Source organism: Crinia signifera, chromosome 5, assembly GCF_055691185.1.
Source record: "Crinia signifera chromosome 5, ASM5569118v1, whole genome shotgun sequence".
Taxonomy (NCBI): Eukaryota; Metazoa; Chordata; class Amphibia; order Anura; family Myobatrachidae; genus Crinia; species Crinia signifera.
In genome coordinates, this window is record NC_139221.1 from 226080621 (window position 1) to 226224799 (window position 144179).

The window sequence follows — 144179 nt, forward strand, 5'->3', positions numbered from 1 at the left end:
ATGTTTCTATCCCCCAAATCTGTGTGTACCATAGTATTAGATGCTGTTAAGCAAATATGGTCGGACAGGAAATACCCAGGAAAGAATTCACCAAAAGGTTATGTCCAATTACCATACTTTTGTTCCTGCTATCACAGGAGGGTGGTAGCTGAGGGACAATCTTCACAGGGGGTGATCCAATTCCCCTGCTATCAACAGGAAATGTTCACAGGGGGTAATCAGGACATAATGTAATCAGACTGTGTTTTGTATCTTGTGTTGACACTGCTCTGCATATCGCTAGCCACTTCCAGACTTTCTGGGGCCTGACCCAGCAGGGGGGGGGGCAACAGCAGTACCTGGGAGGGGGGATAAACCTGACTTGAATCCACCAATAGAGATTGAGTGCAAGCCCACTGATGGTATGGAGACGCGTGGGAATTTAGAAGTTTTTAAAATGACTGGCACACAAGCCAGGAGAGAGATTGATGGACTGTCCTGGACAAAGAGGTTATGCTCTGTCTAGGTATCGTGTGGACTTATCTGCTATCACTGCTGTGTGGAATAAGTGATAGTTTCGTTATTTGGACTGTGATGCTACAAGGACTTTGCTACCCAGATGTTTTTATGCTAACATTTGCCTCTTGTTCCTGTCTTTCTACATGTGTGTGCTGTGATAAAAATAAACCATATTTTGGTTTCATCTGCTCGGTGTTTGAGTGATTGAAGAACTCGTATCCTCACACCACCCTTAGTAGATTGTACTTGATAAGCATCAGAAAATCTGCGTGGGGCAGTCTTCATTGAGACTGACATGTCTATTATTCAGACTGTCAACATTATATTGTTGAAAATTATACAATCTGATTTTTGACAGAGACTCCCTCACAATTTAATGTTAAATATCTACAAGTAAAGTTTTTTTTTGTATTAAATGGCAAACCTGATTATGTCAATTTATTGAAAAAACAAAACAAATAAAAAATACAATCATAATATAATTATTCATGGCAATACAAATTCAAACCCAGTGCACGTTTTGTTAATCTCACCGTTGAATACACGGAGGTCCTCATTTAATACTTAGATATAACCCATTTAGCCCTCACGGAAGGGTATATGACCTGATTTCAGTAATTAGTTTGTGATAGTACAGATTATGCCATCTATAAATGATGCTAGATAACAGTCCCCATTGGGAGGGATATCCATATTCAGCAAAGTATTCCAGCCTTTGCCAAACCACCACCTGGAGAAAAATGCAATGCACAGACGACAGTCATCCATGTGGATTACTCAGTGGAAGGCCTCCATATACACAGCACAGGATGCAGCTGGGAAAAGGGACACAGTGGCACTTTACCAGATAGAAAAGTAGGGCATATGTAAGGATCAAGGTGATACTAACAGAAACATGAGTCTGGTAATAACTTTTGTTTATTAAATGAAGCCCTGAATCTTCAGCCAACATCAGTATGACGATGTCAGCATGTCTGACGACACTTTAAAAAATGAATGGAGGTTAAATACTGTACCCAAGAGTCAAACATTGCAGAAATATATTATAACATCCGACTGTTCATGGTGGTCTCTGGTAGGATACCAAAGACTCGTACAGGGTTTGGTAACTTGTGCTGTGACCACAGTCAGCCCTGGAAATAGAGGTGCACATATCACAGGACTATCTGGATCTGATGCAGTGATAGCTGCAGAACACTTGGAGCTTGAATTGTGTCTTGATTCAGAAGCAAAGTTTTTTTATTTCTACACAAGAACAATATTTAAAATGTGTTTTTCATCCCTTTATTCAGTTTATGCATTCACTGGTAACGTGTTCCTGAGACTGTATGTTTCACCCCCACTGGATGAGTGGCCAGAGGGAGCTTTTGCACCTAGTACCGATGTCTCTGCTTCTTTAATGTCCATAGCTCTCTTATAGAGTTCTGCTGCTTTTTCAAAATCACCCTCTTCATATCTATAAAGGAAAAACAACTGTTATTCTGGGCATGCTTATTATTATTGTATCCATTTAAGTTCATTTTGCTATAAAACCATACTTGAGCTGGTCTAACATCTAAACATTTATTGTCAGATCTCCCAAATGACTTCTGCTATTACATCTAACCCATAGACCTTTATGTACTAAGCATTGAAGAGAGAGGGAACATGTATGGATATAAAACTGTCATTTTTTTTTTAAACAGTCTGTGACCTTGTAGCAAGGAGCTGATTGGCTGGCACTTTATCTCTATCTCACTAATGCCACCCATACATGCTGCGATTCCCGGCGGTGCAATGTGTGCTTTGAGGTGCGCGCTCCCGCGGCACCTCATCGCAAAGTACAAAAAGAATGTGCTGCACATACTTTTTATTACTTGTTTTTCATCGCATCGCATTGCACGCACAAGGCATGCAATGCGATGTGATGGATGCTATTTAAGCCCAGAACGCACGCCGGGATCGCAGCATGTATGGGCAGCTTAAGGCATAGTAGTACTTCGAGCCCTGTGTCACTCATGAGATAATAACTTTTTGGATGAATGCTGGGTACACACCTGGCCTACAGGTTGGCCAATCCGCCGACCTATCTGACAATTGGTAAGTGCACAGTTAGCAATTGTCCATCTGAGGTGTTGTGCCTGACATCACAACTGGGCGGGCACAATGTATCTGCACGGCCAATGCAATATGTCTAAGACGTGGTTCACAGAACTAGAACATGTACACACCCACTGATGGACTCATTCGCTTGCACAGCTGATATATAGCTTTTATCCCTGGCACTACGTTGCCCCTGCTGGGGTGTCTTGCCCTGGTGCCCTATGGAATGGCCGCTGGCCACTGTATAACATATCAGTTGCTGGCAGCACTCGGAGTCGAGTTACAATTCCTTTAGCTGGGGCACAAACTGCAGTGTTTTAGCTTTGGTTTTAAATGGCTAGAACTATTCAATCATAATGCACAGTAAAAGAGTCATACAATTACTGTCGTCCCCGTCCCCCCGTTAATATTTCAACTATACCTATTAACACTAACGAATGTAGATTTCTGTTCATACTTCCAGAGGATGCGATCAGAAATCCATGTTAACTGCACCATGCTAATTAATACACCCCCAAAATGTGCTGGTTACAATTCTTCAAGAAGCACATTGCGATTACCCGCAAGCTCAAATGTCTTATCCTGAAACTATAGCAATTTAGTTAATTATTTTCTCTAAAAAATTGAAAGAAAATTCTAAATAATAAACTTAATATAATGTACAGTAAATGGTACTAGAATCAGAAACTCTACAGAACCAATAAAAAAAAGATACCATAAAAATTACCTTAGTACAGCTAGATTTTTGAGAGTTTCTCCCACCCTGGGGTGCATGCGACCCAGGCTGTCTTCATAAATCTTCATAGCACGCTCATATAGTGGTAATGCTTCAACTTGTTTTTTCTGTGAATAGCAGCGACACACAGACACAAACACACACATATAACAATGAAAACTTTAGAATATAAATTTCAGAAATACAAATATTCCTTATATAAATATATTTTCTGAACTACATATCAATCCACCCATATTATCTGGGGAGAGAGCAAGCCTGATCTAGTATGCATTACTATTGCCATTTTAAATTCAGTGGTCAAAGCCACTTCGAATCAGGGTGTGTGGTATGAGGTGGTGACAGGCGGGATTCCGACGGTCATTAGACAGACGTCGGAATCCCGAATTCCAGGACTCCAATAGGGGGGGCGATCACTAAGAAGCCCCTTGCGGGGGAGTCAGGGATTCTGGAGAATAGCCCCTGTAAATTGGGCTTTTAACAGTTGGGATTTTGACGTCAGTCTACTGACCTTCAGAATCCCGCCACGGGAGGCCACCCAGCACCCGGATTGGAATGCATTTCAGCTCACAATCTATGGAGGTGGTTGGCTAAACCTGACTATAATGAGAGTAATATGCACAAAAAATAGATCAATTAAACACCGCCCTACTATCTCCCATCTTTCTAGATGGGAGATCGGATGCGCTACAACAATTGAATACCACCCAATTAATGTCAACATGGTTACTAACAACATGCTAAGCACGTTGACCTTGTATTTACTGCATTCTGTAATTACTGACTGTCACGAACAACAAAACAGGTGCAAAAATGCCAAGTTCCATCTTGGAAATCTGATCATTAAGTATTTGAAACATTTAAAATCTTGAATTTGTCAGGATATTATTCAATAATGTAATATAACTCCATATGTATCTGCATTATCACAATCAGTCTCCAGGAGAAACTGCAGTTCTTACCATCTGACAGTACAAAACGGCAAGATTCACCAAGGCAGTAGCAACACTGGGGTGTTTGGGACCAAATGACTTCTGACGTATTTCTACGGCCAACTCATAGAGTGGTACAGCTTTATCCAGCTTTCCCTGGGGAAGTCAATAACAGTTTATAAAACAACCAAAAAATAATAATATTGTAGCATATTAAGAAATCCCAGAATCGTCTTTACTAAAAAAATATACAATACTATAAATACCACAAAAATCTTATGTAATAACAAAAAAAGAAATATAATAAAATTCTGATCAGCTGTTTACACTAATGAAAGTAAGGTACATATGTTCTTTCTTACAACAAGTCTACGTTACTACTGTAAAGGGATTTTTGACACTACCTGTAAAATACTTTACTCAGGAGCCATGGGGTGACACAGGAACAGTATGGTTAGAAAGAAGGAAAATTTCCTTAAAACTATATTTTTTTATGCAGAGGTAGTTGTGCGCACAGCCACTTGGGTCGCTAAGGCCATAGGATGCTGAGCAGACTCGCTAGAAGACAGTCTTGACTTCAATACTTTCAGGTTCAGCATGCCAGGTACAAAGCCAGAGGGCTCTCCTGGCAGCAACAGGATGCTGCAACTTTAAAATAAGGATGATAAAGTCAATCTCCCAGATAAGTGCTTGCCTATCGCATATGAAGGAGACAATAAGTCAGATCTGTGAGCACCATCCCCTAGGGCAGGGATGGGGAACCTTCGGCCCTCAAGATGATGTTAAACTACACATCCCAGAATGCCCTGCAACAGTTTTAGCATGGCCACATAGCAAAACTGTACCAGGGTATGCTGGGATGTGTAGTTCAACAACAGCTGGAGGGCCGAAGGTTCCCCATTCCTGTTCTAGGGAGTACATCCAACATCCTAGGGCCTTAGTGACCAAGCAGATATGAGGCTGGGCGCACAACCGCCCCTGTTTTAAGGATATTTTTCATCTTTAACCATAATGTCCTGTGTAAAGTAAGTCTTTTCTCCAATATTTAATTAGATTAAGTCTGTGGCATGTAAAATTATTGTATGCACCACAAGCTGATACAAAATAATCTTGAGCGCCCAGAATTTTTAATCCTGCTGCTGTTGATCCAGATAAAGAAGTTCAACTGTAAGCTTCTCAAAAAATGGGAAAAAAAGTTGAATTTTTCCAAGAAAATCTTTACAATTTTTCCCATGTAAAATTATTGGTTATCTGACTACATTGAGTAGAGTAAAATAATTCCTGCACCTTTCAAGTACAACTATTTAATGACAATAGGTAGAAATTAATCTTCTAGTTCAGGATTTGGAAAAAAATCACAAGTTCACAGAAATGGATTTAATTGAATTCTGATCTGAAAATTAATCAAATTAAAAATGACTTAAAAAAAATAGTACCAAAACATCACATCATACCCAGTTATGACTGCTTTCTCCAACTCAGCAAATGTCATCACCTTATCTCCTAGGAACTGTTCACTATTCTCCTAAAGCCCTATTTATCTCATGGTTGCCTATCTGACCCTCTCCTTTAGGGAGAAAATGCTCCGTTCCTGGATTTCCCTGGTAATGTATGATTGCCATACATTTTTACATAAACATCCATTCGCATGCCAGTGGGAACCTTCACCAACCATCGAATGATGCTGAAAGCGCACGCATATGTAAGGATGGTCCAGACCACTCGTTCATATGCGTGTAGATTTCCAGGGAAGTGGGCGGGCAGCTGACATCTGGTTATGTCAGCTATCCGCCCGCCCGCACATGCATCACAAACAATTAGCATGTGTACGCCCAGCGTTTTCATGGGAACGCCCATGAAACACTGGGCGTTCACATATGCTAATGAGCATGCCTGGCACCCAATGCTCCTCTCCGCCTACCGCTCGAAAGGCAGGAAACGTGCACCCAGCGAAGCGATTTTTCACCGAATTCACACACACACCTAGTGTATACGCAAGAGTAGAAATGCTGCTGCGCATGCGCATCCGCAATACAACGGTCCACCTTGCTGTCCCCTCACTCCGGTCTCTGCAGGTGAATGTGCCAGAATAAAAGTTTTGAGGCTTACTGAACTAAGTAATAGTGGTTTAATTCTGTGATATAAAATATAGACTGTAGATCCATTATTAAAATATAGTTTCATATATTTATTTTCTTAAAATGGAATAATACTTATTGATCAGCAGAAATGTTCTACCCTTGAGGAAAGTAAAGCTAAATACACACTATACAATTTGCCAATAACAGATAAAAACAAACCCAAAAATGGCGATATGCAATGTAGACACTACCCAATAATAATAATAAAGTTGTAAATGATCCCTTTGGTTCCAAATTCTCTTGCCAATAAGAATCTCCATACAACCATTAGAAGACGTTGGGTTGTGGTCTGTACACACCACATTTTCTGGACAATTTCAAAATAACATAGCAGCACATGCTACTGTATATCTGAAACTAGTTCTATGACTTTGGATCAACCATCGGACCTTGTTGATCATACAAGCTATACAATTAAAATAATTATCGAGCCAGCAATCTAATATCTGCCAAGTATGCCTAAAAATTGTATAGGTTGTACATAGCATGAGGAATAATTTTAACCTGGGGTGAAATCTGTTATTCAAATAATAGGTTTACCTACTTTTCTCTTGTAGAGCACAGCAAGATGCTTCACAGTATAGGCCAATGATGGGTGGTCTGGAGATAGAGCTCTTCTGCGAATATCTAGCGCTCTCTCATACAATTCCTCTGCCTTGTCATACTGCTTGTTCTCATTGTATAAAGCAGCCAGATTGTTTAAAGACTGGGCACAGTCTGGGTGTTCTGGACCAAGAACTCGCTCTCTCATTTCCAGGGAACGTTTAAGAAAAATTTCTGCTGTTCTGCAAGTAGTAGGAGAGGAAAGAAACATCAGAAAGTCAGTCTCCAAATTTGGCAGATAGCGGCCCGAATAAAGTCAGTCTCCAAATTTGGCGGATATTGGCTCGAATAAAGTCAGTCTCCGATTTTGGCGGATATTGGCCAAAATAAAGTCAGTCTCCGATTTTGGCGGAAATTTGGCCCGAATAAAGTCAGTCTCCGATTTTGGCGGATAGCAGCCCGAATAAAGTCAGTCTAGATTGATTTTTTTTTACTGAAAGGGAGAAAAGTCATTTGGTGGTCAACAACCATCGAATGATCGACAGCATGCGAGGGGATGTATTCGCATACACATCCCCTCGCTTGCTAAGTTTCGCCGGGTGGTGTTAACCTGTTTGTTAGGCTGCAATTACATGAAGCCTAGCGAACAGTCTGAATTAGGCTCATAGTTACTGCAAAATACCGTTCCTTCAGGATTTTTATCTCAATTCATTTACTGTGTACAGTATTTGCTTTTTTAATATTCAATGTATGTTATTTCTATCAAATTAATTTTTTGTTTCAGAAAAGGTAACAAGTAAATGTTCAGTCTGTAATTTATGAAGCTATCTATCTCAATATACATATACTGCACCCAATTCTCCCTTTTTCTTGTTAGCAATCACCATTTTTACATTGCCTAATTTTGACATTTTTCCCAGGGTCGCCTCAAAAATAAGGACTTATTTTCTTGCTTTTTAAACAAGCCTTTCCCGCATTTGATATCACAACAGTATTTTCACATACTACTGAACACTAGCATTTTTCTTATGTACAATTACAAGTGTTCTGTACCATAAAGTTGTTAATGCTGTACTACTGTAGTTACCACCAGTCAAAATGATGGAATAACATAACAATAATGTTAGCGCCGGTGGCTATGCGTGTCCGAACACATGCAATTCTTGAATTGCTGCACCAGGGCGCCATTTAGTGGTCACAGGGCACAAAACACTTGAATTCCCCCATAGAGATGAGGATTGTAATTTCTTTAAGTTAATATTTAAGTCAGTTAAATTCTGGATGAAATTATTTGATGTAGTAAACCACTTCACATGCCCATTGTTTAAAAAAAAAAAAGGTAAATTGGAAGACACTTTTAGGGTCTGGTATTTAGTCGCCGGCGAGCCCCCTTCTCGTCCCGCTGCAGACGGGACATTGAATCCCGCCTGCATGTTCTCGGTCGAGCTGACCGAGAACGGGACTGGGTCACGGCGGTCGAGCAAGCTCGACTGCCGTGACCCTCACATTGAATACCTCCCTTAAATTAAAGAGCTTATAATATGACAGCAGTTATATACAGAAGATAAAAAAAATATGGAACTTAAGAACATAAGATCATCAAAGATACTACTGGTTCAAATAGTATGTTCCATTTATATGCTTTTTGATGTTTTTATCAGTACTCACTCTAAGTTATTCTGCAAATAATAGAGAACTCCGAGTTCGTTTAGTGTTCTGGCATTGTCCGAAGTGTCTTTTCCCAGTGTTAGTTCCTCCAGTTGAAGAGCACGACGCCTTAATAAGGCAAACCCATACTAGAGAGTAGGGAAGATATAAGCGTCAGATTCTAGTGTTAAATATACTTGCCCATTTTTGGCATATATTGAAAATGCTTGTGGCAATTCACAGTGCAAAATCATATGCACGGTTTCCTAAGAGGCCCATACTTGCCCCATTGGGGCAATTCCCTCTTTCCCATGTGCCTGTGTATGGACTGGGGAACTCTAGCATTTTGGAAATCCTCGATTCACCAATTCCACCAAAAACATTACTGGGATCAGTGAGATTTTTCCCAATTATATGATGTATTACTGACCATAGATGTCTGCCATCTGAGTTTTTAATCACTGGTCAGTGGATCTGCATTGTGGAATCTCCCGCCTGATGTATGGTCCGCATAGGATATAAAATACAGAGGCGTAGCTAGGGTGGAGCCGGCGGAGCACCTGCTCCGGGCGCAGACATGACACCTGGTGCCGGAGCTCTGCCGCCGGCTCCCTCGTCCTGCTCGCCCGCTCCCCGCTGTCCCCGGCATCAGTCAGTGAGAGAGGCTTCCTGTTTGCGTCTCTCTGCTGACCTCCGTAGCCTGGGAGACCAAAGAGCAGGCAGCGTGTACGGAAGGCTGCACAGACTGGGGAGAGTGAGACCAACATGACTATCTTCAAGGCTGACAGGAACACACTGCTGCCTAATAATTAACCCATTCTCTGCCAGCATAATTGTATTAAAACTTTAACCAAAAGTGCTTATTTTGCTGGAAAAGCACAAAGTTGCTGGTAAACTGTATGGATGTATTAACCCACTGCTGACAGAATCAAATTTACTAACCAATATATGCTATCAGAATGGATTTCTAATTCAGCATACTGTATTTCTTTTCTTAGTTTGCTTTCATAACCATGCTACGGTACATGCCTGAGACTAATAGATTTTGCAGTCCAGCAACCAATCAAAAGCAGCATTGGCTGCTGGACTGCGAGCGCCTATTGGTTAGCAGTCCAGCGGGAGACTTGAGCTCTGGCTCAGGCGGGCACAGCGGGGAGCTGGGCAGGCTTGGCAACGAGCAAGGTCAGTCCCCCTTGGCAATGAGCATGAAGCCCCTGGCATGAAGTTCCTAGCAATGAGCATTTAGGGAAGTGGCACTTATGAGACAAATGTGTAATGGGCATTACGATTTGTTATATAGTATGTAATGGGCATTCCAATTTGTTATATAGTATGTAATGGGCATCATGTGTGGCCTTATGTGTAATTGGCATTACGGCATGTGGCTTTATGTGTAATGGGTATTACAAAGTTTGCTAAAAAGTGCAATGGGCATTACGGTCCCACCTACTACAAATGGGGGGGGGACATGCCCTTGCTCCGGGCACCGTGGAACCTAGCTACACCACTGATAAAATATATTAAATATTTGTAATTATATGTTAGTTGGGCGCCCACTATAGTTAGAACGCTCATACCCCCACTATCCATGTTGGCATGGAGTTGATTTTATACAGTGTGGCGACCGCAGCGAGCCACCAAGCCCGAAGCGGGCGCCCACTAAGAAAATAGCTTAGTGGGCGCCCAACTAAATATCTAAAAATTATTATAAGTACATTTTTTTCAAACATTGATATAAAAGGAAAAAAACAAAAAAGGCTCTAAATTATTGAGATTTAAACAGCAGTGAAATAGTGTTCTGATGCAGACTCCTCTTATATTAAATATCCAGTGTAGGTTCAACAAAGTCAATAAGTATTATTATTACCATACTCCCTTTTCTTTTTGCAGCCTTCTGTCGAATTCGTAATGCTCTCTTCCTAAGTTGTTCTGCTTGCTCATACCTACAGAACACAAAATTATTATAATGAATACAGTATATATATACGTTTACCTTTTGCAGAAATCAGAGAGAACCATCATTATAAAACACATTTGCATTAGGACTGTATGCTTGTTACTTTGCTTGGACTTACTTGTTCTGCTTCTGATACAACACAGCCAATGCATTTAGTTCCCAAGCTACTCTCAGGTGTTCGCTGCCGTAGGCATTTTCGTTTATTTCTAGAGCCTGCTTATAAAGCTGCTCGGCATTCCCAAACTTCTTGGACTGCATATAAACCCCTGCCAGCTGGTGCAGTGACTGGGCCACACTGGGGTGATCTGGATCTAGAGCTGTCTCCCGAATCTCCAGAGAACGCTGAAGCGGTGTCACAGCCTACAGAATAAGAAAAGCCTATGAATGGTACTGTGATGACACTAGACTTCATTAAGCTACTTGTGAAGGCACAGTTATATAGATAAGCATTAGCTACATTTATTTCTGCATTTTACCGACATAGAACAGGATGTCCTTTGCAAATTAAACTCAAGCATATATATAAAATTAAAAAAACAATGCAAAAATAAATGTGTGTCACATAAGAAAAATAAATTGGAAGAATCTACTATAAAACATGTAATTTATGCCTATCAACTGTTGAGTGTTGTTTTTTTATATAAGCAAATAACTCCTGATTTTTCTACTTTGCATCACATGACAGATACCAGTGGCAGTTGTGGTTGAGACATGGGGAGTTGCACGTGAATTGAATTCACGCATCAATGGATTAATAAACTCAACTGATTCAAAATGGCAATGGTGCACAACATTCCATACAACCGATAAGACTACATCCCATTCTTGTCCCATTATTCCCTAGACTGGCATCTCATTGGTTGCTATGGATTACAGTAGGTCTCTGCTATTTGAACAAGACTATTAAAAAAAAATCCTAAAATAAATCATTGCTAACAATTACATCCCAGCGACATAGATTACTCACTATCATATGTATTTAAGAAGATGACATATAAACCATATAAGAGAAAACTGGTGACCTGACTGAGGAGACCCAAATCTTTGAGAAAGCGCCCCAGTGTTTCATACAAGTCTGCCAGGCAGGTCATGCTCTTTTCTCCGTCACAGCTTTTCTCATACTGCTTCAGAGCATCAAAGTATTCTGTGGCCATTGAGATCTTGTCCTTTCCCACAAGTTGCCAGTAACTTAGCAATTCAGCAAAATGGCCCCTAAAATCAAAGCCATACAATTTAAAAAAGTTTACATTTCAAAGACTAACTTGTATTTTGGACCTTACTATGGAAAAAAATGATGCCCCAAATGTAATAAATTATAACTTATCTATAATATGTACATATAGTACAAGACTAAATAACATTAACACAACAGCAATTACTTTATATCTAAAGAATTGCTGCTCTGACAGATGATACTGTATGTGCGTCTGGACACGCACCGTTTGTAAAGATTCTGCGATACAAAGAGGTTCATTAGACATCGGTGCAGTTTCTGTTTCTCCCCCTGTTGCTGGAACAGCCACGTTAGCTCATCTGCGCTTCTCCACGTCACTCTGTCTCGACTAGAATATAAGGCATCAAAAATTATTTTGGATACATTTTGACTGTAATGATTAAAGTGGTATAACAATACGAATATTCCAGACATCCTGCTAGTCTGATACCAACAAGAGTGCCCATGTACTGTAACATAAAATCAAAAGACTCCTAGCATGATGGAGGTTTGGTTAATGTAGAAGGTTAATGACAGACATGGTTGCCAACAGCTCCACCTCCCACAGTTTTTTCTCATTTCAACCCACGCAAACTGCAGGTAGCTGTACTAAATAGCCAGTTGGCTGTTTTAATATAGTTTGCTCATAATGTTTCTTCCATACAGAAGCCACATCAAATGCGTCCCTGCTTTATTTAGATGGAAGTGTATTTGGACAGGTTCATCTTCACCTTCTTGTCCATGTCATTGTATGTCATTTCTTTGTATTTCATTCTTTCAGTATTTAGCCCTACATGATAGGTCAACACTTTACAAATAAAAATGAATAAAATAAATTAACACTTATGTATCACATACTTATTCTGTATCTTTATTTATTAGGTGCAGACATAATACATAGCACTGAAGATAATGAAAGGATCATAATGCATAATATTTTGTCTATTTCACTGGGTATCTGTGAATTAGCGGGTCCTCTTAAAAATAGTCACCTCATTCTGCATTTGACTGCAAAACGTTACAGGTTTAACTGGTTTACTTTTGTCATTAAATTATCAGTAGTATTATATCAAAACACAATATCAAATGTGGCTCTGTTTTTTACAAAATACAAAGTGCATAATACATTTGAATGACAATTCTACTAATTCAATATTATATAAAATGCTGTAGTATCTAGTTATGGGAATAATTTATCCATAAGCCACACACAAAAAAAAATGGGATTTATGTTCTTACCTAGTTCAAGTTACTTAGTTTTGACTCCATAGGGGGCACAAAGATGCAATGGGCGTAACCTGCCTCAGTTACTTTTTTTTTTTTTCCTAGCAGCTCCCTCTCCACTTTACTCCACATGGATTTAACCAGGTAAGAACCGGCTTTTCTTTTTCATCCACTAGGAAAGCTTTTCATCTATGGGCTGGGACACACCTGAGTTGCTCTGAGAACATCTTTGTCTGAAGGCAGCGCCCGAAGATGCAAAGGAGTCAATCACAAATGAAAAAGTGAGCAGAGGACCAAGTGGCAGCTTCACAAATCCACTCAGCAGAATTACCACAGCCTAATATGCTCTCACTGACCTGGGAAATGAAAAGTCCAAGTCCCTGGCACTAGAATACTTGGCTTATGAACTGGCCTCTACCAGGCATCAGTGTGATGAGCAGCAGACTGACAGCTGTGGCTGTGAAGGTCTGAAAACCCAGACCAGAGCCATGTGCTTGAGAGTCCACCCTACTCTCCCTCAAGCACAGCTCAGAGCTCATTCCTCATGCTTGAGAGTCCACCCTACTCTCCCTCAAGCACAGCTCAGAGCTCATTCCTGGCTTTGCAGCGAACCAGGTTCTCTTACCTGGCTGCAATGCACTTTCTCTGAGACTGGACGACTCCTCCATAACCCTTTACAGGGCAGTTGTGACTAGAGAAATACATTGCACCACTCTCTGGTGAAACTAACCCTATTTTACCACACATTGTAGAACCGACCAAGAATGTCAACGTTAAAAAAAGCGGTGTGCGCAATATGAAATAGTGCAAATGAATATTAAAACATCACAAAATAGAAATAAGGAGTATAGAGAGTAAAAACTTAGATCACATTGGGTAGTAAGCCAGCACTCCGTGACTGAGCTATAGCAAGGCTCTTTATATGCTGACACTAATCAGCACCACCAGTGGTCTCCTACGACGACGGTCAACATCTGCAAGTATGCGGCTTCCTGCAGCTCTTTCCTGTCCCAATGTGTCTGGGTGTGGATTTGGGCTTCAGAACCTCTGTGTGTTGACGATCCCAGAGACCCGCACAGGAAGTCACAAACCCAGTTAAGAGTGTTGGAGTGGCTGTGAGGGCATCCTATAGAATAGGATGCCTGACACAGACTGCTCGGACACAAAATAAATCAAAGTAAATAAAATTAAATAGAAATAACACTTAATAGCAGCCCCACAAAATAGTGGCCGCTCCTGCCTGCACCAAACTGAAACTGGCTGGCAAGTTGCTGGAGACAGAGCATAGTGGAGAGGGAGTCTGTGGTTGGAAAAAAAGAGGTAATTGTTTTGTGCCGGACTCTCTCTTTCCAGGCTATGAGCTGGATTCAGAGTGGGTTGTATCTGTGGCCGCAGGCTGCGGGGTACCGCAAAGCTTGCTGGGTCCCATGATGTGCATGAAAAATGCACGGGCATTTCATTGCAGCCTAGCTGCAAAGCCTTGTGCAGGCTGGACATGTTCAGGGTCGGAGCGACTGTGTGCGATGTCACGCAGCAGCCATAGCCCTCCTGTGAGCAGTCCAGACATGCCTGCTTTGTCTGGAGCGATCCCACAAAATGGTCCGCTCCCGTCACCGCCTCCCATTGCAACTTAATCTGTGGTCACAGCGAGACTGCAGTTTAAGTGCTTGCGCATGAGTGATCTGGTGTGTGCACATGCAAAGAAGTGTGGAAATCGCCGATTAGTAATTTTCTTTTCTATGACTATCTCTGAATCAGGCCCTAAATCCATTGTATCCCTGTATCGCCTAGTAGAGGAAGAAGAAATCAGTTTATTTTAGGATACTATACCTCAGTTGCATGGTAAAGTATTGAATTAGTTTCTCTCGGTACTCAGACACAATATTCTGTCCTCCTTGCATATATTCCAGTCTCACAGCTTCCCATGCCTGGGGATAAAGTGCAGTATAGAATAACTTTTAAACCTGTGCATGTGCAGATCTCAGTCTGTGAGGCTTCTCGCAATGCCCCAAATAACACAACATTATAGACATGCCCCTGGCATTTGGAGACAATGATCCATAAAACGGGGGTGTTGACTCCATTTTGAATTCCTTGGTAGTGAAATTTCACTGGACATCTTGAGAAGCGTTAGGGTTACTAAGATGTCTGATGGTCACACAGTTGATTTCATGTGATGTTACAGGGGAAAGGGAGGTATGTCTCTGCGTGGTGCACAGATTATCAAGCAAATTTTAAAATGTAACCTTTATTCAATTTCTTTAAAAGTTGCGAAATATAGACAAACAGTGAAACATGTAAACACAAGACAGTGTATTTTAAAAAAGGAAATAAATCCTTCACTCAGTGTGGTCCAACTCAATATCCTCCTTTTTATTGTATGTATTTAGCAATGGATGTGTTTATTGTGTGCACACTCTTATTATTCATAAACTTTCACAATAAAGACTGTCCCAAGAGGTCGCCTAATAGCATGAGCCGGTATCAGAAAAAGGTCTGATCCACTAGTAGTAGGTATCAGAGCCCACGTCCTTTATCTATTATTGCCGATCACTGTGTGATGTTACAACTAGCAGTGCCCCGCGGATCGACCCTCACTTGGTGTGTGCCTGGTGAGATCTGCCACCTCTACAACAGCAGTAACCACCTTGTATGCGAGGGAGAGCCGCCTTGCTGCACTGCCGTATGTCCGGCCCGGAGGCTCCGGCGTGTATCTCACACCGACGGAGACCTCTGTCTGCTGGGAGTCAGAGATTAGGCGCTGCTGACGTCACGCACGCCGCGCCTCTGACTGAGCGGTCCAGTGAGAACTGGCGAGCCGCTCCGACTTAGGTAAATTATGCTTATACAGATCAAAATACATTTGTAATAGGGAAGGGGAGAGGAGGATAGCACACACTGAGTGTTTAGGTCAGCGTACGCTTCGCATAGGAGCTTCGTCAGGACTTTTTTTGGTCCACGGGGCACTGCTAGTTGTAACATCACACAGTGATCGGCAATAATAGATAAAGGACGTGGGCTCTGATACCTACTACTAGTGGATCAGACCATTCCCTGATACCGGCTCATGCTATTAGGCGACCTCTTGGGACAGTCTTTATTGTGAAAGTTTATGAATAGAAAGAGTGTGCACACAATAAACACATCCATTGCTAAATACATACAATAAAAAGGAGGATATTGAGTTGGATCACACTGAGTGAAGGATTTATTTCCTTTTTTAAAATACACTGTCTTGTGTTTACATGTTTCACTGTTTGTCTATATTTAGCAACTTTTAAAGAAATTGAATAAAAGGTTACATTTTAAAATTTCCTTGATAATCTGTGCACCACGCAGAGACATACCTCCCTTTCCCCTGTAAAATTGCCAAACTTTTGTGTCCTGTGGTAGCACACCCTCCCAGTCTAGGGTCAATTTGACCAAGATACAATCAAATTGAGGGTACAGATAAGCACACATATTGTTACCCGGATAAATCCTGTGCGACCGACTCTCCCCGTCCTTTTTTCCTAATTTTTTCTGATTTCATGCAATGTCCTCAGATGTAGAATCCGGACGATAGGTTGATACCTTATGCTCAACATGCACATGTTGACATAGACAAAAGCTTGACACAAGCCCAAGGTCACATGGCAATGGTCGACATTTCCACGATTTTTTCACCTTCATTTTTTGAACTTGTTCATACTTTGCCCTCCTTGTGGTCTACTATTGGGACTGGTAAGGTGTGCTGAGTGTAGCTGTAGCAGAGCAAGGGACCTGGCCTAAAGCATGCGAGCAAAGTGGTATACTACTTGGGGATCTACATGCTCAAGTGTCGACATATACACCAAAACAAGTAAAAAAAAACCTCACGCTGACCTTTTCACACGTTTCGACCTTTTGCTTGTGTCAACATTTTCAACCTCATGATTCACACCCCCCGGACACAGCAGCAGATCACAGAACCGGCATTGGGCATAATGCAAAATATCTCCTGTAGCTTTAGCATATTATCGCACCACCGCTGCGTACATAGACGTAACAGCAATGCAATTAGCACCCACCTCTGGATCAGCCCCCATGACAACTGGCTATTGAGATATACAGGGCTCAAAGTTTGAATGAGCAGTGTAAAGTGGTATATGGTGCATGCAATCAGTTTATTTAGGTTAATTATTGTACAGGCTCATAACTCATGAAGATTATTACTTTTAGTTTAAATATTCCTCATACCTAATTTTTCAGAAAGAATACTTAAAAACTAAATAATTTTTAATACATGACTTAATTATTAATGTACCTGTAGGTGCTGAAACTGAAGCAGGCCACAGCTGTATCGAAGGGCTACCATCTTATGCAGGTGATACACCAAAAATGTTAATATTGGCCATGTCAGTCCAGAACAGAGCTCCATCAGTTCACATTCACTCACTCCATTGTGGCTGACGCTGATCAGTGAAAGTATCTACAAAAAACACACAATGCAATTAGGTGTCTAAACTCACCAAATTGGCAGTAAAGAGGGTTACCGTTTAATACTGTACTTTACTCATGAACAGTATCTCATTAAAGTGGCACAATGAGTTTATAGATAGTAAAATAAAAATGGCTCAGGGGCACTGGACATATCAATCTTGCCCAAAACCGAAAAAAGAAAAAAAGAAAATGTAGCAAAAACGAAGAACTAGATAGAAACCACAAAAAAGCACACCAACAGAGAATAATAGCCCAGAAGCAAATTGTTCACCAACAAAGATTTGCAAAGACCTGCATTCTTTGGTACTCAACAGAAAGGTTGCATGCTTAACCTTACATCAAAAACAGAACTCAGTCATAGCCACCAACTGAAGATGGTAGAACATTGACAGGCTTCTCGTTACTGAAGGTATAGAAAGTCCTCATGGCCTTATGTACTCACAGCCAAATGTGCAATGGTGGTGGCGGCACATCCAGAGAAGTATACGCCTTACCAGATTCCAGTGAACTTTAACCTGTAGGTTGTTGATGTGGGCTTCTTTGCTATTAATACAGAGTGAAAATGCCTAAAAGTATATACAATACAAGATAGTCTCTGGCACTAACTTTAAGTAAACACCATAAATGTTCAGAAATGGTACCCTGAATGACTAGAACTTGGCCTGTCTAATGATCCTCCTTCACTTTAAAATATGTGCCCAACACAAAGTCATTAAGGTGGATTCAGAATAGCCTCTGTGGCATGAAGCTTGACATGCAACAAACTACTGCCCTAACCTATAGAAGCAATAGGAAGTTAGTATTCTGAATCCCACTGAGCCTCACCACAATCTATCTTCCTAGTGAGCAGAGGGAGTGGCAAAACAGCCAAAGATTCAGAGAACTAGATGTCAATGAGACAGAAGGAGGGAAAAACAGATTACAGACGGGTTTAATAATGAATTTGGTAATAAACCTATAAGTGAGACCAGCCCATGCAAAAACCAAACAACTCTGATGAAGTTTTATTACCTATGACCATAAGAAAAAGCATTCGTACTGGGAAAAACATCATGAAAACAACACACTCCTTAGAGAAACGGAGAGCAGACATAAAACAATGATCTGAGGCTAGATTAACGACTAGACTATCCGGACCAGGAGAGACAATGGAGCGGATATATAAAGAAGCACAAAAATGACTGATGTACAATATAAAACCTTCTTAGTGTGTGCAACATGGATTAATCTACACTGTTGCTGATATTTTCACTGAAGCGTATGGGTTTGTGAAACAAGATGGTGGTGTTTACAAAGATGTAAAGAGCAGATTTGAATAGAAAAAGTGAAACCAGAAGCAATACAAAATAAGATTTTGTTCTGTGAAGATTCATAAAACGAGAGGAATAAAAAGTCTTCTCTGGAATTGAAAAGTAGATGTTCACCTTGAAATTCACTCAATGGACTAGTCAAAAAAAATATGTAACTAGTGGATATTGAAAAAGTGGTTCAACTGAGGGAAGTTGCTGGCAAAAGACTTGTAACCTCTTCTATAATCCAACTGTGAGGATAAACTAATCAGTACTGAATGCAAATATTTCAGTGCAACAATTTGCCCATGCTAAATTTTCAGAATACGGAAAAAGGAAAAGGGTAAAGACCTATTCACTAAGGGGGAACAAACACAAAAAAAGGTTTAATACAGTAGTAACAACTGTTCCCAAATGTAAATATATACAGAAAAATATTGCCAATTGCAACCTCTCTCATATACGATGTGCATAATATTTTCACAAACGCCCCTCTGGTAACCTTTGAGATACTTAAGTGAACACTTCCATTTAACTTTACCTTCATGCAGACATTGTGAAAACATTTGAGGGTCTGTGGTTAGACTGTGCAAACATTTGAGGGTCTATGGTTGGACAGTGCAAACATTTGAGGGTCTATGGTTGGAGAGTGCAAACATTTGAGGGTCTATGGTTGGACAGTGCAAACATTTGAGGGTCTATTGTTGGACAGTGCAAACATTTGAGGGTCTATGGTTGGACAGTGCAAACATTTGAGTGTCTATGGTTTGGCAGGGCAATCATTTGGGGGTCTGTGGTTGGACTGTGCTTAATGGTAAAAGTTTAATTATATAAATTCCCATTTAATTCCAACTATAATCTTCATTGAGTACAAAGTTCCACCTTAAATTTCTGCAAGCCTAATTTTTGGGTTGGGATCATTTGGTCTATTGCATTATGGTCGAAAGTCATTAGGTCGAATCCATTAGGTCGACATGCTAAAAGGTCGACATGAGTCTAGGTCGACATGGGAAAAGGTCGACATGATTCTAGGTCGAAAGGTCATTAGTTCGACAGGTCATTAGTTCGACAAGGTCATTAGTTCGACATTGTTTATGTCGACATTCACAAGGTCGACATGGGGTTTTTCACTGTTTTTTTGCCTGAATGTCAACACAGTCGACATGGACACAGTTTAAAGTGCACTGCATCCCCTCGCATCGCTCGCTGCGCTCGCTATGCGTCGGGCACGGTGCCTCGCTACGCTCGGCACACTATTTTATTCTCCCACCACGCCCTAGTGGATGGTAGGGCATGAAATACCGCCTGTCGGCACATGTTGGCTCAAAAAACAGTGAAAAACTCCATGTCGACCTTGTGAATGTCGACATAGACAATGTCGAACTAATGACCTTGTCGAACTAATGACCTGTCGAACTAATGACCTTTCGACCTAGAATCATGTCGACCTTTTCCCATGTCGACCTAGAATCATGTCGACCTTTTAGCATGTCGACCTAATGGATTCGACCTAATGACTTTCGACCATAATGCAGTAGACCAAATGACCGCATCCCTAATTTTTGCATTGAATACATCATAAACGGTCTTTATATTGTCTGGACTTTCTTTATAATATCATTCAAATTGTTTATGTGGAATTACAATATTTTATGCAAATTATTAATATGTATTTCGTTTTTTGAACCCTGTAGAATTTTAGAACATTTTGCATATATGTGTCCTTAAATGTGTGCAGATCTTCATCTAAGGGAGTCACATTAGTTACTGAATCATAGCAGTTTACATATTTTGTCTGAAGAATTAAGTGTTGGTTCATTTTGATCAATAAGTAAATGAAATGTATTAATTGAATGAACTATATTATTTTTGTGCTATTTGATGTATTGGATTCTTTTGATCTAGTAATATGAATTTGATAAAGGTCTAAAGACACTTAAGGTCATATTTATGCAGAAATTCAAACAATTCTAAAGGGGTCACTCACCTTTTGGCACTAATGTAGTTGTAGTTCTACACTCATAACTTCTTAGAGTTAGCAGTGACCGGAAACGTAATGTGGAGCTATTATCTTCTATACACCAAAAAAGAGGACTGGCACATAACCGAATATTGCATATGTATTCTTGATACACAATTTTTTTAAGCCATTTCTAGCCTCCTTATCAAACACGACAATTTTCTCACCTTCAAGAAAATTATGACAACAGACGGAGGCACATTACTGCAGATAGCCTGCTTTATATAAAGAAAGTCCAGTAATACATGGGCATTTTGGGTTCCCGCGGCATAGGATTGCTGAAGGTTCCGGATGGCGGGCGATCTTTTTTTTTTTTTAGAGTGGCAATCATTTCCAAGGCACCACCCTGGTTTTGCCCTGTAAAGGACTGCTGCTTTTAAAAAAGTCAGAAATTGCCTGGCAACCCGCACCTCTGGCAAACTTGGCCTTTATTGCTTATCCTTTTTTGTGCTTAAGCTGCAATACACTGTCCTTTACACACACACACACACACACACACACACACACAAACTCCACTTGCCTATGATGAAGGAGTCTCTCATTGATATGGGCATAAAAGTCACATAATTTAGCATTTCCCCCATGGTTCTCCTGATTTTAGATAACATGTACTGTACAAGAACATTTTTGATAGCCTTAAGCGGAAACCTTTCAGGACTCTTACCTCCCTCATTAGGTCCTTGTCTTTTGCAGTCGGCATAAAGTCCTGCACAGATCGCAGTGCAAGTCTATATAATGACACTGTATCCTGGCACTGCAGGCACTGCTGCAAAACATCTGCAACGTTTCCCATGCTCCCTGCCCTGCACAAGAACAGATTTACATTTCTAATAGATTTCTACTAGACATTTAAAATCAATGTATTATATACTGTAGATTAAAATGTGATTTACTATATAATAACACTGAAAACTTTTAGGGTTATTTCAAAATCATTCTAATGTCTTACACTCATTTTCATTTTGTATACTGTGATGTCCTCGATTTTACACATCACAATTACACTCTAGACCAGGGCTGGCTAAACCGGTCCTTGAGATCTAACAACAGTTCACATTTTCCAGACCATTTAGCTAGTGCACAGGTGTAGTCATTATTAACTGCCACATTCATGTTGTGCTTTTATTCATATCTGAAACATTCTACAGATCCACAGGTGACCTGGAAAACATGACCTGTTGGTAGATCTCGAGGACTGCTTTTGCCACCCCTGGTCTGGATTTATAAGTCAAATGAATACAGCTTCACTTTCTGAATCTCTCAACCTATTAAATTTCATCCTAATAATGTACAACAGCTGTTAAGCACATTCATTACAGCAAAATAACTATGGATTGAGTGACAACTTATTAAAATAACTTTTACAAATGTAAAAAGTTTCCTCTCACAAACATTATAAACAAAACACAAATTACACAATTAAAACTAAATGGAACACAGTAATGTCAATTTACCAGATCAGTATTCTGGCTAGTAGCGTCACGTATAAAGGATTACAGGTTGTGGCAGATCGACAGTGTCGCTCCAATTTTCTCTCCTGGAATAAAAAAAATAAAATAAATTTTTATATATAAAACTCTGATGAAAACTGCTCACATGCAGTTGAAACGGCTGTCAGGTCGGCAGCTGTCTCTTTGTGAAATGATGTAATTGCAATAAACCCTTTTTTTCTTCACCTACTACCGTGTGCCGGCTCCAATCCTTTCTGCGAGGGGGTAAGTGCTTTCTATATATATATATATATATATATATATATATATATATATATATATATATATATATATATATATATATATATATATAAAGTATGAAGTGTTGAGGGATTCTGTGCTTGAATCAATTGCTAATAAATATTACTATTTTAGTGTTAAAGTTTATCCTGTTCTAAAGTTAGGTTAGTTACTTACTGTAGTTATCAGAAGATAGGGACTGGGGTTGGGGTGGAGAGTCTGTGTGCTATAAGCGGTCACAGCTCCAAGTGAAAGTAAAAACTTTCACAGCTCAAAGTGGAAGTGCATTGCAGAAGCTGTCATTTTGGCAGGCAACAAGTGGTTTCATTATAATTAAAAACATTTCAGTAAACCAGTAGTTCTCAACCTCGGTCCTCAAGGACCCCAACAGTTAATGTTTTCCAGGTCTCCACACAGAATCACAATTAAAGTAATTAGCTCCACCTGTGGATCTTTTAAAATGTGTCAGTGATTAATGAGCGCACCTGCAGGGTGACCTGGAAAACATGAACTGTAGGGGGGTCCTTTAGGACCAAGGTTGAGAACCCCTGCAGTAAACCAAGCAACTAAAGAAGCTTGCTTTCATTTAATGAAATTACAATACGCAGACACAATTGCTGAGGGCTTTCTGGGGTTCAGTTACAATTATGAAGTAAATAGGTCCTTCTAACACTGGGCCTGATTCTGATTTGGAAGTAATGCAAAAAAGATAGCAAGTACCATTGTATCTGAAACAAAACATGTTGCATTGCAAGGGGAGCGAATACATTTAAAATTTTTATGTGAAGGAAAAGCATGGCTGTTTTTGCATGTAGGCCACAAATGTTAGTCAGATTTATGTTACAATGCCATTTAGAATTTAGTTTAGAAACCCCCACCTAAATCTAAATCCCTCTGCACAGTTACTTGCTTTTTTGCTTTACTTCCAAATCAGAATCAAGCCCACTAAGCGTAGAGAGGGATTGCAAAAAGTAAAAAAATCAAACCTGTTCTTTGGTCAAAATAATATTGGCTCCACCACATTCAACATTTATAAGTGACTTCACATCCTTTGAGTTTAATGGATCGAGATGAAGAGTGGGCCACAACCTGTAAGGGACAAATTAAATTAAATCATTTAAGACAAATAACTTAAGCAGATGTATATTTAAACAAAGAGAGATGAGAACTATTCTATGAAAATGAGCAATATAATTACAGTAGTTGATCTAGTTACTTACAGTAAGTTGTGGTGGAGATGTGCAGAACCTATGGTAGAGAAACCAACGTTTTGGGGTCTTTGTCGACCCTTTGTCAAGGTGCAAGTGCAATCACCTTGACAAAGGGGTGACAAAGACCCTGAAACGTTGGTTTTGCTTTTTTACAATATCTACACTGAAAAAATCCCTATTGAGTGCCGCTGCCTATATATATAGTATCTGTATACCAAAAACATCAGTAAATAGTGCAATATGCATATAAGTAGTTTGCACAATATACATAAATATGTTCATTAACAACTTACATGTTTTCCATCAGTTGTTTTTGATCACCTATCTCCATGCTGGGGATGACGAACAAGTCAAGTGTTCAAGCCCTACTTTTTCCATTTCAAAACTCTGTAATTACACATTTCTATTTGCTGACTGCGGTGGAAGAAGCTCTCCACTGTAGGGATATGACTGCTCTAATTGTCTTGAGGATATGTCCAGTAACTCGCCAATCACATAAAGGACTGTTAAAATCATCATTGATAAATATTCACACCGATGGCAAAGAATATAAGATCAAAACTTGTTTAAAAAATTCAACCTATAGAATGCTATCTCTAAATCCAGTAATATAAATTATTTCATAAAGTAGGAATACAAAATGTGAAAACATGGGATGAATGTAATAGGGTGCGAAACACCAGAGGTGCGGGAGTTTGAGAATGTCCATATTTTAAAAGCGGCAACCAACCTGGTTTTGCCTTATAAATGATTTGTGCTTTAACGATACGAACAATCTCGCAAAAGCTTCTGGACTTTTGGCTTCTCGCACCCTATTTACCCTAATGTGTCCATTGTATATGCTTTGTGAGACACCGGTTTTACAGGTGAATTTTGGCAATCCATATGCGGTGAGGGTTAGTGCCATATACCTATATAAGACGGTGGTATTAAACCCAACTATTATTTCAGATGATGTATCAGGTAAGGAAAGAAGGTAGAAAGATAAACTATTGGGCTAACAGCCAATGGTGTGTCTTGTGTCATGTGGTAGGGACTTTACAACTGCTCCTTGTAAAGGTTACGTGGAAAAAAGAAGAGTACAGTAGTTATAAAGTAAGAAAATAGGTTGTAGCCAAGAGCTCCCTGTAACTTACCTCCATGCCTGGGGACACGTTTCAACATTCACAGAGACAATTACTCGTACATTAACAGGTAAGGGGTCAATCAACCATTTCATATGCTTTTCAGATTGCTGCAAATATGGGATGGTCATCACATTACACACAATATTGCAAAACATCTCTTGTACACAGGGAAATTGTATTTAACACTATTTTGTGACTATTGATGCACATCTTTTATCTGTTTGCCATGTTGTACTGCTTTGTTTGTGGTACTATATGTAGTTTATAATTTTTTAACTACATTAGTCTACACTATACTATGTACATATTTGGAATTTTGATATATGTGCTTGCTTGTTCATTTGTCTTAATTATTTTTATGGCCAAGCATTCTTGTGAATACTAGGAATTGGTTTTGGATTGTTGTGCAGCAGCCAGATAAGTATCAGGTAATTAGGAGGGGGAACACGTAATACAGGTAGATATATCATGGGAGAAACATTACATGCAGTGAATTTTTGCGCCTAGTCCAAGGGTGGACAATAAGCAGCGCTCCAGCTGCTGATGGACTTCACATTACAGCATACCTCGCAAAGCATGCTGGGATGTGTAGTTCATCAACAGCTGGAGGGACGCTTATTGCCCACCCCTGGCCTAGTCAGTCAATTGTTCAGAAGTTCATGTGTCAGCAGGTGGACCGCTTGGGGAAAGAAACTTTTGAGGCTTCTGGTGGACCATGATGGAATGGCCATGTACTGTCTACCTGATGGCAACAGTTATTATATGTTATAGTTGATACCCATATATATCAGCATTTTCTCCATCTTAAATTAGTTTATTAACGGAAAACATTGTAAAACACTGTAACTTTGAATTCCACACTGACTTGGAGGATAGATGTTTGTGCACACATCTGTATAGCTATGTCATTTGAAAACTCATTCACTTTAATACTGTATGTGTAGATTTTAATACTGTATGTGTAGTTTAACTTGAAGATTACTCTTGAACTTCCTCATTGCCTATAACATTTATAGCCATCTTTTAGTTGTAGTTAGGGTGACAGAGGGGTAGATGTATGAAGCAGTGATAAGGGAGGAGAATTGATAAAGTACCTGGTACTTTATCATCGGACAATCAGCTCTTGACTGTTACAGGCTGGGTTTAAAAAGGGACAGTTAGGAGCTGATTGGCCGGTGATAAAGTACCAGGCACTTTATTACTTCTCCTCCCTTATCACTGTTTCATGCATCTAACCTGAATGTCTGTACTAATGGCTGTATTTTTCTAAATCAAGAAGTCTAACTAACTACAGTCCTCAAGGCACACTAATTCTGGTGCATACTGGAGCGAATCCTGCGGCCACCAATATAGTTAACTTTATCAGCAGTGTAACGATATAGGGCATAAACACTGACTGTCAGTGTTGTTACCCGCCCCCCACTCCATACATGCAGTCACTGACGAAATTGTCAGATTGAGTTGCATGTACAGAGGACAGGTTAACAATATTAACCGTACACTCTGGATGATATCCACGCAATATCATTAAGGATATCGATACAGTCCATGTCGTTCAGTACATATTGCCTAGTGTGTACCCAGGATTTAGGATAGCCATACTATTGTACAGGTGACTAAATTAGTACCTTAGTTACGTTGATTCACCAGCAGTGTACAAACCTGGATATCACAAAAAGCAGGACTGTTCGTGTGCCTGGAGGACCGATGTTGCGAATCATTGTTCTACATGTTAACATAATGTGAAATCCTGAATTGCTGAAAAAAATGGCTTCATTGGGAGGTATTCAATCATTGCCGGATTCTTTACCAGGCGAAAAATCTGCAATTATCGGCTGTTTTTAGGGTGAATTATATTTACCCATTTGGCCTATTCGATGGCCGTGACGATTTTTCGACTGGTCAAAAAATGGGCACATGTGAAAAGTATGTGGATCGTGAAATCCGCCACCTATCCACGTGTTTTGTCGAGGTTCTGCATGTTTTTGGGTCTGTTTTCGTCCATGTGGATATGACAAAAAATAATAATGAAAAGGCATAGATGAAAAGGGATTTCAAAACGGCCAAAAATGGACAAATTAGTGCAGTTTTTACATCTAGCTGAAAAAAATGCACACTATTGAATATCCCCCATAGCTGTTAAACACACAATTCATTTTTACCTCTAACTGGTCAATGGAGTCAATAATGATGATTATGTTGCCTTGGTAGCGAATAGAAAGTTTTTCAAGCCAGTGAGGGAATTCTTCTAAGAACTTTCCAGGGTCCATTGAGAACGATGACACAGACCAAGAATGTTGCATTAGCTATTGTGAAATAAAATGCATGGACATTATTGGAATAGTTCTATAAAGAAGTCACTTGTGCTCACAAACATAAAACCATATGCAGACGATTTAGTAATAGCTCTCGCAGTTATAGTTACAGTATCCACACAATGGCCACAGTTGTGGATCAACATCAAAGAATTGTGTTTAAAAAAGAAACATTGACCAAATAAAAAAAAAAATGTATTTAGTTCTCAAATTTATTGTTACATATATATTTAGGACTGACATTGAGGGGCCTAAGGATTAACAATGACAGCACTGCAGGGCTGGATTAAGCCTTGGGGGTGCCCAGGGCACTAAAGACTCAGTGGAAGGTGGTGTAAGTTGTGGTTGTGCATATCTCCCTCTCATGACCCATTCCCGTTCCAGCTCATAAAACCGGATACCTTTGTGTCTCTTGCCTGACTTCTGCTTGAATTCTGAATTCTAAAAGAGACAGCTAGTGATGTCAGTGCACTCCAGCCAGGGGGCCCCCTGGTAAAGGCAGGCCTAGGGTAAGTATGCCCTGGTGTCAACCCCCTTAATCTGGCTATGCGGCAATGCTGTGATTAACACTCCATTGATAATATCTTTTGTATGTAAAGAAACCTGCAAGGAAAGCAGCAGTGACAATCACTATCACTGAGTTCATTCCCTAGCATTTTGGAGAAGACTCCTGCAGGGAAATCTGACACTACGTATGCGCACGGTATCCATTTCCAGCACCTGATGGAGGATGCAGCACAGGTATCAGAAGATCTCCATTGGCGTAAAGTGGTTTATACTGTCTGAAGATGATGTAAACGAATGTGTGCAAACTCGGAAAAGGTTACATTTTCACAACTTAGCACACAGGGGTCAGACTGTAAGTCAAATTGATTATAAAGAGGACTGTAGTCTGCAGCAATAATTTGCCTTTAGCAGATTTCTATGAAATCTTCTGCCTTGTGCTATTAGTACATAGCCACAAATCATACACTTATGCAGAAGCTTCAGTTTCTAAATCATTGCATGCAAAAAAAGTTGACAAATAATAATATAATAATAATTATTCATAATGTAAGAAATAAGGGAATGTGCACTACACAGCTGATCCATATACAATACCTAATTACCTACAGAATAATGCAATGTTACCTTGAGAGTCAGTCTTTTAATTATCAGTGCTGGCTCTGAGCTGGTTGACAATGGTTTTCCAACAAAGTGATATAACATTAGAGTGCTTGGTGAATGTTTTTGCTGAAGCTGAATCCTGTACATATAAAATGTTGCCATTAGGATCTGAACCTGATGACATGAACATTATTATACGGATCATGCAGAATAACAATATACCTCCACTGCTACAGTCCGGCTTTGAATAACAATATACCTCCACTGCTACCATAATGGCTTTGAAAGGAACCAAACACGATGTGCTTTAACTGCAGACTTTCAGCTTTAATTTAAGGGTACTTACATCCAAATCAGGTGAAAGGTGTATGAATTACAATGGGTTCTATATGTGCCTCCCACTTTTTAAGGGGCCAAAAGTAATGGGACAACCAACTCAAAAGCTATTTCATGGACAGGTGTGGGCTATTCCCTGATTATTTCAACAATTAAGCAGGTAAAAGGTCTGGAGTTGATTCCAGGTGTGACATTTGCATTTGGAATCTGTTCCTGTCGACTCTCAATATGAAATTCAAAGAGCTGTCACTATCAGTGAAGCAAGCCATCATTAGGCTAATAAATCAAAACAACCCCATCAGGGAGGTAGCAAAAACATTAGGTGTGGCCAAATCAACAGTTTAGAACATTTTTAGAAAGAACGCACTGGAGAGCTCAGCAACACCAAAGGACCCGGAGGACCACGGAAAACAACTGTTGTGGATGACAAGAATAAATTCCCTGGTGAAGAAAAACCCCTTCACAACAGTTGGCCAGATCAAGAACACTCTCCAGTAGGCAGGTGTACATATGTGTCAAAGTCAACAATCAAAAGAAGACTTCACAAGAGTGAACATAGAGGGTTCACCACAAGATGTAAACCATTGGTGAACCTCAAACACAAGAAAACCAGATTAGAGTTTCCAAACAACATCTAAAAAAGCCTTTACAGTTCTGGAACAACATCCTATGGACAGATAAGCCATATATCAACTTGCACCAGAGTGATGACAAGAGAAGAGTATGGAGAAGGAAAGGAACTGCTCATGATCCAAAACATACCACCTCATCAGTGAAGCATGGTGGTGGTAGTTTCATGGCGTGGGTATGTATGGATACCAATGGACCTAGTATTTATTGATAATGTGACTGCTGACAAAAGCAGCAGGATGAATTCAGAAGTGTTTTAGGCAATATCATCTGCTCATATCCAGTCAAATGCTTCAGAACTGAATGGACGGCGCTTAACAGTGCAGATGGATAATGACCTCAAGCGTACTGCAAAAGCAACCAAAGAGTTTTTTAAGGCAAATAAGTGGAATGTTATGCAATGGCCAAGTCAATCACCGGATCTGAATCCGATTGAGCATGCATTTCACTTGATGAAGACAAAACTGAAGGAAAGGAATATACCCCAAGAACAAGCAGGAACTGAAGGAAAAATACCCCAAGAATAAGCAGGAACTGAAGAAATTTGCAGCAAAGGCCTGGCAGAGCATCACCAGGGATGAAACCCAGCATCTGGTGATATCTGTGTTCCAGACTTCTGGCTGTAATTGGCTGCAAAGGATTTGCAACAAAGTATTACAAATGGTGACAGAATATCTGATGTAAAGGTGGGTGAAAACCTGGGATCCAGTGAGCCTTACATCAGTAGTAGGGAAACTGATGAAAACACTCTTAAAAGAAAGAGTTGTAGAATATCTAAAAACCAGCAACTTACAGAATCCAAAACAGCATGTGTTTACTGGGGGAAGATCATGTCAAACAAATCTTATTGACTTTTTTGACTGCGTGACTAAAGTAATAGATCAAGGTGGGGCTGTAGATGTAGCTTATCTAGACTTTAGTAAGGCTTTTGACACTGTCCCACATCACAGACTGTTAAATAAACTTGAAAGCTTGGGATTGGAGTCTAAGATAGTTGAATGGATAAGATCTTGGTTGCAAGACAGAAAACAGAGAGTTGTAGTAAACAGAGTACAGTCAAAGGAGGGAAGGGTTACAAGTGGAGTACCCCAGGGATCTGTACTTGGACCAGTGCTTTTTAATATATTTATTGGTGATATTGCAAATGGAACTGAGGGTAAAATGTGCCTTTTTGCAGATGACACAACGGTATGCAACAGGGTAGACACACCACACTGGCGTAACTACCGTCCCGCAGCCCCCGCCGTGGCGGGGAGGCGCTGAGGGTATGTGGGCGCCGGGGGGCTGCGGGACGACAGTCACTGTCTGCCTGCCTGTCTGTGTGTGTGCACCGTCCGGGTCCCAGCTCTCCCGGCTATTGCCGCAGCGCTGCTCTCTCACTGATACAAAAAGTGACACTTGGAAAATGGCTGCCCCCATACCGCAGACAGTTTTTCGTCTGCTGTATGGGGGCAGCCATTTTCCAAGTGTCACTTTCGTTAGCAGCAGTAGCCGGGAGAGCCGGGACCCGGCGCGGACGGATGCGGCCCAAGGTAAAACACACACGCACACAAACACACACATACACACGCTCTCTCCCCTCAATCCCCTTCCCTCCCTCTCCCCCCCCCCCCCGCGCGCCACGGCTCCACGCTGCTTGTTTTTGTTTTGTTTTTTTTGGGGGGGGGGGGGGGGGGCGCCCCCCTGCATTTTCGGCAGGGGGGCGCACAATTATTAGTTACGCCACTGACACACCAGGAGGGGTAAAACAAATGATTGATGATCTAGGTAGATTAGAGGAATGGTCAAGAGCATGGCAACTACAGTTTAATGCCAAAAAATGCAAAATCATGCACTTGGGTCTCAAAAATCCAAAGACTTAATATAGTATAAATGGCACTATAATGAAAACTACCGAAGAAGAGAGGGATATAGGTGTCACTATTTCAGAGAACTTAAAGGCAGGTAGGCAATGCAACAAAGCAATGAAGAAGGCAAGTCAGATGCTTGGTTGCATAGGGAGAGGTATCAGCAGTAGAAAGAAAGAAGTAATAATGCCACTGTATAGGTCATTGGTGCGACCTCATCTAGAGTACTGTGTTCAGTTCTGGAGGCCATATCTCCAGAAGGATATAAATACATTAGAGACTGTACAAAGAAGGGCAACTAAATGGTGCATGGTCTACAAAACAAAACATACCAGGAAAGACTAAAAGATCTTAATATGTATACTTTAGAGCAGAGAAGGGATAGGGGGGACATGGTAGAAACTTTTAAATATATCAAGGGTTTTAACAAGGTACAGGTGGGAGAGATTCTTCACAGGAAGAGGAGCAACAGAACACGGGGACATGCAATGAAACTAGAGGGAGGAAGATTCAGGGAATATTTGAGGAAGAATTACTTCACAGAAAGAGTAGTAGATAAGTGGAGTAGCCTCCCATCAGAGGTGGTAGAGGTAAATACAGTATAACAATTTAAACATGCTTGGGATAGGCATATTGATATCCTTACAAAGAAATAAGGATCAAATATGGTTTGAGGTAACATATTTAGAAAGGGGCAGACTAGATGGGCCAAGTGGTTCTTATCTGCCGTCAAATTCTATGTTTCTATGCTATTAAAAAGTGAAAGTTTGATTTAGGATTGTTTAGTTTGTCCCATTACTTTTGGTCCCTTAAAAAGTGTTAGGCATGTATAGAAACCGTTGTAATTCCTACACCGTTCACCTGATTTGGATGTAAATACTCTCAAATTAAAGCCGAAAGTCTGCAGTCAACGCACATCTTGTTTGGGTAATTTCAAATCCATTGTAGTGGTGTACAGAGCCTTAAATATAAGAATTGTGTCAATGTCTCAATGGACCTGACAATATTTATCGACCATGACAAGGCTAAAATCATACACTATGGCAGTTTGGAAGCAGGGTCATCTTGGCATATGATTGGCTGAGATTTCAGGGGCATTTGAGCAAGAGCTGGGGCCTCTTTTGGGAAGCAGGTAGACAATGCTGTCCAGCTGTTTTGATTGTGAATGATATGCAATCAGAGCAGCCAGGCAGTATTTTCTAGCTGCATCCCAGCATGCAACCAGACAGTGAATAGCGGTCAGCATGCTGATTGGTGGATGGCTGTAGCTATCACACTGTAAGGAAGCATTTGGAGAGCAGCCGCGTAACTCTAGAAGGGGTAAGGCATGATTTATTTATTTTATTATTCCTGTGAATGGGTTGTTAGGGGCCCCATTGCTCTGCTTACCCAGGGACAAAAATCCTGTTAAGATGGTTCTGCTCAGATGAGTGCAACACAGAGTGCATGAGTTACAACAAATGTAACCAATTAATGATAACCATGCAACTAGAAAAAAATTACAATGTAATAAGGATTTTGTTGATCGGAAGGTGAACATTTACGTACCATGGAATTAACGTCCTTTGTAAAACAAAATCAGTGTTTTTGGAGTAAAAGCATCATGTCTCAAGTCTGTATCTTCAAACAAACTATAAACATTAAGCCAGTGGTTCCCAAACTTTTTATAATCATGGCACCTTAGAGTATCAGAATCTTCTTTCACAGCACCCCTAAGCCAAAAGTGTCTTATTGAGAACTTTCTAAAAAAAGATATTTAATTAAGCAAATTAGGTTTAAATAGGTGGTGAGAGATAGGGTTCAATTTTGTTTGTCCAAATATGTTATGAGTGACAGCCACCACTTCTGATTTTTCTTATTATTTTGACCATAATTCACCAACCCAAGGCACCCCTGGAAGTGTTCAGAGGCACCCCAGGGTGCCACCGCACACAGTTTGGGAACCACTGCATTACCCTATAGGTGCTCATAATATATTGGTGTCATCTAAATAAAAACTGAAGTTTATAAACCAAAAAACAAACATCATAAATATCTGGCAGATGACACAATCCTTCAATAAAAGAACCACAAGAAAAATAAATACCTTGAAAAGGTTAATAAAAAAAAAAGGTACTCTTTACCTAGAACAGCTCCCATCGCGGGCATCGCATGTACATCGCATGCCATTATAATGGCATGCGATGCGACCGATGCGATGCCCGCGATTTTACATAGAAATGCATGTTAAAATGTAAATTGCGTCGGTCGCATCGCATGCGATGCGACCGACGCGATTACCGCGATTTTACATAGGAAACAATGTTAAATGGCCCAATTGACCCGATTTTACATAGGGAACAATGTTAAATGGCCCACAGACCCCAAATAGCCACCCTGAAGTGTGAAATGCCCCCCCCAATTGTTAACGCCACCCCACGATCAACGTCAACCCGAAGCGTGGCGAGCGCAGAGAGTTTGCGAGGGGCGGCGGTACGCGTCCTCCGACCTTTTCATACCCCCACTATCCACGTCGGCGTGGAGTTGAGAATAGAAAGTGTGGCGAGCGCAGCGAGCCACCGAGCCCGAAGCGTGGCGAACGCAGCGAGCCCCGCGAGGGGACGCGGATACATTCACACGTATCCGCGTCCCCTCGCCGGCTTCACAGGTATGCGCGTCCCCTCGCGGGGCTCGCCACGCTTCCGGCTCGGTGGCTCACTGCGCTCGCCACACTTTCTATTCTCAACTCCACGCCGACGTGGATAGTGGGGGTATGAAAAGGTTGGAGGACGCGTACCGCTGCGCTCGCCACGCTTTGGGTTGACGTTGATCGTGGGGTGGCGTTAACAATTGGGGGGCCATTTCACACTTCAGGGTGGCTATTTGTGGTCTGTGGGCCATTTAACATTGTTCCCTATGTAAAATCGGGTCAATTGGGCCATTTAACATTGTTCCCTATGTAAAATCGCGGTAATCGCGTCGGTCGCATCGCACGCGATTTTTTACCTTGCGATGCCTAAGATCAAAATCGTGGGCGCCATTCTAGGTAAAGAGTACCAAAAAAAATTATACACAAAAGACCCTTCATTACAAAACATAAAATAAAATTCCAAACCCACATAATACCAGGCAGAGCACGGGGGCATGAATCATGGGATTTTGGCTGAATACCTCTGTGGTCTTTGATCTGTATATGTCTAATGGCAAAGGCTGCTTAATCATAGAGTTAAGGGGTGAGATAATCAGAAAGTGAGAAATTTCGTAAGAAATCTCCAGTTTTTTTAAAGCAGCAATCATTTACACTGCAAAATCATTCTGGTTTTACAGTGTAAATGATTGGCGCTTTAAAAAAACCTGGAGATTTCTTACCAAATCTCTCACTTTTTGATGCACGGACGGTGTAATGGTTAGCATTACTGCCTCACAGGGCTGAGGTCATTGGTTTATCCCCACTATGGCTCTAACTGTGCGGAGTTTGTATAATCTCCCGTGTTTGCGTGGGTTTCCTCCGGGTACTCCGGTTTCCTCCCACAATCCAAAAATATACTGGTAGGTCAACTGGCTTCCAACAAAATTTACCCTAGAATGTCTGTGTGTGCGTGTACATGTGGTAGGGATGATACATTTGAAGGTCCACTGGGGCAGGGACTGATGTGAATGTTCAACTATACTCTGTACAGTGCTGCGCAATATGTATGCGCTATATAAGAAACTGTTGATAAATAATAAATAAATAAATGATCTCATCCTATTACATTTCACCGAAGGTTTCTGGCAGCTAGTAGGTGTGGAAAGTAACAAACCATGACATACCACTTTGAAAGGAGAAGAGATTTCCCAGAGCCAGGTCCCCCAGATATGAGTAGAGGTGGAATTGGTGCAGGAGCAGCCACTAAGTCATTCAAGCGATCATAATACTAATAAAACAGAAAACAGAACACAGAAAATGATTGAAAGGTACATTTATTGAAATGTTGTTGCAGTGTGGGAGTGGATGCGATTCCATTTTCAGGTATGTGCCATATTTGTCAATGGCCTCAGCAATATGTACATCGATATTTTGTTTTTCCTGATGCACAGGCAGTAGCATTTGTATCCTGATGTCACCAGCAAGTAAGAACATAGGGAGGAGGGGGGTTGCCACATGGTATTCTGTGCGCATGCGTGAGATGTCCGCTCAAAGGCAGCGAGCGGATGCTAGCTTTCGCTCACTGCTCGCAGGGTGATTGATGCCCTGCGGGTACTTGGGGGCATGCCTCCAGTGTTTTCTGGGCGTTCCCCAACCGTCAGGAGGGAGGGCCACTGATGTCATCAGCAGCCTCTTTCTCCCCACGGCCTTTGCAGCGCAGAGTGAGTCCTGGCTCACTGAGCGCTGCAAGCAGGGGAAAATCATTGAATGTTGATCAATTTTCCCCATGTGTGCACAGCTGCATACATGTTTGCATCCGGGCACGGGGGGGAAGGGGAGAGCGGGGGTGCATGCATTCGGCAGGACAGTGGCTACCAGCAGGTCTGAATCAGGCCCATTCTCTCTGTACACATAGGACCACTGCAGCATTAAGCATGTAGGTAAGCTGAATGAGTCACCGCAGAAATGTTGCTTAATGAGCTGCTTTACCTGTGTACAGCATTTTGCACCCAGTATCTATAGTGGACACAAATGATTTGCCATGAGCATTTGGTAACAGTTTATTTAATTTAGAAATACAGAACTGATCCCCAGAGTTCAGTTTGTAAATGTACTTAAAAAATTAAACAATAAGTACACATTAAAGCGTTACTCAGATAGCCAATGTTAACACAGAGTGATCTGATGCTGCATCTTTGGACACAATAGGGGGTCACAGAAAGTGGCAGGAGGCGTCTATTTAAACAGGACTCCTGCATATTTTCTTATGGCATAGCTAAATCGGGACCAATATCATCTAAAGGAATAATCTAGTAGAATTATCAAAACTATGAAGCAATAATAATCTACAGCTAAATATTTGATATTAACTATAAAAAAAAGTGAACAGATGCAAAAGTATTCAATTCTTTAACTTAAAAACAATAGGCATTGTTTACCATTAATTACTAAGCAATGTTCATTCACCTTGTCAAAGCCCAGCTCACACGTGGAGTGGGAGGCCTGCTGGAAAGCCTCCATCTGTTCTTGCTCATCATGGACATCCCACAGCACATCTCCAAAGTCATCATCTTCCTGAACCGCTGGGTCATCCTTGGCTTCAGGGTCTGAGATCTCACCACCCAGCAAGTCCTGTAAATGAAGATCACCTCTTACTATCTAGAACAGTGGTTTTGAAACTGTGGGTCTCAACCACCTCACTATGGGTTCGCGACTCCATGTTGCTGACCATCAGGTTAATGACTCCGCTAATCTTTCAGACAGTGATCCAAGGACTCTGAGAAATTAGATGAATTGTCTGTTACTTTAGACTCCTCGTCTTAGAGATCTGAGGAGTCATCAGGCAGCTCTGGCCCAACCCCAGTGCTCTGCCTCTCCTGTCCATCCTAGCAGCCACTGCTGTGAGTGTCACAAGCTGGCTGCGTTCCTGGATGCCTCATCTACATGCAGATATCCACAAGGGGCATACAGCTGGCAGCAAGTGCGCTCTCGCGTTCTATGGCTTCTGACCTGTAGTAGACTTACAAATGGAACAGGCAGCCCACAGTCAGACTCAGAGGAGCCAGCTCTCAATGTGCAGGACTCTGAATTTGTGATAAACCTTTTGCAAGTAAGAAGGGTTCCTCCAAAGGCATCAGGAGGGGATGTCAGGTATGCAGTAGCAGGGTAGCATGAGGGGAGCACTGAGCATAGACAGTATGTGCATTCTGCGGTAACTTGCTGGGCTCCTGTAATCATTTTTATGGTTTGACGGGGTCCCAGAGCAATATAGTTAAGCCTTGATCTAGAACATTGCACGTGCAAGCAAAGGCATAAATGCCTGGAATGGTTTAATGAATAGGACAGCAATAGGACAGCAAATGCTAATTAGTGCACCGGTCACCATATCTTCATGCAGGTAATAATCTTTTTTTATGAGATAAAACATGCAAATGTGACCTTATGATATTAATAGGAATGTTATGACTATTTAGCCTTTTATGTGTTTTTCTCATTTATTGATTGATATATTGTCATATTGTATATTTTTGTCTTAATTATGAGGCTTTTATAGAGTATTGTAATATCCTTGACACAGTGCAGATTTTCAGTAAATATTATGCTGCTGTACACATTGAGAATCACATTATTGGACAGTGGCTTCCTTAATATATTGGAGGAGGTATGCTACTAGCTAATAACTTTTATAACATATGTACAATTATTAATTCTAATGACACACCACCTCGACCCCTATAGACAGAGCTTGGTTACCAACAAGACTATGACACAGAGGGACCCATGTAGCTGGCTTGGAACCTGCTCTACTGCCAGCCATTTTGATGTGTATGGTCAGTAAGATGGTTGGAGTTATACATGGCACGGTGGTGGAAGTGACATATGGTAGTGGGGGAGGGGGGGGGTTGCAGTGGCAGATGGATCAAATGCAGCCCAGTCTGCCAGAGCAGTACAGCCTAGTCATTGGTTATAGTGACTTACAGGATGGATGCTTATTAAAACTCCCAGAGGTCTTCCTTTGTAACCTTTATTGTTATGATTAAAAAGCTAATTTTAGGTTCATTAAGTGATCTTAAGGTAACTGTGATGTTTACAGAATTGTTACATAACTATCATTGTCTATTCTTTGATTTATACAATGGTCGGTACTTATGTATTATCTGGACTCCCATGTTAAATGCACCCCATTTTGTCAGACCCCTACTATCCAAACACGCATGGTGTTGATTTTATATAGTGTGGTGAGCGCTGCAAGCCACCGTGCCCGAAGCGTGGTGAGCGCAGCGAGCCCCGCGAGGGGACGCGGTATCCTAAGAAAAACGGGAGTCCAGATATTACATAAGTACCCAATGGTCTCCTTTTGCTTATTCACTATGTTTGTCCTTAATTACCTGTTGTATAACTTGTTCTATTTGACAAAATGTTTTATATGCTCCTTCTTCCGGATCTCCACAATGGTCAATGATCTGAAACATACATCACATCATATATATTAGTAGTCTGCTGATTACATCAACAGGAAATGTTATTCATTTCAATTAAAACATACTGTATCTAAGATGAAATAATAATGTTACATAAAAATACTTTTAGAAGGCCCACAGCCACCAATGTCCACAGAAAGCCCACTTAGAGCGAAAGCACAATTATTTACCGTAGTCAGACAATTCTTACCATAGTCAGCAAGAACAGACATAGGATAAATCAAGGATGCAGGTTTTTCCCTAATTGACAGTTCCGAGACCCTAAAGCTGCATACACAGGAGCGGTGTGTTCCCAGCTGATATGTCACCTGATGTCAGAACCTGAGTACACATCGACAGATGTAATGGAGGACAGAGCGACAGAACGCTCCTTTTTACATGACATCGGTCACTATATACACCATCAGATTTGATGTGCTGCATATTAAGCCTGACGAAGTTGAGAGCGAATGCCTGGCGTACACACTAGATGATCTGGCCAATAGATGATTCGGCTGGAGACTACATATCATGCCATCATCGCTCTAGTGTGTACCCAGCTTTAACTATATAACGTTTAGCGGAAGCTACAATTATATAGTAAAATTGTGTAGGACAAAATAAATCCTCCCTTCCCAACAGTAACAGTTAGTGCTCCTTTAGGCCCCAATACACTACAACGATTTTGCACAATTTAATTCAATTTGACCTTTCGGGGCAATATAGCGTGTGTAAAGTGGCAAATCAGACGTGTTCTCCATCTGATCCGATGCGCGGTCCCATGAGTATTGATTTAGCCCCCTAATCCAGCCCATCAGATATATCTTATGGTACAACTGTATTCCACAAGATATATTGCATGCAATTTATCGTGGCTAGATATATCTTATGTTGCACAGAGTACAAAATCGTATGGAATCACTCCCGGGAAGGTCCAGGGGGAGTTGAAGGGAAAACGCATCCGAATTCAGGGTCAGACATATAGTAATGTATGTATCTGACAACACAGTAATTATATGTGCCCTTTTATTTATAGGGAGAACAGTTCCGGAGTTGTTGCCCTGTCCCCCTCCTGTCCCATACAAGCAACCGTTGCCTGTTCACAGAGAAGAGTACCTGATGCTGCAAATACTCATCTATGGTAATTAACAATCTATATCCACTGTGACATCAGTTAATAAGACAGGATGGTGTGCTATCTGAGGGTGTAACAATTTCTGGGGTGTTTCTGGGTTCCACTGGGTGAGGAATATTTGTGATATTTGGGGTTATAGTAATGAGTTGTTTGCTAGATGGAGGGTTTGGGGTCTGTAGTCAGTCAGGGGAGGTGGGGTATTATGTGAAATGTGGAGGTTTGTGGTTTATCACAGCAGCTTAAAGGTCTGAGGCACTAGACTGTCAATGGCTTCCACCCAGGTGTAGTGATGTATTAATCTCACCTATTTTGGTATTGGTCCCACCTACATTTGATTTGGTGCCGCCCACATGAGGCCACTTCTATAAATTTTTCCAGGGCTACTCTTAGTTACCTATCCACCCCTGATAATGGCATAATAACAGTAATAACAACAATAACAACAACAACATTGTTCTTTATTAGTTATATTAATTATTAGTTTTCACGTAAAACAATTGGGATGAAGATTTGAAGCCCGTCAGGACAGAAAGGGTCACTTGCAGAGATTTTCTGGCAGTTTTTACTTTAAAAAAAATCTAACATATTGAGAACTAGCCAAAAGTGGCAATTTAACCAAACAACTGCTTGATACATTTACCCCATAAACTGTATAACATATATCATCTGGAAATTGTATCCAATCATTGCTGCCCCACTTCATACCTTAGTTTTATTTGCTTTATTTGGATCATGCTCTGTTAGCTGTTGCATGCAGTCCGCACTGCTGTCGCCATCCTCAATTTTGTGATAAACAATCCGAGGCTTTGCCTCAGTATTCTTCAGGAATGCTTCCTTACAGTCCTCCCACAGAGAGCTACATTGTGGGTTAGAAACAATGTTAGGGTCAAATGTACACCGAGGATAGGTTAGGTACACAGAGAATAGGTTAGGCACACCAAGGATAGTTAGGTGCTATTTTGTAAATTAGAATGGGGAGTGGAGTTACATCCAGTGTCCAAGATACGGGAGTTCCATTCCTCTTCTGACCCCTCATATTTCTGTTTTTGGTTTGGAGTTGGAAGAGGCCCTTCCTACACACCTTAGGTTACAAATCTCCTTGCTCTAGCCCCTTTTTGTATTGCCCATACCAGGATGGGCCCTGATTCCCCCCCGAGCCTCACACACTTGACTGCATTCAATTACCTGAAGTATCTGTTATGTATTTCATGTGCATCACATACTTTTTGAACCTGCTTCGGATTGCATCGCATGCAATGCGATTGAATTCAAAACACATCCAATTATTGTAACGTGTATGGGCACCTTTAGTACTCATTTTTACTGAGCTATTGCTATGGCCCGAGTAATGCATTCCATACTTTTGAAATTGTGTTTTTGTTTTTTCTTGTTGTTTGTATGTTTATTTATAATAATACTTCATGGTATAATGGTCTTCTAAAAGACCAGTGTCAGGAGATCATAATTCAATAAAGTTTTATGGAGACTTATAAATAAATACATTTTAAAACACAAACAGATTTTTCACCACTAAGGCCACTATCCTATCCTATTAGTAAATTACAGCATGGCAAAAATAATGTGATTTTTGCCTGATGGTCATTATCGGGCTATACAATTATAGCTGTTTTTCCATGCAGCAAATAGCCTTATACCGCACAATAACACAATGGTTCCGCAAAAAGCCAAGGACCTATGTGTTTCCAATGCTGTGATTGTGAATTTAAAGAGCTTTTATCAGGGATTTGGTTTTGCCTACCTGGGGCAGGCATTATGGAACCCCTAATAAGTGCCAGAATTTGGCTAATAGGATACCCTCTGGGGAGATAATTAGCCATGGTAAATTACTTTGGCTAATTGGATACATCTCCCTTAATGTGTTTTGCAAAAACAAAATATTTGTAATTAAATTTAATAGGATGAGAGATTAAGAAAGTGAGAGATTTGGTAAGACATTTCCAGTTTTTTTTTTAAACAGCAATCATTTACACTGCAAAACCAGTTAAATATTTAACCCTACAAATGTCTAATTTAGTACACTATAATTGACATTGTTTTTCTAGTGCAGTATTTGGAAGGGAGAAGGTGTTTTGGAATTGCTTCTGCACCAGATATATATATATATATATATATATATATATATATATATATATATATATATATATATATAATTGATTGCCTTCCCAGAGCAGAGAACTGTGTTCCTATTCAAGGAAGAACCAGCACAGGACAAAGGGCTTTTAAACAAGCTTTTTATGAGCATCAAGATTTCAAAGAGACAAGTCCAGCAATCACGGTGGGGTAACAGCAATAGACAGCATAGAGGACAATGTGTGTCCAACACCCTCAGGCAAACAGGTCTTACTGTGAGTAGCAGCCCCCGTGGCTGATGTCAGTACAGGTCCCTGACGGATCGTTTCGGTGCTCTGTGCACCTTTCTCAAAGGGAAGTCTGACAAATGTGTCTACAAAATACCGATGCTTAAATAGAGAAAACTGTGATAACTCACCTGTGTCCTACACCTTGTCCGCCCATCCACTCTCCCGCGTGTGCACGGCTTCCGTCTCCCATCACCAACGTCAGACGCCATCTCCTGCGCACGTCACTGACGTCAGTAACTGGTCCCGTCCGACCATGCACTGCAACGGGGAGTGTACGTGGGTTCCCTGGTGCAGGGGTGACACGTCACTTCCGTTTACCATAGTAACGAATGTAATCAAAACAGTCTGAACCATATCACTCACCAAATGCGGAACGATCAATACATTCCCTTTGAGAAAGCGCTACTAGGCTCCATCATAAGGTCACCACACACTAGCACCTAAAGTGATGGTTATGAGATATATAGAGAAATAATGAAAAATAAACAATAAAAATTACAAAAATGAAAACATGAAAAAATGTCTGTAAGAATATTTAACTGTATGTATCATGCATCTCCTTATCCAAAAATTGGAAGAAGGCCAGCCAAAACATTTCTTGTATAGATTACAAAACTATAGTACAACATTATGCCGTGGGTCGCAGGTCTACACTAATCAATCAATACATTAACCAGCAGAAAATATCAAAGACATGATAGGAGAAAAACATCTATAAGGACATCCTACACAAGTAAGACTGTGGGATCCTTTCGGTGCACTGGATGTGCAAATTGTAAATTTATTAAGGTAACAGACAGCTTTACACACCCTACAACAGGCAAAAAAGAAAGAAAAATAAGAGTAAGAAGGATACTTAAAATTTACCTATTACTTATTATATTATAAAAACCGTTTAGGTGAAATTTTGAACCACACAATTAAACTTTTACAAACATTGAACAGTATAATAAAAATGAGAGGCACGTGTTGTGTGAGTGATTGTATTTATTCGATTTTACTGTTTGATGCCCCAATATTTGTTTAGCGAAAGTGTTGCAAATGCTGTCAGGACCAATATTTTTATAAAGATACACTCTTGGTATGGCGATGTGCTATGTAAGTTAGTACCATACTGCTCTTATGATGAGCAAAGAGAGACTCTGTTGCTCTATTTGCAGAAAAACTGCGTTGGCAAGATGTAATTAATTAGGAGGATTTTCTAATGCAGACAAAAAAGACTGTTGTGTGTGTATGTAGTCCCTGCAAGGTTTGGAAACCTGCTGTCATGTAGGTAAAGTTTTTGAAAAGCAACATTCTTTACATGGGTAGGCCCTCTCATTTAGCACATTCGCAGGTATTCAATGCTGTTTGCGAGTGGTGACAGCGAGCAGGTCTTCCTGCTCGCTGTCACCACTCACCCTGACAGCATTCAACACAGCCTCCGCATCCGCCAATTCCCCCTCGCTCCATTTTTTGAGCGAGGGGGAATTGGCGGATGCGGCTCCAGAAGCAGCGAGACCCGCGGCTAAAAACTGCGAGTTTTCTGCAGCAGCCGCGGGTCTCGCTGTTTTGGGGAATTCTCGCCGTCCTGTGACGGCGAGGATTTCCCCAGTACGTTGAATAGAGCGAGCAGCCGGCGCGAGGGTTAAACAGTGAGGATCGCTGGTTTTCAGCAATCCTCGCTGTTTAACCCCCTCGCCGGCCGCTCGCCGCGGCATTGAATACCCCTCAATCATCGAGAGTTCCAATGGTTATCTGATAGTCTACACCTGACCAGAGCTACAGTAGGGGAGAGACAGCTGCTGTCTTGTGAGGGTTTGGGGTCCCCCATTTACATCTATGCAAGTCCTACCTGGATAACGAGGAACACATGAATAATATAACCATGGAGCTCTTCTCGATTTCCATCTTCCGCACGGCAGCATACTGGTTTTCGCATTCTTCTGGGAAATGCACCGCTTGAAAAAAATAGCCCAACGTTTCACAAATCCTCTGAAGCTTTGGGGAGTAGTCCTACAAGCACACCATAAAAATGACTGTTCCTAGTTACAGATGACTGAAAAGTGTATTAGATTCATTTATATTAGTTCTCACCCTTAGGAAAATATCCAATTCAGCCTGGGTATCCTTAGTGTTTATTAGGTAACAACGCACAGTGTTACTCCACAGAGACTGAGAGAAGAGGGGTGTGACCTGTAGCAAGCTGGTGACTGCTGCATCCCAATCATCTATAAAGACATGAAAGAACAGTATGTATCATGTCTCCAACACTGTGCCAGACATTACATGCAGATAGTACCTACTGATAACTATTTGGTTGTGCTCAACTTCCATTGAATGCTCCTGCAAATGCAATCTGGGTGTGACATTAGCACCCAAAACTGCATTACAGAATGCAATTACATCAGGAGGATGTATTATCTGGCTCCCGCAGGATGGAGCTCGTCCCTGTGATGTGTGGAGTATGGAGCCGAGGTTGCTGCAAGGTCCCACAGGCCGCACATACACAGTGGCCGTTTCCAGTAAGGGTTTCAGAGGAAGTGCAGTGTAGCCCAGAGGCCACAATGAGCTACAGCCATCTTCAGAATTGCATTTTGGGATTTGGTAAGTCTGGCAGCATCGCATTCCACCAAGGATGTGGCTGACAGTACTATATAGTGAGAACATACTAACAGCATATAAATATGGCACTGTCCGTGTGTCACACCAGGGGGCTTAGTCGACGAGACTGAGACCTCTGGTGGGGACCTGGACCGGGGAGGTTGGAGAGGACCCTTGCGCATGGAGTGCGCGACAGTGCACCCAGAGCCAATAAGCAGTCAGAGGTAAAATACAACCGGAGTTTATTTGCAGATGGTTGTAATATAAACAGACAGTAAAGTATGCAGGAGAAATAACAGAGTTCATGCAGATTGCAATACTTTACAGATGTGATGTGATGTGGGATCGATGGTGGAACATCGGATGTGAAGACTGTGGGTCCGGAATGACGGACGGAAGACTTGAGCTTGACTGTGGGTCCGGAATGACGGACGGAAGCTTGGCTTGGAGATCCGGAATATCGGACTATCGATGATGATGTGGGAACATCGGATTCGGGTATCGGATATGGAAGGAGACTGTGGGTCCGGAATGACGGACGGGAGATGACTGTGGGTCCGGAATGACGGACGGAAGCAGGAGATCCGGAATAGCGATGAAACATCGATGGTGGATGATGCTGGAGCATCGGAAGGACCAGAGTCCCGGAGCTAGGCTTGGTCGCTGGGCTGAGAGGCAGGATCACAGGCGGTGGAATAACCTGGACTTCACAGGAGATGGAACAACCTGGAACACACTGCAGCATGGAAGACAACACCAGCAGAGAATACACTTGTACAGAGACAAGGACAGCTGACCATACACTGGAGACAACTGAAGCACTAGCAATGGTTCTGAGAGCTCCCAGCATACTTATCCCCACTGGGTGGCCAGGATTGGCCGAGGAAGTATGACAGGGAGATCAGAACCAACAGGATTGGACAGCACAGACATGTGACTGGGAAGAACATGGCAGCCCCCATGTCTGCTATGGCGGGAAAGTGTGTTTGTGCACACCATGCTGGATACTGGGAGCAATGGCGGCGGACAGGTGGATTGCCGTGCACTGGGGACTGTCACTGGGAGACAGGAGGCCGGCAGAGATGATGTCTGGACCGCAAGCTGAACCTGCGGAGGCACTTAGCCGGTAAGAAAGTCTGTCTGACAGCTCGGATCGTGACAGCACCCCCCCCTTTAAGGGTGGCCCCAGGACACCTTTTAGGCTTGCGGGGAAACTTGGAGTGGAACGCCCGGATGAGTCTGGGAGCATGGACATCGATGGCATTGGTCCATGATCGCTCTTCGGGGCCGTAGCCCTTCCAATCGATCAGATATTGCAGACGACCATATCGGATGCGAGAGTCCAAGATTTTACTGACCTCATATTCTGTTCCACGCTGGGTGCAAACCTTAGGAGCCTTGGGGAGCTTGGAATGAAAGTGATTCAGAACCAGCGGCTTGAGCAGCGAAATGTGGAATGTAGCTGGCACTTTCAAATAGGGCGGCAACTTGAGCTTGTAAGCTACTGGATTGACGACTCGCTCAACTGGGAAAGGACCAATATATCGGGGAGCGAACTTCATCGATGGCACTCTCAATCGAAGATTCTTGGTTGACAACCAGACACGATCTCCTGGACGGAGGGCTGGCACAGCTCTGCGTTTCCTGTCGGCAAATTTTTTGTACCTGCTTGAAGCCTTCAGAAGTGAAGAACGAATGAGCTTCCAGGATTTGACGAATTGCCAGATGGTCGTGTCGACCGCTGGAACAGAGGACACAGGTTGCAGAGTGAAGTCAGGAACTCGAGGATGAAACCCATAATTGGCAAGGAATGGAGTGACATTTGATGAAGAATGATATTGGTTATTATGGCAGAACTCTGCCCATGGAAGGAGTTGAGCCCAGTCATCTTGGGAAGAAGAGACATATGTGCGGAGAAATGCTTCAAGGTCCTGATTCACCCTCTCCGTTTGGCCATTGGTTTGAGGGTGGTAGGCTGTGGAAAACTTTAACTTGATTTGAAGCAAGGAGCACAGGCTTCGCCAGAACTTGGCTACGAATTGGACTCCTCTATCGGAGATGATTTCAAGAGGCAGCCCATGAAGCTTGAATATCTCTTTGATGAAGAGCTGGGACAGCTTGGAAGCTGACGGAAGACCGGTGAGGGGAACGAAGTGAGCCATCTTGGTGAACCGGTCAACAATCACCCAGATGGTGGTGAACTTGTCAGACTCTGGAAGATCAGTTACAAAGTCCATAGAGATGTGCGTCCAAGGACGATGTGGCACTGACAGTGGCATCAATTGCCCAGGAGGAGACTGACGACTGGTCTTGTGCTGAGCACATTTAGCACAAGAGGAAACAAAGTCCTGTACATCCTGTTTGAGGGACGGCCACCAGTAGGACCTGGTGATAAACTCGTAAGTTTTCTGAATGCCTGCATGGCCAGCGAATTTTGAAGAATGCGCCCAACAGAGCAACTTCTTTCTTAGAGCTGGCTTTACATATCTTTTCCCTGTAGGGGGCGTGAGATTTGAAACTCTCGTTGCGGAGAAGGCCACTGGATCAATAATGAAATGTTGATGTGTGGACTTGGACTCACTTTCTTGCTCCCATGAGCGGGAAAGGGCATCAGCTTTTCGGTTTTGTGTCCCTGGACAGAACGACAGCTTGAAACGGAACCTGGAAAAGAAAAGTGTCCATCTGGCTTGACGGGGATTTAAACATTGAGCAGACTTGAGATACAGAAGATTCTTGTGGTCTGTGATAATTGTGATCTCATGAACAGCGCCCTCTAGAAGATATCTCCATTCTTCTAATGCCAACTTGATGGCGAGAAGCTCTTGGTCACCGATGGCATAGTTACGCTCTGCAGGCAGGAACTTACGGGAGTAGAACCCACAGGGATGAAGACGACCATCGGGCGCTTTCTGCGAGAGGACTGCCCCAACACCCACGGAGGAGGCATCAACCTCGAGAATAAAGGGCAAGGTGGTATCAGGTTGTCTTAAACAGGAGCGGAAGTGAACCTCTGTTTCAACAGATGGAAGGCTTCGATGGCTTCTGCCGGCCACTTCGCTGGATTAGACCCCTTTTTCGTTAAGGCAGTGATGGGAGCCACAATAGACGAGAAATTACGAATTAATTTTCTGTAATAATTGGCAAAACCCAGGAAACGTTGAATACCTTTCAGCGAAGAGGGAATTGGCCAATCTTGGATGGCCTGCAGTTTTCCTGGATCCATTTGAAGACCAGAACCGGAGACAATGTACCCTAGGAAGGGTATAGACTTCACCTCGAAGACACACTTCTCCAGTTTACAGTAGAGATGATTAGCTCGCAGCCGGGACAGAACCTCTTTGACCCAATAACGATGTTCTGTGATGTTATTGGCATAGATTAAAATGTCATCGAGATATACAACTACATGACGATACAGAATGTCCCGAAAAATCTCATTGACATAGTGCTGGAACACGGCTGGGGCATTGCTGAGCCCGAAGGGCATGACGAGGTACTCATAGTGGCCGTCTCCGGTATTAAACGCCGTCTTCCACTCGTCGCCCTCTCGTATGCGGATGAGATTATATGCACCCCTCAGGTCGAGTTTCGTGAAGATGGTTGCACCGCTGACACGGTCAAACAGCTCGGTGATGAGGGGCAACGGATATCGGTTCTTTACTGTAATGTCATTGAGGCCGCGATAATCAATGCAGGGACGTAGGCCTCCATCCTTCTTCTTGACGAAGAAGAATCCTGCGCCAGCAGGAGAAGTCGAAGGACGGATGAATCCCTTTGCCAGATTTTCCTTGATGTAATTGGTCATGGCTTGAGTCTCTGGAAGAGAGAGAGGATAGGTTCTACCTCTGGGTGGTTCTTTGCCTGGGATAAGTTCGATAGGGCAATCCCATGGTCTGTGTAGGACATCAGCGCCAGACTTGCTGAATACATCTGAGTACTCTTGGTAGGGAAGAGGCGGAAGGTCTGCTGCATCGGCTGAAGAATGACGAGCTGGGAGTACCTTTTGGAGACAGGTACCGGAGCAGGAAGGATCCCAGGAAAGGATTTCCGATGTCTTCCAATCAAGACGAGGATTGTGAAGACGAAGCCAGGGTAAACCCAGAACCAGAGCATGAGTGGCTCGGGGTAAAACCAGGAAGGACAAAAGTTCAGTGTGCAGGACTCCCACTTTTACTGTAAGTGGCAAAGTTCTGCGGGAGACTGTCGCATCAGGAATCCTACTGCCATCCACAGCAGTAAGGAAGACAGTCTTGGAAAGACTTTCAGTGGGCAACCCCCACTTGCGGACCAGTTCTGCAGTAACAAAGTTGCCAGCGGCACCGGAATCAAGAAGTGCGGAGACAGTCTTGAAATGCTGACCAACTTGTAGGGAAACTGGAAGGACACAATCAGTTGCTGATGGAGAGGACTTAATTACTCCTAGCCTACCCTCTCCTTGACGGGCTAGGAGGAGGAGTTTTCCTGACGCTTTGGGCATGCAGAAATTTGATGTGCAGGATCGGCACAATACAGGCAGAGCTGTGCCAAACGACGACGTCGACGTTCTCCGGGAGACAAACGGAAGCGGTTTATCTCCATTGGTTCTTCTTTGGAATGGACTGCGGGAGCAGTGGGTAAAGAAGGTGGAGGAGTTGGCACTTTAACTGGAGCGCTCTTGTGACGTTCTACAGCCCTTTCTCGGAAGCGTAGGTCTACTTTGATACACAATGATATAAGGTCATTTAGACCTGAGGGTAAGTCTCTGGTAGCGAGTTCATCCTTAATACGATCGGATAGGCCATGCCAGAAAGCTGCGTATAAGGACCCATCACACCAGGAGAGTTCAGACGCCAGAATCTGGAACTGGACCAGATATTGCCCGATGGAGCGGGATCCCTGTCTGAGACGGAGGAGTTCAGTGGAGGCAGATGCTGATCGCCCAGGCTCATCGAAGATACGCCGGAATGTTGACACGAAGTCCTTGTAATTGGACAGGATGGCATCAGATCTTTCCCATAAGGGAGACGCCCATTCTAACGCTGCTCCACACAGGAGGGAGATGATGTAGGCGATCTTGACCCTTTCAGTAGGGAAGTTGCTGGGTTGCAGCTCGAAGTGAATCTCACACTGATTGAGAAAACCTCGACAGGTCTTGGGGTTCCCATCATACTTGGTGGGGACAGACAGATGAAGGCGAGGTGCAGCAGCCATTACAGGAGGATGAACTGGACTTGGAAGTTCTCTGACAGGCTCAGGGCCACTGAGAGTGGTCTGTAGCTTATCCAGCCGGGAAGACAGATCTTGCAGACAATGAATCACTTGGCTCTGCGCAGCCTCTTGCTGATCCAAGCAAACAGCCAGTTGCTGTACAGGGCTGGGTGGAGATGCTTGGTTTGCGGCTGGATCCATTTGGCTAGTGCTTACTGTTACACCAGGGGGCTTAGTCGACGAGACTGAGACCTCTGGTGGGGACCTGGACCGGGGAGGTTGGAGAGGACCCTTGCGCATGGAGTGCGCGACAGTGCACCCAGAGCCAATAAGCAGTCAGAGGTAAAATACAACCGGAGTTTATTTGCAGATGGTTGTAATATAAACAGACAGTAAAGTATGCAGGAGAAATAACAGAGTTCATGCAGATTGCAATACTTTACAGATGTGATGTGATGTGGGATCGATGGTGGAACATCGGATGTGAAGACTGTGGGTCCGGAATGACGGACGGAAGACTTGAGCTTGACTGTGGGTCCGGAATGACGGACGGAAGCTTGGCTTGGAGATCCGGAATATCGGACTATCGATGATGATGTGGGAACATCGTATTCGGGTATCGGATATGGAAGGAGACTGTGGGTCCGGAATGACGGACGGGAGATGACTGTGGGTCCGGAATGACGGACGGAAGCAGGAGATCCGGAATATCGGACTAGGGATGAAACATCGATGGTGGATGATGCTGGAGCATCGGAAGGACCAGAGTCCCGGAGCTAGGCTTGGTCGCTGGGCTGTAGAGGCAGGATCACAGGCGGTGGAATAACCTGGACTTCACAGGAGATGGAACAACCTGGAACACACTGCAGCATGGAAGACAACACCAGCAGAGAATACACTTGTACAGAGACAAGGACAGCTGACCATACACTGGAGACAACTGAAGCACTAGCAATGGTTCTGAGAGCTCCCAGCATACTTATCCCCACTGGGTGGCCAGGATTGGCCGAGGAAGTATGACAGGGAGATCAGAACCAACAGGATTGGACAGCACAGACATGTGACTGGGAAGAACATGGCAGCCCCCATGTCTGCTATGGCGGGAAAGTGTGTTTGTGCACACCATGCTGGATATTGGGAGCAATGGCGGCGGACAGGTGGATTGCCGTGCACTGGGGACTGTCACTGGGAGACAGGAGGCCGGCAGAGATGACGTCTGGACCGCAAGCTGAACCTGCGGAGGCACTTAGCCGGTAAGAAAGTCTGTCTGACAGCTCGGATCGTGACACCGTGAACCAAACTCCAGTGCATTTAACCACTGTGCTGAGTGATCATAATGTAAGCTGCAAGGAAGATGCTCTAAAACAGAGTAGACGGCAAATAAAAAAGGGAGTAAACAAAGCTATTTGCTCCTGGAACAACAGATGTTGCAGTACAAGGGGTGCACATGCAATTATGGGCAAGCAGTTAGCGATGTTGGACATAATGGAGTTGTCTCCATTGGTTTGGGGCCATGTCTCTGAATGCCTCTCAGCCATTTCATCTTGGATGTTATCTCGCCACCTCAAACTCAATATTTCCAAAACGGAATTAATTGTATTCCTACCAGCCAAAAGCAATGATGAAATTAGTGTAATTCTAGCCCCGCCCCTGCCGCGGACCCGTGAAAAATGGGTTTAGTGTAACGGGGAAGAGGGGTGTTGGGGGCTGCGTGGCTGATGCGGGAGACTTGCCTACCTTCCTGGGGGGCCGGGAGGGGGACCCAAATTTCGGGAGCCACCCGGCAATTCTGTGAGGGTAGGCAAGCCTGGTTTAAAATGTGCCTCACTTGCAGCGATACATGGTTTTGCAAATGTGCAAACTGCTCGATACTCTGAGTCATGACTCGCATGTCCTACAGTTAATGTGAGCTGACTTACCTCTGTTTACATTAGCAAATGGCCCTTCAACATCAATAGAGCTGTGAGCAAACTCTGGGCCGCGGAATGACTGCTGGAGCTGCATCATGCTGCCCATTGACGGCTCACTGCCTAGTGCTCCACTGGTCCAGTAGTCGCACTGCGTGCCAGGAACTTTGTATAAAAGAGAAATAAAACTTTTTTTAGGTGATTGGATATTTGAAATGATAAAGTAAAAGTTTCCAGAAATGTCACGTTATTTCATCTATAAAGGTAACAGCACATGTGCAACAATCTGAAAGCCTATCAGCACACATGTGCCAGGAATGCAGTGATGCACTATGCTATGGACAAGCATATAACAGTGCAGGTTACCTGTCACTTCTGTGTCATTGTCGTCAGAATCTGATTCGCCGGGATCAAACACCTGTATTCCCTGTGCCTGCAGTCTTTGGAACTTAGCTTCAAGGTCTCTCTTGGCTCTGAGTAAATCCTGGATCTCTTTTTCTTTTGTTTCTCTAAAGATCTAATTTATAAGAGTTATAAAAATAAATGTACTCTCATTTGATTGAATATGTTAATAAAATTCTGCCATCAAGTGCTTCCGCCATCAAGTGCATAACACCACAGAAATATACTAAATAGTAATTAAATTAAAATATTACTGCCATGCAATAAACACACAGTCATTTTGGAAATGTATGTTGTGTGTAATTTGGTATGTAGACAGTTACATAAACATTCAGAACCCTCTGGTATATACAGATTTGTAGGCTTATATTACGCTTTTATCACATCTTTGGGGTTTCCACCAGAATTTTGTTATTAGACAGATTTTGTGCTCATTATCTGAAGCTTACAGAATTATTCTAATTATTCTACAGGTCAATAGGGGACAGTTAATCAATAATTTGTAGCTCTGTTCTACTTCCCATAAAATCTAAATCACCAGATAAGCATTTTTATTTTTTTTACATTATATTAGTCCATTTTTTACTATTATTTTTGGTGTAATATAATAAATGTTTAAAAATGTTATTACACTCGCAATTTTTTTCCCCTTTTGGGAGTACTCTCTCTTAATATTAAGGTACACATCCTGAGAATTCAGAGGGGTCAGATGGACCTTCAAACAATGTGAGTTTAATCTCTATCTCACATTGCGTGTATCATAATCTAATTATATTTAACCACATGGTGGCAGCAAAGCACCAATAATCACTACTACCTTTTTTAAACTATTCAGTACCAAAACACTTTAATCTAGTTAAAATTACAAAGGTCACTAAATAGTGCAATCACTCATAAGTCATTGTTCTCTCTCTTTACGTACACCAATAAAAAACTCAATCGGCGCAAACTGTTACTAAATATGCTCTATTACTAGCAATAATTAATTTAGTTTAATTAATTAGCAAATTAATGGACAGTTGCAGATCACACAAAATTAATACTCAAGGCTGCTCCCAATGGTAATTTGGAAATTACCCAATTAAAATGGAGAATATAGAATTGAGTGTATACAGTCAATTAATAATGATGTAAGTATGCATATTAGAGAGCGCCACACAATTGGAATTACCAAAATTTTATAAAAAAAAAATAATGAATAATATAAATTAAAAATAAGAAACAAACATTACAGTCAAAAACATCGGTACTTGTTTCCTAGAACGGCGCCCATCGCGGGCATCGCATATACATCGCATGCCATTATAATGGCATGCGATGTGACCGATGCGATGGCCGCGATTTTACATAGAAATGCATGGTAAAATGTAAATCGCGTTGTCGCATCGCATGCGGCCAAAAAAATTGCATGCGATGCGACCGACGCGATTACCGATTTTACATAGGGAACAATGTTAAATGCCCCAATTGACCCGATTTTACATAGGGAACAATGTTAAATGGCCCACAGGCCCCAAATAGCCATGAAGTGTGAAATGGCCCCCCCAATTGTTAACGCCACCCCACGATCAACATCAACTCGAAGCATGGCAAGCGCAGCGAGCCCGCAAGGGGCAGCGGTACGCGTCCTCCGACCTTTTCATACCCCCACTATCCACGTCGGCGTGGAGAATAGAAAGTGTGGCGAGCCCGAAACGTGGCGAGCGCAGCGAGCCCCGCGAGGGGATGCGGAATACGAGCCCGAAGTGTGGCGAGCAAAGCAAGCCCCGCGAGGGGACGCGGAATACATGTTAAGTAATCCGTGTCCCCTCGCGGGGCATGCTTCGGGCTCGGTGGCTCGCTGCGCTCGCCACACTTTCTATTCTTAACTCCACGCCGACGTGGATAGTGGGGGTATGAAAAGGTCGGAGGATGCGTACCGCCGCCCCTCGTGGGCTCGCTGCGCTCGCCACGCTTCGGGTTGACAATTAATCGTGGGGTGGCGTTAACAATTGGGGGGGCCATTTCACACTTCAGGGTGGGTATTTGGGGTCTGTGGGCCATTTAACATTGTTCCCTATGTGAAATCGGGTCAATTGGGCCATTTAACATTGTTCCCTATGTAAAATCGCGGTAATCGCGTTGGTCGCATCGCATGCGATTTTTTTGGCCGCATGCGATGCGACCGACGCGATTTTTTTCCTTGCGATGCCTAAGATCAAAATCGTGGGCGCCGTTCTAGGAAACAAGTACCAAAACATCATACAATTAATAGATTAAAAAAAATAGTAACAGCGGTGAGCATGTTAGGACACTGGCGGCACAGCTCTAGGCTGATGGGTGGCTTAGGGAATGGACTCAATGTTAGTCACATTGAGTCCATTCCCTAAGCCACCCATCAGCCGGGAGGCAATGGAATCAGCTCCCCCTTCTAGCCAGGAGCCCGGCGGCAAATGACTCCATTGCCTCCCGGAGTTCCGCCACTGCACTCTCCCTCTCCCTCTTTCTCTCTGATAAGGCCCACACATGTCAATAAAAGTTACTTTCAGACAGTTCCTACATAATGCACAACTACAGTCATCTAAACACTTATGTTTTTCCCCATATGTCCACATAACATACCACCTTATGGTGACAGCACATAGAAACAATAACAACTTATAAAAGAAAAGACATACAGGGATTTACAGGCCACTTATAAAATTAAAAACACTGTTGGAGTAGTAAAGGTTAGGGTATGCCAAAAAGTACAATAGTATTGATGAAAAAAGAGGTAATGCTAAGGATAGTGTTTATTATGAAATCAACCGCTAGTAAGAGAAATAGACAGATGGGGTGTGGATCATTTGGTCTACGACAACTAGGTCGACAAGCATTGGGTCAACACCACTAGGTCGACATGGGACAGGGTTGACAGGGTTAAAACAAGCATTAGGGTCGACATTGGCAAGGTCGACAGTCAAAAGGTCAACATGGGTTTTTTCACTGTTTTTTAACCCGAATGTCGACATGGACACAGTTTAAAGTGCACTGCATCGTCTCACATCGCTCGCGATGCTTCGGGCGCATATTTTATTCTCCCACTGCGCCCTAATGGATGGTAGAGCGTGAAATACCGCCTGTCGGCACATGTCGGCTTAAGCAACAGTGAAAACCCCATGTCAACCTTTTGATTGTTGACCTAATGCTTGTGTCGACCTAATGACCTGTCAACTTACACCCATGTCGACCTTGACCCATTTCGACCTAGTGGTGTCGACCCAATGCTTGTCAGCCTAGTTGTTGCAGACCAAATGACCGTATCCCGAAGGATGAGGGGGAAGAGAGATAACACATGAAGAGAAAGACTGGAGGAGCGCTAAAGAGAGAGAAGATGCAAGTGAGACAATACAAGGACAAAAAGAATAAGATAAATAGAAAAAGGAGACGGAGATGAAGTAAGAGTTGGTGAAATGACAAAAAGACTAAGAGCAGTGAAAAAGGCAGGGGAGTACTGAAAGGGGAAAAAACAGACAACGCCAGGGATAACATCGGTACTTGTGGAGTATCACGGCTCCCACGACCTGCATCGTATGCAGATCGTATGCTAAAAATCGCATCGCATCGCATGTGGCCTACGATGGCATACGATGCGATGCGATGTTTTACCGATTTTTGACTATTTTAGCTCAAAAATCGTATGCCATCGCATAACATCGTATGCCATATGTAGTGGCATACGATGTCATACGATGCGATACGATGTTTTACCGATTTTTGAGCAAAAATTGTCAAAAATCGGTAAAACATCGTATAACATCGTATGCCATATGTAGTGGCATACGATGTCATACGATGCGATACGATGTTTTACCGATTTTTAGCAAAAATCGTGAAAAATCGGTAAAACATCGGATAACATCGTATGCCATATGTAGTGGCATACGATGTCATATGATGCGATACGATGTTTTACCGATTTTTGAGCAAAAATGGTAAAAAATCGGTAAAACATCGCATGCCATCGATGCGATACGATGTTTTACCGATTTTTGAGCCATTTTACCTCAAAAATCGTATGCGATCGCATCGGATGCCATACGATGGCATCCGATGCGATGCGATGGCACCCGATTTTGCAATGAAATGCATCAGAATGCATTGAAATGTGTATTAAAGTAGTGAAATGCCCCCAAATGCCATTTTTCATAGTGCACCACCCCCACTATCAACGTCAACCCGAAGCGTGGCGAGCGCAGCGAGCCCGCGAGGGGCGGTGGTACGCGCCCTACGACCTTTTCATACCCCCACTATCCACGTCGGCGTGGAGTTGAGAATAGAATAGTGTGGCGAGCGCAGCGAGCCGCCGAGCCCGAAGCGTGGCGAGCGCAGCGAGCCCCGCGAGGGGACGCGGATACCTTCACAGCTATACGCGTCTCCTCGCGGGCTTTACAGGTATCCGCGTCCCCTCGCGGGGCTCGCTGCGCTCGCCACGCTTCGGGCTCGGTGGCTCGCTGCGCTCGCCACACTATTCTATTCTCAACTCCACGCCGACGTGGATAGTGGGGGTATGAAAAGGTCGTAGGACGCGTACCGCCGCCCCTCGCGGGCTCGCTGCGCTCGCCACGCTTCGGGTTGACGTTGATAGTGGGGGTGGTGCACTATGAAAAATGGCATTTGGGGGCATTTCACTACTTTAATACACATTTCAATGCATTCTGATGCATTTCAGTGCAAAATCGGGTGCCATCGCATCGCATCGGATGCCATCGTATGGCATCCGATGAGATCGCATACGATTTTTGAGCTAAAATGGCTCAAAAATCGGTAAAACATCGTATCGCATCGATGGCATACAATGCCATGCGATGTTTTACCGATTTTTCACCATTTTTGCTCAAAAATCGGTAAAACATCGTATCGCATCGTATGACATCGTATGCCACTACATATGGCATACGATGTTATCCGATGTTTTACCGATTTTTGACCATTTTTGCTCAAAAATCGGTAAACATCGTATCGCATCGTATGACATCGTATGCCACTACATATGGCATACGATGCCATACGATGGGAGCCGTGATACTCCACAAGTACCATAACATCTAACTACAGATGCAGCCACGCCAATCACCACATGTGATATATGTGGAGATTGCGTGATACCATTGCTACACTCATGCATCTAATTGGCTCTTGCGGCTTGTAGAAACGCACTGAATGGTGATGGCTCGGCATAGGGCTATATCTGTATACATAAAGATATTGCAATGTTTTTATCCCCAAGGTTAGTCCAGTATGTGTATTTGTTTCATACAATGTCATTTCGTATGTGAAAACTTTACTGATGATAAAAATAAAAAAAAATTGGGGAGACCTAATTTAGTCCTCACTACACTTTCTGTAGCTGAGAATAACTCACCTTAAACTGTCTTTTCACTTTATCTCTGTCATGTTCAAAGGTGGCAGCCCTTTCCATGGCCTGGTATTTAGCTTCAACCGCACTCTCCTTCTCTCTTAGGATCTTCTGATAAGTCTTCTGAAGTGCCTAATACCGTAAACCAAAGAACTGGTGAAAATCAACAGAAACTAACATTTACATCAATTACCATAGATCCCTACATGAGCTATGTGGTAATAGAGGGAGCTCAAAAAGATACAGTAGGTGGGAATTGCTGATGACCAACGAACCTTAGGCCTCCTACACCTACCTGACATCAGGCACACATAACTGGGATACAATGGACAAATATACCTCTGCATAGTGACATAAAGAAGCATCAGCAGTGGAGGTGCAGTGCACTACATGTTCACTACATTGTAATATGTAATGATCCACATAATTGTACCCCTACACCTCCAAGATATTCAACTTATAATGTACCAGTTGTCAGACACCTTTATCTGACTGAGCAGAAGGCTCTTAGAAATTGGGAAAAGCCTATATATTATACTGAACAGGTATCTGCCTTAGGTAGTTTGTGTCCTGAAGGCCGCCGATGGAAACAAATGAATAAACTTTACATGTGTACCTGTAACTCTGCTCTCAGCCTTTTATTTTCCTCGTCCAATTTCACCTCTTTTTTCTGCATGGAAGCAATCTCATTATTCTTGCTGACCCGAAATATTTCATACTCCTTCTTCAGCCGTTCATATTCAGCAGCATATTCCAGGTCCACCGATGCAGTGGATTTAAAACTGGCCCCAATCACCCTGGGGCCACGCCTGAAGGAGCTGCGCAGAAGGCGTGCTTTGGGCTTCACTTCTACAGGAATCTCACAAGCTTCTCCTCCACCACCACCGTAAGTATCTTCAATCACCTCGCCGGGGCTCACCAGCGATGATGCTGTCCCCATAGTGGTGGATCTGTATATTATACTGCTACCTTTCCATGGCAATAACACATCCTGAAAGGCATCAAATAGAATCTAGCAAAGTCTAGAAGCGATCTCTTGTACTTGTAACATAAAATATTACCAAACTATTTTAAATTTTTACACATGTCTGGAACTTTTCATATATTACATATTATTAATATTACTTTATGAAAGCTACATATAAATATTTGAAAGTAATTCTTTCTTTTGAGACCTTAAATGCTGTATCGAGATTGTCTCATATTTTAACAAAATGTCTGAATATTCCTAGTCTGTACCCAATAACTCTTAGCCGGAAAATGGTACAACCAGTGTTCAGGATGCCAGTCAAAATACTGATGCAGAATCGTGACACTGGTCAGAGGATCAGCCTGGGAATCCCGAAATCGATATAATGGTTTCTTTTTCTCCCCATCACCGTGGAGCATAAACAGTATTTTACTTTGAGACTGAAGAGGGCGTACCCCTACATACTGTAATACCTTTACCACGGAGTCAATTCCTGGTCATAAGACCAAAAATAGACAGGGAAGATTATTTTAATTCACCACGGATGGTGTAATGGTTAGCATTACTGCCTCACAGCACTGAGGTCATGGGTTTGATTCTCACCATGGCCCTAACTGTGCGGAGTTTGTATATTCTCCCCCTGCTTGTGTGGGTTTACTCTGGGTACTCTGGTTTCCTCCCACAATCCAAAAATATACTGGTAGGTTAATTGGAACAAAATTAACCCTAGAATGAATGTATGTGCATGTACATGTGGTAGGTAATATAGATTGAAAGCTCCACTGGGGCAGGGACTGATGCGAATGGTCAAATATTCTCTGTAAAGCTCTGCAGAATCTGTGTGCGCTATATAAGAAACTGTTTATAAATTAGCGTGTGTGACTCATGTATTTACTGTTGTGTATAAGTTTTTGTATTTGTACTAAGGCATACCTCCCAACTTCTGGCCGGAGGAAATAGGGACACTCGCGCGGCGAAGCCGCGCGAGCGCCCAAAAAGGGGGCGGGGCATATGCAAATGAGGGCGCGGCTTATGCTAATTAGCCGCGACCTCATTTTCATACGAGAATAGACGCTGTGCGCATGCGCACAGCGTCTATTCTACTAGATTGGGGGGTCTCCCAACTGCCACCCCCCGCAGCGGGACAATGCCTGCCGCGGGTGGGACGTCGGGACAGGACCCGAAAATCGGGACTGTCCCGACGGAATCGTGACAGTTGGGAGGTATGACTAAGGTGAATACTTCAGGTGCTGTAAAAACAGCTAGAGACTATAAACCAGAAGTGTAGAGAAATTACTCATGTCTTGGTTTTAGGATTAGGGATAGGCTGCAGGAGAGGGGGGTATAGGATTAGGGTTAGGTTGTTTTCTAAAATGGAGGACTGGGGACATGTTTATTAAGGAGTACTGAAATACATACCTCCCAACTTTGCTAGCTCAGGAGGCGGGACGCTGCTGGTGTGCGCCTAATTCCGGGGGCGTTGCCTATACCCGCGGCTCTCCCGCGAGGCCACGCCCCCATTTTGCCGCTATGGGGGCATGACCCAGAGGCTCTATGAGCCTCTAGCCATGCCCCCAGCCCCCTGGCTGCGGGAATAGACGCTGTGCGCATGCGCACAACGTTTATTCCCCGCTGCTTAGCAGCCGACAGGGGGGACTCCCAACAGCCCCCCCTCACCGCGGGACACTGCCACCCGCCGGTGGGACAGCGGGACAGGCCCTGATAATCGGGACTGTCCCGCTAAAATCGGGACTGTTGGGAGGTATGGGAATATGTTTACCTTTATCACGGAGGACTGGGGACATGTTTATTACCGTAAGGAGGACTGGGGGCATGTTTACCGGTATAATGGAGGACTGGGGGCATGTTTATTAAGGAGTACTGGGGTATGTTTACCTGTATCAAGGAGTACTGGGGGCATGTTTATTAAGGAGGACTGGGGGCATGTTTTTTTACATTTGCTGTCAATGTTCATTAAAATAAGCCCTACCCCGAAAATAAGCCCTATGGTGTTTTTTGTTAAAAAAAAAAAAAAAGACAGTGTCTTATTATTATACACGGTATATACTATTTCCTGAAATTTTTTGAACTTTTTTTGTCTACACACTTTTTGAGATTATCATAACCAAAAAATTCAGGGCTAGATTTATTATAGCGGCGCTAAACGCGGCGCTATAACAGTTCCTGCTTCACCTCATTAGCGAGGCTAGGCAGGAGGGGACACCAACAAGATGTATCAACATATTGTCTGCCGAAACGGGGGAGCGCTAACTCCCCCCTCCGGCGATGTCCCCTCCTGGAGACAGCGCATCAGTTAATACTGATGCACTGTCTCTTTCCCCCCGGCCGGCTCACTGCGCATGCGCGGGATCTCGCTACTCTCGCGAGATTCCCAGCGGAGCTCAGAGCCAGCCGCAGGGACAGGGCTGTCCCTGCTGTGGGCATAGGGCATCGCCGCCTGCAGTTGTCGAAGTCGATAGCTGCAGGCGGTGGAACGGTCAGCAATGCTGACCTTTCATAAATTAGGCAGGCGCGCAGTACAAAATATCGTAGCTGCGCTATGTCTCCTGCCCCACACCGCCGCACGCTAGACACCCGCTCAGCGGGTGTCATAGATCAGGGGGAAGCGCTGATGCATGGGGATAGTGCATATTCCCCTGATCGAATGTTAATAAATCTATCCTCAGTTTGAATTGGAAAAGTTTTTTCTCACAAAGGGCAGGATATGCACTAAAGAAAAAATGAGGTAAAACCCCCGTTATCTGCGTTTTTTAACGCATTTTGGTATGCAGGAAAAACCGCACGCTGAGTTTTCGATGTGGGGGGTATCGGACTCTGAAAAGAAGCTATCAATTACAATGCAAATATTTTTCTGCAATACCAAGAGCTTTAATTTGGTATATGATGAGCCCTACTCAGAAAAAGGCATAATGTCACTCATAAAAGTAGTCCTTCTGTTATTTATGTATACAGTAATTGCATACATAAGTTTATACTGCATAGGCATACATTGGGGCTGATTCAATTGTGGGTGATGTGCTCATAACAAATGCCCAATACAGTAGCCAAAACATTGCAAGCTTTCCTGCACAATACTTAATTTGTTACGTGATACAGCTGCCCACACAAGCCTTATGCAGATGCACTTCGACATAGGCATAGCTGGGATTTGCCTGCATCTGATCTTATGCAATTACATGAACATATATACTAAAGTGTAGGTTTACAGAAGTGGAGATGTTGCCCATAGCAACACTTTTTCCTATGTCCAACTCAAACCTTCTAAACGTATGCATGGCCAAACTGTGGCCCTCCAGCTGTTGTGAAACTACAAGTTCCATCATGCCTTGCCACAGTTTTGCTATTAGGGAATGCTAAAACTATGACAACAGCTGGAGGGCCACAGTTTCGACATGCCTCTTCTAAAAAGAGCAAGTGTAGATGTTGTCCAAAGCAGATTCCACCTATCATTTTAAACAATGTGCACGATAAAGGTTAGTTAGGTTAGCTAGAATCTGATTGGTTGCAATGTGTAATACACTTACTCACTCAATGAGACCAACATTTTATTAAAAGGCTGACAAAAGTTATGCATGTTACACAGCTGCAAGGTTAGCCTGGTAAGGCTGTTGGAACAATCAACCACTAGCATTCTTCTGTGTGAGCTAAAATTTCTTAATGGGTCACCTTGTGTGACAAAGTCAAGAGATCATCACAAAACCAATAAAGACAAAACAAAAAAGTGCCCTGTTCTCGGGCTCTGCAATATGTGTACACTGTAGTCAAATAGCAGACACGAACACTGCGATCACCTATGAATGACAAACTGAAGCTAGATTCCTGTGTAACACCCATCTAACACAAAGCTTAGTGACTATAGCTGAATGTTTTGTCTGTGTTAAAAAGTAAATAACAACTTACTGTTTGGTTGCCAGGGAGAAGATGGACTCTTATCTACAAAGTACCAGTTGAGCATTGCTCATTAGCAATAAAGTTTATTCTATCGGGTGAAAAAAAAGTACGAGAAGACAGCAAGCTTGTGGCGTCACTTTCATGGGAGGGGCGGAAGCCGGATCCGGTTGGTTGCTAGGGAGCAATGTGAGCGGCCTTGGTAACGCTTCTAATTGCTGGGCGAGAGGATCGTTGGGTACTGGGCACTGACCATCGGTGCATCCCGGTCGGGGCTCAGTGACATCAATGGCTGCCATGCAGATCAAGGATGGGGAGTACACTGCAACCATTTATAAACTGGTGAGGCATTTAGTAACATGGGACTAATACAGATTACTGCACATAACATCTGCTCTATGCAAAGTATAATTATTATATATATACTTTTAACTAGTATATACATAAAGGAAAGACAGTTCGGTGTGCCGAGGCTGGTACTGTATATCAGAATCCTCTTTATACCTGGCCAATAAAGCTGATTCTGATTATGAGTGTCTTTCCTTTCAGTACCTATGTCCCCACTTTAGTGTATGTAGATCATGTTTCAGCACACTTGTGTTGATATAAGTTTGATGAGTTACCTGCACTTGTGTATGTAGATGAGGTCTTGGCACCCTTGCATTAGCTTATATAGATGAGGTCATGTCACACATCCTTAATCCATTTAATTGAGGTCTTGGCACACCTTTGGTAGTATATGTAAATAAGATCTTGACACACTTGTTTTAGTGTAATAAAATTAGGTCACTGCACCCCTGCATTGGTTTATGTAAAAGAGATCTTAGGGCACTTGTGTTCGTGTATGTAAAATAGGTCTTGGCACACTTACTTTATGGTGTGTATGTGTGGTCTTGGCACCTTTGCAATGGTATATGTATGACGATTTCTCTGAACTTATGTTACTCTGAATGATGTCTGCATACTTGTGTATGTTCACAGCACACCTCTGTTAGTGTGTCTAGATGAGGTCACTCTGGGCACACTTGTTTAAGTATATGTAGATGAGGTCCCAACATTTGTGTTATTAGTTGTAGATGAGCTCACTGCACACATCCATTATTATATGTAGATGAGGTCTCGCCACACCCATGGTATTGTTTGCAGATAAGGTCTGTGCACACATCTGTTCATTTATGTAGATGAGGTTTCTGCACCCATGTGTTGGTATATGTAGATATTTGTGTATTTAAATAGAGTCTTGACACTTCTTATAGTTTATGTAAATGAGGTCTCTGCACATATCTGTTAGCGTATGTAGATGCAGTCTTGGCACACTTACTTAAGTCCTTCGCCCCTGTAATCTTATGAGTAGATGTAGTACCAGCACCCCTGCGCTATTTTATGCAGATAAGTTATTTGTACACTTACAGTACGTTAGCATGTGTTGAAGAGTTTTAAGAACATCTCAATTGGTTTATGTAGATGAAGTCTCGGCACACTTACTTAAGTGTAGTATATGTAAGTGAGATCTCTGCACACTTGTATTGGTATATGTAGATGGCTTTCCAGCACACCTTCATTACTGTATCTAGATGAGGTCTCGGCATACCGGCGTGAGTGTATGTAGATGACGTCTCTGCACACTAGTGTTAATGGATGTAGATTAGTTCTTTGAGAATGTGTGCTTATATATTTTGATGAGTTCTGCTCCAATGGGCGGAGGGTATGGGACCCCTCATGATCGGGCAAGGAAAAGTCTGGCTGAGTACCTTCACCCTTGCCAGATGGGTGGAGGTGTTGTTTCCGTAAATCCACTGGTGAGGGAGGGGAGAAACACTGGGCCCAGTAGGTGGCTCTCTTGATTGGGTTTGTAGCCCCCTGGATGAGACAGCACAAAGCTCAGTCTAGTATTCATTCCCTAGGAGCGGGGAAATGCTGGGACTGAGTAGCCCATTCCAGAGGTTCATAGCCTCTGATGGGGAGTCAGCGGCTATGAACCTCCATTGACTCCCTTGAGGGGGCCTCAACCCTCAAGGGAGTCAATGGATAAGCCCAGTGGAGTACCCATTCCCATGCCAGGGGTTGGAAAGTGCCCTAGGTAGGAATGGAGAAAAGCTTGGTTGGACGCTGACTGTCCGGCTGCCTGGAGGCTGAGGCTGCACTGTTTGCTTGCCACGACTTTATGGGGTGTAGGTAGGCCTCTTATGGGCTGCCTACTTTCCTATGTACTGGTGGCTCTCACCTTTTGAGGATAGCCTAAGGTCCCTCGAACCCCAGGGTGGTGCTTTGGACAGCCCTGGGGTAAGATGGAGTTACCCCAAGCTGTAAGGCAAAGGGTGCCCACGAGGGTGGCTCCGGCGAGGAGGACCCATCCGCCCTGATCCCTTCAGGGGTTGAGGGAAGAGGGTCTCTCCGAGCTTCAGCAAGGAGGACCCACTGTCCCTTTTTTCCCCTCTTAGGCCTTTTGGTTGAGAGGTGGTTATGGGAAGTAACGGGGCCCTTCTCCTTTTGGAGAGGGTGCATAAGTATGTACGCCCCCTTTTGCATGGGTTTTTCACTTGCGCACTTGGTGATGAGAGCACACCTTGAATAAAAGAAAAAAAAGTTCTCCTCGCACCTCCATTAGTTTGTGTAGATGGTGGTTTTGGCACACTTGTGTATTTCTATGTAAATTAGTTCTCTGCACATCTGTGTTAGTGTATGTCGATGAGGTCACGGCAAACCTCCAGTAGTGTGTGTAGATGAGGTCTTGACATACCTTTTGTTAGTGCATGTAAATTAAATATTGACACACTTATGTTAGTGTGTGTCGATTATGTCTTGGCACACTTTCTTTAGTGTATGTAAATGAGGTCTCAACACTTGTTTTACTGTATGTAGATGAGGTCTCAACATTATATTATAGGATGAGGTCACGCCACACATTCATTACTATATGTAGATACGGTAGTGTATGCAGATAAGGTCTTGACACACCTCTGTTTATGTATGTAAATGAGGTATCCGCATCCCTGAATTGGTATATGTAGATGAGGTCTCTGCACAGCTTTGTTGATATATGTACATGAGTTCTCGGCACTTTGTAATGGTGCATGTAGTAGGGATGGCCATCGTTGCCATTGCCATCGATGGCAATTCTGCAACTGGCCATCGATAGTGCTAAATTATGCAATGGATGACCATCGATATTTTTACATATCGATGGTCATCCATTGTGTTTGATGGATTGGCCTATGGGCCAATCAAAACATGGGGGCGGGGCTTCACGGGTATCGGGGCACTTTGAAAAAAAATAAAAAGGCATAACATCGTTTTGCTATTCCATCAATGGAGGGAAACCATCTGGTTCTCCCCCAAAAGTATTCAACATTCAAAAGTATTCAACATTGGCCTTGAACCATCGATTAATGTCGAATCATCTATAGGCGATGGCCATCCCTAGCATGCAGATGAATTCTCGGCACACTTGTATTGGTGTATGTAGATGAGGTCTTGGCACATTTACTTTAGGTAACGTAGATAAGGTCTCGTCATACCTATGTAAGTGTATGTGGATGACGTCGCTGTACACTTGTGTTTGCGTAAGTGTATGAGTTCTCCTCACACCTCGATTATTTTGTGTATATGCGGTCTTGGCATGCTTGTGTTCTTGTATGTAGATGAGTTCTCTGCATATCTCCATTTGTGTATGTAGATGAGGTCTTACTTTAGTGTATGTAGATGAGGTCTCTTCATCACTATATTGTTATTGTTATGTGTTGATAACACAGTTATGTGCTGCATTATTGTATGTAGATGAGAGCTTTGCACACTTATGTTAATATATATTGTGGCAGCACGTCTTCATTATTTTATGTGGTCTCCGCACACTTACATTAGTGTAATGTAGTAGATGAGGTCTCACTTGTGTAAGAGTATGTAGTTGTGGTCTCGGCACACCTGCGTTAGTGTGTGTAGCTTTTGTCTCTGCACAGTCACACTTGTGCAATTGTAAGTAGATGAGTTGTCCTCACACCTCCACTAGTTTGTGTAGATGAGGTTTTGGCACACTTGTGTAGTTCAGTAGTTCAAGTCTTGGCACATCTTTATTATTGTATGTAGATAAGTTCTTGAAACACCTGCTAGAGTATTTAAAAAAGGTCTTGACACTTGTGTTAGTATATAAAGATGAGTTCTGGGCACACCTCGACAATCCAGTGTTAGTGTATGTCGATAAGGTCTTGGCACACCTTTCTTAAAGTATGTAGATGAGGGCTATGCACCCCTGTGTTGTTATATGTAGATGAGTTCTCGGCACACCTGCATTGGTATATGTAAGATAAATTATTTAAGTGCATGACATCTGCACATTTGTGTTCGTGTATGTAGATAAATTTACCGCACTCCTCTAGTGTGTGTGTATGTCACATTCCGCCACCACAGTACACGGCGGGCATACTACTCACCCACCTGTGTCCGCCATTGGCTAGCATGTGTCCTCCAGGGTCTGTGGGAGGCAACGGGGGTCTGCGGGCATGTGAGTGGCAGCAGGGGGATGGTTGCGCTGCACTGGAGTCTGACTTTGCTTGGCGGCGCTGTTAGTCTGACATCTTGGATTAGGGCAAGTGAGCTATTGGGTCAGGTCAGGGTCTTTCCTGTCAGCCAATGGCAGTCATCCACTAGGTCAGTAATTTTCAACCTTTTACAACTCACGGCACACCAGACAATACTTTAAAATTGCCAAGGCACACCATCAGTCGCCCATGATGATAAACATAAATACACACACACACACACACTGGCCCCAATGGAAAAAATACAAAACACAAACACATTGGCCCCCATAGTAATAAAAAAACATGCGGGCCCCCAGAGTAGAAGGGTGGAGACTGATAAATAGAGATATAGATATAAATATATATTTCCAAAATAGACTTGCACTCCTACTGTGTTAACTTAAATACCTGCCCTGTGACCTTCCCGGGGGATCCAATTCGAATCCCAAAGTAATGTGTCCAACAATGTAATGTTGAAAAGACCCACAAGTGCCGCCATTACATTGTTGGTTAGATATATAAATATATATCTATATTTTTATAGAGAAATAATGAGCGCGGGAAGGGCAAAAGGGGTGGTGACACTGTGCTGAATGAGTCTGAGGGGCAGTGTGACTGTGCTGGCACCGGCTGGAGGTTAGGGGGGGGGGGGGGGCAGTGGGATGGGGCAGGTTGGCCGATTGTTTAGGGTAGGGGGGCAAGGAAGCAGGGTGAGACACACTGGGATGGAGGGGCAACTGAGCTGAAAAGGGGGGATGGTAGTTAGATGGGGGGGGGGGGGACTGGGCTAGGCACAGGGGATGGTTACACTGACCTGTGGATGGCTTGCCTGGCCCATGCAGTTTGCAGCTCTGTACACATACTCAGCAGCCCCTCTGCATAGTCTCTGCCTCGCCCTCTTTACTTTCTATAGTGGTGTGTTGCTGTGCAGCTCCTGCTTGTGCCAGCCCCAGTGTAATCTCATGCAGCCAGTACTTGAAGGCTGAGCTCAGAGCTGTGATCTCCTGCAGGCAGGCGGGACTTATTTCCGGCAATCACTGTCACTTGTGCAGACACTGCAGAGAGCTGATTAGCACCAGGGGGACAAGCCTTTCAGCGCTGCAGGGTACGTGGGCTTATGGAGCCATCAGTGCTGGAAGAGGGTAACACAGGCTCCTGTAGCAGTCTGGTCCCTATTGCAACCGCATCCCGTCTTCTACGCTGCCTATACTTTAAAGCCGGCAGCGTATCTCTCGTGGCACACCTGACCACTGCTGGCGGCACACTAGTGTGCCGCGGCACAGTGGTTGGGAACCACTGCACTAGGTATATAGGGGATCTGCCTAGGCTGATCTGAGTCAGTGCAAAAAGTCTTCTGAGCCGGTTGCATCATTTGGGAAGATTGCTGACTCTCCTAGTGCCTGTTGCTGCTCCCAGCCTAACCTGTCAGTTGTCCTCTGCTGACCTGATCCCATCTCATTATTCATAGCCTGGCCCGGTTCGTTGCCTCCGGTCCAGTCCAACTGGTCTCCTCTGGTTTTGACAGTGCTTTTCCGCTCTGGTCCCGGATCCTTCTCCAAAGTTTCAAAGTCTTTCAGTCTCTTTTGTTGGATCCAACCATTGGTCATACAATCACTTCTCTTTCTGGATACCATTACTCAAGTCTTGCACCAAACTACCTACCTCATTCTTCTGTGTCCTTCATTACCCCTAAAGTCTTCATCTGCCATCACCTCAAGTTTTCTTACAAGAATTTTTTGCTTTAATTAATCATTGACTTTTGTTTTCTCAAAAATGTATTTGAGTGCTGCCTTTCCTGTATTGTATGAATAAGTCTTTCATTAAACCAGCCCATTTTAACCCTTCATCGCCTGATCCATCTACAATTACTGAGCACCACACTATTCCATCAAATCCTACTCTCATGACAGTGTAGATGAGGTCTGGGCAAACATGTTTTAGTGTATGAGGATTAGCACTCAACACTTGTTTTACTGTATGTAGATGCGGTCTTGGCACACATTCATTACTTCATGTAGATGCGGTCTTGGCTCCCTTGGCATTAGTTTATGTAGATGAAGTCTTGGCACATCTATGTTATGTTAAGGAGATAATTTCTTGGTATATGTATATGAGTTCTCAGCACTTATGTTAGTGTATGTAGACGAGGTCTTGTCAACCTTGCATTAGTTATGTAGTTGAGGTCTGGGCATATTTTTTTAATTGTATGTACTGTAGATCATTTCTTGGTTTACCTGTGTTAGTGTATTTAAATGAGGTCTTAACACTTGTGATTGTTTATGTAGATGAGTTCTCAGCACACTTACTTTAGTGTATGTATATGAGGTCTCTACACCCCTGTATTGTTATGTGTTGTTGAATTCTTGGCACCCCTGTGTTAGTGTATGGATATGAGGTCTCTTCACCCCTGTATTGTTATGTGTTGTTGAATTCTTGGCACCCCTGTGTTAGTGTATGTATATGAGGTCTCTTCACCCCTGTATTGTTATGTGTTGTTGAATTCTTGGCACCCCTGCGTTAGTGTATGTAGATGAGGTCTCTTCACCCCTGCTTTTAAACATATGAGTTCTTTGTACTGTACACTTGTGTTATCATATGCTGAGAAGTTCTCAGCAAACCTTTATTAGTGTATGTAGCTGAGATCTTGGCACACTTACCTTAGTGTATGCAGGTGAGGTCTAAGAACAATTGTGTTCGTCTATGTCTATGAAGTCTTGCACACTTATGTTAGTATATGTAGATGAGGTCTCTTCACTGCCATGCTGCTATATGTAGATGATATTTTGGCACACTTGTATAAGTGTATGTTTATGGTGGACGGTTTCCATAAACGGATGCTTTGGTAAACCAGCTGGCGATGATGCAGGAGGACCGCTCATCGCCAGGGTTTACACACTGGGCAGTTTTGAGCTGAAAGCATCTCAAAACACCAAAACTGAGCTGCTTTCAGCTCAAAATCGCCCAGTATACAGGTATTTGGGCTTTTAGTTAGAGAGTATGTTATGCAAGAGTCATCATCCAGTCATATTGAGTTTTGTCCCATAATGGGAGTAAATCAAATATGTCCTGCTAATTGTAATCTGATAACATTACTCTTCTCTCTCAGATAAAAGAAGGAAGATATGGAGACGCTGTACAGATATTAAATACTGAACTGCAGAAACAATATCGGGTAATGTAATCCTGATTTATATATTCTTCATTAGACGGGTGTGGTATAGGGGTCCGACAGTCATTTTTCTGACGTCGGGATCCCGACTGGCCGGATCCAGACAGCATGGTGAGCACAAGTAAGTCCCATGTGCCCTGGTCCCTACACACACAGCGATGTGTGCTTAATTTCTAAGAGATCTACTCAAATCTAGTCAGATCGCTTAGAAAGTAGGCATTTATCGCTACATGTGGATTCCCCTTTAGGTGACATTGCTTTGCTGCAAGCTGTAATAAAGTAGCTTTGCCTTATCTAGTATGTTGTCCAGCCCAGCAGAGTAAGTTGGTTCCCTACAAATGAACTGTGAGAACTATTACTGGTCTATACATAATACAAAGTTTATTTTCATTTTAAATACTGATGTATATTATTTGTGTTCAGATTTTTAAAGAACTTGCACATACTACTTCAGTAATGTTAATTGAAGTTGCAATTTAACATTGTTCTCTTCCAGATTTTAACATATTGGCCTTTTGTGTTTTAGTCTAGGGCAGGTCTGTCTCTTCTGGGTTACTGCTATTTTCAGATGCAAGACTTTGTAAATGCTGCAGATTGCTATGAACAGCTAATGCAGATCAACCCTGAACTGGAAGACTACAAACTGTATTATGCTCAATCCCTGTACAAGGCATGCATGTACCCAGAGGCCATGAAAGCAACATTTCTGTTGGATAACCCTGCATATCATAGCAAGGTAAGTTCAGCTGATGCTCCCTGCTATTCAGATGACTCTCTAGAACAGAAATAGGTAACCCTTTCCTTTCAGTGTGGCAGTTTTAAATCATCAGCGTGCCCCTTTTATGCCATAAGACTTTTCTAAATGACCTTTCTATGCTACCAGATCCCATCCACATGCTCTTTAAATGCATTCATACTCTTCTACATACCCCTTATATGCCACAGCAGACCCTCCACATGCTCATATGCCACACCAGACCCTTCCACATTCTACTTATATTCCATCAGACCCTCCCACTTGTCCCTTTTATGCCATCAGACCCCTCCACATGCATCTTAAGTATCCTTAAACATCTACTGATACCACTTATATTTCATCACACTCCTACTCATTCCTCATATAGGTCATTACACTTTTCCACCTTTGCCTTATATATCATCACACTTCTCCACATCCCCTTATGTCATCATACTCCACTACATTTCCTTATATGTTATCACACTTCTCCACATTCCCCTATGTCATCATACTCCTCTACATTCCCTTATACTGTATGTCATCACACTTCTCCACATTCCTCATATAGGTCATTACACTTTTCCACCTTTGCCTTATATATCATCACACTTCTCCACATCCCCTTATGTCATCATACTCCACTACATTTCCTTATATGTTATCACACTTCTCCACATTCCCCTATGTCATCATACTCCTCTACATTCCCTTATACTGTATGTCATCACACTTCTCCACATTCCTCTTATGTCATCACACTCCACTACATTCCCTTATATGCCATCACACTTCTCCACATTCCCCTATGTCATCATACTCCTCTACATTCCCTTATACTGTATGTCATCACACTTCTCCACATTCCTCTTATGTCATCACACTCCACTACATTCCCTTATATGTCATCACACTTTTCCACATAACCCTATGTCATCATACTCCACTACATTCGCTTATATGTCATCACACTCCTCCACATTCCCCTATGTCATCATACTCCACTACATTCCCTTATATGTCATCACACTTCTCCACATTCCCCTATGTCATCATACTCCTCTACATTCCCTTATATGTCATCACACTTCTCCACATTCCCCTATGTCATCATACTCCTCTACATTCCCTTATATGTCATCACATTTCTCCACATTCCCCTATGTCATCATACTCCTCTACATTCCCTTATACTGTATGTCATCACACTCCTCCACATTCCCCTATGTCATCATACTCCTCTACATTCCCTTATACTGTATGTCATCACACTCCTCCACATTCCCCTATGTCATCATACTCCTCTACATTCCCTTATACTGTATGTCATCACACTTCTCCACATTCCTCTTATGTCATCACACTCCACTACATTCCCTTATATGTCATCACACTTTTCCACATAACCTTATGTCATCATACTCCACTACATTCCCTTATATATCATCACACTTCTCCACATTCCCCTATGTCATCATACTCCTACACATACCCCTTATATGTCATCGTTCCCTTATATGTCACCAAACTCCCCATCATTCCCCTTATATGTCATCTCACTTCTTCACATCCCCCTTATATGTCATTACACTCATCTACATTATCCTTATGTCATCACACTCCTCCACATTGTATTATGTCATCAGAATCGTCCACATGCCCCTTTTCAACTATTCGACTCATCCCAAATTCCCCTTTGCCATCAATGTCCTCATATGCTTCTTATACAATATGCCACCAAACCCCTACACATGCGTGTTATATTCATGACACTCAAACACATGTCCTTTATATGCCACCACACACACTTCCACATGGTTTTTGTATGCCATCACACTCCTCACCGTGCACATCAAAATCCTCCCCATCTATCATTGAGACTAGAGCCCATGTGTGAAAGTTGAAAACACACAATTTCCTTCTCTGGAGCGCACTGACTATCACCTGCCCATGTTGTCCACTGATAAAAGTCACATGACCTACCCTCTTGTTTTTCCCAATGAACCATTGGCTCATCAGCACAACCCTTCTTCTGAGCCAGCAAGAATATAGGAGACCTCTTTGGTCTTGCTTGTAGAGCTTTTTGACCATTGCCAACGTTGCTGTGAAAGATCCTCAAACCATCTGTTAAAAATACCAGCATCGCTCACAGCGACTGGTCTTTTAGTATAAATAAATACCAATACAGCCAAGTCATTTAATTGAAGTTTAGTTAAATATTGCACCCCAAAAAAAGAACAGTTGCTGTGAGCAGCTCTGGCATTTTGAATGGATATTTTGAGGATCTCTCACAGTAACGTTGGTTTGCTTGGCAATTTTCACACCTATTTTGACCAACTCCCTTGTTACTCAAGGGGTTAATATCATATACCAGCCATAGTTCAATCGTTCAGTGCATTATAGTGTATTCCAGGTCGACATTTCGGTCTACTCCTCTGCTGGTCTGTCCCTCTTCGTCACAGCAATGACAGCCATCTCAGGACATACCATTCTTGATAATAGTATAGAATGGAAAACAATAATTGTTCTTAGAATAGGACAGGGTATATAAAAAAAAATTAGTTAACACAGGGGTGGGCAACAGGCGGCCTGTGGGCCACATGCGGCCTGCAAACAGCTCTTGACTGGCTCAGCGCTGCTGTATGTGTGTCCGATGGCGGCTGTGTGTGCGCGCGGCTTAGTCCTGTGTATCCGACGCTCAGCCTGTGCGTATCTGATGCAAGATGTGTAAAAGGGGTATATGGTGTGCTACAATACTGTACATTTAAAGACCCCTCCCCCCCCTATTGAGTGACCAGACCCCCTACTTCTGGAGTGCGGCCCTTGAATATCTGCTGAAAGTATTAAGTGGCCCCCAGCTGAAATAATTGCCCTCCCCTGAGTTAACAGATAATGGATCTTAAATATATAAAATATAAAGTTCTCATGTTCCTTTTTTATTGGTTCTAGGTGTTGAAGTTGCAAGCTTGCATAAAATATGGAGAAGAAGACCTATCAGCAGCTAAGGTATGATGTAACTGTGGTTTGTACATAGTTGCTGAGTACCTGACTGCTCTGTCCTGGAGCAGCCAGGATGACTCAGCAAGGGGTGGACTGCATATAGGTTGACATGTCACAGTGGTGGTGGCGGAGGCTAGGGAGTGGTACGGGGGTTTGGTAGCTGAGACACGTTATTGTGGCCATGTCTCTATTTATATTATACTAAGATGACTGGCATTATCCAGCCTAGGACATGGCTAGGATGGCGCTATTCAGTAATGATCAGCTGCCTGCACAGCCCATTTTACTCACAAAGTGGGCGGCTGGTTCCAGGTTGTGCAAAATGTCAGGATACTTGCCAACCCTTCCGGGGGCCAGGAAGATTACACTATATCTAAAAGAGCTTCCCGGCCAATCCAGGAGTGTAGGTAAGTATTGGTTTGTATTGTAACACTGTGACATAAGCAGCACTTATGCTTTTATTGTTGCATGATCTTTTGACTCTTAAAATTGCTTCAAAAGTCACACAAGTGGAATGTTCCTATATTATTAGCTGTGCAAGTGTAAACCATTGTAGAATGTATCATCTTAAAAACAAAAGTTTTAGAAATTATGCCACTTATGCATCATGATTTTATTCTATGCAATGGCATAGCCAGAACTTTGTGGGCCCCAAAGCAACATTTTGAAAAGTCTCCTGAACCAAATGCTTCTAGAGAGACTCCTCTCTGCAAACAGTTGTTCATTTTGTGCCCCATATTTCTGAGCTGTAGTATTGCCTTAGTTAATGTTAATGTTCTACTCTATAACAATGGCACAGTTTTTCTATGAACCATAGTAGTGCCGTAGTTCATATTATGCCAAAAGTTAGGGCTGCCAGAACACATTATGACATACAGTGTCCCCTTTGCATATTATGCCGCATTACAGTGCTGTCCCCAGTCCATATTATGTCACACTGTAGTGCCTCCACTTCATTTTATATCCCATTGCAATGAGCTAGTCCAGGGGCATAACTAGATATATTTTAGGCCCCAAAGCAAAAGTTTTTAAGGACCCTCATGCACCACCCAATGGTGAAAAATGTATATAACACATGTAACTTTGACAGAAAGGTGGGTACCTCTTAGCTCTGGGCCCAATAGATGCTGTAAGCCCTGCACCTACCGTAACTATGCCTTTGAGCCTATGCAACAGAATGTGTGGACCGTCCTATATCTTTTGAAAGTCACCTTAGGGATGACTGCTTTTTCAATATGGTATAATTTACATTTTTTATGCCACCTCTTAGAGTTTGGTAGAACAGATGCCTTCAGATGATCCAGAAAGTGAGATAAATTTGGGATGTTTGCTGTACAAGGAAGGACAGTATGAAGATGCATGCAAGAAATTTATTACTGCCATGCAGGTTGTTGGATATAAACAAGGTAAGTAATAGGGGTTTAGATATCTTTACTATTGTATTTATGGTCAAGATATATTTACTATTGTATTGTTAGAGGGATTGTTTTCACTAACAGGTAGATTTCAGATTTGAGCGGATTGTCATATTTGTCTAGTATGAATGTTATTTAACAATACAGGTTGAGTATCCCTTATCCAAATATCCATTATCCAAATAATTCCAAAAACCATAGTCTCCAAAATGTACTTTTATTTTTTCCCCTAAAAACCTACTGGGTACATCTGTAACTGGCACTACTGGGGACATGATATGTAACTGGCACTGAATATGTGCAAGGCCATGATTACTTGTCATTCACATTCAGTATCTGAGATTGTACACACATTTTTTTCATGTTTTAAAACCTTGTTTCTTGCACAAATAAAATATTATTATGTGTGTGATGTGTCTATACAACATAAATGCAAGGATACCTCATTCAAATATAAAAATATTCAAAAATACGGAATAATCCGTTATCCAAAATGCTTTTGGTCCCGAGCATTTTGGATAAGGGATACTCAACCTTTGCCTAATATAAAGCCCCTGTGCTGTTTGTCTACAAAGCTGTTGCTATAAGTTGTAGCAAAAGCAAATGGTCTGTTATAAAGCTAATCTGTTTCTATACATGCTATTTGCCAAAACAGATTTAAGGCCACATGGTTCTGGTGCTGAAATGACCAAGGACTTGGAATGAGAAACGGAAGAGCTGTGACTCGTGCAGTGTGGGAGTGGTCAGAGTCATGTGGGCGTGTACACCTCTTACACCATTAGCCCCCCGTCTCTCACTAAATATGTTCAAGCTGAAAAATGCCACCATTTTGTCAGAAAAATAGAAATATAAGTTTAATATTATAATTTATGGTAGACTGTGTGACAAGCTGGACGGCTGGTTATAATCTTGCCATCATGACCATGGGCTTTAGTTCCATTCGCTCCCTTTTTAACCTGGCCTGGCCCTATATATAAATAGATAGCAAGCTGCAATATCAGTATACTGTATACATAATAAGTGATACATTTCTCTGAACAGATTATACTTTGTCTACAGAATCATCAGCAACACTGTCTGTATTTTATCAAGACATTTGGATTAAAAACTAACATGCATTTTCCATGTGTTACACTCTTAAGGCAAAATTTACTAAGAATTTTTTTTTTGTAACGAAAATGGGATGTTGCCCATAGCAACCAATCAGAATCAACTTATTTTTTTAGCACCTTCTAGAAGATAAGAGATTGAATCTGATTGGTTGCTATAGGCAACATTCCATCTTCAACAGAACTCCCATCTCATGCTGGGTACACACCAGGACAATCCTGCTCGTGAGCGGGTCGTCACAGGAACGTACAACCCGCTCACGAGCTGACGGAGCCGCCGACCAGCACAAAAAAACCCCATGATGTGATCGCGATCCGATCGCGACCCGCACCCACTACAGTGGTCGTTTCTGAGATCCTACCTGCAGCAGGTAGGATCTCAGAAAAGACCTAACGACCTGCGGGGCCACGCATCGGTTCGGGATCGCATCAAAAGGGCAGCGAAATGGCCCAAAACACGGCCGATTTACATTGTCCTGGTGTGTTCCCCACATTAGTAAATGTACCCCTTACAATTTGTTATACTGGTAGTGCATTCACCCATGGGAAATAGGTTTCACTTAGTTGTAAAATAAGAACAGAACAGAAGCAACAAGAAGCTATTCCAGGGTTGACGACTCTCCCGGAATGTCCGTGAGACTCCCGGAATTATGGGATTTCTCACGGACTCCCGGAAGAGGGTCCCTTTCTCCCGCAGCTCCGCTTCGCACTACCGCATAGTCTACTGCGCATGTGCCACATATCATGGATGACGCCGCGTCATTGCGTTGGCGACGTCATCGCCGTTTTATGGCGCATGCGCAGTAGCTATCACGGAAGTGAAGCTCAGCGGCGGGGGAAAGTGAAAGGAGCCAGACCAGCACTGAGCACCCACCTGTCCGTGCCCAAGCAGCCCTTCCGCAGGCGCTGTGCCAGCATATGCCTGACAGCCAGCTGCACAGTGCAGGCAGCCAGCAGCCAGGCAGTGACCGTGCTCGTCAGGATGGGCAGCCTGCTCTGCAGATGCCATGGCTGCTGCAGATCTCTGGGACTCCCTCCTTCAGGTATACATAGCAGATGGAGGCTAGATGTTGTGCTGCCGGCCTCCTCCCCTCTCACACTGAATGGCTGCATGCTCTATCTCCCCATGTACAGCCCACCCTCTGTCGCCTCACACACACTCCAGACATGTGCTCAGCCATCACTTACATCAGACATGTCTTAACTCATGTCTGTGTCATGATCTGGCACACGGGGGGGGGGGATATGATTATGATTTTGGGAATGATCACCCCCAGCAGAGCCCACACTCAATGTTACCTCTAATTTTATGAAGGCTGTGTGTGGCAAAATATTTTGGCTGTGCAACTTTGGAAGGAAATTTCAATTTTTGTGCGTCACTTATATATAACTGGAAAATGGCGTTCAGCATTTGTGTTAACTTTAAATGTTTAATATCATTTTGAAGTAAACATTCAAAACACAGCACACAATGTAGTTAATGGGTGAAACACACATTAATTGAGTCCACAACTGCAAAAAGGGACCACTGCTACTTTGTGCGCTCTGTTGTAATGTCTGTGCGCACGCTCGTTGAGTTGTGTGCGCGCGCACGTGCGCACAGCTTAGAGGGAACACTGCCCACACTCCCCGGGGACCTTTAATTAACAGCTCCCCCAACACCGACCTCAGTCAGTCACCTTCTGGGTGCAGCCCCTGCCCTGTCCATCAATCAGCCAGGCCTCCCCATCCACTGTTAAAGGACATGCATACCCAGCAGAGCCGATTGTATAGTTACCGCAAGTCCCCCCCCTGGCAACGCAAGTCCCACCCCCTGGCGACGCAAGTCCTGCCCCTAACGAGGCAAGTCCCGCTCCCTGGCTTAAACAATTCTCCCTGAAATGATTTTTCAAAAGTAGGCAACCCTGAGCTATTCATCCTATTTTTAAAGCTTTTTTCCGGCATTGGGATAATAGTGAAACAATAGATTGGTGTAAATGAACTTACAGAGTGGTACAGAACATACTGTAATGTCCTAACAAATAACACGATTAAAACCATATTTAAGTATTTCTCTGATTTTAACCCTGGGTCTGTAAGACCTGAACATTTTTTACATTTGTAAATAAAACAAAGATACTTAAAAAAAAAAAATCTGATATCTTCAGTACCCTGCTATAATATTAGATCTATATCAGCCATAATACAAAATCTTTGGCAATGTTAATAGAGTAACTGATCTAGAGATGTCGGGTCTCTCAGACCCATGGTTAGTTATTGTGTGGTAACTGAACAAGGGGCCTGATTCTGGTTCACTCGCAAAAGCAAGTGGGGCAGATGTGACATGTGCATACTACAGTTATGTTTTTGTCAATTTCATTTTATTTTATCGGTTTCTCATTTGTTCTGGACAGATTTATCCTACAACATTGCCTTATGTTACTATAGCATGAAACAATATGTGCCCGCATTAAAGTACATTGCAGACATTATAGAGCATGGAATCCGAGAGCATCCCGGTGAGTGTCTTTGATAAAATTGTAGTAGACATATGTATAATGAGCATTGTATTTTAATTATTATATAATACTATGGAACTTGCATCTGTTTTGCTATAATGAATAATATTTCAACTTTATCTCAACTTTACCAGTGAAATTTATTATTGCTTCAAAGCCAAATAGGCAATACCCATATAAATGTATAAGATGATAATCTATTGTGTATCATTTTCATTAATACATATCTAATTGCTTAGTGTACCTGATATTTCTGATAAACAATATACTACAAATGTAAGTCCATTTAGAAGGGTGTTCTGCTATTTATATTATGGGCACCCCATAAAGGGGTCGATCCTATTAGTGCCAAAGAGAGCGATTTGCCGTTTGGGTGCCATTTAAACGTTGAAAAAGGCACCTGAATTAAGCTGATCTTGCGCCCTTCACTGGGCCCAAGTCGCTTAAAATTGCTTGCACCCCTATGGAGGTGCAGGCACTTTTAAGCAAGTTCAGTCCGACATAAAGTGCGCCCGGTGCCTTGATGATTCGGGAGTGCACCTAATAGGATCGACCCCAAAGTCTGTATAACCATATAAAGTTGCACAAAAAGACAGATCCTTGCATTCACTGGACCTGACAGGTAAATATAATACTCTGTATCTCCCTCCAGAGCTTGGGGTTGGCATGACAACAGAGGGCATTGATGTCCGCAGTGTGGGAAACACCCTGGTACTTCATGAAACCAAACTGATTGAAGCATTTAACCTCAAGGCTGCTATTGAGTACCAACTAAAAAATTGTAAGTCATTTCTGTCCTGTTTGTTTGTATGGTTTGTATTGCTTACGCTTTCTTATGCTACCTAGGAATTTTACTTTATTGAAATCAGATCTTAGCCTATACTGACAATGCTTCCTAACCAGAGCCAGGTTAACCATGGGAAAGATGTGACAACAGCTATAGGCCTCCAGATAAAAGTAGGTCCATCATCATGGCAGCATGAAGATGACCAAATTCAGTCCTGGGGACACAGTGGGCCATAAATCATAAATATTAAAAATTACATTTAATTCTACTCACAGAATGATTCTAGTTTTCTACGTTTAGGTTTTGGGACTGATAGTGTAGGGAGGTATAGATGCCCAGGTGGCTTTGGCCACACCCACACAGCAATGGTCAGACCCACTCATCACTGGTCACACCTATACAGCACTGTATACACCTCCTCTGCTTCACACATTAGGCTCTTTTGTTGTTTACAACCCCATTCCCATGTGACCCTTAATCTGAGTCTGCCTTTGACAGTATCCATGTGTCACTTGTCCTATGAGCACACTGTCTGTCTCTATTTGGCTATTACTGTAAATAGAACTGTAACAATCATTCTCTGATTCTTTAGTGAGTTGGCATTACAGTTTCATCAACAGAATGCATGCAATAGTGCTGTGTGGTCACGTATGATCCATGGCAAGGCACTTTCATATGTATAGTCAATCCCTTGTTGGTTGTCACTGAAAACATGCTTACATACATTCTTATTTATCATACTTTAACTTATGTTTTTCAAAAATGAGATTTGTAAAAATTGCCTCATTGTGCAGTGTCCATTTCAGTAATGAAGGCTCTAGATTGACTTGCAGTACACTGTAATGTATGGCACACTGCAATTGTTTAGGATGTCCGTGTGTTTTATGAAATTCCTAATTGCTTAATGAAAATGCAAACTTATTTTTCTAATTGTGTTAATAAATGTATGTATTCAGATGATGCAGCACAGGAAGCTCTGACAGATATGCCTCCACGGTCTGAAGAGGTAAGGCTGTAGTCTGGTGCATGTGCTCTTATATTAGTCAATTAATTACAGTATAACTTACACATTGCCCTCCCTTGCCCCCCCCCGTCGTTTCAATATTGTCTCTGAAAGGTAATTATTAATGCTATTTATCTCGCTGTGTATAGTACCTGTAATTATTCACCTTCTGTTGAACATAGGTCAAACATCATGTTTTCTGAGCTCACCTATCACAAGCTTCTTATTTAGTTGGCAGCAGTTTTACAGGAGTTTCCCAAACTGATGCTTAGTAAATTGTGCAGATTTTCAACAAGAGATATGTAAGGGTGGTTTCTAAAATGATGGTTTTACAGCAGTGTTGCTTTTAGTAAATCAATGGTTAACTAATACTAATCGCAAAAAAACAGGTTGACCATGGCCGCAGCAATCTTTTGTTCATGTTGACAATTTAACCTTGTCGATCATGTGCATGTAAACCATGTGGGGTCAACCCTGTTGACTGTCAACTTAGACATTGTCTGTCAGCCATCTGGATACCTTTGGCCCTTATTCAGATCTGATCGCAGTACAAATTTATTCTCAAAATGGGCAAAACCATGTGGGGCAGATGTAACATGTGCAGAGAGGGTTTACCACATTACATAAAACATCAAAGGATAGATAGAAATTCACTCCAAATCACAAAATGGTTTAGACTCACGTACCAAAGTTGGTGGTATATTAAAAACGCAATATAGTCAGCATATAAACGGGTCGTCCAGATTTCATACGGCACAGACCCGGGAACGGTGCTCCTACTCCAAACGCTAGGCCACGTCCCTGTGGGTTTCATCACTCCGGACTTCATCAGAGGGCTGACCTTTGATGAAGTCCGGAGTGACGAAACATGTAGGGGTGGAAGTGAGCAGGTCACTGTCTGAGGAAGAGCATGCCATTTCATCTTGGATTTTATCAATCTTGAAGAAGGAAGCAAGTTCTTGTGCACTGATAGTAGCTGGTGGGGATGGTGCGGGAAGATAAAGAAGTGATTTAAATAAATGTATTAAAAAGTTGCTTGGGGTTGGTGGCATGAGAAGATATGAGAGATTGAAAATATGTTTGTTTAGCAGTGTCCAGGACATTACGATAGGAGTGGTAGGTAGTCTTGGATGTGAGGAAGTCACTTGGATTCCCAGATTTATTTCCTAGATGACCCTATGTGCACTGTGAACCGACATTGCAGATTCTGAGCATAACCAAGATAGGGAGGAATTCAGTGGCCAACATTGACGAGTCATTGCAGTTACCCCTTGCAACCCATAGAGGTCCAAACGAATACTCTGTCTGCTGTAAGGGTGTGGTATAATTCACAGACAGTCGGGATTCCGACAGTCATTACTCAGACGTCGGAATCCCGACTGCACAGCGGGGGGAGCGTAATGAAGCCCCTTGCGGGCTCGGTGGCTCGCTACGCAAGCCACCTATTTTATTCTCCCTCTATGGGGGTCGTGGACCCCCACGAGGGAGCAGTCGGGATTCCGACGTCGGAGTATTGACTGTAGGAATCCCGACTGTTGGAGAGCCATCCGGCACTCTGCTGTAATTGGTTGGTATGCGTGATGACTGGCTGCCTAATATGCTAGATTGTGATAGGCTATCTGCTGATGAAGTCACTGACAGTATCATTTTTATTAACTCGGATTTTGATTTCTTTTCAGGAACTTGATCCAGTTACTCTGCATAATCAGGCCTTGATGAACATGGATGCCAAACCTACAGAGGGATTTGAGAAGCTGCAGTTCTTGTTGCAGCAAAATCCTTTCCCTCCTGAGACATTTGGCAATCTGTTACTTTTATACTGCAAGTATGAGGTAATACACATCACTGGAGTTGCAATTAATATCTGTAAAATAAATTGTACTGCCTTTCAATTGTGTTATTCAGTGTCAACAAGCAGTGCTGTACTTTGCCTTGAACTACATATGGCTCATTACCTCAGTTTATATTACTGTGCATCCATATTAGTGCAAGCACTGCATGTTCACTAATACTGGGATTAACACTTTCACTTAAAGCTAAGGGCCTGATTCAGACTTGTTCGCTATTCAGTGTATATTGAATGTTCATAAACATACATTATAATTGACAGCCACTGACACTATTACATTGTCCATAAATATTTTAAATTGGAGGGCGTGGCTTGACCAAGAAGCTGAACAGACGTGTGCTTCAAAAGCTCCTCACATAACTTATAGTTTACATACAATTACACCGGTTCTGACAGCCCACAAGCTATCCCCTTAGAAGAACCCAGCTTCTGTATCCCTGGCTGAATACGTACATGCTTCTGAGCCAGACGACTGTCCTATTTAATTCACAGTGTCAGCACTGTCCATGCAAGTTACATCCTGGGAATATCAAAGTAGTCTTTCATTTTTCTAAATAATTCACCTACAAATGTGACTGAAAAATATGCACTATGTCAAATTCCGGACCTGGACAGAGGCTGGAGGGGAGGGATCATAAGATCCCTTTCCTGTGATAATGCAGAATAGTGTATTTTTTTTTTTTTAATTTAGCTGGGTATGGAGAGTTGTGCCTCATTATAACCCAGTGCTCTGGTGTTCCCCTTTAGGCTCAGACTATAGAATGTAATACAAATATGAAAACCCTGTTCTCTGGTGTACATACTGTAGGCCAACTTGATTACTAATACTTTCAGTATCGGTCTAGTGTGTACCGAAACCTTAAACGGTTTGCCGTATTGGAATTAAAAATCGTCTAAAGTGCACACAATTGTGCGCTACCACGGATCACATTAAGTTTTTTCTGGCCGGCCGTGCTGCATTGGCAGTCAGGCGATATTGTATGCCCATCTGTTCAATGTTATGAAGGATGGAATGAAGTATAACATCATGTAGTGTGTACGGCCAATCTCTTATTGGTCTGGGAAGAGGGGATTGCACGTCATTCTGGTGTGTAGCCTCCCTTACAGTACATGTACAGTATCATCAGTAACAAGATACACTTGGGAACAATGGGGCTTTGAGACCACAGAAATATTAATATCTATTTTTTTATTCATGATTGAGTTTTGCAAAAAAAAACAACTGTTTATCTATAAAAGTTACCACTGTCTTGTCAATTTTGCAATTATTACTTTTTGCAATGAATACTTTTTCACGCACTTATTTTTCTTCATCCTGTGTGTTTTCATGTACATACTTGCCCACCTTCCCGGAACGGCCGGGAGGCTTCGAAAATGAGTGGGCCCTTTCAGCCCACAGGAAAGGTGGGCAAGTATCCAGCGTCATACACATCCCCTCTCCATAGCCCTTTTAAATACTGGCAATCACGGAGCTTTGGGAGGGGGCAGGGCTAAAACTATGTAAATTGCCTGCAATGGGGCAGGGCTTGTTGACATCGCAGTCCACCCCCGAAGTGCATGCGGCGTCTCCTCTCTGGGCTTTTCCCAGAGAGTAGCAAGAAAATGTAGGTAAGCATGCATTAACCTTCAGTAAGTACATTTTCAATACAATACAGTAGCCCAATAAACACCTACCATCAGTGGTGACTCCAGAGGTGGGGCTGCAGCACAGTCCAAAATTCAAATAGGGGAGAAACACCAACTTCCAAAGAGTCAGTTTGGAATGGCAGTTGGTGTGCCTCCCCTATTTGAATTTTGAACTCCTCTAGAGTCTTTCACGAAGCATGGCGAGCGCACGCGGTCTCATAAGAAAAATGGGAGCCCAGATATTACATAAGTACCCAATTTCTTTCTTCCTCCTTTTTTCTTGCTTTCTTTGGCCTTACCTGAATGTCTAATCTTAATCTTAATGCCTAATCTTAATGTAATTAATTAACAGTTTTACAATGCTGGATGTCATCTCTGTTTTATAATGGACTCATCAGTCTTTCCACCAGCATTATAACCTTCTCACTTGACTCTGCATGTAAAGAAGAGAAGATTTCCTTCAAGGACCGATTATTTAAGTATGATGAATACATGCATAATTCCTTGTTTATTAAACTTCAAAGTAGCAGAATTCTTTTTTTTTTTTTATGTTCTGGGTCAGCTTCCCTAGGAATGAATTATGTGAAGATTCTTTGTCACAGTGACTGTGAATCTAAATAGAACTACTTGTTAATGCATTGCTGTCATTTGTTTTCTGTTCAGTACTTTGATCTTGCAGCAGATGTACTGGCTGAAAATGCTCATCTGACCTACAAGTTTCTTACTCCAGTAAGTGGCTGTTTCATTTGAAATAAAAATTGTATTCAAAATACATGCAAGGGGAGAGAGAGAGAGATTAACACCATAAGGGGTATTCAATGCCGCAGCGAGTGGCCGGCGAGGAGGTTAAACAGCAAGGATTGCTGAAAACCAGCGATCCTCGCTGTTTAACCCCCACACCGGCCGCTCGCTCTATTCAACGTTCTGGGGAAATCCTCGCCGTCACAGGATGGCGAGAATTCCCCAAAACAGTGAGACCCGCGGCTGCTGCAGAAAACTCGCAGTTTCGCGGGTCTCGCTGCTTCTGGAGCCGCATCCGCCAATTCCCCCTCGCTCAAAAAACGGAGCGAGGGGGAATTGGCGTATGCGGAGGCTGTGTTGAATGCTGTCAGGGTGAGTGGTGACAGCGAGCAGGAAGCCCTGCTCGCTGTCACCACTCGCAAACAGCATTGAATACCTGCCCATAAATTGCATCAACATTTCAATTTCATTGCAAAACTTTCATCAGGATAAGCAAACAGTAGTTACAGTGCATGCTTATATAACAACTCAGGTGTAAGTGCAAAGATCTTGTGAGTGTTGCCCAGCAACCCTGGAGATGAGTTTGAGTGACACATAGTGTATTTACAGGGACGGAAACCCATCACCAATTGTATCCAAAAAATAAAAAAAGGGGAAATTACACTTTTAAAGGTCAGGGATATTGAGGGCAAAATATATAATACAGGACATAAATGTCAGACATGTAAGATAAAATAACACATACAGTCCTTTAATAATATGATGTCTGCAAATTGCAGGATAGTGACAAATAGATACGTACAGTATCCTGCAATTTGCAGACATCATATTATTATGTGGTATTTTATCTTACAAGGATAGACTTCATCATCTTGTTATAAGGGTCCTATTAAGATGCATTAGGCTAGAGATTCCTAGTGCACGGCTTTCCCTATGTGTATAATTATCACCTGGATGTTCCGTCGTCTCAGCTATATTTAGTTAACCAGTTTACAAATGGTTGAGCTCTCCCGTGGGTATTCCTACCATATAGAGTGAATTTGTTATTTTGGAGTAAGTACATTACTTAAAAATAACATCAACAAGGACTAGGACCTGGATATTCATATATCAATGGAGTCCAAGTACTGAAGGGAACATGGCCAATTCAGGGAGTTATGATCCCAAAAATCTATTGAAAAGTCTATATGTTGCACTTTAAATCCATGGCGCACCCAAAAAAGGGGGAATGTGTCCCAATCATTAGCTGGCATCTCCATCAGGCCTAGGCCCAAATTATTAGAACACATTCTCCTGGCTCCTTTGTCTAGGGCAATAATTAATAATTAAACCTGATGAACTGTTGTGTTCCCAAATGTGGAGTAGGAGTTTGTAATTTTGGAAAATAAACATTTGTTATGAATATTTATGCTTGATATATTTGTAGTGACAGAAATGTGAGCTGCCATGTTGCTTGCTTAGAACATGTGAAATAATGTCATCTACAGATTCCACTGTACATATTAAAGAAATCTATTTATAAATATTTTCATTTTTTCCCCAGTATTTATATGATTTCCTGGATGCAATGTTAACATGTCAAACAGCACCCGATGAGGTAAGTAATATCATATATATATATATATATATATATATATATATATATATATATATATATATATATATATATATATACTGTATATATATATATATATATATATATATATGTCTAGCATCTGAATGTGTGCCTCCGAAACACTTCAATCTGTTGGCAGAGAGTACAACTACATCTGTTTCTCTTTCACACATGCACAAACACAGAGGCAATCACAAGGTAGCAGAATAGCTTTTGAAGCAGTTGCTTCCAGCGCGCTTACTAGCACAAGGTACACTAAAGCATATTAAGTCTTATATAAAAAGAACCATTCATTCTTTCAACCATGCATGCATGATAGAGCTAAATAACTAGTTACGTAGAGAGAATTGAGTCTAGTAACTCTGTTGTCTAGACAAGGGTATTTAAAATGCAGCCTTCCTGCTTTTGTGAAACTACACATCCCAGCATGCTCTCCCACAAATTTGCTGTTAGGGTATGCTACCACAGTGACTGGGCATGCTGGAATTTGTAGTTCCACAGCAGCTGGAAGTCTCTGTGTTAGATATCTCTGGTCTAGACCAAGGATCCTAGACTATTGAAACGTGATAGGATTTATCCTGTATATCCGCAACTATGCTTTACATGACATCACAATTTGCATCCCAAATTTTTATAAAATAGCAGATACTGGAGTTTCCTGATATTGCATGTATCCAAAGGATATAGATATCAAAGCTTAAGATTTGGCTACATAATGAAAATGAATAGGACCCCCATCACCTACAGTTTTCTGGTTCTCATTTTTTTTGTAAGCTCCTATTTAATGATAGCTACAGTATGTAATTTATTTAGAATATTATTTTCTTTTAGTTGCTTGTTGTTAACCATTATATTGCTTTGTAGGCTTTTCTAAAACTGGATGAGCTGGCTGGGATGCTAACAGAACAACTGAGAAAATTAACCAAACAGGTACACACTGTAACTCATATCTGTAGCTCATAGCTGCATATAGTGCATATTAGCAGTGGCGGATTATACACAGGGCGACAGTGTTGGCCGCCCCGGGCCCTCACACATCCGGGCCCCAACACCGGTCCCCCCCTCCCCTGGTACCTGGCCAGCACGGGGATCTGGGCAGCTGGGTCTATGCAGCGCTGGGGAGGCAGCACCCTACGGTGGATGGGAAGTCAGCGGCAGGGTCCCTGCGGCAGATGGGAACTAGTAGCGCTACTAGTTCTATTGTGATAGTGTTATGGTGCTATCCAGTTAAAGCCTGTTTTTACAGTGTGGTAAATAACCCATTTTCGGGTGGTAACACATGAGATCCCAATTAAGTTCCAGGACCCATGTGTTATTGCTGAAAAAAAGGGTCACTAAGGGCTGATTATTGGGAATTCCGCTTTGTGAGCCTGATGCACGCGATACATAGTTCCAATATGTGCTGGCTTATAGGCCTACTTGGAAAGCCCACGGGGGAACTACAGTATTGGCTGCATTCATTTTCAAGAGCTAATAGAATACCCCCTAAATGTACGTAAAGAATGGACTTTATTACCAGGTTTCAGGTTGCACTGAAGCACCTTAATTAGACAGCATGTTTGGGAGGCAGCAACATGTAAAGAACCAAAAATGTATGCAATTAACATGCACTGTACTGTAGATCTGTATTTGTGTCCAGGATATACTGTACAGCACTGTACTGTGCATATTGATAGTGATCACCTCAACGGTTCCTGGTGAACAACTTTTGATATGTTATGTTTTCATCAACTTATTTCCTCCAAATTATGTATTTTTCTGGAATTTTATCATAAATATATTAATGCTTTATTTGCATCTACTGTAATCTCACTTTCTCTATAGGTAGTGTAGACTTTTAAACACAACACTGTGGTTTAGGTGGCTAAATGACTGTAGCTGGGGTTAGCCGCTTTACATAGCTAAATAACCATTGCACCCGATCATAGCAACACTTGAACAGCTCTGCTGGGTGCCCATTCCTTAGAGCGCTCCACAGAAACCATGAAATCTCTCCAGACTATAATATAGTAAATAGCTAGCAATGATTCCATTATGTGTTGTTTTAAATTTCAATGATGATAATTCTTAAATATGTCTTAAAGGTCCAGGAAGCTAGACTAAACCGGGATGATGATGCAGTTAAAAAGGTTGTGAGTGAATATGATGAAGCTCTAGAAAAGTGAGTACATGAATTTCATTGTTCTTAATATTATTGTGATGACACACTGAAAATTTATTTTCATCAGCAGCCCATGGTTTCAAAAGCGATGTAAAAATGATATAAAAATTCTGAAACATTAAAGATAAAATACTTTTTGCCTTTACTGGCCCCACGTATTTGTATTTTGGCCTTGACCCTGAGGAATCTCTCTCCATTCCTTTATGTTTATATGTGAATAACCCTTATAGTTGGCTAGAGTTTGTATTGCCCTTATTTGGATGGCGTAGTTCTAGTTAATGTTACTGTCTTATCATTAATGATTTATGTATCCAAAGAGAATGGCCTCTTAGTTTGATAAACTATGGTCGTTATGCTTGGGCCTTACATTTCTGATTTGCTGTTTAGTATTGTGATTAAGAATTGTTTAAGGCAATGTAATGTTAAAACATTTATTCCATTCGGAAATAGTTGAAGTAAAAGGTCTATATACATTAAGTAGATTTTTGGTACTTGTGTATTATCACGGCACCCACGATATTAAGTCGCATGCCATACACCCGATGCACAGCGATGCGATGCGATTTTAAATTGTATAAGCCCCCTATACGATTTTTAATTGTATAAGCGCCCTAATGGGGGCTTACAATGTTAAATGCACCCCCACGCTACCCCCACTATGAACGCCAACCCGAAGCTTGGCGAGCGTAGCGAGCCCGCGCGGGGCGGCGGTACGCGTCCTCCGAACTTTTCATACCCCCACTATCCACGTCGGCGTGGAGTTGATGTTATATAGTGTGGCGAGCGCAGCGAGCCCGAATCGTGGCGAGCGGACGCGTATTACTTTACATGTATTCCGCATCCCCTCGCGGGGCTCTCTGCGCTCACCACGCTTCGGGCTCGGTGGCTCGCTGCGCTCGCCACACTATATGAGTTCAACTCCATGCCGACGTGGGTAGTGGGAGTATGAAAAGGTCAGAGGACGCGTACGCTTCGGGTTGGCGTTGATAGTTGGGGTGCCGTTGGGGGTGCTTTTTACATAATAAGCACCCATCACGTTTAATTATGTTATAGGGGGCACTTTTAACATTGAAAAACCCATTAGGGTGCTTATACAATTTTAAATCGCATACCATTGTATATGCGATACAATGGCATACAATGCCATACAATGTGATGGTATACAATTTAAAATTGTATAACATCACCTGCCATCGGGTAACATCACATCGCATACCATCGTATGCCTTATGGTCTGCGATGCGATGGGCGCCGTGCTAGTACACAAGTACCAGATTTTTTCTAGAACAGTGATCTACTCTAAATGCCTAAAATATTTTGCACTGTGCTAAATAGGGGCATTTACATGTTCCATAGGCGTGCAAACAAAAAGGGTGTGTGTCCTTGTGGTAAGGGGCATGGGGACTATCCTGCCAAAATCAGGACGGTTGGGAGGCATGTTTTTTAGGCATATAGAAAATGACAGTAAACTGAATGTTAGTGCATGCAATAAGGTGATATTCACACAGGTCTTACTAAATTGAATGGTTTGCTGATTGGATTGTCACTCCACTATTTGTCCACACAGTATGCTACATTTTGATTATCCAGATTGTGCATGCACTGTGTAGATTAGAGACATTGGGGCAGATGTATTAAGACTGGTGAAGAGATAAAGTGGAGAAGAGATAATATATCAGCCAATCAAATCCCAACGGTCTTTTTTCAAACATAGCTGGCTGGTGCGTTATCTCCTTCCACTACATATGCCCCACTGTGTCTCAGTATGGCTGTAATTATACTATAGATGTAGGAATGCTGTAAACAGACTGGATCTTGAGTGCTGTGTGGAGCTGCCAGTGGTGAAGACCACAGCTTTTAAAATTAGCCATAGCTAATAACAATCTGCTTTATTTTTATTGGCTATTGCTGTAACAAGTGACAGCCAACAGGGGAAAGCCATGGCACTTCAGCAGAGCAAGCCAATAAGAACCAGCCTTATTAGCAGCTGCTGGACATTACCTTGAGCTATCGGTTGAGTGTACACAGTTGACCAGCAGATATCGATCAGCAATTTGACCCACCCCTGTTCAAGGAATACATATTTTTGTTTAAAATAACCTCTCTTTAGCTGAAAATATTAGGGTAAGAACAAATAGTTTATGTGAATCTGTATAGTTTTTCAACAGTAATAGTAAGAGAACATTGCAGAATAACAAGAGGTTATGGAATGTTGCATTCTAAAAAGTTGAGCATTCATGAAGATCGATATCTGTGTTTCTCTTCTGTTCGAAATCCACGTACATTGAGATATTTTAACCATTGTTGTTGACAATACCTTTCTTCATGTGGATTTTAGATACATACCGGTTTTAATGGCCCAGGCAAAGATATACTGGAACATGGAGAACTATCAGATGGTGGAGAAAATCTTCCGTAAATCGGTGGAGTTTTGTAATGAACATGATGTGTGGAAACTGAATGTGGCACATGTATTGTTTATGCAGGAAAATAAATATAAGGAAGCCATTGGTTTTTATGAACCCATCGTTAAAAAGCACTATGACAATGTAAGTATTGTTCATATAAGTATTGCAGTGCCAACTTAATTATTACTTTCTGGTGCATCGTTAACTTATTATTTGTAAGGTATTTATTAGTACTGGGATAGGCAAGGGTTTACAAACATTTATCAAAGTAATAGGTGTACTGTATGCCTAAAGTGTTAGGGGTAAATTACTAAGGTAAGAGTTTTTAGAACTGCGAGATGTTGCCCCTAGCAACCAGTCAGATTCTACGTATTATTTATCTAGCACCTTCTAGAGTCTAATAGCTGGAAGTCAAAAATTAATAAACAGTATTGGGAGGCCCAAATTTTTTGGGAAGAGGGGTGCAAAATTTAAAGTTCTGCCATTCATCACTCCTCAATAATAAGCATGAGCACATTTACATTGCAAAAAGCATGTGTGATAAGTCATATTATCCATCTGCCATTTAGATTTGTGTGCTTAAAGCACATTTAGCCAATTGATTGATTATTAACCCAATTAAAATTGTAACATTGGCATATATTATTTTACATATTTACTAATTTTAATTGTAATCTAAGTAAGTTCCTACTTACCCGGAGGCATTAGTACAAAGACAAGATTTGTTTTAATGTGGTTATGTCTGATTAGTGACAACGATCATATTAATAGTAAGATCAATAAGAATTAGTTAGCACACTGTAAATATAGACTATGTGGAAACTGCCAAAAGCACCTGTTATGTTTTAGGCAAATGCAAATAGTCCAAAAAATATGCATTTAAAAATAGTAAATTGTTGAAAATCTATGTGTCCTACAACTTCAGTCCAATACACAACTAATTGACTGCATTAATTTGCATTCAAATATTTCTATTTTTTTATGAGCCGTTCCTGTAGTTGCGCTGCTTGTTTACGTCATTATTTAAATTGCAATCCTGCATAAACCAAAAAGCAACATATAACATTGTTCCTGGGATAGATAAGAATCTCAGTGGTGCTTAACAATACATGTACAGAAGTTAAAATAAACCAATTTATTATACAATTTGACAAAATAATAGCCAACCGGTGGTAGGTAGTTCAATGATACATGAATAAAACCCCCATTGCAAGGTATCATACAAACCAACAAAATACAAACAATAATAAGGATCCAAATGGAATAGGTGGAAATCGGTTCTAATGGATTAATCCTGTATTCAACTTTTTCCTTTGGGCCACCGCACAAAGTGGTAGAGTGGCAGGTATCAGTTCAAGTATATATAAATTGATGTTACAGATTTAAACATAACTAAGAGCATCTGACCATATCAGGCCACAATGACTGGTAGTACGCTGACGTCTGCGTGGCTTGCCCGGCAATTGCGGATAGCCAGTTGACGAATCTGCAGCTGGAAGTGGCTGTATTGCCAATGGATGCTGTGGCCGCATTGGAAGTAACAGTGCATAAGGAGCTTGGGCTGCTGTACCGACTCACTTGAGACACCTGTGGTGGGCATGGAGTGCTCCAGCTGGGTATGTCTGTGGCAATACAGGGAATACACATCACAGGTCCGGCTCACTGCCGCAGCTGACGGCAATAGTTGGTGGGCATGGTGGTCAGCATGAGGGCAGGTGGCTCTGCGCTCCACACTCTGGACCAATGTTGGATGATGATACTTTCACAGGAGAATGTTTGTGAGCAGAAGTTTCAATTACCGCTGGTTTCCGGAGAGGTTGCGATTTCACACTAGACTGCCGAGCCGGCATAAAGCCGAGCGTGTGATGTAATTGGGAGGCGGGTTGGGGCAGTGCTGGGAGATGTCAGCATCTCCCAGCGGCACCTTTCTAGTGCAGTGAACGGGACCTGGGGCGCGTCGACTCGGGTTACCTGTTAACACTGCCCCTGGACCTCCGAGCATCCCGGGGCATAAAGCCGGACGGGTGACACAATCAGGAGGCAGGGCTGGGTCGGCCCCTGGACCCCCGATCATCTGGTCAAGACCCGTGTTGAAATCCTGGTACGTTGGACCCGGGACAATCTTTCAGGAATCTTTCACACTGACCAGTTTCCCGGGTTGTTGCGCGTTCATGTGCAATAACCCAGGAAATATTTGTCAGTGTGAAAGGGGTATTACTGGTTTCATTCTTAACTCATTTCAGGGGAGCTTTATCAAAAGGCTGAGATTGTGTGTGCTCAGGGGACTCTGATTATATACCTGTCTGCCAGGGACCAGGTGTTAATCAAGTGGGCCAATCTTAAACTGGGTACACACACAAAGATTTATCTGTACAATATTTATGGTGAGAACAAAAATCTGGCAATGTACTGGAGCAAATAAAAATAAAACATTTTCCCCCAAATGCTGCAAAACAGATAAAAACAAATGTTCAGATAAATTTGATAAATTTAATGGCTTTAACCAATTTGTCTTAATGGCCAATGTCTCTTTTCCAGTGTTTGGGAGCAAATATTTAATTCTCATATGCCTCCATACTTTGCCAGATATATTGGACAGATAAATCAGTAGGTTTGTACCCAGCTTTAGATTCCCAGCTCCAAACTGAGCTCTTAATTACTTATCAATACCACAAATTAGACAGAAATATATGAACATGGTACTCATATAAAAATTCAAACATAATCATCATAAAAAGTATTTCAATAAAACACATGAATAGAATGCAACCTAAAGATAGGTTGCTCGCTTAATTGTGTCTGTGTAAACGTTATATTTATTTCCCTTATATTAGTTCAACAAGTATCTGAGGATACAGAGATATAGTATATATGTTTTACCACAATAAAGGGAAAGATATTTGCCCATATATGGGTCAGATACTGATACAGTATCCGAAACATATAACTGAAATTGCATTAAACAAAGAGTCCATAATATTCATTTAACACAAGATCACAGCAGTATTTATTAAAGGGGACACATATTTTGTCAAATGATGTATGTATCCCTAATTTATATAATTATAATTAAGATATAGTGAAAAAAATGGATATACAGCAGACTTCTGCCAAATACGCCTGGAAAATGAGTTGTATTTTCGCTGCAATTACCGGCCACATTCCGCTAATTACTGGTCATATATTGCATACAGCTGGTTAGTAAATTATGAGTTCAACTGAATGGTGATTCCTACTCGTATTCTTTCTATGGCGTATGCATTCGTATATACGAATACGAATGTGCCATGAATACGAATTGACGTATTTCCGGGCATAGTAAATGGGATGCAGTTTAAATCTCTGCGGTCGGGATCCCGGCGTTCATAATCCCGGCGTTCAGAATCCCGATACTTTCTCCCTCCGTGGGTGTCCATGAGGGAGAATAAATTAGCATGCCGAGCGTAGCGAGGCACCGGGCCCGCTGCGTGGCAAGCGCAGCGAGCCCGCAAGGGGGGCGATCCACGTCCCCCACTTGTCGGGATTTCAGCGGTCGGGATTCCGGCGTCGGGATTTTGAACGCCGGGATCCCGACCGCCGGGATTTCATACTGAATCCATAGTAAATGCATACGACTGCCTAGGAATATGCCTATTTCAAGCGTACTCACCTTAGTAAATTTCCCCACTGTAAATGCTAACAGTGCCCATGCACATAAGACATTGGAAGCCATCACCTTTTTTACTTGGAAGCATGACATAGACTATGAAAGCATTTATTTAAAACTAGTGTGAAGAAAGATTATTTTGTTCTTTACAATGACAGACATTTTAATTTATCCTGTAAACCTCACTGAAATAAATATGGGACCTGATTGGTTGCTGTGGTCAGTGACCTTTTTCCTTTGCACCTGTTTCCATAAATAAGTAATACCGTATTGATTTTATCAGTTTTCATTAAAATTCTTAGAACTATTTCTCTCTTTCTTTGCCTTTACTTGTAGTTCTGATTTAGTAAAGCTGAAGAGTTTTCAGTGGAAAGGTAGTTAACATTTTATTGATAAGTAAAGAAAATTAGCTTTTAAAAGAATCTTACAATTTGATTAGTCAATAGGCTAAAATGAAAATCTTGAATTTGGAATCTTCTTGTCTTATGTAAATTGTATTGGCTACAAGCAATAGAACTGATTTGTTCAGAAACGGCAGACATATGCTGTGATGGTCTCCTTGATCAGTTGACCATAAAAACAATTCTTAAAGCCGTTGTAATCTTTAGAAAATATTTTGTGAATGACAAGTTTATTAAAACAACTTTTGACAAATGCTCTATGTAATCTTACTGCTTAGTGAAGCATAAAGTACACATCATCTATGTATCATTTTTCTCCTGTGCCTCTTAGCTGGGACAGTGTAACATTGAAGAATGTCCTTGCAAGAGAAAAGTTTCGGTAAACTGAGCACTTGTCACTTTATTTTCTATTGATTTTTCTTTTTTTATTGTTTTGGTTGCCTGGCGTTTCTGAGTGCCTGTCTCTGTACAGTGTGTTGCTCTGCCTCAGGCCTCCACCATTCACTTTGTCTATTCTAGCTTGACACCATCCATTAACAGGCTTCACGTTGTAAAAGTTTAAAATGTCATCAGTCAATGCTACAGTAGGGAAAGATGTGCCATGTGTAATGAGAAAGTTCTGTTTCACATACAAAGAAGCCTTTGCCAGTGGCAGGTGTTGATGCTTAAAGTGATACAGAGCTGCAGCCAGTGAAGAGATAAGCGCTTCCCAATCATCTGTCATAAAATATAGAATAGATTTCCCCAGCCTCGTAATGACCAAATATGTGGGGTACACTACTGCTTATAGGGGCTAATTCAGGTTGGATCGTTAATCAGATAAATTGCAGTTCACTGTGAGCAGAAAGCCGCCACAAAAAAAAGAAACTGAAAGAAAAAAAAGTAGTGATACAGCAGGTAAAGATTTCTTGAAGCAAGCAGATGTTTATTGATCAAAAGATAGGGGGCCCAGATGTACTAAGCTTGAAAAGTGATAAAACGGAAGGTGATAAACCACCAGCCAATCAGCTCTTACCTGTCATGTCACAAGCTGTGTTTTAAAAATGACAGGAAGAAGCTGATTGGTTGGTGGTTTTTCACTCTCCATTCTAGCAATTTTCAAAGCTTAGTACATCACGCCCAATAACAGCTAATACAGATATTCTTCAGAAGTCAATAGATCTCTACATTCAGAGCTCACAGGCCCTTTATATAGTCAGAAGACACAATACAGCATGTTTCATATTTTCTTTACTAAAACACAATCTGAGTTGGTATGTAGCGGCCTCGTTCATTAGCACTTTCCTACGGGAAACTGCAAAATCCAGGCACATCACCTGGTGTGCACTGGCCACAATCAAAGGCATTGTCAATCATCAGATCTCCTGCTAGGAAGGATGATTACCATCTCATTTCCTACAGTCAAAGAAGATAGTAATTTCTTATATAGTCATATAAATGTATTTGACTTTAAATAGTACATTTAGACACATCTTAAATAGAAATACATTTAAGTATGTTATAGAATATTAAATACACTCTGCTTTTATACACCAGAAGAAGAAGAAGAAGGGGGCACTGATAAGTCCTCGGCCTGACCCTCTTCCTGTAATCATCGCATCCATTTGTCACTGCAGTTAAAAAGAGAATTATTTTTTATTGTACAATATACATTTCAGAATTACAGTGCTTTTTTTGCATGTGTTCAAAATCTTAAACTGAACCAAATCAATGCAAAGTTTTGAGTTTTTCAATGGTGAGCTCTGGGCTGTCATGAAGTTTCTGTTCCTGCAGAGGAAAACTACAATGGAAATCCAGTGTACAATGCAAACATTGTTGCAAGTGCCTTACTTCTTCCTCTGTGAAGAAATGGTGTGCCTGAAGAGTTAGAGACTGACGATGCAACAAGACATGGGAGGTCTTCAACAATGACCGCACCTGAAATTGTTGATCGCGTTTATAACTTGATTTTGACAGACCAGCAGATCACAGCTAAAACAATAGCTGAGACACTGTACATATGAACAGGGAATGTGTTGTGTTCATAATGCATGAGATTTTTTAAATGCAGATGATGTCAGCCAAGTGGGTGTCCAAATATTTGAATGCAGATGAAAAGCAAAAACAAGTGAACACTTCCAAGTTGGTTTTGCAGTATTTTAAGCAATTTGGTGATCAACGACTTGTTGATGAAACATGGTAATATAATTGCAATCAAAACACAAAACAGCAGTCCATGGAGTGACGGCACTTGAGTTCTCACGGCCAAATAAAGTCTATGTTTTGGGGGTTTTTTGGAAGGGGGGGGGGGGGGACTCAAAAGGTATTCTACTGACTGACAGTCTACCAAAGGGCCAAGCAATAAATTCTGAATTCCATTCTAAGTTGCTGTGCAGATTTAATGCTTGAAGGTTGGGTTTGGCTTGGATGGGCAGGGGAAGCTGAGGCTGGAACTGCGGTTGTGTGGACAAAGCTGGGAGTATTGATCAAGCTCTTGCTCATAGAGCAAAGTGGTACTGTCTACTGCTTGCTGTGACTTGTAGGTGAGGATGGTGTCCAAGCAGTGGATTGTTTGAAGGTGTGTACAGAGTTAATATAAACGTTATTGTACTGGAACAATAACTGAAGACCAACTGTAGCAGAACTGTGACTGGAACCAAGCTGGAACTTATAATAAACCGCAACCAGACATGAAGTTGTAACCAAACTGGAACTAGAAATTTAGACTGGAACCAGAATTTGCAACAAGACTAGACCTTGGCAGATGTTTATGAGAAAAAGTCCCATAATTATCTGACTAGGTCTGGAGACTGGAGCACACTGGGATTATTTTACCAGACTTTATTGGAAGCAGGTACAATCTGGAACAAACACAGAACCCTGAACGATCACAGTAACCGGGAGGGAAACAGGGCACCAACTAGACTCCTTAGTAGAAATTATTTTGTACTGGCAATTTGGTATTGATAGAAAATCCCCTTTATAGCACAGAGTGGAAGCTTATTGGAATAATTGGAGAGTTGGTCTTGGAATAGCATCTGAAAACACTTTAATATAGCATTTCGTATACAGATACAGCCGTGGTCACACACAGAATATAGGCATGCCGCATATCCTTTTAATCAGCAGAAGCTGCGTGTGGGTCCTTTTCACAAAAAGTCACATGCAATGACGCTCACTGCAACCAAGTCATGCCAAAGCATTTTTTTTTTTGGGAAATTCTGTTTATTTCGTTTTTTATTGCATAATAGAATAAACAATTCCAGAACAAAAAAGAAAGAGAGGATTGAATATAACAAGTTGGAAAGAAGATGGTATAGTATGGTACCGATGATGTTCGCCAAGTTCAGAAAAGTAATAACATTTGGTAAAATTACAGGGTAGTTAATGGAGCTTCAGCTTGAAAGTGAAGGGTCCATGGTGACCAGACTTTTAACAAATTTGGAGGGGGTCTCATGTAGGATAGAGGTCATACTTTCAACTTTATAAGTAGACCACATTGTGTTAATCATGGCTGTTCAGGAAAGAGGTAAAGGCACCTTCCACTGTGCAGCAATGTGGCATTTAGGTGCAGGGTATAGGCCTAAATAATAAGGAACAAAGTGGGGAGGGGGGGGCATGCTGATACCAGTGAAATATTTAATCAGGTTGTGGACCTCTTACCAGAAAGAACAAGCATTTTATTAATTTTATATCTTTTTATGTTTTGTTTTTCAACTGCCAATTTTATTATTTTATCTCATACTGCCCACCAACAATCAACCAGGTACAAAGTGTTTGTTTTTTTAAACCGCTCATTTAATGATTGCAAAAAAAAAAAACTTTATTGAAACAACCTACTCAACATTTAATTAGTATAACACTAGTGACTACATTCTTATTTTCAGGGTAATCTAAAGCAGAGCATGATGTACCTGTAGGAAAGTGTTGTGTTGTAATTTCTACATAGTTGAATAATACTGTGAATTAGGGATATTTTTAGAAACTATTTATACTGTATGTACATAAAACTGTGAAGTTTTACATAACTTATACATAATAAATAGTTGAAGTGCCTATTTACTAATGTAGATAAAATGGACGGATATAAAGTACCAGTCGGTCAGCTCCTAACTGCCATCCCAAAGACAAATTGCAGGTGCTGATTGGAACGCTGGGAAGGGTACTTTATAGATCAGATCTTTTATATGACACTTTTGCTATGTAAAACGGGTACCTTATTGTCCATACATGGGAACCAAGCAATATGGAACGGTTAAATGTAGTGTCAATACTTAAGGTATAAATGGTCAAATTCCCAAACATGAAATAGAATCTGTAATCAGCATATACCGTAAAAAGTTTGTTTGTTTTCCTTCCTGACTTTAAAGCTAGTATCAGTCTTTAATATAAAAGTGGTTATACACCTTCATACCTAAACAAGAAATCTGGGCTGCAATTGGCACATAAAGGAATGCTCAAACAAAAATTGATAATCAATAATGAAATAATTTTATGATTAGATTAATGGCATCATAATACATCTCACTATTGTCATGGATAAAAAAAAAATTCTATGGCAGACAACAATGGTTAGAATGCAAATTAAGGAATGCAAAAGATTTTTAAAATTAAAAACACCATACCGCAAGTTAAAAACCAGGCATAAAAATAAAGCATGAAAAAGCAAAATTAAATTGTCACTTAAAACAGCAACAGCAGTGTTAAATGAAGAAACACTGGATGAGGGTTAGGCCAGGTAACCAGAAATGCATTGCAGTTTTGTGAATTTCTAATGCCTAGACCAGTGGTTCCCAAACTGTGCGCCTAGGCTCCCTGGGGTGCCTCGGAGCACTTGCAGGGGTGCCTCGGTTTGCTGGTCCAGAACCGATTAAAATTATTTGTGGTCAATGTAATAGGCAAAACCAGAGCTTGTGGCTTCCAGTTTTAAAATATATGGATAAACAGAAGTGAATCCTGTCCCTCACCACATAACTGGACATAAGGATGAAATATAAGCACAACTTATTTAATTTAATATTGTTTTCTGAAATTCTCGGTAGCAAACTTTGCACCTAGGGGTGCCGTGAAAAATATTCTGATAACCTAGGGTGCCGTGATGCAAAAAAGTTTGGGAACCACTGGCCTAGACTATACTGGGTAGGTACATACAAAAACACTACTACTGCTCACATAGAAACAAATAACAATAGTACCAACAAGTTTCTATTTACAGTATATCTTTCAATATATCAAATGCCCAACAAAGTACATTGGTTGGTGTTTTGCTTATGCACAGATTTCAACAGAAGTTGTTAAATTATACAATATATTTAACATAAATAAAAGGTACCAAAGTAAAAAAGTTACAAAGTACTAAAAGACAGGTTTGATGCTAAAAGTGTATAGGAAAATGTATAGGAAAATAGTGTAGTAATAATAACAAAATATCTACTGTTCCAGAACAGAAAAAAGGAACCAGGGAAATTTAGATCAAAAAGATGAACAGTTTAGATGTATATTTCAGTAAGTGGGTCCAGAGATCTATATAATCATACATACTGTATGCTATAGTCTCTTTTTTTCTAGTATAAGATTTTGAAATTGTATGTATATGTCAGAACTTATTATGTATCTTATTTTTCAGATCTTGAACGTCAGCGCTATTGTCCTTGCAAACCTGTGTGTTTCTTACATCATGACAAGTCAGAATGATCTGGTATGCACCCTTCAATAATATTGTTGCTTATTGGTGGTCTAACAAGTCAGAAAATTGACAGGAAGAGGTATTCCATATCTTAGCTGCCCTTACTGTAAAGAAACCCTTCATTTGCTGGTTGTGAAACTTCCTCTCCTCTAACCTTAGTGGGTGACCACGTGCCCTGCGTACAGACCACAGGGAAAAAAGTGCCCCTGAAAGTTCTCTGTATTGACCGTTAATCTACATACTCAGTGAGACAGTTCCACAATTAGTGTACATCAGTTATGAGTGTCTCCAGAAGTCGCCTAACAATGATACAAAAAAACCAAGCAAGCAAAGTGTTCTCTATGGTGTAAAAATAAGTTACAATCGTTTCAGCAGCCTACGAGGCATACAACATTGGAAGGTTGACAATCTAAGTTGACACAAAGTGCATTCAGAAAATGGATGTCTACAAGTTGAGGGATTTTAACTAATAGATTGTTGGTGTCAACCAACATAGACCTTATTGCATATAGAATAAACAGACTTTGCTAATTTATGGATCCAGAACTCAAGATTAAAAAGCCATTGTAATAGACACTATGAAAATATGTTGGAACTATCTCCTTCACTTTCCTTAATTCCAATGATACTCAAAAAGATCAAAACATACCAGGTACTGTATCAGAAATCCTTTTAGCACCATGCAGTCATCAGATATTGTGGTTCAAAGACTTTCTCACACTGGGTATAGATCATTGGGTAGACAGCAGCTAGGTCGACAAGCATTAGGTCGCCACCACTAGGTCGACATGCATGAAGGTTGACATGCATGAAGGGGTTTATCACTTTTTTTGTCCCGAATGTCGACACAGTCGTCATGGACACACAAAAAGAGCACTGTGTCCCGTCTCATGGCTCGCTGCACTCGCCATGCTGCTGGCACACTATTTAATTCTCCCACCACGCCCTAGTGGATAGTAGGGCATGAAATAACGCCTTTCGGCACATGTCTCAAAAAAAGTGAAACACTCCATTCCCATGTTGACCTAATGACCCTGTCCACCTAACCCCATGTCGACCTAATGGTGTCGCCTTAATTGTTGTAGCCCTAGTGACCGTACCCCCTCACACTGGCATGGGTTCATCTTTGACATCTTCCAAATCATCCAGACCCTCTAAGTCAGGTTGCATTTTATCATTTTGACCTAGTTTGGCTGGATTTTATGGCTTGACTATTGACGTGAAAATACTTTTCTAAAGAGGTTATACAAACTGTTATCTAGGCTAGAAAGTGTATCTCTTCAAACAAGTATCATAGAGGAATATACTTTGCCTTGTGTTAAAGAAAACCCATTCATACTGCTAGACTTATATTGCCTAGCTTACTGTTTATGCTGAGTGCCCCTCACCATTGTGACTTCTTTGTGAAATTTACAAAATAGCAGTGTCCCCCAGAGAGAGAAAATAGGATTTTTGGTACTTTCTCTGAATCCATATGCAGTGGTGTTCCCACCCTTCTGTTTTATCTTAGCTTTCTCTTGTGTTGCTCTAGTTGAATGTGGTTGTCATCTCCTCTACTTGACTTGTTTAATGTAAAAGTTAGGAGTTACTGACTGTTTATTTGGTTGGGATTTAGAGGGTAGGAGTTTTGCATTAAACAAGTTATGTTAGAAGATGTACCCACTCCTCCAATGCCATCCTCTAGGTAGCAGTGTCCCCCAAATAGATTCAGAGAATTGATGTAAGGCTATGTACACATTAGAAGGATGGGAAATGATAAGATATTGTATACAATTTCCCTTGCCCTCCAGGACATCTTATGATCTTCTGTACACACTATACGATGTGATATAAGATTGTAAGACCATAATATGTGCAGAGCATCATCCAATATCTTACCATCAAGCCTGCATGCAAGACTATCATATGATGGCTTATAAGATGCACCTTACGGTACACTGTGTGTATACTTCATGCAATATTGGGTACTTATGTATTATCTGGGCTCCCATGTTAAATGCACCCCATTTTTTCATACCCCTACTATCCAAATACGCATGGAGTTGATTTTATATAGTGTGGCGAGCGCAGCGAGCCACCGTGCCCGAAGCGTGGCGAGCGCAGCGAGCCCCGCAAGGGGACGCTGTCTCATAAGAAAAACGGGAGCCCAGATATTACATAAGTACCCAATATTGTACTGAACTGTACAAAATCATAGCAATCGTGTACAATATTGCATAATGTGTATGGACCCTTACAGTATAAAAGATCGTTTTCTTCCTTCTAGGCTGAAGAATTTATGAGGAAGATTGAAAAGGAAGAGGAGCAGATTGCTTATGACTACCCAGATAAGAAAATATACCATCTTTGTATAGTTAACTTAGTTATTGGGTAAGTTGTACTATTTTCTATTCCCATAAGGTTCTGTATTATTTTTACTATATGCCTTTATATTGCATTCGTTTTACTGTAACCGTTACCTATTTACTTTGAAAGGAGGGTGACCAATGTATTTTTGTCAGTGCCATCTTTATGTTAATGATAATACCTAGCACTTGAGCCTTCAAAAATGTTCTGAAGGGAATCCTGTCCAAATATTTCTGTTCTGTTTACATTTAAGAAAAAGCCACTATTCCAATAAACCTTCATGGTAAGTCTACCTATTACGTTTATTTTTTATGGTATTGCAGAGATTTGTACAAGTAAATTAGTTACAAAAGATAGGACACCAAGCATTAGTACTATCAATATTTCTTAACATTGACACATTAACCGATGTTGAACATATATCTTTTAATATTGAACCACTAGAAATCCTATGTTGTTCAAGAATATACCTTTAACAATGAATTATTACACATAGGACTTTATTCTGGTCCATTCACACGGACCAGAGTATACGCAGGGGCCCCGATGTTGGGCGTATGCGCAGTGTAATTTCTGCGCATGTGCATATGCCGGGTGCGTGCGGCCACGGTGAACAGAGTGTTTGCCGGGGGCACACACCCAAGTGTGTGGACGGGGGGCGTGGTGCGGGCGGAGGCTGGGCCATTTGCATATGGAAATGCCCAGCATTTCATAGGTGTTCTCATGCAAATGCCCCGATGATGGGGGTGCGTGGACTTCCTCCCGTGCATCCACGCATATATAAGTGACTTGAGAGTCACTTTTATATGCATGCACTTTCACCATCATTCGATTGTCGCCGACCATGGAATGATGTGGGTGGATCCCACTAGGCTGCGAATGGATGATACTGTATAAAATCCATTCGCAAGCCCTGCTAGGAAATTGCCCTTGCGAATGGGTGGCGGTCAGGCTACCATTTGCAAGGAGGGGTTTGTTGGACTCAACCAGAATAACCCCATAATCAGTTGCAATGTCAATATTAGATGTGTTTGAGTGATTTTTCTTTTCTGTGCATATGACTAATGCTGAGTACACACAATTAATTATTTATTGATTTATTAATAGTTTCTTATATAGCACATAAAATTCCATTGTGCTTTACAAAGAAAACCTTAATAAAATGGGTAGTTTTTAGTTACAAAAAATGAACCTTAAAAGTATTTTTATATTGACTACGGTAGAATGCAGGTAGCCAATGGAGGGACCCACAGAGCAGTTTTGCAGACGATGAATGTCTGGTAAGGAAGATTATCCTCGCAGCTGTGTTTAGGATGGACTGTAGTGGTGAGCGTCTGTATTGGGGAAAATCAGTAAGGAGACTTTTGTAATAATCAATGCAGGGGATGATGATCACGTGGATTATTTCAGCAGTAACTTGTGTAAGGTTTGGTAATATTTTGATTGTAATTTTTAGATGGTTGATTGTATTGTGTAGAAATACTACATTGTGTAGAAATACTACACAATATATCTAACACAGGCATGGATCGGGATGCGTTTAGCATCCCAGCGGACAGGATGGTGGCAGTCACAATACTACCAGGAGACAGCCCCCAAATCCCAACATCAATGAGTATGCCGGCCTCCCGAACAGAAGTATGTGTTTATTGGTAGCGTTAAGATAGGGGGAGGGGGTACACACTCGGGGCGGAGTCACGACGGAGCAGGAGTGAGGAGTGAGGTGGTGTCTGAGCTCCCCAGCATGTAGCAAATACTTCGTCTCTCCCTCCGGTGTACAAACCCAGCTGATGCTGGCATCCAGAGCCATATAGCGGCGTGCAGCAGGCAAGAGCGTCGGCGGCACTGGGAGGCTGTGACGTAAGAGGTAGCTGGAAGCAAGGGTCTGGGGCGGCTAAACGCGACTAGCAGCGGACACGCTGTGTAACAAACGCTGGTAAACCCAGCAGGCGTTGACGGAGCCAGCGGACCCTTATCCCCACAGTGGACGTTCACCCTACCAGAGTTTGAGCACAAACGGCCCGGGCAGAGGTGAGAGGCTGCCGCGGGTCCGAGTTCCAGCTCCAAACGCCAGCTCCAAAACGCCAACACGTGAACTGAGGAAGGAAGCCCCTGACGGAAGGTCCTGTGCGCCCCCCCATCGAGCGCAGAAGTTCCCAAGCAGCACCCTACCCCGAACCAGCTGGTGCCGTATTTAACGTGGTCAGTGCTACCGGAGGGGCCACGGACCTGTTTGATCTCCGGGGAGATTGCTGAAACGCCTGTTATATCGAACTCGTGCCACAGGGGTTACCTGAAGGGCCGCAAAACTTCCGCAGAGCGGTGAATTAGTCGGGAAATGGTGCAGTATAAAAGCAATTATTTTTTTTCTGATTTTTTTCCATTTTACTGTGGTCATATATTTATTTACATACTCTGCATAGTGGTGGGGATTGTCCACTTGATAACAAATTACTAGACCCGGTGGCTGTTGTGTAAACATATATAGGGCAAAGTCTAGCCCACTGTTACCTGCTTGCACTTAACCTCCTTGACCGTCCTAAAATGGGGAAAACGGGTAATGCCACTACCTCTGCCCGTCTGGAACGGTTTGCAAGAGCACAATCCACCAATCCCCCCCAGACCCCGACTACTACCCCACAGTCTACCCCTACGAAGCACAAGAGCGCCGAGCAAGCAGCAGGCCCTACCCTGCAGCAGATACTAGATGCTATTTCCAGCTCAGAAACACGTTTATCAGGGCAGATCAAAGATCTTCAGGGCGAAATCATATCAATGAAAACCGACCTTAAAGCAGTGAATGCCCATATGAGCGAGGCTGAGCAGCGAATATCGCTCCTTGAGGACACAAATGCCCAATGGCTTCAAAAAATGAAAAACTATACTCAGCAAACCTCAGAGTTAAAATCTAGATTAACAGAGATGGAGGGCAGAATGAGGCGTAACAACCTCAGATTCGTAGGCCTACCAGAACATGCAGAGGGACCTGATCCTCCAAAATTCATCGAAAACCTGTTAAAGGATGCGCTTGGTGACACCTCTTTTTCATCACAATTCGTGGCAGAACGTGCTCACAGAGTACCCTTCAAACCACCGCCTCCCGGGGCTCCTCCACGAACATTCATAGTTAAATTCTTGAACTTTATCGATAGAGATACGATTATGCGCTCACTACGCACTAAGGGCCCATTAATGTACAATGGGAATAAGATCTCAGTATTCCCCGATCTTGCACTGGATGTGCAACGAGAAAGGGCTAAGTACGGTGAGATTAAAAGTAGACTACGAGATCAAAATATCAGCTACTCGATGATCTTCCCGTCCAAACTGCGAGTGTTGGATAACAGTCAAACACTTTTCTTCTTAAACCCTAAAGACGCTGCCCAGTGGCTAGATTCAAGATTTCCAGGCACTACGCAACTGGCGCCGGCATAAAAACACACCAAATGGGAGACACACAGACTTTTGTCTTTTAGTCTTTTCTCTCCCTTTTTGAGAGAGTAATCATGCTGGGGAGCTCCCCTGCTCAGGGGTGACTCTTGACTTTTTTATTAGCCCCTACATGTTTTTTCCTTTTTCCCAATGTTTTTCAAACCTTTTTGTTATCCATTTTTTATTTTTTGTGACTTTTCTGTACTTTTTCCTTTTTTTTTGTATTTTTACATCTATGGGGGGGAGGGGGACAGGTATACCGAAGGGGAAAGGTTATACAGGGTGGGGGGAGGGAAGTAGCCGCCTGAAGAGTAAAAAACAGTGCCATGATGACAAGAAAGTATGTTTATTTAACTATGTTGTAGGTTCTGACCTACGAATCACCTCCCTTTACTTAATTAACCGCTTATATGTTTTAGAGATATCATGTGGGGTTAAAATAATCAGCCTAAGGAATGGTTAAGCTATTGACATGGAATACCAGAGGTCTAAATAATAAGATCAAGCGCTCATTGGTCATGAACCAAATCCGGTCTTATGGGGCAGATATAATATGTCTTACTGAGACGCATATGGTTGGAGGGAAGTTAATGGCACTAAAACAAAGGTGGGTCGGCTGGGTTTTTCACTCCTCGTTTACAAACCTCTCCAGAGGGGTGTCAATATTAATCAAGAAAACTGTCAATTTTATAAATAATCGTGTTGAGATAGACCCTGGGGGCAGATACGTTTTCTTGGACTGCATAGTTGACTCCTCACCAATCTTAATTCTCGCAGTATATATCCCTCCCCCTTTCGCTTATGAGATTTTGGTTAAAGCCATTGCATTTTCTGCCCAGAATCCTGCGGCACCTGTAACATGCCTCGGAGATTTTAATAATATTCTTGATTCTGAAATGGATAGATGGAAGGGAGGCCCTGCCGCCATAGCCCGCGGTGGTACCGCCTTTTCAAGTTTCATGCAAAATCTGGGATGGGTTGATGTTTGGCGGGTGAGGCATCCGAAAGAATTACAGTTTTCTTGCTTCTCCCCGGCATACCAGACATTCTCCAGAATTGACATGATGTTTGTGTCGAGTTCCCTTCTGCCCTCAGTGAGGGGGGTTGAATACAAACCCCGAGGGATATCCGACCATTCCCCCTTACTGATGGAACTCTCGGATGTGACCGAGAGGGGCCAGGGGTTCTGGAAGCTGAATCCATCTTGGTTGAATTATGCAGCCCAAGAAACAAATACTAAACAAATTTGGGAGGAGTTCTGGGTAGTCAATCAAGGCTCGGCTAATGCTGCGATAGAATGGGATGCATTCAAAGCCTTTATGCGTGGTACATTCAAAAAACAAATCTTTGAAATAAAGAAGGCCAGTAAGGAAAAGCTACAGGAGATGGAAGATGAGTGTATGGCCCTGGAGTTAAAATATCTTAAAGATAAATTAGCAGCAATACAAGATAATTGGCAGGCGGCCCAGCGAACCTGGTTGATGGCAATTTAGGAAGAAAATATGAAACTGCTGAGCCATCGAGCCAATAAAGTGTACCACACCGCGGATAAAGCAGGGAGATTCCTTGCCTTCTTGGCAAAGGCCGAAACCTCCCCCCCTTGTATCGGCCCTATTAAAGATTCATATGGCCAGTTGATATACGACACCCCGCAGATAGGGAACATGTTCTGCAATTATTTTAAAGAGTTATACACTTCGGAACTTAAAAATACCCCGGAAGAGGTTCGATCTTATGTTAACCAAGTTAACCTCCCTCTTCTCCCTCGGTTGGAATCTCAACATCTTGACAGACCAATTGAGCTTGAAGAGGTGGTTCAGGCAATAAAGGATCTTCCAAGTAATAAGGCCCCCGGCCTTGATGGCATCCCCGTTGAGGTCTTCAAAAAATACGTAGAGACCCTAGCCCCTCTACTCCACACTTCCCTGATTAACTGCTTTGAGGAAGGAGAGATCCCTAGATCAATGGTTGAGGCTAAATTGGTGCTTATACTCAAGCCAGGAAAGGAGCCAAGTGCCCTCGACTCATATCGCCCAATATCTTTATTGTCAAATGAAGCCAAGATTTTGGCAAAAATCTTGGCAAATAGGTTAAAAAAATGCATCCTCCAAATAATACACCCCAACCAGTCCGGCTTTATGCCAGGAAAATCCACCTCGACCAATATACGCAGGCTACATACCCATTTACAACTTCCCCTTGAGCCAGACAGCCACCCTGCCATCCTGTCCCTTGATGCCACTAAAGCATTTGATATGGTGGAGTGGCCATATCTCTGGGCAGTCTTGAAGGCCTATGGCTTTGGGGCTAACTATATTAAGTGGGTAAAACTACTATATAGCGGGCCCACAGCCAGGGTTTCCCTGAATGGTTGGACCTCTGCGGCTTTCAGCTTAGCTAGGGGAACTAGACAGGGGTGTCCGCTTTCCCCCCTGCTGTTCTCACTGGCAATTGAGCCTCTCGCATGCCTATTTAGAGCGCATAGTACGATAAAAGGACTGCGTATGGCCCAGGAGTCTGATGTAATTTCATTATACGCTGACGATATGTTAATCTACCTTTTTGACTACCGGACATCACTTCCTGCCACCATAGAATTAATTTCTAATTTTGGTAGGTTTTCAAGCCTTCAAATTAATTGGAGCAAATCGCACATTCTATATTTGGGTAATACACCCACTCATTTACTTCCTTTACCTATGCCCTTAGTTTGGTCCATCAAATTCAAATATCTTGGAATCCAGATCACTAGAAATACAGAGGACTTTATTACGCAGAATTTGGCCCCGCTACTAGTCAAACTGGAAAATAAATTTAAAACCTGGAGTAGGTTACCTCTCACAGTCACTGGTCGGATTAATTTAATTAAAATGACGGTACTTCCGCAGCTACTATACATAATTCAACACTCCCCTATTTTTATCCCTAAAATAATATTTCGGAAATTAAATAGTAAGTTATCTTCGTTTATTTGGCACAATAAACGGCCAAAAGTACAGCTCAATAAATTAATGATGGATAAGAGGGCAGGGGGTCTGGGGCTCCCGGACTTCCGTCTTTATTACTTAGCTGCTCAATTAGCGCAAGTCCGCTCCTGGTTTTTGGAGGACGAGGATAATGATATGGCCTCAGCGGTGGTTGCCTTGACCACGCCCCACTGCCTACCAGCTAGTAGAATCCTGCAAACTACTATTTATCCCAAAGATCTTCCATTAGTACAGCAGGCTATTAAAGTCCGGCAGGAGGCGGACAGGTTGGTGGGCACGATGGGGCTTGATCCAATGCATTCTATAGGAGATACACTGATCTTTAGGGAACTCAGGGCAATACAGGTCAGGGAAGTGTGGAATAGATATTCTATTACATCTATAGGGCAGATATATTCTAAAGGACGCATCAAAACATTTTCAGAACTTAAAGCTGAATTTGGTTTGCCTAATACCTACCTTTTTCGATATCTTCAGCTGAAGGCCGCCCTCGACACCCAGTTCGCTGGGGGGCAGCCTGTTATACAGGAATCCCCGCTGAGAACTGTAATGAGGACTGGAGGAAAAAAAAATTTGACAAGTCGACTATATAAACGACTAAACCGAGATAAAGGGAAGGATGTAATGGACCTACTGCGAAAGAAGTGGGAACAAGATCTAGGGCCCATAGACGAGGAAGAATGGCGTAACGCGCTGACCTCAATCAAGACCTCCACTAACTCCCTTAGGGTGCAACAGGTGCAGTTCTTCATTACACATAGAGCGTATCTATCCACCACCCGCCTGGTCAGATTTAAGAGTCGTACCACTGCCCTATGCCCCAAATGTAACATCCATGAAGGCACCTTCTTCCATCTCCTCTGGCAATGTCAGTCGGTGACTGACTTTTGGGAGACAATTATGCAAACATTGGTAGATACAGGCATTCCGAGGGAATTTCTGACTGTTAGAAGCTGCCTCCTTAATATCTCTGATACTAGACAAATAGAAACTGGCGATCGACAATACGTCAAGAATATATGTTCATTGGCAAAGGTTATAATAGCCAGAAGTTGGCTGGCAAAAAAAGCCCCTAATCCAACATGCTGGAAGCAGCTAGTGAACTATACCGCGAGGCAGGAAAAACAGCTCTATATTAACAGGAATGCTCTGTATAAGTATAAAAAAATCTGGCATCGCTGGATAGAACATTTTGGAAGCTGTCCATAGTTCTCCTCCTTTTCCTTCTTCTTCCCCCCCCCTCCCCCCTCCCCCCTCCCCCCTCCCTTCCCCTCCCCCGCTCCTCCCTCTTTCCCCTATGTGCTTTGGGTTAAAAAGTAGTTGTTAAAATCCTTTATCACTACGCCCTGCACTGCTAACACTTATAAGGTAATGTCGCAGGGATACACGTATTGCCACTCTCTCGATCCTTAGGAGATTTTTTGGACAATCTGTTTTTGGAAGAAACACTTAAAAAGATATTTTTAGTTAGAACTCACTCATATTTATATTAGATTTGAAATAAGAAGGCTAGGTAAGCACATACGCAAACCAAGCTACCAGTTCACAGGGAAAACTATAAAGAAAAATCAATTAAAAAATGCACAAAAGAAAGAATCCATTAAAGCATTGTTTCACATCTTTATTATAAGGTCACGGTAGCATCAGGATTAGACTATACTATAGAATTTGAAATATCACGAGGTAACACTATATATTCATTAATAAAAAAAAAATAAAAAAATATATATATATATAAAGGAGAGCGACAGAAACATAAATATAGGCACCCTATTAATTGCGGGGCGCGGGGGGGGGGGGGCGGGGGGGAATGGGAATAGGTGCGAAAAATATATCTCGCTTTCAAGGGAGAAATAGGTGGGTAGTAAACGGCTTCAGGTTCATTCAGAAAATACCGCCCAGTCGGTTATTCTAAAGGGAAGGTAAAACAAAACAACATAAATAGTTATAACTCAAATAATTAGGATGAGACTCTAAGGCGGGGGATAGGCGGGGGGGGGGGGGGGTGGAAGGCCGAGGGGGGTTGTGGGTGGGATATGTTTCTTATGTATGTATTTGTATATATTTATTATTCACTCATGCTCTTGTGACTGATGGATGATCATTATGACATAGAACGCTACCTATCTCCAAGACATGAATTGTATTGTTTTGTGTAAAATTAAATAAAGAATAGATTTAAAAAAAAAAAAAAAGGGTATATATACCCATGCTGTAGACCCAGACTCTCACATCCTGAGGAAGACCTGGCAAGGTTGAAACGCGTTGATGGAGAGTCTGGGACATATTTAGAGACCTACACCACTGCATTGCTTCACTTCTCAATTCAGGGGTATCAGTCCGGACCTGATCCCCTGAACAAAGTTAAGTGCTTTTTTCCATCCTTGTTGTGCAGCTGTTGTGGTCCATTGTGCCCAAAATTAAAAAAAAAATGTTTTAATTGTGTCTTTTGAAAAAATAAAGCTTGTTATACGTTCAAAAAAAAAAAAAAAAGATAGGGGGAGGGTTGGTTCAGCACTAGGGGGGGGGCTTAGGGTTAGGCTGTGGGAAGGGGTGGTTAGGCTGCAGGCTAGGAGGATTATGTTTACAGCAGTTAGGGTTAGGTAGTAGCAGGAAGGGTAAGTGTTAGGCTGCGAGGAGGGAGGGTTTGGGTTGGATGGGACAGGGGGAAGGTAAGTATAATTACTTCAACCTTGTTGGTATTCCAGCCATTGGGGATGTTGGCATCTCCACCGCTGATCATGCGTTGGTATCACCATGGAACACCAATGTTATTTGCACAGTTGTATCGAAAAGCAAAGGCTACTATTTGCACAATTTTTTTCTATTACACTGCAACAAGCAGCAGATTGAAAACGACAAAACTTCATTCAATTGTACTTCACTATATATATTGCAACATGCATTCTAAATGATGTAATTCAAATGCTTAAACAGATGTTTCAGCAATAACAGCCTCACAACAAAGCCATTGTGGGTAAAAGGTTAACTGCAAACCCAGGTAATTTTTAGAACACTTACTAATATTTTATTTATACTTTTGTTTTTTTACAGAACTCTTTACTGTGCCAAAGGGAATTATGAATTTGGCATTTCTCGAGTTATCAAAAGCTTGGAGCCATATAATAAAAAGGTAGGTTTCAGAATATGTGGACTACTATGTAACCAAATAATTAGTTGGTAATATTCAGTCTGGTTATTTTCATATGAATGACTGTTTAGAACAAAGTCATACTTGTTATTTTGACTATAATAAAAGTATTACAGATCCTTTCAAAATGATTACAAAGCCATCGGGATTATGCAGACCTGATCGCTTCTGTACGAATTTACAGGCCAGACGGTTATCCAAAGACTTTGTATGAGTTTGGACAGTAATATGCACGCGCGAGGCCAAACTGTGTAAAAAATCAGTGATTACTCTATTCACAAGTTGATTGACAGAAAGCTGCCACTTGTTGGTGTCCCCCAACCATTTTCAGGGAGTGTTGGAAAAAACACAGGCGTGCCTAGGCGTTTTCAGGGATGGTGTGTAATCAGCTCAACCTGTTTCTATTGCACAGTTAAGTTCAGTTGAGGGATATGCACAGACTGCACACACTGGAAAAATCATTCAATGGTGAGTGAGTTACGCATGGATTTGCAGCTGGCCGCCAATTGGTGGGATTTTTGCAAGCCATTTACAGACTTGCACGGGGCTGGATTTCTCTCGGTGTGGGCAGCGGCTATTTGATCGCCGGGCTCTGCAAAATCACACAGAACTGCCGTGACTTTTGGGAGTGTTGTGGTTATGTATCAAAAGCGAAATGTGATTCTGAGTTATGTGGGGAAGGGAAGCCTGTTTCTGACAGATCTTTTGCACCTGGCATGGGGCTGGCGCAAGTGCCAATAATAATGACATTTGTGGCAGCTAAAATAAAAGAAAGGCACAGAGTATTATCCTTTATTTATATGGTGCCACAAGAGATCCACATCACCCAATTAGAATACATAAATGAATAGGCAAAACAGGAAACAAAGGACGTTACGTGATACATAAACATAGCTTCATCAGAAGACGACACTCAAATAAGTACCAAGGTGGCAGAAACAAGCAGGATTGGGTGCCAACAAAGATGTTTAATTAATAGAAGGAAAATCACATGAGGGAAGAGGGCCCTGCTAGTCAGAGCTTACATTTACACATCCCACTATTACTCACTGTGCGCAGGACCCGTATTGTGCATTTTTATTTTACACCCACTTTTTGAATCATTAACATACACTGTTCATTTACTTATTGTGATTTCAGCTGGGAACAGACACATGGTTTTATGCAAAGCGATGCTTCCTTTCACTTCTAGAGAACATGTCAAAGCACATGATCATGTTACAAGACAGCGTCATCTATGAATGCATTCAGTTTTTGGAGCACTGTGAAAGTAAGTTTTCAGACATTCCTGTAATTAATAATCATGGCTGCTAGTTCTCAGGAGACAGACAAAGCCCATTGGGTAATATCATAAAGCATGAAGCTGATATAAGAACATGCTGTATGACTTAGTATCCCTACACCCGAGTGTCACCCTTCCAATGTAACATTAGTAAGGAGCCAGCAGTACTCTCTTGGGTCAGCCCACACATAAGCCATGCCCATTTAGTGATGTCATCTGGGCTCCAGCAAGGCCACACGTTTCTTTACATGAAGTCATGCTCCCTTTTTGGATATTGGGTATTTGGCCCCACCGAGTGTCACTGACCCTGGTGGGACCACTGATTGTGTACTTGTAATTTTTCTGTAGAAGGATAGTGGCTGGCATCGTAGCTTACAGCATTCCTAACCAGCGCACTATCTGTGTGCAGTTTATATGTTCTCAGTTTATATGTTTTCTTCAGCTGCTCTGGTTTCTTTTCACATTCCAAACACATTCTGGTGGCTTTGGATATATGATACACTTATGTGTGTTTGTATGTGTGCAGCATTCAGACTGTAAACTCCATTGGGAAAGAGAACGACATGAATCATTTAATATTCTATCTATGTGTTTCTTAATATGGTGGTACTAAACAAGTAAATAAAAATATATAGGATAAAATTACATCATGAATTATTTTTTTTTTTTACTTTTGAGCGTATTTGACTTTTTAGGCATATAAAGTGTATAAATAGAATTTAATTTAAATTAACATTTAAATTGCATATATATATATATATATATATATATATATAAATATATATATATATATATATATATATATATATACACACACACACACACATACATATATATGTTTGCTCAGAAGGTAATCATTACATTTTTCTCTCCATTGCCAGTTTATGGTAAAAATATACCAGCACTAATTGAGCAACCCCTGGAAGAAGAAAGGATGCACATTGGCAAGAACACTGTTACATATGAATCAAGACAACTAAAAGCATTAATCTATGAAATAACATCCTGGAATATGTAATTATTACAGAACAACATTCCTAATTAGTTCAATATTTGGAATGGTGCTCTTTTCTCTCTCTGTCTCCCCCTCTCTCCCCCTCTCTCTCTCTCTCTCTCTCTCTCTCTCTCTCACACACTCTCTCCCTCGCTCTCTGATCATTTTGTATAATGTAATTTTGTCTATTTAAATTGAAGGTTTTTTTTGTATCATAAATGAAATTTCTTGTTCCTTGTACAAAGTAAACATGGTTACTGGTTCTATTGTTTTCTAGAAAATAAAGGAAGACCTTGTTACAGAATATGGGCATGATTTGTATATGGACGCAAATGCCTTGGCAACTGCAGTACCATACAGATGTGTCCACATACATCTATCTTCCGTGCGCTACAAGTTGTGTTACACATAACACATAAGCTCTGTGTGACTCAGTAGCTCAGAGCATCTTGGCATACATTTTTTTATTACAGTGCATCTTATTCCCAAAACTGAGTGAATGTGAAACACAAGCAACTTCTGCTGATTGAAATGAAATGCTCTTTTGCTGTTCATATTGCATTAGCATTCTATTCAGTATATAACCCCATTGTAGTTACAATTAATATAGTTCTTGATCTTGACTGTTTCCTCTTCTGTCTGTGGTCTTTACAGTCTTGGTCATAAACTGACAGGATGTGCAATTTCCACATGAAAATCCTTTAATTTTACGTGTTTTAGTATATATTTCAAAATGACTCCTGACCATTTTGTCTGAGATTTTGTTATCTCCGACAGCTAATAGCTGGTCTTGTTTCCTGATTGTTTGCTAGGTCTCTGTTGTTCAGCCATTTCTTCTGTACTAGTTGAGAGCCTGACGTTCTTGGTAAATAATATCCTACAAATCTCAATTGTTTTTTGGCAGTGTTTTTTTATTGAGGTCCCTCTTGACGTGAATAGCTCTTTTGATACTCCTGTAACTGTACCCTCTTTCCCATAGTCTTCTGCCTAATTCCTTGATTCTGTTTTTAATTGAGTCCAAGTCTGAGCAGTTTTTTCGTTATCTTACAACAGGGACGTGCAGTCAGGGGAGGCAGTGCATCACCTTTCATAATTGATTTACAAAGATACAAAGATATTTCCAACACATATACAGTGTAAAAAAGATCTTATTTGTATTTTTATAATATAAATTATGAGTTGGGACACTGTTGTGACGCTGGTAGGCTGCGGGAGCTGTGCCTCCTGCAAACTATCAGCAGCGGGGGGCGGGGCCAATCACGGGCAGAAGAAGAGGCTGCAAAGCCCATTGAAAAACAATGGGGAAGCGGCACCTAGACATCTGCATCAGTGACAGGGACGTGCCTTCAGTCCATATACAAGGCACACCCCTGTCACTGTGACAGATGTGATAGGACAGCGGATCAGGCTGTCACACACTGACAGCCTATATCCGCTGTCATGGTTGCGGGCAGGGGCGGGTTAAGGAGTTCACCTCCCATAATACAGCTCCATACCATTTGCTGCCACTGTGGAGTTGGAGTCCAGGAATCTGCAGCAATCCCTCCCACAACAGTGAAGTCCCCGCTGGCCGGGTCAGACAGACGAGTGAGCCAGCAGCAGCAGCAGCACTAGCACTTGTGCAGAGGTAGGAGAGCTTTCCAAGTCCCAGCCAATAAGTTCCACTCTGCCCTGCCTGCTCCTCCTCTCTCCCTTCACTGGCTTTCCCCCCTTCAATCCTTGAGCCAGCCTCCAGCAAGCAAAAGCTTTTCAGGTGTGCGAGTCTGTGCCGTGTTGTGTCCTGTCCTAGTGTCCTGGATCTTATCACCACCTCAGACTGATAAGCAGCACAGTCTGTCTCCTATTTCTCCCTGCATCCAGTGCCCTAAACACGAAAAGGTCAGCCACTAACCTTTCCCTTATCTATACAAGCTCAGCTCATTTCTAGGATCGTCCAGCCATATACTATATAATGATTATTGGGGCTGTGTGTTGGGGCAGAGGGAATGGGTTCCAGAGGGAGCTGCAGTATCTGTAAAGACTTTTCCTGAATCCTTAATGCAGCCATCTCTCACAGATTAGGGGGCCCATTAACTTTGGTCTATCACATCATCTGAATACAAAATACAGTGTATATATAGAAGCAGTCCATTTCATCACTGCTTCTATATAATATACAGTATACACTGTATTTTACATACTTAGGGGATAGAATGAAAGCTCTCACAATTGGGCATTGAGGGCGGTAGTGGGGATACTGTCGTTGGAGGTGCTGTATTGGGCTTTGGCGGCGGGACTCGATCCAATTTCAAAAATGGGGCCACAGAGCCTCACCAGTCTCTCACCTCACCGCACGTCACTGTCTTACAATTGCCTTCATAGGGATATATTCTTGATGGTAGGCGGTAAGTGGGAGCTGGTGTTGTGAAGTAGGCTGTTAGTGGCTGTTTATTTCCTGTATAGGTCATTACCTAATTATCAATTGGTTTGCATGTTGATCTTCAGTTCCATCAAAGAGATTGAAGTTGTACTGATCTATATGGCAGTTTGAGATTCAGGCAATTGGTGCTATGTTGTTTAATGAGCTCTACCAGTTTCTCTTCAGAGTCACTCCAAATTACTAGCATGTTGTCTATATGCTGTACCTCATCCACAACTGTATGTTACCAAAAACATGCTCCTTTTCCACCAATCTAGGTAGATGTTAGCATAGGTTGGTGCACATTCTGACCCTATTGCTATACCATGGACTTGAGGGTAGAAGAAGTCCTCAAATGTAAAATAGTTCTTGAGAACAAATTCCAGTAGATCAAGAAATAAGTTGTTTAAATTGAATTGTTTCACCTTTTATCCTCAAATAAGATTCTGCTGATGCTGTGCCTGTGATGCTAGAAAGTGTCTTGTCTCCATTTTGATTCCTTGGAACTTTTTTTTACATCTGAGGTGTCCTGAACGTAGGAGGGGAAGGTAGTGGCATGTTCACACACTTGTAGGTACAAAAAGGTAGTACCTTTCTCCAGGAGTCCATCTATCCCAGAGACCATTAGTCTACCCGAGGGTCTATTCCTATGGAGAGGTTACACTTGGGATTCTATGGCATAGAGGCACATGCTAAAGACAAGCAACCATTTTTTTGTGGGGGACAAATACAGGATCATAAAACATTTAAAAAAAAGATTGTGTGGAATAGGTTAAGGGCACATTTGTAATAATAACTGGGGCCCAGCATTGTCTTACATGGCAATTAGGAGCATAGTGAGATGTGGAGGACAATAAAGACAATACATTACCACCTCTGCAATGCATGCCACCACAAAGGGTGAACATTTTGTCTCCACAGCTCATGAGGCCTCCCTAAAGCTATATTATATGTACAATTATTTATTGCAGGACTTTCTTCAGGCACTACACTCTCTTCTAGCCTGCAAACTTTCAGGCGTTCCCTGAAAACTCACCTCTTCAGGCAAGCTAATCATATTCCAGAACCCCCACATAACTTCCAGTCACAGTCTTATTGAAATGCATCCCATCAGGACTGAGATGCTATAGAATCCAATCCTTATGTATCCCTCCTATTATCCCTATAGATCAGGGGTCTTCAACCCATGGCCCGCCCCCTCTTGCCAACCCTGTAAAAAAAAAATCCTTCCGCATTAGTCCACTTTGCTGTGGGACACGGCGGAAGTTAGATGTGCAGTGGCTGAAGGGGACTGTGCGCGCACATGCGCATTGTATATTAACGGACGCCGTGTACCTGGCCCGCCTCTCTATTTTCACTTTGTTAAGCGGGAGTGACAGCCACAGCCAGCCCTCTGATGGAGCTCTCCTGCATCTGCCGTACAGTGCAGCACATTAAGGTTCTCAAGGGGAGGGGGGCTGTCTGCAATGCGGTGCTGTCTATGGGGGGAGGGGGCGGGCTGGCAGTGCAATGTGGTGCTGACTATGGGGAGGGGGCTGGCAGCTGCAATGTGGTGCTGACTATGAGGGGGGGGCTATCTGGCTGTGTGGTGCTGACTATGGGAGGGCTGGCAGGCTGGGCAATGCTGTGCTGACTATGAGGGGACAGTACTGGGGCATTTTGTGAGGGACACTACTGGTGGTATTTTATTATGGACACTACTAGTGGCATTTAGAAGCACTGCTGGGGGCATCATATGTATAAGCAGGAGCATTGGGGGCATTATAGTGCAATGGGCATCATGGTGTGAGGCATAATGTGCAATGGGCATCATGTTGTGTGGATTAATGTGTAATGGGCATTATGTTGTGTGGATTAATGGGTATCACGGTGTGTGTCATAATGTGTAATGGGCATCATTGTGTGTGGCATAATGTGTAATGTGCATTATGGTGTGGCATGTGTAATGGGAATTGCAGTGTGTGGCATAATATGTAATGGACATTACGCTGTGTGGCGCAATGGGCATCACGGTGTGTGGCATAATGTGTAATGGGCATCATGGTGTAATGGGCCTTCATGTTTATATGTCACTGTGCGGCCTTCAGCCAACCAACTTAAGCGTGGAAGGACAACAACCATTCTTGCGGTAACCAATGTCTGGTCATTCAGGTTGCAAAAGTGAGGTGTCAGGTAATTGTATTCCTGCTAGTTCACCCTCCTTATAATTAGGCCACACCCCTTGTTACGGGGCACGCAATTTCATCAATATTAAATTATGTATTGTAGTGGGGCCCACATTTTTTTCTGTTCGCACTGGAAACAGCCCTGGTGCTGACTACTGGGGAGGGTGTGTGTATGTGTATGGGCAGCTGTGCAAACTATCTATGCGGCTGTCTATCTATAAAGGGCTGTGCTTTATGGGGGCTGTGATGCCTATCTATGAAGGGCTGTGCTAAATTCCACAGTAGAGCTTAGTGGCCCTCGGGCTTCATTGAATTTTTTAATGTGGCCCACACTGTCTTAAAGGTTGAAGACCCCTGCTATAGATTGTAAACTTACAAGCAGGGCTCTCCTACCTCTGTCAGTTTGTTACTACCCAGTCTGTTTTATCACCGTTTCCTATTGTAAAGTGCAACGGAATTTGCTGTGCTATATAAGAAACTGGAAATAAATAATTGCAAATTATACTAACGATAATTTTGTTTCTTCAGAATCACCCTGACTGGAAAATATTTAGATAGGCCTCTTTAGCCCACAGCGCCTGTAATTCACCAACTCTTTTGGATGAGGTAATAGCAGTTAAAAATATGACCTTCCAAGTTAATAATTTTAATGAAATTTTATCCAGTGGCTCAAATGGTTAATTCATGAGCGCGTTTAGTAACGCATTTAGATTCCATGGTGCCAGAGGTGTTCTAATCTTTGGACGCACTCTCTTAATTGCTTGACAGAACATTTTTAATAGACTGTCTTCGAACAATTTTCTATTAAGCAGAATGCATAGTGCTGATATCTGTACTTTAAGTGTTGAGACCGCCAGGCCTTTCTCAAACCCCTCATACAGGAATTGTAATACACAGGGTATCCCAGTTCTTTCACTATTGGAATAGGAACCGGACCAAGACCTGAACTTTTTCCAAATTCTGTAATAAATAGAGGAGACTTTTTTCCTTGCCTTTACCAGAAGTTACACCAGTTGATCTGAAACACCTTTCTTGGTCAATATTGACCATTCAATTTCCAGGCTGCCAAATGTAGAGTCTGCAGGTATGGATGACTCTGTAGCCCCTGTTGTAGTAACCTGAACGATGTCGGTAGATGCCATGGTTCTATCACTGACATTCTCAACGCTGTGGGAAACCAACCCCTTTTCGGCCAGTAAGGAAGAATTCTGCCTGCTCCTCACTGACCTTCTTCAGGGTCAGTGAGATCATAGGAGATGGTGGGAACACATACTGTACCCTAGGTTGAATTCCCACTTTAGAGAAAAAGAGTCTATTCCTTCTGTCTTCTGGTAGGTAATATCTTAAATAAAAGGGATGAAACTTTTTTGTTTTGATTTGTTGCGATCAAGTCTATTTGAGGCACAGCAAGTTACCATGCCCACAAGGGGCTTCTTAGCGCTCACCCCCTGTGGGATTCCGATGTGGGTGTAATGACCGTCGGAATCCCGGTTATGGGGAGGTCATATCACACTCGTATCCCAAATCCTCAGCTTTTAAGGCAAAACTGAGATTGTTACACCTTTGATTTCTGATGGCTCAGTGTACACAGTGTTTTATACACCGCATTATTTAAAACATTGTATAACATTACCTTAAGGATCTATGTAATTAAGGTTTATATGAAAAATAAATGGTTTTCATGTTTATACTTGGTACCTACAGTATATCCATAATATCTGATTATGGTATGCAAATATTCCAAACTATGGAGAATCTCAAATCTTAAATACTTCTGATCCCTAACATTTCAGATATAGAAAACATTGGTTAGATATTATGACCTGTGGAGTAGGCTATCCCTATATTTAACTATAAAGTTATGGGAGCCCTAACTGACTGCCTCGTGCTCTATGTCACCATGCACCATTGCAATCAGCTCCACACAGCATTTGATAACTTGCTTTCTTTAATGGATCTGAAATTGTAGAATAGCCCGGAGCTATAAATGCCTATCCGTGACTCATGAATCACATTAACACTCTGTACAGCACATAACTGGCAGAAAAGAGAAAATAATAATGGTCATAGGTCTGACAAGTAATCCTATGAAACATGGATGTCAGCCTGCCCTGCTTGACCCCAACCAGAAGCCGAATGAAAAGTCTGCAGATTGAAGGCGTGATTAAATTCCCAGTGTATGCCTGAGCTGATTATACTTCAACAGCTTTGTCACAATCAGCTTTGACAACTCCAGGAAGAAATACAATCTCTACATGCAGAATCATAGAACTCACTATAACTTTGCTCGCCAATTGCTTTCATGCCCACTGCATAATTTATAAATCACCAAAGTGTTTATTGTAAAACACCACATGAAAGTATTATGGGATTCTGGGGCCGATTCAGCTCCATCCGTACGGGTCCGAATACGGAACTGTTTTCGATGGTGGTGGGTCTGTGTATGTGTGCATATACGCATGTGCAGACCCGCTGTGTGAACACCTTTGCCAAGTATCATACTCGCCAAGGCGCAGGGGAGGGAGGGGTGGGTTGCGGCCAGGGGTCTGCATCAAGGGAAACGACCAGTGTTTTATGGGCATCCCCATGAAAAACGTTTTGTTCCCCTGGGCACACAGGCTGGTCTATGCCTGCTCAGGGTGGGCGGCTAACGTTACATGAAGAGAGAAGACTCTGCTCCTGAGGAAGGTGTGGGTTTTCCACGCTGAAATGCGTTGAGCTTATACGGATCCGTCTACCCCCACTTTATTCTTCATTTGGTTACGGACCACGACATCCAGTCTCTCAGCAGGAGGTCACAGCTCATCATCCTTGACTGCCATCTATGTGTGAAGCCCTTGCTAATTCCAGATGTATTTTCAAGGCCCAATACTGGGTAACCAATATCTTGCTGGTTAATTAACCAGAACCTTGTCTATATGTTATATGACCCTTGTTATTGGAATCTATAGTGGTCTTGAACACTGGTACACCATTTAAAACACGAAAAGTATCACTATCTATACCCCTGTACCACTGGATCAAGGTACAAGTGTACCCCTCAAAATACAGAGTTCTTGCCATCACTTATACTAATATAAACACCCATTTATTGTGAATATAACTTTCTTATATGTGAACAAGAATATAAAAAAAAAATGTGTTTATCTTTTTTTTAAGAATAAGTGAATGTTTGCATTTATTAAATTAGTTGTGAGGATACAGGTTCTTTTAATCACCCAGACACCGAGCAGATGAAACAGAATAATGGTGTATTTTTCACCATGCACAAATCTAGATAAAACACAGGAACAAGAGGTAAATATAGTGCAGAAACAAGATCCAGGTAGCAGTCCAAACAGGCAATCCTTGTAGCAGTTACAGTTTCCAAAATGGATTTAAACAAAAGCAGCTCCACACAGCAAAGCTATCACTTATCCACACAGCAGTTATAGCAGATTAGTCCTCCCAATTCCACAGTGATCCACACTGCAACCCTATCACGTATTCCACAAAGCCGTCACGTATTCCACAAAGCCGTCATAGTGCAGAAAAAAGTCCATACAACATTGGATGCTACACACAGGAGAGTAGTTGAGCCCACCCAGGGCAAATGATGCATTCAACTAGGTACCTTGGCAGAGTATAAACCCTTAGCCAAGGCCAGCGACTAACATGACGAGCTGACCTAAGCAAGCTCCTTTGAAACCTTGCAAATCCAGATGCATTGCTCACCTGGTGAAGTTGCATAGTGTCCTGATTGGTGAGTTTCTTGACCTGCTACATTCCACATCTGTCCTTCTCTTGCTGACCACATGCTGGGTCAGAATCAAAGAGGTGTGTTACACTCCAGAGAGGAACAAAGGGAAGCAAATAGAAGTAACAAAGACATGAAAATTGGGTTAAGTCCTCCACCCATGTGGAGGTGGGATGGCTTTTTAATGCTGGGTACACACCAGAATGATTTGGGCTAAATTCCACGAGATTTTACCTGATGCACTAAAGATTCATCATCTACATTGGATTGGGTGCAGATCGAGTACTGCAATCCATCGTGCGACCATCGTACGATTCAAGGAAATCATTTCATGATCATTGCATGATCATGGTCATTCAGGTGTGTACCCTACATTAGACTTGGTCCTAGACAATAGAATCAGAGACTGCTCACACCAGCCTAGTTCTTCTATGTGTGGTCTATTCACAGTCTGCTGGTCTAGACCTAAGAGGGCCTACACATGGTGAGATTTGCTGAATGTTCTGAGTGATGCTAGATAGCTCAGAACGCTCAGCACACAGCGATGTGTCAGCACTGTATGCTGAGCGATTTGTGCCTGGCGATATTACTAGATTTTTCCAGCATGTTGGATATTATTCACTGGGGGATAGCGACATACATCCCTATGGCCCCTACACATGGAGCGATGTAGGAGTATTGTCTAAGCGATCGAGTTAGATTCCTTAAGAAATGCCAAGAAATTGCCCTACGTGTAGGCCCCATTAAATCACACATTTTTTTCTGTCATAAATGATAGCTGAGGGTGCCAAGCCAATGGGAATAGATGCCTGATTACGAAACGCGTCGGGGAGGAAGGCTTATCACCATTTGCACATCTATTATCATTGGCCCGGCACCCTCAGCTATATTTACGACACCTGGTTGCTATCATCACCCCCACATCCTAGTAAGGACATCTAACAGGCACCAATTTCAAACCTTTTCCAGGTTCATCGATCTTTCTCCAGCTGATACTTACCATCAGTGTTGCTGCCACACTTCAATCTGCGCAGTTTTAAGGACAATTGGATGCCAGCATTAGAGGTCCTTGAGATAACCTCCAGTGGTGAGACTTATATTCTTTTTCCAGTGCCAATCAATATCCCATGAAAATATGGGTCATCACTAAAGTGTGACTATATGTGAAAGAGAGTTCAAAAACAGAGCGCACAACAACAAATTTGCAGCTAATGATTATCAACAAGTGTTCTGTCAAACCAACAATCACATGTAAGCAACAAAATAGAGGGATTGTGATACCATGAAGTGCTACCTTTGCATGTTTAAATAACTTAAAACACACCCAATGGTGATAACTATGTAAAATTCATAGGTTTTTCGGAAATGCAGTTGAAGAAATTATTTCCACAGGAGAGCTTCCTGCCTGAAACAGATCAAAATAAAATAACCCCTTTCCCAAATGATGGGATTGACACAGCGGGGTATTCAACAAAAGAACATAATTGTGTAGTCTTTTGAATAAAGGATGGTAAAATGGATAAAAGCATATAATCACAACTCCAAGGCAAAGACTGCTACCACAGCGTTCAAGCCAATCCTGGGCCACGATGGAAATGCAGGGCTCCAGGTACCGATATGGAGTCCCCTGGGTCCAGGAGTGGAATCAGTCAAGGAATACAGGTAATGCACACCAACACTTAATGCAACCCTTAAGTCATTAGCAGGCTTATTAATGTCCATTGGCCAATTATCCAGGGGCGGAAGTTCCGGGTTGCCCCACTTCTGCTGGAAGTCACTTGTGTGCCGGAATCTGTGACCAGAAGTAGATGCCGTTGAAGGGCGGAAGTAGACTACACCAATGGGCATAAGTCTTCTTTGTCATCCATGTTATTCAGTCCAAACACAGGTAGTATTACAATTGGCTTAATAGTCCATAACCCATCTAAAATCATTATAATAAATATAATTAGGAAAGGTGATTAAAAAATAAATACAAAGCACATAAAAAAATGTATTTAGAAAAATGAAGTGCCACGAGCTATTCTAAAAAAAAAAACACTTTAACTCAAAATCACTGTTTAATCCTAAAGGGGCCAAAGTTTTAAGTTTAAAAATCTATTCAATCTGTGTTCTGGAAAGTCGTTTTTCAATCTACCTACGTCTGGACTTTGGCGAAATTTTTTGAATGCCCCCAAACATTTTTCAAAAACATTCTTTATTATTTTGGGCCATTTTAAAATGCGATGAGACGGAGTGTGTATCAAGGCCTTTTCTAATATTATATACATGTTTAGACATGTGTGTCTTTACGTTTCTCAAAGTTTTACCTACATAGAAAAGATTACACGTGTACCCCAGGACATAAATCACATTCCTGGAGTTACACGTGATAAAACCATCAATTTTATATGGTTTCTCCCTTTTCTTCGAAATTTAAAAATTTACTCGTGGCACTCTTCACAGTTCTGCGCATTAAACATACCCACACCTGTGGAACCCATTGGTGTGTATTCTTTGTCTCTACCTCTATACTAATTCTTACAAGTTTGTCTTTTTTTATTTTTTATTTACTTTTTATTGAATATATACATATAAAAAACATACAGACAGTTCATACAAAAAACTAAAAATACAAAAATTTCATCTTCTGGGAGGACCCAACATCAGTTACAGATCTTTTAATGGCTTCTCCCCTTCCTGGGGGATGGCCCTATTCCTCTATTCCCAGATTTCCATCTAATACTTCATGTATTGTCACCTTTTTATAAGATTTTAATGACATTTAACATTTACTACACACACACAACACCTAGACACACAACAGCCCAGTATGAATTTACCTATCTACCGTGAACCGTCTATTTTGTTTCTTGCACTTCACCACTAGTGTTATAATGCTATACCCTGTTAGAGTATCGAGTTTCCGTAGTTCTTCTAGGGCCTATTATTTGTGACTATCTCTCTTTCTCGTCTCCTAGGGTTTTATGTGGTCCTTTCTCTATATGTATCAATTGCCCTTGTCTCTTAATGACAAACGTATCATATAGATAAAAGTGGGTCGGTTAGGAATGTGCCTAATTAAAACTGAATCTTGTAATAGCAGCTTCCAATTGGCTTTAAAAAAAAAGTTAATATTCCTAAAAGAGGAGCTGTGAAATAAAAGACCATTTAAAATTATCTCCACTATCTCTCTTAGGTTTTTATTTTAAAAGATCAGCTCTTTCTGTTTGTGGAATTTTTGTTTTTAGCTTTACTAAAAGTTGACTGATTATATCCCTTAGTTAAAAATCTGTTGGATAATTCCTCTATTTGGTCCTCACATATCTGAGTTTCTGTACAGTTTCTCTTGATCCTTGCAAACTGGATGAAAGAAATCACTTCTAGACAGTTTGCATGGTGCTCACTTGAGCTATAGGTAAAGCCATTTGAATCGGTAGGCTTCCTAAACCCTTTGTGCATATTTTATTTTGATCAATATAGATCCATAAGTCCAAATAGGATAATTCCCTTTGGCTGATAGAGAAAACTAATTAAATGGATAAATCATTTACATTTAGGTGCTCACAGAAAGTTTCCAATTCTGAATGGATGCCTCTCCAAATAAATAACACATCGTCTATAAAATGTTGCCAGGATACTAGGTTCACCATGAGGTTACCGCCAGGCTAGATTTGTTCCTCCTCCCAAACCACCATAAATAAGTTGGCGTAACTAGAGGCAAACCTGGTTCCCATGGCTGTGTTGATGATTTGGAGGTAAAATGATCCATTGAAAACAAAATAATTTTCAAGTATAAATTTAATACCATCAATAATAAAAGCTTTTAAAAGGCATGATAATTCAGTCCTGTTAAGAAAGAAAGAAACTGCCATGATAATGTTTTCTATGTTAATAATGGTATACAATGTACTGACATCAGTATATGAATAAAAACATACCATCTTCTACCTCTCCTCTCCTGATCTGTCCCCCACTGTTTTCTCTCAAGTTTCCAACTGCCTCTCTGCCATCTCCTCCTGAATGTCTGAGCGATTTCTGAAGCTGAATATGGACAAAACCGAACTTATTATCTTTCCCCCACCCAGAGCTATGCCCCCTACTAATATCTCTATCACTGTTAACAACACCATCATCTCCCCCGTTCCCCAACTCCGCTGCCTGGGTGTCACTCTTGACTCCTCCCTCTCCTTTGCACCCCACATCCAAGCCCTGGCCCATTCTTGCCAGTTCCAGTTACGCAACATTGCTCTTTCTCTCACAGAGTGCAACTAAGCTGATCATTCACTCATTGGTCATCTCATGGCTTGACTACTGTAATGCTCTCCTCACCGGCCTCGCTCAATCCCAACTGGCTCCTCTCCAATCTGTCCTCAATGCTGCAGCCAGGCTTATCTTCCTCTCCCGCCGCTCTAATTCTGCCACTCCCCTTCAATAAAATCTGCACTATCTTCCATTCCCCTACAGAATCCTCTTCAAACACCTCACACTCACATACAGGGCCATCTCTAATTCCATTGCTCCATATATCTCTAACCTCATCTCCATTCATACACCCTACCGCCCTCTACAGTCAGCTGACGACTGTCGTCTCTCCTCCACCCTGATCACTGCTTCCCATGCTAGAGTACAGGACTTTGCCCGTGCTGCACCCCTCCAGTGGAACGCACTCCCTCGCTCCATTAGACTCTCCCCGACCTTGCAAAGCTTCAAACGGGCACTGAAAACTCACCTATTCATCAAAGCATACCCTTCCACTGCATAAACCAGCTGGTTCTCCGACCCCTTGCCGGTTTACATCCTGCTATCTAACCACCACCCACTCGCTTGCACCTCTTGCAATCTGCCTGTCTCCCCGGGCCCTCTTCCCTCCTGTTGTCAAAGCCCACTTCTCTTCACATTTCACTCACAGCTCTCCTATACTCCAACACTCAGTGACCATCTTCATCTGCATACTCATCTCCATCATTGGCCTCAAGCCTCTAGTTATATGTTGATTGAGTCCTCACTACTTACATTAAGCTGTAATGTGTATTGATCTGTGGCGCTCTTTATTTGTACTGTATTTTTGTTATTTATGCAATGTTATGCCAAGCTTTGTCTCCCTGTATTGTCTCTTACTGTATGAGCACTAGGAGCACCAAAAACTACTGTGAAATTGGTGCAGCACCTACAGTATGTTCCTGATGATTTTCCTATTATGCATGTACAAAATGCTGTGAAAAGGCTGCCATGCTATTCTTGTTGGGTACTTGTACAGCACTGCTGCTGGGATGCTGTCAGCAGGGGGTAGGCTCCTGTCCCTGCATGTAATTCTTAATGCAGGGGCAGATAAAAGAGGAGTTGGCCCATGTGCAATCTCCTCCTCTCTATGGCGCAGTAGACATTAGCATTGTGCGAAAGTCTACGGCATGTCTCCGTAAACGTGGCGCCCACCATGTTCTGGCGACTAATCAATACTACGCATACATGGTGGACACTTTCCCAGTGATTTTTGCCACGGCTGTAGCACCCACTTGGGACTCTGATAGGATAAGTAATTAAAAATGGGTGCAGTATGTGCATTGCGGACCCCCTGAACCAGAGTAGGCCCATGTGTAGCCTCCTCTGTTCAGGCCCCTTCTTCTCTGCCAGTTACAGCGCCCCACCACACAGCGCAATAGTGTCTGAGCACTAGAGGGCACCCTGGCCATTTTTTCAGCAATTACGGAAGTGCTGCTTGCTTCATTGCAGGAATTCGGAGGGGTAAGTATTAAAATAAATGTGTGTAGTGTTTATAAGTTAAATACTCCACTGTGCGCTGAACACTTTGCACCCATTATTGGTATGGCCATGCCTAGGATCTGTAGTGTGCATGTGCAGATCTGTATCAGCAATGATGATCAAAGTGTCCACCAAAATGTAGAAAGATGGACAAGCTGTGGCCAATTGGAGGTGGGGAAGGGAAGGCAGCAGTCAACGTTAGCGTACGCAGTGTGCCGAGTGCCCTGGTACCCTTAATTACACACTCTGGGGCAGATGTATTAAGCCTTAACAAGAGATAAATGCAAGGGTGATAAAGGGCGGGATGTATCCACGCTTTCCGGTGCGCTGACATCCCCTGTTCGCCTCCGCATTGTGTCTGGCGTATGTATCAATAAAGTTCCGCATTTCTGTTGGCAAAAAAACTTCGCCGTCTTGTACTATCGCAGAGTTTCCGGCGCGGCAGTTCCTGTAATAGATTCCTATGTAAACTGACCCGCTGTGTAATGTATTAACATTCGCAGCGCTCAGCTAAGCCTTGGAATAATTCGCCTAGTATTGCAGGCAATATACATATAAAAAACAAAAAACATTAACACAAGCACCAGTGGCAGGGACTTTTGGCCAGCGGGCATTAGAGGAACTTCACAAACACATCACCCATATACACATCCAGCATAGCTCTATATAGCGCTATGTATAGCATTCAGGTAATCATGTTATCATGCTAAATAGTGCTATGCTGGCTGTGTGTTTGGAAAGTTCCTCTAATGTCTGCTGCCCCTAGTCCAGTGCATAGAAAAAAACAGATTTAACAGATCTGCGCATGAGAGGAAAAATACACTTAAAAAAAAACAAAAAAACCCGAACAGATTCCGACGGAGGTCAGCGTTACCGCGGACCTAGGGAAAGGAGAAAAAATAATACATAACGCGGAAATCTCTGCAAAACGGCAGCGAAAGAGGCACGAAAAAAAGAACAACACTTCACTACAGAAATGCGAGTATTGATACATCCCGCCCAAAGAGAGATAAACTTCCAGCCAATCAGCTCCTTACTGACTTTTTTCAAACACAGCCTGTAACATGGCAGTTAGCAGGTGATTGGCTGGACGTTTATCTCTCTTTATTACCCTTGCAATTATCTCCTGTTAAGGCTTAATACATCTGCCCCTTTATCACCCTTGCATTTATCTCTTGTTAAGCTTTAATACATATGCCCCACCGTGAGTAATCAGAGGGTTACTCAGATGTTCCAATGACCAATGTTCACACACATCTGGGCATTAGTCGTCCAATGAAGAAAGGCACACTGACAAATTCATTTTAGATGACATACAATCTGTATTAGGCATGGCTGATGTAAATCTAGCGCTTTCGGGTAACACCCCGTCCTCAGGATGACAGCCTCCAAACAAAAAGACGAATACATCTGTCCTTTAGGACACAGCACTGGATAACAAAAGCATTAAACGTCATTGCTGCTGTACATTTAACGTCAGTCTCTGGACCATTTGCTTACTACACCTGACACCAATGAATTATCACAATGAAACAGTATAATTACTATATGTTAGGTCTTAACGATACAGTTAAAAAAGTTTCCGTTATACTGAGTAAAGAACTGATAACAAAAACTGCTGTATATGGGAAGTGTGCGCACATTGTAAAACTCAACTTTTTTTACTGTTACTGAGGTTAATGGGGGTAGTGTCAGTTTGCACTCTGGGCCAATGACTACAGAGCAATGCCCTTGGCTTTATGTGGAAGATTAAAGGCGTTTGCACCAGTAACTATCAAGGCATGAGGGTGTTGTGAGGAATAATAAGAACCTGGACACAAATCTCAGAGCAAGAAAGAAACATGAGAGGACAGATGACACAAGTCTGCAATATAAATAACAAAGGTGTAATCCAGGGAACAGCTTTCCTCCATTCAGTTATGTAGCAAGTTCTAACTCACTTTACATACCACAGAGAGATTGGATAAATGCATGTACACTTGTAGAATATTGTTTTACAATTGTCACAAATTGGTAAGAAGTGTTTTGTTTATTCTACTGGTGAAATAGCCAACACCAAAATAAACAAATAACTTATTTTGTGCAAATCATAAGTGGATTGCACTGCAGTCAAAAATGAACTAAAAAAACACGTTCAAACCTACACAGCAGTGACTGGGGAGACAGTGACCTAGGGCCCAAATATGACCTGTTCGTATGGGCTGCGAATTTACATGGAGGCCAATTATCAATGAACTGCTCATGCGTATTTGCTGCAAGACGCATGCGCAAAGCCTAGCTGCAATCAAGTCCTGCATGGGGTGGGGGTGGAACTGGCCATTAATCTTGTTAGGGGAGGGTTTGTGACATCATCAGCAGCCCGTATGTGCCTGTTTTTTATCGCAGCGCTGAGAAAGTCCCGGGCTAGGCCGTGCCTGCGATGTCTTGAGCCCAGTGTAAAAATCATTCGTTGTTGAGCCTGTTGTGGAGGATTTTGGACATATTCGCACATACCCGTATGAAGGGTTAAAATTAGGAATCCATGTAGCATATAAGAATTTGCACGTAGACTGTTTTTCCATGGTTACATCGCAAGGTCATTGTAAGCCTGAGCGTGTCTTATCTCTCTATACTGTTTCTATTTCCCCTTGGAATTGGTATGCAGCGTGCACCTGCATAAACTCCTGTATAATCGAAACCCCCCCCCTTGTTACTCATTTCTTTTGTGTATAATATCTTGTATGTCTCCTGTTTAATCTGCCCAGCAACTGTTAAACAGCCAATAACAAAGTACCACACATTTGTCCACACCCATGTATCATGTCTTTTAACTTACTGTTAAACTCTTAATAAACCAGAATGTTTCTTGACTCGCCACCGTGTGTTTGGTGTGTAGGGTTAAATTACATTCTCACGGGTACCTAAGGGGCCATCAGGTCGAGGGGCTACACATTTATCCTTACAATTTGGGGGCTTCGTCTGGGATTCAGCCGGCCGTCCCCTCCACGGGATTGCGGCCACCTGCTGAATTTGAGAATCTGAACTCACTCCGTGTTCCGGGAACACGTGACAAGGTAATATTTAAGTCCGGGACTTAATATTACGTAATTGTATGTAAGGAAATTTATGACATCATAAAATGTATCAGGGATACAAGGACCTGGGGTCCACGTAAAGGTAATTCAAGTCCGGGACTTGAGATTACGAAACAGGTATCCGGGATACCGCAATTGAACCAGGGGTTCACAGAGAAAGCCTCCTCGATCTGATTGCCTAAATATATGTATGTACATGTTTGTCTGTTAATGTTGCAACTGTGTATTTGTTTAAAACACTCAGTAGACGGATGGTAAGTGCACGTACGCTGAAGTGTTCTGTCTGTCTTATATACAATTGTGCTGTATATTTTGTATTAGGGATACTCAGTGAACAGGTGGTGAGTGTACGGCCACTGAGTGTCATTTGTTGTGTAGAGCGATTCTAAGTAGATTTGCAAAGTGATTTGGCTACTGAATGTCATTTTGTTTAAAGTAATTTTAAGTACAATTGCAACTTGACTTGTGACAGATATTATTGTGACTATATTGACTGACATACTGTTATATTATGGGATTACATTAGAGTAAAGAAACAGAATATCCCCCGCCTTTACCAGGAGAGACATGTAAAGAATATGTTGCCCGTGTCTCCCCCACAAATTACTATTTCATTAACCCTTGAGTAGACAATTTAGCGGGGTGGATAGGATAATTAAAAATCGTCCCAAACCAATGATAACACCAATAGGATGCATAACATATTTAAAGAAAGCATGCAAAGGACGCAGCTTTACCCAAGAAGGCATAGATGCTATGTGGGATCAACTTGCTGCACATATGAATGAAGTGTTTAAAGCACGCTCATCTCTCCCCATAGCTGTAAGTTGTAAGCAGAAAGTGTCAGAAACAGTGACAAATTTCTAGAAGAGATTCAAGAAGTGCTGGACCGAGGAAGCAGGTCTGCCGCTTCTGCATAATGATAATTTACTTGTTTCTACTTTCATTAATAATCTGCTGCCGATATATATATATATCCTCGCTGTGAAGCAGAGTGTTTCAACTTGGACCTCTGATACAGTGAAGGATTTTGAAAAACATTTGTATGAAAAGGAAGCAGCAGGTTGTTTTGAAGTTAAAAGAAACACTGTCACACCATCACATACCCCGTTCACACGCTTCCAAAATCAAAACAATCCTAGGAGACAGAATAAACCATTCCGTTCTCCTAGAGACAGACTACCTCAGAGGGCTCCTGCGGGACCCCCACCCAACAGGCAGACAAGCTGCTATAACTGTGAAAGGGATAGCCATTAGGCTAGAGACTGTCCGTTTCCTTCAAACAAACCCCGACAGGTCAGTAACCCCATGCAGCCCAGCCAACCCAGACCTAGAGACAACCCCAGATTTCAGATTGACTGGCAGGGACAGACCTTAAAGGGCCATGACATAGGAAAACATGAATTTACTGTAATACCTGACTGCCCAATCAATTTGCTAGGCAGAGATCTTCTCTCTGTGTTGGAAATCACAATCAATCCATCAGAAGCAGGAAAAGGGAATTGATGTTTCATCACCACACTTGCTCATGACCGACAGTTCTGACCCAAACACATAATTAGACACTGTAAATCCTCAGATATGGTCAACAGGACCTCAGAGCAATAAACCAATTAATTGTTCCCATTGCACCCATTGTACCTGATGTACACTCACTCATCTCAGCCATCCCTGTAGATGCCGCCTACTTCTCAGTAACCGATTTGAAAAATATATTTTTTAGCATACCTGTGGACACCCAGACACAACTGTTATTTGCATTTTCTTTTGAGGCCAGCAGTTAACATGATGCAGACTGCCACAGGAGTATATTGACTCCCCTGTTGTGTACAGCATCGTGCTCCAAGCCACATTCCCTGGCACCCCCCCTATGGTTCAGTCCTGCTACAGTATGCAGATGATCTGCTTATCTGTAGTTCAACAAAGGAGGCATGCCGAGAGGATGGTATATCACTGTTAAACTGGCTCTGTGAATGTGGGCACAAAGTGTCAAAAAGCAAAAATGCAATGGTGCAAAAAGAATGTTGATTATTTAGGTTTTGTCTTGAAAAAGGGAGAGAGGAAAGTCAGTCCACAACGCATTCAGTCTGTACTGGGTCTGGTCCGCCCAAACACTATTATTGCAGACAGTGGATTTCTGACTGTTCCTACTATGATAACATTTTGAGACAAGCCACACTCAATGACAAACCTAAACAGATACAATGGTCACAAGAAATGTTAAATGCATATGGAAGCCTTAAATGTATGTTAATGAAAAGTCCGGCATTGACCCTCCCAAACTATGTTCAACCATTTCATTTATATGCAAGGGACAAAATGTAAAACCATGGTGGGTGTGCTGACACAAAAAACATGGAGGTAAGCTGCGCCCCGTGGCATTCTTTTCCAAAGTGATGCCGGTGTCGGTCCAAGGTATGCCTGCCTGTCTTCGGGCACTGGCGGCCTGTGCAATGGTAGCTGAGATGGCAACCACACTCACCCTAGGCTCACCCACTGTTCTCCATACCACACATAATGTTGTAGCATTACTTAAAGGGCTACACACACAACATGTCAGCCCAGCGTCTTAGTGGAGATGAGGTTCTGTTGCTAGGAAGCCCCTCACTCACCATTAAGTATGCAAACGCATCCTCAGGCCCCGCACCCATTCTAAATGCACTTTTAGGGCCCCCAGGATGACATTCCTGACGATCATGACTGTTCTGCATCAATAGAGTCAGAGACCTCCCCTAGACTTGACATTTCCCCTGTACCAATACCAGGTTCTGACCATGTATTTGTGGATGGTTCTTGTAGTAGACCCAATGACTCGACATATCAGGCAGGCTACGCAGTGGAACGCCTCCCAAATGACATTTTAGAAGCGAGACCCATTCCATATCAATCAGCACAAGCTGCAGAACTCATAGCGCTCACAAGAGCTTGCCAAATGTAGAAAGATAAACCTGATCACTGAACTACAAAGCTCAGCATCACAAAAAGACTTGGATGACTGGTTATTTCCAATATTGCAGAAAAATCCTATAACAGGATTGATCTGCAAAGAGGGGAAGCCATGCATACCACTATCAAGCGCCCCATTGTTCATTGCTCACTACCATGGGGTAGGACATTATAGCAAAATCACCACAGCTATACTTTTGAGCAAAGACTTTTATATCACAGATGCTAAAACATTGGTAGATTAGTACATTAGCAGATGTATTACCTGTCTGCGCAACAACCCTAATAACCCAATGAAAGCAAAGCATCAACACCTGGAGTACCCAACTACTCCTTCACACATTTGCAAATTGATTTTACACATACCTAACAAAGGTACAAAACAGGAGTATGCTCTGGTCATAGTAGATATGTTTTCCAGATGGCCAGAGGCATTTCCCACAAAAGCAGAAGATGCAAAAACAGTTGCACGCATACTAACACAAGAAATCATCCCTAGATGGGGATGCCCGCTCCAAATAGATAGCGACAAAGGCACTGCCTTTACAGCAAAAAATCACACAAGCTTTAGTGAAAGCATTTCAAATAGAGAGGAAATTTCACATTCCCTATCATTCTCAAAGTTCAGGGATAGTGGAGAAAAGGATAAACTTAGGAAAGCAACAGGAGGAACATTTAATAAATGGAAACAAACCCTCCCCATAGTCCTAGCAGAAATTAGAATGACCCCCCCAACAGACTCTGGGTTATTCACCCTTTGAAATTTTAATAGGAAGACCTTTCCCCACGCCCTGGGCTAAGAAACCATTAGTAGTCCAGGAGGGAGACCTAGAACAGATTAGAGAAGAGTATGTTAGGTCCCTCATCACCAGACTTAGTGAAATTGAACATGGTGTTATTTGTAAAAATCATTTTAATCCACAGGAATCAACACATCCTTTTCAGGTCGGAGACAAGGTCGTTGTGAAGGTCCTCGCCAGAAATAAGAGCCCAGGAGACTTCACCTATGGTCCAGAAACAGAGATCGTAGCGGTAACAAGGACGGCTGTCCTTACAGAAGAGAGTCCAGTGTGGATACACGCATCCAGGGTAAAGAGAATCCCGAGTAACGTCTCGGATAGAGAACAGTTCAAGGCGAGGTACTAATGGGGGCAGACAGCCCTAACCTCCTACATGATGGAGAAGACGACTCACCAGCAGATGAGGTCATTCTAGAATTCTGGACGATGGTGGATAACGTATATTATTCTATTGATTCTTGTTTGCCAGATACCTTTGCACAAAAACTGAAGTGGACATGACTGAAAAGGCAGGCGTATACATTTTCTGGTACAATTTTTTCAGCACCGAGGTAGCCGCCTACCAGATAGACTTTTGCACCATTAACCTCTGTGTCTCCAAACGACGGACATAGGGATGTAATAAGAATGGTCACCCAAATGGTATAGAACAGGCCCTTGTTCAATTAGCAATCTATATATTGATTATTCTTACAATTATCTGTATTGTTGTTTTTGTATTATACCATGTTGTAGAAAACTTGAATCCATTGCCCCTGCACACGCAAATTCCCCTGAAGGCTACAAACAATATCTTGCTAAGCACAGAAATAAGGAATTTGGTAAGAAGAATCATATCATCTAAATTCATGATTCTAAGAGGGGATTGAAGGGTTAAAATTAGGAATCCATGTAGCATATAAGAATTTGCACGTAGACTGTTTTTCCATGGTTACATCGCAAGGTCATTGTAAGCCTGAGCGTGTCTTATCTCTCTATACTGTTTCTATTTCCCCTTGGAATTGGTATGCAGCGTGCACCTGCATAAACTCCTGTATAATCGAAACCACCCCCTTGTTACTCATTTCTTTTGTGTATAATATCTTGTATGTCTCCTGTTTAATCTGCCCAGCAACTGTTAAACAGCCAATAACAAAGTACCACACATTTGTCCACACCAATGTATCATGTCTTTTAACTTACTGTTAAACTCCTAATAAACCAGAATGTTTCTTGACTCGCCACCGTGTGTTTGGTGTGTAGGGTTAAATTACATTCTCACGGGTACCTAAGGGGCCATCAGGTCGAGGGGCTACACATTTATCCTTACACCGTACACATTCATTCACACAGTGGGCACATTCATAAGGTGGTATTTCACTGGAGCGGGGCAGAGGCTTAACTGATCACTGGCCGCTGCTAATTTGTGGCAGTACAAACAGGTCTAGTATGGAAAGCGGGTATAACACAGTGTGGCCAACAGTGCTGATGTTTGTATCACACTAGTATAACACGATTCTACTAGACCCTGCAGTTATTGAAACTGCCCCATAGAGAGCCTTAATACTGTTACTCAACATGCTTTGCTAATTAAATAACAAAGCTGCAATTTATAACCTTAAATATATGACCATAGTGTGAGCCAAGCCTTGTCTTTAATATTTAAATACATCCGATCTGGCATTTAGGAGTAATATAGAATGCTCTCTCAGTTGCTCAGTCATGTTTAATGTAAATCATAAATCATAAGTCGACAGCACAAGCAGCAGGGAGCAGGCTTAGATTCAGACTAAATCATGGAATTAATATGTGCAATTTATAATCTCTAAAATGAACAACTAAACAAAATCCTGCACAACGCAAGCACTTCTAGTGAAAATCATGTCAAGCAAGCAATGGAATAAATGTACTGTAATAGTCTGCAAGCTGCAGGAGGTGCTGGACTTTGGCCCTTATTCTTTTTCACTTGTAAAGGCAAATACCTTCTCAAAAGGACAGAACCATGTGCACTGCAGGTGGGGGAGATGTAACTTGTGCAGAGAGAGTTAGATTTGGGTGAGTTATTTTTTCTGTGCAGGGAAAAAACTGACTGCTTTAGTTTTACACTGTAATATAGATCTCACTTTGAAGTAAAACCCCACCCACATCTAATTCTCTCTGCACGTTACATCTGCCCCACATGACACATGGTTTTGTCCATTTCAGAAGGAATTTGCCTTTGCGAGTGAACCAGAATAAGGGCCTTTGTGCGACCCAGATTTGTAAATCAGCAATCATATACAAGACAAAACCAACCTGATTTTGGGCCTAATTCAGCATGAATTGCTAATTAGAGAAAATGCAGTGGATTGCAAGCCATAGTTGCCTACCCTCCTGCATCCTACAAGAGATTTCCTGAAATAGGAGCAATCTCCCTGACTCCCTGAAGAATATAGAAATCTCCCTGATTTCTCCTAACCCACTTTATACAGCTGTCACCTTTTTGGGGAAAAACAAATACATACAATCAGATGGGATTTGCACTTGGAATTTGTTGCATAGAGTGCAAGGAAGCGATGTTCAGCATCTGTGCAGGTGCTTTTTTTTGGGCATGTGCAGATGCTGGGTGCGAGCGGGCACAACCAACTGCTAAAAAAGGGTAGATGTGATAATATAACCAGGCGCCCAGAGTTTGAAAATATAATCCAATTTATTAATAACAAAACAATGAAAATTGTAACACTGCCTTGGAAGAAGAGCACCAGAGGCTCGAAACGCGTCGGCACCAGTGACTGACCAAACTGATCTTTCTGAGTGAACCTGCCAAGTTTTAAGGTATTTGGGGCCACTGCAGGGTGCACTTCCGGACTGCATCCCTGCCCTAACACCATCCCTTGCTGGCTCCAAATACCCTTAGGAGTAAGGATTCATCTCCTTTTATTCATTTTAAAGGAATTTTATTGTGTTACAATTTTTCATTGTTTTGTCTGAGGGAGACCTTAAAGTGCTAATAAAAAAGGCTGCCTAAGACGGAGCGCAGGACATTTGTCACTCAAATCTATCTAAGAACAACCAACTGCTAGTTTGCTGTCCCATTTGAACCTAGCAGTGCGGGCGTGGGGCAAAGGCGAGGGGCAGGGGCTGGCTGGCAACTTTTAGCCTGGGGGGCAAGTCCAGAGCACTGGCCCATAAGTAACAGCGCATCATTAAAATGGAGGTTTTTCAGTAAAAAAAATATGTATTAATAAAAAAAAGATAATAACACCACGACAGGCTGCTCCCCCTGTATAATAACAGGACAGCACAGGCTGCTCCCCCTGTATAATAACAGGACAGCACAGGCTGCTCCCCCTGTATATTAACAGGACAGCACAGGCTGCTTCCCTGTATAATAACAGGACACCACAGGCTGCCCCCCTTGTATTTAAATAACGGAATAGGACACCACAGGCTGCTCCCTCTGTATAATTATACCAGGACACCACAGGCTGCTCCCCCTGAATAATTATACCTTACACCACAGGCTGCTCCCCCGCATAATAACAAGAAGACACCACAGGCTGCTCCTCTGCATAAACTGAACAGACCCCACAGGCTGCTCCCCCTGCATAATTATATCTTACACCACAGGCTGCTCCTCTGCATAATAACAAGAAGACACCACAGGCTGCTCCTCTGCATACATGTAGGAGCTTTTGGTGATCAGTTGCACAGGAAGGGAGATGGATATCAGAATATTTTTTTAATTTATTCAATTGGTCCCCTCTGGTCAAGTTTATTCAGTTTCTATTAGATCCAGGGGTGTGCTCCCACCGACAATTTATTTAATGAGATTTTTACAGAAAAGAGAATGGATTGTCATATGGTGGTGCACCATTTATAGAAAAGAGTCATAAAATTTACCTTTTATTATTTTTATTTTAAAAGTGAAGAACACGAAATATGACAAACAACAAATAACATTAACACAAGTGAAAACAGTGTGCTATTAAAAGGCACGTGCGAGTTCCCGGAGCAAATTCCCTCTATTCAATATTATCAATTCCACTACTAGCTTTCTCCTTCTTGACCTTTAAACAATTGTTTGAGGAGAGAAGTGTGTCAATCTTAAATAGGTTTGTGTTCTATATACAAATGTAACAGCCTGTCTGTTAGCTACTTGGATGCGGTGTTTGGTACTCAATTGGTTGAGATTGAATTAATTAGCTCAATTAATTACCAGTTTATCTGGCGTGGTGCTGTTTGTATTATTTGTATATTGATAATACAATTGAGCTGTGTGTTATCACAGAAATGCAGTAATATCACTAATCGATTACCCCTTTCCGTCTGAGGTCACTATTAAATCAGTGCTTACAGAGCGGGTTTTTAGGGTGATGCAGCACCTCTATTATATGTATGGGTTACTGCTAGTGAATCAATTCAATGCCCGGATAAACATTGCTACCTGGGCTAGGGTTATTAATTAAGCTGATGGTGTGGAGTTATTTCCTCACGCCGTTTATTGAGAATATAGCTTATAGTTGCGGTCGCAGGGAGACTCTTTAACCAGTACAGCTTAAACCTGCCCTATATGGACGGTATGCAATGATTCCCCCAAAAGGAGAGGCTGGTGGTAACAGTAACAATAGTATCACAGGTACTAGGTAGAACCCCGTGCTGTCGACCTGATACTATGGTCGCGTACAGCTAGCGGGGAGCCGTCCGTTCTCCGTATAACAGGTAGCTATCGGCGCGCACTCCCTGTCCTAGGGACAAGTGCCGCAAACAGGATTTCAGTTGCCGTATGTCTTTGAGTCCAACCCTGTGCCACTGTCAGCTCGTACTGCTGCTGGCGTGTTCTTAGGGTGACTAGTGACAAGAGGCTGCTAATACATTAGAGTCCTGAAAAGGACTAATAAATACATTTCATAGAACACAAAAAAAGGGGGGTAGGGAATTGCTGGAGGAAAGTGCGCACGGCTGGGTCGGCCGGCGTACGCTTCGTAGGTCTTCCTCAGGGCCCTGAGGAAGACCTACGAAGCGTACGCCGGCCGACCCAGCCGTGCGCACTTTCCTCCAGCAATTCCCTACCCCCCTTTTTTTGTGTTCTATGAAATGTATTTATTAGTCCTTTTCAGGACTCTAATGTATTAGCAGCCTCTTGTCACTAGTCACCCTAAGACCACGCCAGCAGCAGTACGAGCTGACAGTGGCACAGGGTTGGACTCAAAGACATACGGCAACTGAAATCCTGTTTGCGGCACTTGTCCCAAGGACAGGGAGTGCGCGCCGATAGCTACCTGTTATACGGAGAACGGACGGCTCCCCGCTAGCTGTACGCGACCATAGTATCAGGTCGACAGCACGGGGTTCTACCTAGTACCTGTGATACTATTGTTACTGTTACCACCAGCCTCTCCTTTTGGGGGAATCATTGCATACCGTCCATATAGGGCAGGTTTAAGCTGTACTGGTTAAAGAGTCTCCCTGCGACCGCAACTATAAGCTATATTCTCAATAAACGGCGTGAGGAAATAACTCCACACCATCAGCTTAATTAATAACCCTAGCCCAGGTAGCAATGTTTATCCGGACATTGAATTGATTCACTAGCAGTAACCCATACATATAATAGAGGTGCTGCATCACCCTAAAAACCCGCTCTGTAAGCACTGATTTAATAGTGACCTCAGACGGAAAGGGGTAACCGATTAGTGATATTACTGCATTTCTGTGATAACACACAGCTCAATTGTATTATCAATATACAAATAATACAAACAGCACCACGCCAGATAAACTGGTAATTAATTGAGCTAATTAATTCAATCTCAACCAATTGAGTACCAAACACCGCATCCAAGTAGCTAACAGACAGGCTGTTACATTTGTATATAGAACACAAACCTATTTAAGATTGACACACTTCTCTCCTCAAACAATTGTTTAAAGGTCAAGAAGGAGAAAGCTAGTAGTGTAATTGATAATATTGAATAGAGGGAATTTGCTCCGGGAACTCGCACGTGCCTTTTAATAGCACACTGTTTTCACTTGTGTTAATGTTATTTGTTGTTTGTCATATTTCGTGTTCTTCACTTTTAAAATAAAAATAATAAAAGGTAAATTTTATGACTCTTTTCTATAAATGGTGCACCACCATATGACAATCCATTCTCTTTTCTGTAAAAATGCTCCTCTGCATAAACTGAACAGACACCACAGGCTGCTCCCTCTGTATAATTATACCAAGACTGTCCTGGTATAATTATACAGGGGGAGCAGCCTGTGGTGTCCTGACAGGACACCACAGGCTGCTCCTCCTGTATAATTATACCAGGACACCACAGGCTGCTCCCTCTGTATAACTATATCAGGACACCACAGGCTGCTCCCTCTGTTTAACTATATCAGGACACCACAGGCTGCTCCCCCTGTATAATTATGCCAAGACTGTCATGGTATAATTATACAGGGGGAGCAGCCTGTGGTGTCCTGGCAGGACACCACAGGCTGCTCCTCCTGTATAATTATACCAGGACACCACAGGCTGCTCCCTCTGTATAATTATGGCAGGTCACCACAGGCTGCTCCCCCTGTATAATTATACCAAGACTGTCCTGGTATAATTATACAGGGGGAGCAGCCTGTGGTGTCCTGACAGGACACCACAGGCTGCTCCTCCTGTATAATTATACCAGGACATCACAGGTTGCTCCCTCTGTATAACTATATCAAGGGGATGCGGTCAATTTGCCGGCGGTCGGGATCCCGGCGTTCAGAATCCAGACACTGGAATCCCGACCGCCGAAATCCCGAAACTTTCTCCCTCCGTGGGTGTCCACGACACCCATAGAGGGAGAATAAAATAGCGTGCCGAGCGTAGCGAGGCACCGGGCCCGTTGCGTAGCGAGCCCGCAAGGGGGGGCGATCCACGTCCCCCCCATGTCGGGATTTGGGCGGTCGGGATTCCAGTGTCGGGATTCCGACCGCCGGGATCCCGACCGCCGGGATTACGTATCGGATCCATATCAAGACTGTCCTGGTATAATTAAACAGGGGGAGCAGCTTGTGGTGTCCTGACATGACACCACAGGCTGCTCCTCCTGTATACTTATACCAGGACACCACAGGCTGCTCCCTCTGTATAACTATATCAGGACATCACAGGCTGCTCCCCCTGTATAATTACACCAGGACACCACAGGCTGATCCCCCTGTATAATTATACCAGGGCACCACAGGCTGCTCCCCCTGTATAATTATACCAAGACTGCCCTGGTATAATTATACAGGGGGAGCAGCCTGTGGTGTCCTGGCAGGACACCACAGGCTGCTCCCCCTGTATAATTACACCAGGACACCACAGGCTGCTCCCTCTGTATAATTATGGCAGGTCACCACAGGCTGCTCTCCCTGTATAATTATACCAAGACTGTCGTGGTATAATTATACAGGGGGAGCAGCCTGTGGTGTCCTGACAGGACACCACAGGCTGCTCCTCCTGTATACTTATACCAAGACACCACACTCCCTCTGTATAACTATATCAGGACACCACAGGCTGCTCCCTCTGTATAATTATACCAAGACTGTCCTGGTATAATTATACAGGGGGAGCAGCATGTGGGGTCTTAGCAGGACACCACAGGCTGCTCCCCCTGTATAATCATGGCAGGTCACCACAGGCTGCTCCCCCTGTATAATTATACCAAGACTGTCCTGGTATAATTATACAGGGGGAGCAGCCTGTGGTGTCCTGGCAGGACACCACAGGCTGCTCCCCCAGGCTGTATAATTATACTAGGATACCACAGGCAGCTCCCCGGCCCCCATTATTACACTCAATACATTGTACAGGACACCTGCCTTTCAAAGGCCCGGGTCCGTGCTCTAATGCTCCCTCTGTCCTCTTTACCTTTCCGGCGCCGCCTCTCCATCCTCCGAGTATCTGGCGCATGAGTGGGGCGGCAGTGACGGCGTCATGACGTCACATGGCGTCCGCCGCGGCCACACTGTAGAATCCGGCCGGGACTAGCACATGTCCTCATGCAGTAGGCGGCCATGTTACTGTAGCCGCGGGGCTGCTTACAGAGGACAGCAGTTAAAATAGGAGGCACTCGGCCCGCAACAGTGCCTGTTAGAGCGGCCTAGGGGGCACATGGCACCCTGCCCCCCGGCCCAGCCCGCCCCTGGCGAGGGGTCACGCCCATGGGCATTCCCATGGTAATGGGCTGGTGACGCAGGTTTGTGGGGCAGGCAGCTGACGTTAGTGGATGTCAGCTGCCCGCCCGCTTCCCGCACAGGGTGTTCCCAAATGGAAGACACCCTAGAGGTGTCTTCCATCTGCAAGCGCTAGAGAAATCATTCGATGGTAGGCGAATGGATGTTTATGGAAAATATCCATTTGCATGTCTGCGGGGGATCGTGGCATGCAAGGAGGGGGCCGGCGGGTGGTGTTAATCATGCATTGGCTAAGGAGGCACTGCGAGCGATCATGCAAGACCTGTTCTGCACATAAACTGGCACTGCACATGTGCACACCCACAAACATCGAAGAGGTACATAAACCACTGGGCCCTCTACCTGTTCAAGTAGAACTTTGGGGCTGATTCAGAAGTGGGTGCAGGAAGTAATTGGTGGATGTACTGATTCAGGGCCATAACTAGGGGTGTGCGAGCAATGTCACCGCAGAGGGGTGTGGATCGTTAGGTTAACAGTGTCTAGTTCGGCAGTCAATTGGTCGACTACTACTGGTCGGCACATTAAAAAGGTTGACATGCATTATTTCGACATGGACATTATAATAGTGACATGCAAAAGGATGACGTTGAAAAAGGTTTTCACAGTTTTTTCGGTGTCTATGTCAACATAGGTC

General features: G+C 42.4%; 2 protein-coding genes across 2 annotated transcripts; one reads left to right on the top strand and one right to left on the bottom strand.

Moving 5' to 3' along the window:
- Positions 1–1398: 1398 nt before the first annotated feature.
- On the bottom strand, positions 1399–62116 carry NPHP3 (nephrocystin 3). Its single transcript, XM_083188586.1, has 28 exons — positions 61978–62116; positions 57703–58077; positions 57093–57218; positions 51674–51824; positions 51320–51472; positions 43707–43840; positions 43465–43625; positions 39955–40105; positions 38043–38117; positions 36121–36285; positions 34839–34942; positions 28258–28372; positions 26974–27117; positions 24821–24918; positions 23460–23562; positions 22198–22280; positions 21408–21546; positions 17259–17423; positions 14804–14901; positions 11976–12098; positions 11559–11748; positions 10655–10896; positions 10447–10522; positions 8601–8728; positions 6934–7174; positions 4279–4404; positions 3308–3423; positions 1399–1954 (listed from the first exon to the last, which is right to left on the bottom strand). The coding sequence occupies exons 2-28, from the start codon at positions 58024–58026 to the stop codon at positions 1792–1794; spliced, it is 3894 nt and encodes a 1297-aa protein (XP_083044712.1). The 5' UTR covers positions 58027–58077; positions 61978–62116; the 3' UTR covers positions 1399–1791.
- Positions 62102–114807, top strand: LOC146080891 (intraflagellar transport protein 70A). The gene is made up of 19 exons (XM_083188588.1): positions 62102–62307; positions 69589–69654; positions 70178–70387; positions 73337–73393; positions 74658–74793; positions 78305–78409; positions 79062–79190; positions 80153–80202; positions 81879–82031; positions 84338–84403; positions 85959–86012; positions 86895–86960; positions 88115–88191; positions 90530–90740; positions 100252–100323; positions 102578–102681; positions 112131–112209; positions 113368–113497; positions 114391–114807. Exons 1-19 carry the CDS (start codon positions 62254–62256, stop codon positions 114525–114527), a joined length of 1956 nt encoding a protein of 651 aa, XP_083044714.1. The 5' UTR covers positions 62102–62253; the 3' UTR covers positions 114528–114807.
- Positions 114808–144179: the final 29372 nt, after the last annotated feature.

Bases quoted from the DNA above. Each gene is read 5' to 3' on its own strand.
- LOC146080891 (XM_083188588.1), top strand. From the start codon at position 62,254: ATGGCTGCCATGCAGATCAAGGATGGGGAGTACACTGCAACCATTTAT. The intron at 74,794-78,304 runs GTAAGTAATAGG...TGTTCTGGACAG, and splicing joins GGTTGTTGGATATAAACAAG to ATTTATCCTACAACATTGCC. The intron at 90,741-100,251 runs GTAAGTATTGTT...CTTATTTTTCAG, and splicing joins TTAAAAAGCACTATGACAAT to ATCTTGAACGTCAGCGCTAT.
- NPHP3 (XM_083188586.1), bottom strand. From the start codon at position 58,026: ATGGGGACAGCATCATCGCTGGTGAGCCCCGGCGAGGTGATTGAAGAT. The intron at 57,219-57,702 runs GTACACATGTAA...TTACGGTATTAG, and splicing joins GGCTGAGAGCAGAGTTACAG to GCACTTCAGAAGACTTATCA. The intron at 3,424-4,278 runs GTAAGAACTGCA...TGCTATTCACAG, and splicing joins CCGTTTTGTACTGTCAGATG to AAAAAACAAGTTGAAGCATT.